General features: G+C 48.4%; 4 protein-coding genes across 4 annotated transcripts; 3 read left to right on the top strand and 1 right to left on the bottom strand.

The window, feature by feature from the left end:
• The first annotated feature begins 3,080 nt into the window (after nucleotides 1-3,080).
• Nucleotides 3,081-25,599, top strand: INTS14 (integrator complex subunit 14). Its single transcript, XM_048482187.1, is given in 13 exon segments — nucleotides 3,081-3,220; nucleotides 3,728-3,915; nucleotides 5,161-5,429; nucleotides 7,063-7,170; nucleotides 7,309-7,461; nucleotides 9,516-9,634; nucleotides 12,347-12,489; nucleotides 13,078-13,170; nucleotides 13,262-13,406; nucleotides 15,178-15,311; nucleotides 18,378-18,502; nucleotides 21,492-21,557; nucleotides 25,223-25,599. Coding segments are annotated over 11 exon segments (1,560 nt in total). The 5' UTR covers nucleotides 3,081-3,220; nucleotides 3,728-3,915; nucleotides 5,161-5,207; the 3' UTR covers nucleotides 25,475-25,599.
• Nucleotides 25,600-26,373: 774 nt separating this feature from the next.
• Nucleotides 26,374-50,652, bottom strand: HACD3 (3-hydroxyacyl-CoA dehydratase 3). Its single transcript, XM_048482101.1, has 11 exons — nucleotides 50,477-50,652; nucleotides 48,717-48,759; nucleotides 46,480-46,553; nucleotides 42,973-43,137; nucleotides 40,951-41,002; nucleotides 38,524-38,634; nucleotides 35,383-35,510; nucleotides 31,789-31,901; nucleotides 31,442-31,548; nucleotides 30,432-30,563; nucleotides 26,374-27,909 (listed from the first exon to the last, which is right to left on the bottom strand). The coding sequence occupies exons 1-11, from the start codon at nucleotides 50,555-50,557 to the stop codon at nucleotides 27,833-27,835; spliced, it is 1,083 nt and encodes a 360-aa protein (XP_048338058.1). The 5' UTR covers nucleotides 50,558-50,652; the 3' UTR covers nucleotides 26,374-27,832.
• Nucleotides 50,653-64,860: 14,208 nt separating this feature from the next.
• Nucleotides 64,861-65,346, top strand: LOC125424666 (serine/threonine-protein kinase N2-like). The gene has a single exon (XM_048482081.1). The coding sequence runs from the start codon at nucleotides 64,861-64,863 to the stop codon at nucleotides 65,344-65,346; it is 486 nt and encodes a 161-aa protein (XP_048338038.1).
• Nucleotides 65,347-89,586: 24,240 nt separating this feature from the next.
• Nucleotides 89,587-139,251, top strand: DPP8 (dipeptidyl peptidase 8). The gene is made up of 20 exons (XM_048481932.1): nucleotides 89,587-89,741; nucleotides 92,288-92,558; nucleotides 94,821-94,933; nucleotides 96,322-96,495; nucleotides 98,935-99,103; nucleotides 102,957-103,067; nucleotides 106,381-106,509; nucleotides 106,769-106,830; nucleotides 107,766-107,866; nucleotides 110,592-110,769; nucleotides 114,861-115,020; nucleotides 116,995-117,074; nucleotides 121,918-122,070; nucleotides 122,649-122,784; nucleotides 123,896-124,041; nucleotides 125,933-126,079; nucleotides 130,777-130,929; nucleotides 136,312-136,454; nucleotides 137,085-137,196; nucleotides 138,864-139,251. The coding sequence occupies exons 2-20, from the start codon at nucleotides 92,408-92,410 to the stop codon at nucleotides 138,987-138,989; spliced, it is 2,544 nt and encodes an 847-aa protein (XP_048337889.1). The 5' UTR covers nucleotides 89,587-89,741; nucleotides 92,288-92,407; the 3' UTR covers nucleotides 138,990-139,251.
• Nucleotides 139,252-142,149: the final 2,898 nt, after the last annotated feature.

Genomic DNA, 142,149 nt, shown 5'->3' with positions numbered 1-142,149 from the left:
GCAATTAATAGCCACGCAAAGCTAGCAAAGCTCCATTTGGATGTGTGCACTCAATAGCCATGCGAGGCTTACAGTGCTTGGTCTGGAGGTGTGCACCCAATAGCCATCAAGGCTAGCAACCTTCAGCATTGGGACAGGCAGCCACCTGCGACTGGGCCTGACTATTCTAAAATGTGGACAGGTGGCCCCAGTGGTGGGATCCAAAAATTTTAGTAACAGGTTCCCATGGTGGTGGGATTCAAACTGTAGCGTAGCGCCAATGGGGCTGGGCATTCCTGGGCGGGGCATTCCTGGGCGGGGCTGTGGCAAGGACGCAGCTGCTGCGCCCATCCTTGGGCAAGAAACGAATGCACGCAGGCGCAGGCTGCCACGCATGCCGGTGCACCTCCTGCTAGACTGCTTCAAGTTCTGCGCGCTACTGCTGAGAGGAGGGGCGTAACTAAGGCAAAAATCACGTGGCAAAATCACCCATTAGTAACCCCCTCTCGGCACACACAAAGAATTAGTAACCTACTCTCGGGAACCTGTGAGAACCTGCTGGATCCCACCTCTGGGTGGCCCCCTTCCTCTCAACCACTGGGCACAGATCCCCTCGGGGTTGAGATAGGTGGGCACTTGCCTCTCCATCCAACAGCCTACTTACCGCTACTCCAACATTCAGTACCATTTGTAACTGCACTTTACTGTGTGAAATGGCAAAATGCAAACGGTCATTTGAAGTGGACTGGAAGCACTATTCAGAGCATGTGAGGCCCCTTCCGCACATGCAGAATAAATCACTTTCAGTGCGCTTTGCAGCTGAATTTTACTGTGCGGAATAGCAAAATCCACTGGCAACCAATTGTGAAACTGCTCTCATGGTGCAGGGAAAATAACCTGGTTCTTAACACTAACAAGACAAAGGAGCTCATAGTGGATTATAGAACTCAGAAATTCAGCCCTTGACTATAAATGGAGATCAAGTGGAGGGGGTGGCTAGTTTTAAATTTCTGGGCGTTATGATTAAAGAGGACTTGACCTGGGGCGTACAGACTGCCGCGGTGGTTAAGAAAGCCCAGCAAAGACTGTACTTTCTGAGACTTTTAAGGAAGCAACAACTGGATGAAAAACTTCTGGTGTCCTTTTACCGCTGTGCTATAGAGAGTGTCCTAACCTACTGCATCCGTGTATGGTTCTCCAGTTGCACAGTGGCGAATAGGAAGGCGCTCCAAAGGGTGATCACTACTGCACAAAGGATTATTGGCTGCCCTCTTTCCTCCTTGGAAGAAATCTATAATTCCCGAAGCCTAAATAAAGCCCAAAATATTCTGAGGGACCCGTCTCATCCAGCACACTCTCTTTTTAAACTGTTACCATCTGGCAGACGATACAGGGCCCTCAGAACTAGGACAAAGAGGCTTAGAGACAGCTTCTACTCTAGAGCTGTGGCTATGCTAAACTCCGCTGCTTCATATTGATGTATTTGGGGCTGTGTAGGGATGGGTGGAGGAAGGGGAAAGTGAGGATGATGTATGAGTCTGAAATTGTGTGCATCGAGGAATGCTGCTGTTAATTTCGTTGTGCGTGCACAATGACAATAAAATGCTTATGCTTATGCTTATGGATTGAAAGTGCATTGCTCTGCGTGTGCGGAAGGAGCCTGAAAGTGATTTCTGCACGCCAGATTTTCTGCTTATGGGAAGACCAGTCTCTGGAAAAGGTGAACAAGGGAGGAAAAATGGAAGGCAGAAGGGGAAAGAAAAAGACCCAACACGAGACTCCATGAAAGAGGCCACGATCCTCAGTTTGCAAGACCTGAGCAGGGCTTTCGATTGCAGGCCATTTGGGAGGTTATTAATGCATAGGGTGAATTAATAGGGTGAATTAAGTCAGAATCGACAGCACATAGTGTAACCTCAGCTTGTGGGTTCTGTGGGGCAGAACTTGGAATGAGTTTGCAACAACAAATGTTAAAAACAAAATGGTTTACTTTCTTAACATATAACATCAACATTTAACATCACACTTCAAGGTCCTGTTCAGGTTGCATTTTCAAGTCCTTATATTTACAGTCTATTGATACTGCCGAGTCCAATTCTTCTTTGCAAGTGGGTTGGCTCCTGAAGACTCCAAGGGCTTGATGAATAGGATTCAACATGATGAAGGTTTCCAGGAGAACTCTCACCCATTACAAACATTAAAAACCCTGAAACAATAAACTCCAACATTTACAACATAGCAAAAATAAACAACTGCCTTCCCAGTAGTTCCCAACAACATTGCAGTTACCTTAACAAGGTGTTAAGGGCTTAGACCAGGGGTCTGCAACCTGCGACTCTCCAGATGTTCAAGGACTACATTTCCCATCAGCCCCTGCCAGCACGGCCAATTGGCCATGCTGGCAGGGGCTGATGGGAAATGTAGTCCTTGAACATCTGGAGAGCCGCAGGTTGCAGACCCCTGGCTTAGACCAATCAAGGTCCAAGTCTGGTAGCCTTGTCTCCTCCGAACTACATGAGGTCTGCAGCCTCTTGCTGCTTTGAGTCTCCACCCCTTACTGGGTCAACCCATTCTGAGCATGGGGGTTACAACAGCATACGCTCAAAACTGCTTGGGATGGCCATCAATGGGTGACAGCTGCAGTGGAACCTGCAAGTTCAGAGGCAGTCTACCGTGGAGGAGGAGGACAGCCAAGACTTTAGACTTTCTTTCAAGCTGAAAAAGGTAGGTGGAAGGGGGACTGGATCTCCTCCCCACCTGAGCTCTTCCAAGGCATTGCTTGTCATCCTCCATCCATTTAAATCTCAGTTTACATTTGATTGACATTCCTCCCCCGTCCCCTAAAAAATAAAGGCAAACAATCCGAATTCCCAAACTGCGGGCAACTAAACACGAAGCCGCACCCTAATAAAGGGCCGGAAGGAGCGTCAGAGGACACTCTTGAGCATCCGCTGAAAGAGAGGCCGAGGGGTCAAACTGCGCATGCTCTGTAAACATTAGGCGTCGCCATGGATCCTGTGCCGAACGGAGGGAGAGGTGGGATTGCGCATGCTCTGTAGCCCATTCGCGGGCGGACTCTTTTTCCTCCGGCTCTAAAGATGGCGGCTGCTGCGGAAGAGGGGAAAGGTTTTGAGGACGGACCCAAGATGGCCGCCGCCTGCTGGTGAGCCCAACCCTTCCCGGAAAGGGAGGTATGATGGGGGCACCTCTTATCTCGCTTTCAGCTCCCATCCCTCCATAGGTGGGTCCTGCTGGCCCTCATTTCTAGGGTTGCCAACCTCCTGGTGGGACCTAAAGAGCCCCCCCCCCCCGAATTACATCTGGTCTCCAGGCAACCATCAATTCCCCTACAGGAAATGACGGCTAGGGTAGCCAGGACTCTCCTGGGAAATTGAGATAGGGTTACCAGGAAAACTTCTAAAAGAGTTGGGGGTGGAGTCTGGGGAGGACGGAGACTTTATTGAGGTACAAAAACGCACAGAGTCCACCCTCCAAAGCATCCATTTTATCCAAGGGAACTGATCTCTGTAGCCCTCAGATGAGCTTTAATTCTGGGGGATCTCCATGCCTCACCTGGAGAACGGCATGCCTCATAGCAACTAAGGAGAATGGGTTATATTGCATTATACCCCACTGAAATTGCTCCCTTTTCTAATCCCGGGTTACACCCCAAAAATCTCCAGGAATTTCCCAGTCCAGAGCAGGCAACCCTACAGTTTCCATCTTTGTCCCCTTCTTTGCACCCCAGGTCTTAAAAACGATGATAATGTGATCTGTTCAAATAAGCAGATGTTCCAGAATTGAGGACGGGGACGCAGAGTCATCCCCTGAACAGCGCTGACCTCTCCTGCGGGAAGGATAACAGGAAACTGCCTCATGCTACCACTGGTCTGTTCAGGCCATCACTGGCTCATCTGATTGGCAGCAGCTGTCCAGGTAAAACTCTTTCAAGTCGTTTGCTTCCTGAACCTTTTAACTGGCGGTGCCAAGGATTGATCCTGGAGCAGCAGTGGCGTAGGAGGTTAAGAGCTCGTGTATCTAATCTGGAGGAACCGGGTTTGATTCCCAGCTCTGCCGCCTGAGCTGTGGAGGCTTATCTGGGGAATTCAGATTAGCCTGTATACTCCCACACACACCAGCTGGGTGACCTTGGGCTAGTCACAGCTTTTCGGAGCTCTCTCAGCCCCCCCCCCCCACCTCACGGGTGTTTGTTGTGAGGGGGGAAGGGCAAGGAGATTGTAAGCCCCTTTGAGTCTCCTACAGGAGAGAAAGGGGGGATATAAATCCAAACCCCCCCTCTCTCTTCTGTTCTGCATGCAGAGCAGGTGCTTGATCATCGAGTCACTGCACCTCCTCTGCTTAAAAGGGATTTATGTGAAGGTGACTTTATTGAGTCGCAGCATTGGTTTATCCAGGACTGTCATGTCTACTCTTAAGAACATAAGAACATAAGAACAAGCCAGCTGGATCAGACCAGAGTCCATCTAGTCCAGCTCTCTGCTACTCGCAGTGGCCCACCAGGTGCCTTTGGGAGCTCACATGCAGGAGGTGAAAGCAAGGGCCTTCTTCTGCTGCTGCTGTTCCTGAGCACCTGGTCTGTTAAGGCATTTGCAATCTCACATCAAAGAGGATCAAGATTGGTAGCCATAAATCGACTTCTCCTCCATCAATCTGTCCAAGCCCCTTTGAAAGCTATCCAGGTTAGTGGCCATCACCACCTCCTGGGGCAGCATATTCCAAACACCAATCACCCGTTGCGTGAAGAAGTGTTTCCTTTTATTAGTCCTAATTCTTCCCCCCAGCATTTTCAGTGTATGCCCCCTGGTTCTAGTACTGTTACTAGTTCTGTTACTCTTGACAGACAGCAGCTCTCTATGTCTAATCCACCTTGAGTATAGTTCTGGTGGTTCCTCTAAGACAGTGGTTCCCAATCTGGGGTACATGTACCCCCAGGTGAATGTGCCAGAGTGTTTTGGGGTATGCAAAAAGATTAATGTAATGGGTTTGCTAAAATATGGGGGTACATTTTTAGAGAAATGGATTCCCAGGGGGCATTCGAGTGGAAAAAGGATACTGCTGTAAGATAGTCTTTTATAACATTCAGGAAGTGATTTCTTTTTTTCTACCGTGATTGTAAAACACATCACTATTAGAGATTAATTCTCTCTTCTTTCCTTGCAGCAGTTTTTCTTTCCGGATTTGACACACGTAGCAAAGAAAACCCCAACATGCCAACTGTGGTGGTGGTGGACGTGTCCCTCTCCATGACCCGGCCAGTCTCTGTGGAGGGTTCCGAAGAGTATCAGCGAAAGCATCTCGCTGCCCACGGCCTGACCATGCTGTTTGAACACATGGCTACCAACTACAAACTGGAATTCACTGCCTTGGTTGTGTTTTCATCCCTCTGGGAGCTGATGGTGCCCTTCACAAGGGACTACAACACACTCCAGGTGATTAGAAAGGGGTATCATTTATTAAAACCCTAGCTACAGGGGTCTGCAACCTGTGGCTCTCCAGATGTTCACGGACTACAATTCCAATCAGCCCCTGCCAATTGGCCATGCTGGCAGAGGCTGATGGGATTTGTAGTCCGTGAACATCTGGAGAGCCACAGGTTGCAGACCCCTGCTAGTAGGAGGGTTTTATACAATAGTTTGTGTCTCTCCTCCCCCCCCGCCCCTGCGCTGCCACTGCTTCCGCCGCCACCTTGAATGCAGTCCTGGGAATCCACAGTTTGTTGTTTTCGTGAGATAGCTGGGGTTATCTCCTGTGTTGGCTTGGTTGGAGTAGAGCGAGATAAGGGCCAGCCACTTTCCTTTCCAGCTGAGAGGGAAGAGTCGGGTTTCTCTGGGATAGGAGATATGGCTTGGAGTAGGGCGGCGAGTCCTCCTTCCTATTTGAAAGGGGGTTTTGGCGGGGTTTCCAGTTCTGTCTATAAACACTTATAATCTTTCCCTGAAAGCAGCAGTGGCGTAGGAGGTTTAGAGCTCATGTATCTAATCTGGAGGAACCAGGTTTGATTCCCTGCTCTGCCGCCTGAGCTGTGGAGGCTTATCTGGGGAATTCAGATTAGCCTGTGCACTCCCACACACGCCAGCTGGGTGACCTTGGGCTAGTCACAGCTTCTCGGAGCTCTCTCAGTCCCACCTACCTCACAGGGTGTTTGTTGTGAGGGGGGAAGGGCAAGGAGATTGTAAGCCCCTTTGAGTCTCCTGCAGGAGAGAAAGGGGGGATATAAATCCAAAACTCTTCTTCTTCTTCTCTTGAACTGCTTTTTCTAAATAAAGACTTTTGCTCACACAGAAGTGCTGTTCTTGAACAGACCAAGAGTCCTGACAGGCAGCTAGAAGCAGCGATTGCACTGGAAGGAGCAGCTGCTGGGTTTGAAAAGCCAATGCCTTGACGAAATGGGGAAGGGTTGGAGAAGAGAGGCACACATTGGGAAGGCACAAAATTGCTAGTCTTAAGTGGGTGTCCTCCCCCCCTTCTTTTACTCATGCCTGATCAGTGATTTTCTGTTAGATCAGTCCGATAGACCCACGTCCAGACCATGAGTAGTGCTTATCTGGAGCCCAGGCCAACGATTCTGTAATTGGTGTTTGCAGGAAGCTCGTCTGAGCAATATGGATGACTACGACAAGACTTGCTTAGAGACAGCCCTGGTTGGGATCTGCAGCACTGTGCAGCAGGAATGGGGGTCAACAACTCAACAACTGCCTGTACACATGCTTTCTATATTGTGGCACTTGTTTTGTGGAATGGCCTGCTCGAAGAGACTCCTGCTCTTCAGGCTTTCTGCAAACTAAGCAAAACTGAAGTATTGAAGAGGGCTTTTCCGTGCAGGTTGAAAGGACAAACTAACTTGAATAAATAATTTAGATTGTGGTCTGTACCACCGTGTATAGCTCATTGTACATATGTTCTGATGATGTAAATCTGTACCACTTAATGTGTGATATTAATACTTATATTATTCTTCAGTTCTTTCTATGGCTTGTAAAATCCTGATGCGTTGGTTATTGGGTATTCCTATTTTGTTGATTGTATTGACTCACTGTGTATAATCCACCTCGGTGTTTGCAGGAAGCTCTAAGCAATATGGATGACTACGACAAGACTTGCTTAGAGACAGCCCTGGTTGGGATCTGCAGCATTGTGCAGCAGGAATGGGGGTCAGCCGTTCCCTGTCAGGTGAGGTTTCACGATGAATTCCTTCCCTTCCTCTTGTATCCCATCTTTCTCCCCAGTCCTGCCAGGTTTTGCAAAATGGGATAATATCCAGAGGATTAAGTGCTTTCTCTTGTTCTCTTTGTGTTTGTGTTTTGTTAGGTGGTTCTTGTCACCGACGGCAGCTTAGGCATCGGCAAGGGCTCTCTCCGCTACTCCTTAGCAACTCTCAACCAGCGGAAAGAGAATCGCTTCCCGTTGCCTTTCCCTTTCCCATCCAAGTTGTACATCATGTGCATGGCCAATCTGGAAGAGGTGAGTCTCCCTAAGGGGTGTGGGAGGGTTGTGGCTTCACAAGGAGCAAGTGGGCGTTCAGGCTGTCCTGATCAGTCCATGTTTGATCCTTTCATGTCTCCTGTGTCCCACCTGGGATGTGGGAACCTTTCTCCCCTCATTCCCTTCCTCCTGTGCTTGTGTTGTTTTGACCCCGAGGGAGGCTGCATTGTCTCTGGGCTGTGGGACTAGAGGGGTGTCATCCCACCTAGGGAACTGGTAGTCAGGGATGGTGTTGTGTGAAGTGGGGTATAATGGAGGGTGCTTTGCTACTTATGTTTTAGTTCTGGCAGAGGAAGTCTAAATGCTTATTTTTGATTCTGTTCCATAATAAAGAAATCATCTGAACACAGAGTCTTGTTATTGAATAGTGCAGGGGCATGACCAAAGGCAGAGCTACCAGGGGGTGGGGGGTGCACATTGCACCAAGTGCATGCCTGGGGGGGGCAGAAAATCTCCCCCCCTGTGGTGCCCCTCCACTCCTCCCCCCCCACACACACACACATACCTTAGTTCAGCCTGAAAGTGGAGGTTGGAAAAGCAGCCTGTTCACTTGAGGCTGAAAATGGCCTGGTGGGAACTACACTTCCCAGGAGACCTTGCGAGCCCCAAGGTCTCCTGGGAAGTGTAGTTCCCATCAGGCCATTTTCAGCCTCAAGTGAACAGGCCGCTTTTTCCAGCCTGCACTTTCAAACTGAACTAAGCTAAATGTGTGTGGCGTGGTGGGGTGGGGGTGGGGGATGCAGAGAGCGCACTGGGCACAGTTTGGCCCAGCTACGCCTCTGGTCATGACACAGGCTGATTGGTCTGCAGTCTGTGTCCAGCAGCTGCTCTTCTCCATAGCCTCTTCTCAGCCTTACATGAGCATCCGTGATGCTCTAACCTCTAATCGTGGTGCTAACCTTTAAAGCCCAAAGCGGTCCAAGATCATCGAATCTGCAAGACTGCCTTTCCCGATATATCCCCAAAGAAAGGTTCGCGCTGCTGGAAACAACCTACTGGTGGACCCGGGCCCATAGAGTTCAGGATTGTCTTTATTTCAGGTATATGTGGTAGCTGTGCAGCAAATCTCCCAGTGTTAATGGTGGTTTCACCCACTTCTTTCCCCATATAGAACAGGCCGTAGGATTGAGGTATAAAAACTCTTCTTGACCTGTCTTAACAAGCCAGGCACTCCTTCTGCATACCTGTACAGGCAGTAGTTGCCAGTTGACATATTACTTTGATTGAACAGATACCCCTAAGACACCGTGTACTCCGTTAATTTTTTTACAAAGTCAATGAAAGGTGCCGCATCAAGATCAGTCTGTGGTGTTGAGATGTCACAAAATATTGCTGCATAACTGAACCGACTTCCAAGGCTCTGGTCTTGAAGGAATTTGGAATGTTTGGCAAAACATCAAAGGGCATGCAGCGGAGACCCCAAAACCCTATGCCTTAGGGATGCAGCAAGGCACCACGCAACACTCACCCTGCCCCAAAAGTCCGTCTCAGTACCTTGGACTTCTGAGATTTTTTTCCCCCAGAAAATTGCTGCCAACAATTTTTGAAACGTTTCTCGGAAACCGTCTGGGGTAGAAACTTGAGGACTTTCAAAAAGGGGCTTAGATTTTGTGAAAGCTGTATTTTATGCTTACGGGTGATCTGGTGGAAGTGCAGAACTCTGGTTTTATTCAGGTCAGCGTGACGTTGTTAGAATGCGAGAGTGACTGTGAATAACTTGGAAAAAACCCACATTAAGAACATAAGAACAAGCCAGCTGGATCAGACCAGAGTCCATCTAGTCCAGCTCTCTGCTACTCGCAGTGGCCCACCAGGTGCCTTTGGGAGCTCACCTGCAGGGTGTGAAAGCAATGGCCTTCTGCGGCTGTTGCTCCCAAGCACCTGGACTGTTAAGGCATTTGCAATCTCAGATCAAAAAGGATCAAGATTGGTAGCCACATTGAAAGTCTCTCGCAGGAAAATGTCATTTCCCATGATGATGCCTTGACCTGTTCTTGTCCTGGGTGCGAAATGATGCTTTCTGTTGCTTACAGTTGCAGAGCTCCGATTCTTTAGACTGTCTTGAACGCCTTATAGACTTAAACAACGGGGAAGGGCAGATCTTTACTATTGACGGACCCCTGTGCTTGAAGAACGTGCAGTCCATGTTCGGGTGAGTGTGTCTGCGGTTGGCCAAAATACGTGGGAATGTCACAGAGCATCCTATCAGCATCTTGCAGTCTGCACGTCGAGTGCTGACCTGTTTCCTGTTGAACACTCAATATTTTTAATGGATGAATGACTCAGTAACTCTTCAGACAAACCTGTGGTTCAACTCTGATGAATTTTCTCCCTAGTTGTGGCGAGTTTTCCAGGCTGTGTGGCCGTGGTCTGGTGGATTTTGTTCCTAATGTTTCACCTGCATCTGTGGCTGGCATCTTCAGAGGTGTATCACAGAGCTGTGATACACCTCCGAAGATGCCAGCCACAGATGCAGGCGAAACGTTAGGAACAAGATCCACCAGACCACGGCCACACAGCCCAGAAAACCCACCACAACCAGTTGAATCTGTCCGTGAAAGCCTTTGACAATACATTTCTCCCTAGTCATTATGTCCTTTTAACAGTTAGCTTCATTTGCAGTCTTTCTCCATTAGAGCTGTTAATGATGTGTAATCTTAATTAGCAGCTAGTGCTGTAATTGCATGTTGCTGCATGGCAGGGGATTGGGCTCGATGGCTCTCTTTCAACTCTACGATTCTGTGGTTCTAATTGTAAAACCCTTTTCTGTTCCACTGGTTTTCATGATGACAGAAATGCATTTAACTCTTTTTGCTGCACCTAAACTTGGGCTGACTGTAGTGAAAACCCTTTTCCTTCTCTTTGTCCTGAATCTATCGCCCAACAGCTTCACTGGATGCCTTCCAAGTTCTAGTCGTGTGTGAGAAATCTGGACAACAATAAAACTCTACCCGCACTACAACATAAATTGGTTTCTCTATAACTCTGTCCCTCTCTTTGTGCATGGCTTTAGAAAGGAACTAAACATACAATAAAGGGCAGAGAAAACTGAAATCACTATACAGTGGCTATCAAGGAAACACATACTGCTTATAATGTGCAAGCATTTCCCCGGGGGAGGGCGGTATATAAGTGGAACGATAGATAGATAGATAGATAGATAGATAGATAGATAGATAGATAGATAGATAGATAGATAGATAGATAGATAGATAGATAGATAGATAGATACCTACCTACCTACCTACCTACCTACCTACCTACCTACCTACCTACCTACCTACCTACCTACCTACCTACCTACCTACCTACCTACCTACCTACCTACCTACCTACCTACCTACCATTGGATTGTCTGGACCGGCTTACATTGAGTCATTTATTTGTTCTGTGATATTACTGTTATTTTGCTGACAAGTTATTCAGCCTTTTAGCATGTAGCTGCCCATTGTGAGTTTTGTGCATCTTATATGTGCTATTTTTGCACTTCGGTATTAGAGATTGCACATTATATAATACATGTGTACTCATTTATAAGTACTCATGTATAAGTGTTTCCTTGAGAGCCACTGTATTGTGATTTGAAGAAGAAGAATTGGATTTATATCCCCCCTTTCTCTCCTATAGGAGACTCAAAGGGGCTTACAAACTCCTTTCCCTTCCCCTCACAACAAACACCCTGTGAGGTAGGTGGGGCTCAGAGAATTCAGAAGAACTGTGACTAGCCCAAGGGCACCCAGCTGGCCTGTGTTGGAGTGCACAGGCTAATCTGAATTCCCCAGATAAGCCTCCACAGCTCAAGCGGCAGAGCGGGGAATCAAACCCAGTTCCTCCAGATTAGAGTACACCTGCTGCTAACCACTATGCCACTGCTGAAATGTGGGATTCCTTTGGCCTTTATTTCATGTTTAGTGCTTCTCTAGCCCTCTTGTTTGTTTAGCATTTTCCTCTTTAGAAAGGAATTAGCCAGATTTGTGGAGGCTTAGTCAATCACTGTCGGTTAATAATAACGGCTATATGGAGCCTCCCTGTTCAAGAGCAGTGTCCCTCTGAATATCCATGAATGCAGAGTAGCATGGAAGAACACTTTGGCCTCTGTGCTTAAGCCTTCAAAGAGCACTTCAAAATGGCCATTGCGGGATGCCTTCTGCACAGACTGCTGGTCTGATCCTGAAAGGTTCCTGTGCGTTCTCAAGAACTACCCTACTTGATGTAGAATTCTATCTAACTTGTGTGCTAGATACAAAATCCAGGAAAAGGGGGTGGATTGGAGAGAAGGTGGCAGTAGAACATTTAAGCTGCAAAATGTCTTAAGCTTGTTTCAGTGACTCAGAATTTGCTTTGGTGGCTCTAACCCAGTGATGGCGAACCTATGGCACGGGTGCCAGAGGTGGCACTCGGAGCCCTCTCTGTGGGCACGTGCGCACAGAGTTCGTCATATGGGGAGGGGTGGAAAATCACCCTCCCCCCCCCACACACACATCTAGGCTGGCCTGGGCCACTGAGTACAACATGCACACACCGCGGTGAGCAGGGAGGACTCGGCTGGTGGGCCTGGTGCCTGTGCTCCGGGTGGCTGCTGTCCGGGGGGCGCAGTGGAGGCAGAGAGATGCTAGAGAGGCACAGAGCGGTGCACGCAGGACTTGCTGGAGGCTAGAGCAGGCTGGCCCCTGCTTGAGCAGGTGGGGCGGAGGAAGAGGGAGCCAACCAGTTTTTTCTAAACTAAAACCTCAGCATTCAGGTTAAACTGCCGGGTTGGCACTTTGCGATCAATAAGTGGGGTTTGGGTTGCAATTTGGGCACTCAGTCTCAAAAAGGTTCGCCATCACTGCTCTAACCACTACGATGAACTCTCTTGTTTTAGAAGGCTGATAGACGTGGCTTACACCCCTTTCCACGCAGTTCTGAAATGCGGTCACTTGTCTTCGGACGTGCAAGCATTTCCCAGGCCGGAGCCTTTTGTGATCGACGAAGAGATAGATCTGACCCCGAGAACTATTAACACAGGTACTAATTCTGGAACCTCTGGTCACGTTTCCAACTGCTTCCTACGCGGTTTCTCCCTCTTACCATGGAGGCAATGGAATGAATATGGGGTGCTGTGTGGTTTCCGGGCTGCAGGGCCGTGCTCTAGCAGCATTTTCTCCTGACGTTTCGCCTTCATCTGGCTGGCAGCTTCAGAGGATCCTAAAACAGTGTTCTAAGTGTTTTAAGAAGAAGAGTTGGATTTATATTTCCCCTTTCTCTCCTGTAAGGAAAGGGCTCACAACTTTCTTTCCCTTCCCCCCTCACAACAAACACCCTGTGAGGTAGGTGAGGCTGAGAGAGCTCAGAAGAACTGTGACTAGCCCAAGGTCACCCAGCTGGCATGTGTTGGAGTGCAAAGGCTAATCTGAATTCCCCAGAGAAGCCTCCACAGTTCAAGTGGCAGAGTGGGGAATCAAACCCGGTTCTTCCAGATTAGAATACACCTGCTCTTAACCACTACGCCACTGCTGCTCTCACTATTTTACTATTTAAATGTGACTAAGTCTAGTTTTAGCTGGCGTTTCTGAAATCTGATATGTTTTTTTTCAATGACATTTTTCTTTCTAGACTTGGAGATCGTTGGATTTATAGACATAGCAGATATTTCCAGCCCCCCTGTCTTGTCTAGGCATTTGGTATTGCCCATTGCCCTCAACAAAGGTGAGTTCTTCCGCTCGACCTCCACCAGCATTAGAGCCCTCCGCTGGGCTCCAGACGGGTTCTGATCTTCTTTCACTGTCCTTCTTCCCAGAAGGAGACGAAATGGGATCAGGGATTGCCGACGATGCGGAAGACGAGAATTCAGCCAATCAGATCGCGGGCAAGATCCCCAACTTCTGCGTGCTGTTGCACGGGAGCCTTAAAGTGGAAGGCATGGTGGCAATAGTCCAGTTAGGGTAAGAGTTTCAGGCCACTGAGATGGAACAACTTAGTCGCATTTTGGCCTGGGGGCAAATGTTGGGTTCCTCAAACATGGGCATTTACTCCCAGTGTAGAAAAGAAACTGGACTCTCTCATGAGAGTTTGGGAAGTGGACATCCATGAAGGTTTTGAGAAGGATGGGGGGTATCCCCGGGTAGCAGAGTTTGCAAACACAAAGGAACGTTGCAGGAACTCAGGCGCACACAGTAGCTCAGCTTCAGAGAAGCGGTCCCACGTTTATTGTTCACAATTGTTGTTTGCTCAGAAAAAGTGCTCCGCCAGGCAGTGCGGAGACATAAGTCACACGGAGGCAAGTCCAGTCCAGTCTTATATACATGTTTCTGTCCAATCACAGTGCAGCTTCAATTAAGCCCAGAATGAGGCTGGGTCATATGACAACTGTCTACTAGATTTTGCTGATCAGACGCCAGTTTGACAGTGCTCTGACAGGTTTGGCCCCTTTCACCTGCTTCAGAAAGTAGGACTTCCAGAGGCTTCTGGGAGAAACATTCCTTCTCCAAAAAAACCCCCCTTTATTAGGCATAAAACCGGAGTGTGTCATGAATTCCAAATACAATAAAAAGATCATTCTTGCGCAACTTGCAGTACACAGAGTAAAAATGTAGCAACAGCTTCAGAGATTTCAGCATTAGAGTTATTTAGAAGCTTAGCCATTTTTATCTTATCAGAAAGGAGCATAAATCCTGTTGGTTGTACAGTTCTCAAATCAGTTCTGATGTTGTTGTATTTTGGACAGTGAAGCAGAATATGAGAAAGTAAATCCGTTGTATTAGGACAGAAACGACAGCAACGCTCATTTTGTGGGATATTAGAGAAGCGACCTTGAAGATGTACTGACGGAAAAGAGTTATACCTTGCTCTAGTCATGACCCATCTGCAATTGTAATTCACAAGATGTTCCAGGTATATAGCAGGGCTAGATTGCTGAGGGATAATCCCAAAGAATATTGGAGAGCAAGAGCTTTGCGCTTTGCTCAGGAGAAATTGATATTTGTTTGTTTGTTTGTTTGTTTATTACATTTATATACCGCCCTCCCCCGAAGGGCTCAGGGCGGTGAACATGAACATACAAATAGAGCACAAAATAAAATCAACAAATCTCAAATCATCAAATAAATCATAGTAAATGGCTCTATAGTCTTTGAATCATTAAAACCCCATTAAAAGCAGTGTATTAATATCAAATACAATAAATAATACAATAAGAGGCGACCTACTAACCAATCCCCTAAAAGAGGGGAGGGACGGCAGGATCCACAGATGTTAGCTGCCCGAGGTGCGGCATCAGCGTACTCCAGCCTCCCCAAAAGGCCACCAAGCGGAACAGCTCTCAGTCTTACGGAGCCCTCGCGGAACTTCGTTGAGATCACCTTGGGGAACCCGCTTTACAACACCCCTGGAGGAGGGAGAGCGTTCCACCAGGCGGGGGCCAGAGCTGTAAATATTCTTGATCAAGTAATCTAGACTTTAAGCGATGGTAAATCTCAGGAGCGGTGATCATTTGTAGGGCAATTCCTTCTCAATTTTGGTAGTTTCCACAAGTTAGGAGCGAACAGGCAATACTTTAACCCTTCCCGAGTGAGGAGCAAGTGATTCTGTCTGATCTTTCAGAGAAACCATCATTCTGTGCAGAAAGAGCCCAGCAGGAACTGGACTCTTTTCCTGTTGGCAGCGAGGGAGGGGTGGGGGGTTCCGTTCTTGCTGACCGTTTGCTCTTCCTTTCAGGCCAGAATGGTACGGGATGCTGTATTCCCAAGCCGACAGCAAGAAGAAGTCCAACTTGATGATGTCCCTCTTTGAGCCAGGCCCGGAACCTCTTCCATGGTTGGGCAAGATGGCCCAGCTTGGCCCCATCTCAGGTAGTGGCTGTGCTTGATGGACCTCTTTAGACCTGGAAGGGGAAGGAGGGGCGGCAGCTCAGCAGGGGTGCATCTGCTTCGCAACATTTCTTTACGCAACACGTGATTGGTGTTTGGAATATTGGCGGTGATGGCCACTAACCTGGATAGCTTCAATTCAATTCAATAAGCCTTTATTGGCATACGATAGTATAAAAATATATACACGATAGCATACACGATAGTATAAAAATACAGTTCCAGTTAAAAAGTGAATAGTAAAAAACTTCGCGTTTGTCATACATTCAGTTTACAAACTTCTGACAAAAACTTTGCCACTATAAGGCAACAATGAAAATCCTGACAATTTAAAAGCGTAACTACTTTATCTGATTCAGTATAATCAATCATAGAGTCTATAGCTTGGGATAACAGGCTGGATTGGAGTTCTTGGTACAATAAGCAGTTCAGGAGAATGTGTGGGATGGAATCCAGCTGTCCTATGCTACAGGAACAGAACCTCTTATCGTCTGATTGACCTGGATAGCTTTAAAAGGGGCTTGGACAGATTTATGGAGGAGAAGTCGATCTCTGGCTCCCAATCTGGATCCTCCTTGATCTGAGATTGCAAATGCCTTAGCAGACCAGGTGCTCGGGAGCAGCAGCAGCAGAAGGCCATTGCTTTCACCTCCTGCACGTGAGCTCCCAAAGGCACCTGGTGGGCCACTGCGAGTAGCAGAGTGCTGGATTTGATGGACTCTGGTCTGATCCAGCAGGCTCTTTCTTATGTTCTTAAGTGGAAGGTGCCAGGTTTAATCCCAGCTTCTCCAGTTAAGAAAGAATAAGGTAGTAGATGATGGGAAAGACATGAGACTGACGCGTTAGTCAGGAGATAAGACCGGCTCATAGACCAAGGGTCTGACTCTCTACCTTGCAAAAAGGGGTGCAGTCGTGGCCAAGTGCATTTTCAGTTAAAACAGGACACAGGGTAGGTTATGTAAAGGCCCTTGGAGAGCTGCCAGTCAGAGCAGGCAATGCTGACCTTGATAGTTAAAAAGTCTGACTCAGCAGGAGGCAGCTTCACACTACTTCAGTGAGGGCGAACTTATGGCACGGGTGCCAGAGGTGGCACTCGGAGCCCTCTCTGTGGGCACGTGCACACAGAGTTCGTCATGAGGGGGGGGGGGCCGGGGGCGGAAAATCACACATACCCCCGCACACACATCTAGGCTGGCCTGGGCCACTGAGTACAACATGCACACACTGCGGTGAGCAGGGAGGACTCGGCTGGTAGGCCTGGTGCCTGTGCTCCGGGTGGCTGCTGCCCGAGGGGTGGGCGCAGTGGAGGCAGAGATGCTAGAGAGGCACAGAGCAGTGCGCGCAGGACTTGCTGGAGGCTAGAGCAGGCCGGCCCCTGCTTGAGCGGGTGGGGCAGAGGAAGAGGGAGCCAACCGTTTTTTTCTAAACTAAAACCTCAGCATTCAGGTTAAATTGCCGGGTTGGCCCTTTGCGATCAATAAGTGGGGTTTGGGTTTCAATTTGGGCACTCGGTCTCGAAAAGGTTCGCCATCACTGCACTACTTGCTCATTCCGCCCACGTTTGAGTTCTTAGTCTTCCCAAGCCTCTTCTCGCTTACAGGGTAGAAGCTCCGTGTCATGCCCAGTCGTATACTGGGCCTGGCCATAGCTCCCCTTCTGGTGGGAGGTGGGTACAATAGTTTGTGTTCCCCTCTCTCCCCTCGAATGCAGTCCTGGGAATCCACAGCCTGTGGTTTTCGTGAGACAGCCGGGGTTATTTCCTGTGCTGGCTTGGATGGAGTGGGACACGATCAGGGAGGGCCGGCCACGTTCCTTTCCTGCTGAGAGAGAAAAGTCGGGGTCTCTTCCTGCCTCACTTTTTTCCCCTGCTGTCTTACGTATGAGCCCCCCCAAATTGCAGGATAACATCTGGATAAAAATGTTTTTAAATGTTTTATTTATTTTATTTTAAATATTTTATTTTACAGATGTATTTATTTTATAATTATAAATTATATAATTATAAATGTTATAATTTAGAACATAGGTGTCAAATTCGCTGCCCTCCAGATGTTATGGACTACAGTTCCCATCATCCCCTGCCAGCATGATGCTGGCAGGGGGGATGATAAGGCTACAGATCCATAACTATCCTGGAGGCTTAGCATTGACACCTGTGATTTAGAACTATAATATAATATAACTATTATATAATATTATATAATATATACATTATAATAATATAATATTATATAATATAATTACAATATAGTTGCGTTCAATAATTGCCCTGCCTTCAAAGGTATGACTCTCTTTAAAAGGGCACTCTTTAGCCACTGGATTTATGTACTCTAACCCTGCCTTTCTGCAAAGTACTTATGTTTCTGCTCTACTACTATAGAATTCACATAAATATTATAATTTATCATTATAATATCTAATTATAAATTTTATAATTATGAATTATAAATATTTCTTTTAAATATTTTAAAAATATTTTAAAACATATGAGAAGAAGAAGAGTTTGGATTTATATCCCCCCTTTCTCTCCTGCAGGAGACTCAAAGGGGCTTACAATCTCCTTGCCCTTCCCCCCTCACAACAAACACCCTGTGAGGTGGGTGGGGCTGAGAGAGCTCCGAAGAGCTGTGACTAGCCCAAGGTCACCCAGCTGGCGTGTGTGGGAGTGCCCAGGCTAATCTGAATTCCCCAGATAAGCCTCCCACAGCTCAGGCGGCAGGCGGGAAGTCAAACCAGTTCCTCCAGATTGAGATACGAGGCTCACCAACCTCCTCACAGCCACTGCTGCTCCTATGAGCCCCGCATCGCAGGGAAACATCTGGATAAAAATATTTTAAATGCAGTTTGAAATGAATGCACTAATTCCTTGTTCTGTTCTCACCACCCCCTCCCAATACACTCAAGTGTAAACTGCAGAAATCAGAACCAGTGTATTTTGGACTTTCCTGACGTGCATTTTCTTTCTTTTAAAAAAACCCCCCAACTTTGCTCTTCTGTTCCCTGGCTAGATCTGGCTCTCAAAAGGTTTGTTTGTTTGTTTGTTTTCAGATGCCAAAGAGAATCCGTACGGGGAGGATGATAATAAGAGCCCCCCTTACTTACAACCCAAGAATTAAAGCGCCGAGATGGTCATGAGAGATGTCACAGTGTGGATTAAACCCAACGGCCTCCAGGTGACTTTAAAAGCTGTGGGGCCTGGCCCTGCAACCAGAACTCTCTTTGGGGAAAGTTTTCGAGCTGTTCTCTGGGGAAACCTGGGCTTTCTCTGAAACTGAGGCTCAGCGAAGTGAAAGAAAAATTTACTTCTTGGAAAGACTTAGTCCACCAATTATTATCCTTCCTGCTAACTTCTGCAAAGAGTAGCGTTGAGGCGTTCCTGTGGGTGAAGAGGTCATGATGCCAGCAAGATCCCATACCCAGGGCAAACACTCTACCTCAAATGACTGCATAGCCTAGGACAGTGGTGGCGAACCTTTGGCATTCCAGATGTTATGGACTACAATTCCCATCCAGCCCTACCAGCATAGCCCAATTGAGTTGGGAATTTACAGTTCATGTAACATCTGGAAGATATAAGGATTCTCCTCTAACCTAGAACAAAGTCTCTACTTTGTTTTTTTAGGAGCTGTGGACACCCTTTTGAATTTGAGAAACTACAACAGGGGTGGGGAGCCTGCGGCTCTCCAGGTGTTCGGGAGCTGCAGTTCCCGTCAGCCCCTACCAGCATGGCCAATTGGCCATGCTGACAGAAAGCTGATAGGAGTGGATCTGAACATCTGGGCTCCCTGAGACCCTGAACTATTTATGTTCAGAGCCAGCCATAAAATGAAAGAAACCATGGGAGAAGCGAACAAGCCACAAAATGGCTGCCATAGGAGGCTGAGGGGAGTAGCAAACCTAGCCACAAAATGGCTGCCCCATCTTCCCTTAAGCCCCACAGTGACGGTCCTTGTGCTGCCGTGGCTACTGTTTCCAGTGAAGTGTCTTGAAAAAGCTGTTCAGCCAATCAGAAGCCTTGCTGAGCAAAAGCCCCGCCTGACCCCGCCCACTTAAAAAAAACACTAGGTGGGCATCAGGAAGGGTGTCAGTGGGGAAGCAGGAAATCCTTGTTGCCGGGTTTGTTTTTGCTGCTGGCCAAGAACAGAATGTCCCTCCCTGCTGTGGGGAGAGATTCCCAGGGCCTGCTCCTCTGCAGACGTCCAACCGTTGCTCTCTTTAAGAACAGACCACTCTCACTCTGGTGGGTGGCAGGGAGGGAAGTTCGGGGCTAGATCAGGGGTCTGCAACCTGCGGCTCTCCAGGTGTTCATGGACTACAATTCCCATCGGCCCCTGCCAAATGGCCATGCTGGCAGGGGCTGATGGGAATTGAAGAAGCAAGCCTTTATTGGCATAGACAGCAGTACAACAATAATAAAAACGGATTAAAAAGCATATACAATACAGGATATACATGTTAGGACGAAGGAAATCTACTGGCATTTAGTAATTTCCAGGAGAAAGTCTGCCACTATCATACAGAGAAGGATCAGGGTTGTCCAACAAGTAGTGTAATCTAATTAAATCAGGGAGATGGGGTAAATGTAAAGTAGTGAGATTCACATACTTGGATCTGATTTCCTTGAATCTGAGACAGGTAGAAGTAGTGGTGGGCCGGAGATTCAACTGAGCCATCGTTACATGGGCACAATCTTTTAGCCTTTTCTTGCTTATCAAATCTGCCATGTAACAAGGCAGAAGGCATAACATTAAACCCGTGAGGCATTATGACTCTCTCTTTGAACCTGGGAGTTTATTAAGCAATACAGGTAGTGTGCCAAGTGGCCCGTTCAAATGGGAAGAGAAAAATACCACAGGGGAGCACGTTTTCTTGGCTGTGGTGATTAGGGTGAGAGAACTCTCTATCCAATAGTTGACCTTTTAATTTCCTAGAAGCTTCTGAATAGGACAAAGGGCAAAGTGAATCCACTGACAGTCCAATAGAGGCCATTTTTTCTTCAATTATGGAAAACCAGGGGTTGGAATGGGTGTCAGAGAGCAGGCGGTGGACCAGGGAATTACAGTCTGAGAGAAAATGAATTATGGCCAGAATCTAAAAGAGTCCTCAGCCATAGCGGCTGATCCAAGGAGTTTTGACCTAACTCCAGACAAAGGGCTGCATAGGGCATGCAATTTGGGAGTCCAGTTATCTTGTGAAAAAAAAGTTGGATTGAAGAGAATTCAAGGAGTAGTTAATAGCTTGAATCCAAATTGGGACTCTGTAAAGCAATCTCGAGGTGACTTTGGCATTGAAAAATTTGAGGGCAGGAGGGATAAAGGAGTGGCCACTGCTGTAAAAGAAACGTAGTAGTGCTGACATACTATTAGATGTAGCTAGGAGAGCGGCCTTCCTCTGGGTTGCCCGTGAATGGTGGGAATTGTAGTCCATGAATATCTGGAGAGCCGCAGGTTGCAGACCCCTGGGCTAGATAGAGGCAACAAGTGATCCCAGATCTTAGTCAAGCACTCTCATCGATTTGCATGCCTGTGTGGTAAATCGACTAGAGTGCCTGACGAAGGCCCTTTCCGCATGGGCCATTAAATGCGGGTCACCCACGAGTTTACACCGGTGGGGCAGGGGGAGAACTTTGCACGGTTCCCGCCCCTCCATCGGGTCTGCCCTCCGTTATCTGCTCCAACCCGGCTTAAACAAGAATTGCGTTATCTGCGATACTTTTTAGGAAGCCCGGGTTGGAGCCGCTGCCAAAGAAACGGCCCCGCGTGCGAGGCGCGTTACTATTGTATCCTCCTCCCCCCCCCGCCCCTCTCTTGTGTAGCCACGCAGGAGAGCACCCACGTCCAGAGACATCCATATGGTTGCGGGGGTTGTCTGTGGCCCGCTGCGTTGCAACGCAGTGGAGAGGGCCAGGGAGAGTCATAGCAGCCACTCCTCCGTGCAAAGGCGCATCGCCCTGCTGCGTTGGCTCGCGCTGCCGCATGGAGGTGTGTGAACACCCTGGGGCTGCGCCGGGCTCATCGTCCTGGCTGCACCCCGCATTTCTTTTGCCGTGTGGAATGGGCCTAAGATCTGGGAGGCCCAAGTTTGAATCCCCGTTTTTCTCTCCACCTGGCCTACCTCGCAAGGTCGTTGCGAGGATAAAACCACTTTTCTCTCCCTTTGCAGACAGATGTCCAGAAGATCCTCAGGAACGCCCGGAAGCTCCCAGAAAAGACTCAGACCTTCTACAAGGTGCGGTATGTTCGTCGGCCTCCCCGCAGTAACCCGGCTCAGGGCTGCAGATATTCGGTTTATTGGATCCGAGTACGAACTGGGTTTTTGCCAAATCTGGCATTCCCATAGTGCCCCGCTGAGCACCCCCTCCCCAAGCAGTCATCCCCCTAAGCAGAGCAAAACTGGAAGCAAGCAAGCCTTTATTGGCATAGACCAGTGGTGGCGAACCTTTGGCGCTCCAGATGTTATGGACTACAATTCCCATCAGCCCCTTCCAGCGCTGGTGGCCCGTGCTGGAAGGAAACTGATAATTATGATCCATAACATCTGGAGATATAAGGTCTCCCTGCTAACATAGATATCCCCCAAAGCAAAAGTATTCCTCAAAAGCACAAAGCCGTCTCAGGGTGCGCAGCTCTCATCAAGGTCAGAAAACTGACAAGGAGCTATTGTTGTCCGGCTGGGCGGAGCAAGTTCTGTGGCTCTCAAACTCATGCCCTCCAGATGTTATGGACTGGCAGGGGATGATGGGAAATGTAGAAGAAGAAGAAGAGTCTGGATTTATATCCCCCCTTTCTCTCCTGCAGGAGACTCAAAGGGGCTGACAATCTCCTTGCCCTTCCCCCCTCACAACAAACACCCTGTGAGGTAGGTGGGGCTGAGAGAGCTCCGAGAAGCTGTGACTAGCCCAAGGTCACCCAGCTGGCGTGTGTGGGAGTGCACGGGCTAATCTGAATTCCCCAGATAAACCTCCACAGCTCAGGCGGCAGAGCTGGGAATCAAATCTGGTTCCTCCAGATTAGAATGCACCTGCACCTGCTCTTAACCTCCTACGCCACTGCTGCTTATGTAGTCCATAACATCTGGAGTTATGTAGTCCATCACATCTGGAGGGCCGCGAGTTTGATACCTACAAAGCCGCGAGTTTGATACCTACAAAGCACAAGCAAGAAAATCTTGGGTGCCACAATCTCCCAGGGACCTCGGATGGCAGCGGCAAGACTCAAGGGGGTTGGGTTTTGATGTTCCCGCTCAGCCTGGCGGCAGCAGGCATCAACAATTTCTTCCCCACATGAGATGCCAAGAGCTTTCAGAGAACTTCCTTTTATGGTTGCGTGCTTAATAGCAGCCGCTGCCTCCTGCCATCTTCCTCCCACCTAGAACCGGCAGGCGTGCTTCCATCTTAGTGACAAACAGCTTAGTTTCTAGGTACCCCTGCGATCCTGTGGGCGCTGATCAGCAACATACAGAATGAGGAGAGAACTTCGTCACGCAGCCGGGACTGAGCTGGCCGGCGCTGTTTATGCAGAGGCAGTTCCAATATGCCTTGGTGGCATCCTACTGTAACAGACCGGGACAGCGGGAGAGACTTTTGTCCTCCTCCACGGTCTCAGTTCTGTGGCTCGGCAGGGACAGAACCCGGGAAAACCCCAGCTCTGCCAAATGAGAAGACTGCCAAATGAGAGAGCAGGCAGGAACGTCCCCGGTTCTTCTCCTTCTCGGCATCTTTAGTTCCAGACCAAAGCCTCCCCATTCAGAGGCAGTCAACCTTCTGGATGCCAATGCCAGGAGGCATCATCTGGGGAAGGCCTTTATGCCCTGTTGTTGGCTCTCCGGATTGGCCACTGTGAGACAGGATGATGGACTAGATCAGTGGTGGCGAACCTTTGGCACTCCAGATGTTATGGACTACAATTCCCATCAGCCCCTGAATTGACCATGCTGGCAGGGGCTGATGGGAACTGTAGTCCATAACATCTGGAGTGCCAAAGGTTCGCCACCACTGGACTAGATGGATCACTGGTCCGATCCAGCAGGGCTCTTCTGATGTTCTCAGCGGGGGAAGTCCTTGACCTCTGCCCAGTTTGTTGTCCTCCAGGGCAACTGGTTGGCCACTGTGTGACACATCGTTCTGGACTGGGTGGGCTCTCTCTGGTGCCATCCAGCAGGGCTCTTTTGTGGTTCTTTAGCAAACAGGCACCAAGTGAAAGAATCAGGCATGCTGGATTTTTGCTCCGGAGGAATGAACTTCACCAGGAATCCAAAGGTTATATAAAATTGCTTCTGGAGTTTGGAGGAAAACTGAGAGAGGGCAAGGCAGGAAGAGAAGAGTTTGGATTTATATCCCCCCTTTCTCTCCTGTAAGGGGCTTACAATCTCCTTTCCTTCCCCCCCCCCAACAGACACCCTGTGAGGTGGGTGGGGCTGAGAGAGCTCTGAAGAACTGTGACTAGCCCAAGCTGGCATGTGTTCGAGTGCACAAGTTAATCTGGTTCCCCGGATAAGCCTCCACAGCTGAAGTGGCAGAACAGGGAATCAAACCCGGTTCTCCAGGTTAGAGTGCACCTGCTCTTAACCACTACACCTTGCTGGCTGGATGAGGACGGGATGCCAAAGGAAAGGGGGAGCTCTTTTGGGAAGACTGGTTGTACTTTTCCTTCCTGTTTCCTTTTGGGTCAGAAGTGCTCTGCCCCCACCTTCTGAGATATCCCTTTGCCAGATCTCCCAGTCGTGGGTCCTATTAAATTTGTGAAGAAGCATAAATGTAGAAATCTGCCCATGCCCTTGAACAATCTTGGAACAGAGTTCCTATCCCTCACCTGAAAGTGGGTGGGGCAGGTCAATTTGACAGACAGCTCTCATTTCCCCTTTCTGGGACAGAACAGCAAATGAATATGAGATCATATTGTCGAAGGCTTTTACGGCCGGAATCATTTGGGTGCTGTCTGGTTTCCGGGCTGTCTGGCCGTGTTCTAGCAGCATTCTCTCCTGACATTTCGCCTGCATCTGTGGCTGGCATCTTCAGAGGATCTGATGTTGGGAAAACAAGTGGAGTATATATTGGAGTGTCCAGGGTGGGTGAAGAAACATTGTCTGTGAGTAACAAAGAAGGCAACCAGGTCAATAGTTGAGGGCATCTGAACATAGAATGTCCAACCTGGACATAGAATATTATTTGAAAAAACAGAAATTCTGGACCACTCTGAAAGCCACTACGTCAGACTACACAGAGGAGCCATTGAAATCCATAAGCACATGGACAATTTTAACAGAAAGGAAGAAACTATGAAAATGAACAGAACTTGGCTGCCAGTGTTGAAAAATACTAGAGTCAAGACAGTGTCTAACCAGCTCCACACAAACACAGGATGACTATAGACAAAGGAAACAAAGGCCAGGATACTTCTATTCATGCTATAGACTTCATTGTTACTCATACTTCTATTCAGATGCCCTCAACTATTGACCTGGTTGCCTTCTTTGTTACTCACAATGTTTCTTCACCCACCCTGGACACTCCAACAGATATATATATACTGCACTTGCTTTCCCAACATCAGATCCTCTGAAGATGCCAGCCACAGATGCAGGCGAAACGTCAGGAGAGAATGCTGCTAGAACATGGCCATACAGCCCGGAAACCACACAGCACCGAATATGAGATCAGTTCTGGAGATATTTGTGTGTTCTTACCTCCCCGTTAAGCTCCTCTGGCTGTTTCCCAGAAGAAATATGGTTTCAGCACGGGGTGGGCATATTTGCAGAGCTTATTTGGAAGGGAAAATGTCTACCCAGAGCAGGGGGGGAGGAATGTGTTGGGGGGCACCTCGCATGCCTTCTTTTGCAGAGTCTACGCTATCGTGCTCCTCCTCACTGGTAGGGGCCTTCTCTCGTCTCCCCAGGAGTTGAACCGCTTACGAAAGGCTGCTTTGGCGTTCGGGTTTTTGGACCTTCTGAAAGGAGTGGCGGATATACTTGAAAGGGAATGCACCCTTCTTCCGGACACGGCCCACCCGGATGCTGCTTTCCAGCTGACCCACGCTGCCCAGCAACTCAAGATGGCCAGCACCGGCAACTCCAGCTACGCAACTTTTGACCACAACATCACCCCACTGCAGACGGACTTCTCTGGCAGCGGGACGGACCGGCTGTGAGGCCCGAAAGCTTTGGCTGGCCCCCTAATTGTGTCCGGGGGTGTGTGTGTCTTTCATCTCTTCATTGCTGTCTCTGAACAGTGAGGGCAGACTTCCTTTTTATTATTAAATACATTCTTTTTGTACCCTCCCTTCTTCCTTTCAAACGACAGGCGCCTGTATGTGTGTTGTGGCTTATGGCCACCCTGTAGGGCAGTGGTGGCGAACCTATGGCACGGGTGCCAGAGGTGGCACTCAGAGCCCTCTATGGGCACGTGCAAATAGAGTCCCCCCCCCCCAATATCTAGGCTGGCCTGGACCACTGGGCTTGATTATTAGCATTAAACCTAATTTTGGGGAAGCAGTGTTAAACTGTTAAACTCCACTAATTTTCCTGTGACAAACTAAAGCATGATCCTTTACCTGGGAGTAAGCTCGGTTGCTGGCAATGGGGCTTGCTTCTGAGTAAACCCTCCTAGGGTCGTGATCTACCCGTTGGAAGACTTGCACAGTTGCTTCAAAGCAAAGCCACCGACTACCACCAAGCTTACTCCCGAGTAACGCATGCCTCGGAGCCAACCATTTTTTCTATATTAAAACCTCAGTATTCAGGTTAAATTGCCGTGTTGACACTTTGCAATAAATCAGTTGGTTTTGGGTTGCAATTTGGGCACTCGGTCTTGAAAAGGTTCGCTATCACTGCTGTAGGGTTGTCAAGGCAAGAGATGTTTGGGAGGTGGTTTGCCTTTGCCCGCCTCTTTGTGGTCTGAGAGAGTGCGGAGAGAACTGTGACCGCTCCAAGGTCACCCAGCGGGCTTCATGTGGAGGAGGGGGGAGTCGGACCCAGTGCTCCAGATCAGAGGCGGCCGTTCTTAGCCACAGCATCACGACTGCCAAAAGACGTACAAAGGCCAAGAGAGTGTTCTTAAAATCTTTATTAGAAATACATTTGCTCACCTTTGGAAAAAAAACTAATCAATGCAGACGGGACGGACGCTTAAGTGCCCAGACCGTGGACTCAGAGTTGAGCAGGCTGACCTGGTGGTTCAAACACCGCCTCCCGCATCTTGTGGAACTGCAGCATGAAACCGAAGTCCTTCTGCTGGCGCAAGGGGCAGCAATCTCAGATAAGCCCCGCCCACCCACCCCTGTCACTAAGCCCCAACCTGCAAGCCTTTTCCTCCACGTTGGTCCCAAAATTGTCCTGGGGGGCAGGCGTGCAGGACCGAAAGCTCCTCTTCCCTCTTGCACTAGAACAGGGGTCTGCAACCTGCAGCTCTCCAGATGTTCATGGACTACAAATCCCATCAGCCCCTGCCAGCACAAACCTCTGGAGAGCCGCAGGTTGCAGACCCCTGCGTTAGAAGAAAAACCGACCAAAGTCGAACCCTTAACACGCAAAGGATGTGGTCTGAAGGACATATTCCCGGGAGTAAGCGCCACTGAGTCGAATGGGGCTTACTTCCAAGTAACAAACAGGGCAAAGAAAAGGTCAAGTGAGGATCTTGCTTATCCGGTCCTCCAGCCCTGATTCAGAGCTGTGTTTCGAGGGTGGGGGAGGGGGGTTTGTGCCCATTAGCGCTTGAAAGCTCATCAAAGCCAGGTACTTTAAAAACCCGGCTTCCCCCACCTTTTTACCACTGGTGGGGTTTGGAGGGTGTGTGGATTTGCCAATGCCTGTGTACTTCCTCCAAGATTAGGGGAACGTCCTGAGTCTCGTCTGCTTTAGCCTGCTGCACTCTTCATAAAACAAGAGTTCCAGGTTTGCTCTCGAATGAGGAAAGCTTTCTTAGTAAAAACGCTGAAAGCAAGTCGGCAGTTGTTTGTGGTGCACCTGGAAAGGGGAACGTCCGAGGCACCCCGGAGCCTGCCCCATGCTCACTACTCCGGGATGGCTGGTGTGGGGTGTCTTCTCACAGAACCGTCTCCTTTAATCAATGAGATTTTCATCCAGTTAAAGGAACCTAGTAGAAAGTAACTGGGGAGGGGGGGACTGTTTCCTGCTCCGGTTGGAAGGAGGGCGGGCATTCCCACCAGCTACCTGTTCTTCCCACTGTGACTCCTATCAGGGCTTAACAAGTCAGCAAAAATTCAGTGGAAAAGCACTTGCGTCCGTTCATCGCCTCTCCTCCCACCGAGTGCCTTTTATTTATTTTTTTGCACGGATGCAGGATATGGGTTTAATTGTTACAGTACTGTGCGCTTTAACTTGATCAGACAGAAGTCAAACCGAGCCCCTGAGGGAAAGATGCTACCTGGAGGGGAAAGGGAACCAGAGCTGGACGCAAGTAGCATTCAGGTGAACTGGGCAAGTAAAACACGGAAGGTGGAGGAGCTGGGCCCTCCCTTCAGGAAAAGGGATCCCTCCCACCCTGAGGCCTAGTGTGTTTTCCTCTTCTTTGGGCCCAGGTGCCGTTTCCGCTGCTTGTAGAGATGACGGAAGTTGACAAACGGCCCTGGAAAGAAGGGGAAAATGTGAGTCGACGCACGCGCACGCCAGCTGTGTTCCTCAGTGATGAGAACAGCCATGAAATCACAGCCAGATTATGGTGACCCCATAGGGCAGTGATGGCGAACCTGTGGCACGGGTGCCAGAGGTGGCACTCAGAGACCTCTCTGTGGGTACACGCAAACAGAGTTTATCATGTAGGGGGGATCGCTTACCCCCCACACACATCTAGGCTTGCCTGGGCCGCTGGGATCGATTATTAGCATTAAACCTAAGACCTAGTTTTAGGGAAGCAGTATAGGTAACCCTGTTAAGCGCTGTTAAACCCCACTGATTTTCATTCAAAGAACTAAAGCGCGATCCTTTATCTGGGAGTAAGCTTGGTTGCTGGCAATGGGGCTTGCTTCTGAGTAAACCCTCCTAGGGTGGTGATTCACCCGTTCAAAGAGTTGCACGGCTGCTTCAAAGCAAAGCCAACAACTACCACCAAGCTTATTCCCAAGTAACGCACGCCTCCGATCCAACCATTTTTTCTAAACTGAAGCCTCAGTATTCAGGTTAAATTGCCGCGTTGGCACTTTGCGATAAAAAAGGGGGTTTGGGGTTGCAGTTTGGGCACTCGGTCTTGAAAAGGTTCGCCATCGCTGCCATAGGGTTCTCAAGGCAAGAGACGTTCCAAAGTGCCTCTCCATTGCCTTTCTCCATGCAGGCGGAGAGAGTTCTCGGAGAACTGACTGGCCCCAAGATCTCCCAGCAGGCTTTACAGGAGGGGTGGGGAATTGAACCCACTTCTCCACATTAGAGCCTGCTGCTCTTGCGCAACACTGGCGGTCTCACACGACGCCCTCCCAGATGGCTGGCAGCCAACCCCAGCTTAGTGCAGAGGACAGCTTCAGGTGCTGCTGAGGCAGTCTGGCGGAATGGTTAGAGTATTGGAGTCGGGTCTGGCATACTTGAGTTGGCATGTCCACTGTGCCATAGAAATGGAATAAATTTTAATGTCAGAGGGGATGTGCTGAAGGAGGGAGAGCTCTGTGCAGGTTTTGGCTTTGTTTTTTTATCACGTGTGTCTTTTTAATTGACAGGTTCGTGATCATTTGCGTCCTAACTTGCTGCATTCTCATCCGCCTTGCATGCGAGAAGAGAAAATAAGATAATTTCTTTTTACTTCATGTACATCCTGCCTTTCCCCCCAATGCAGTGGCCCAAAGTAGCCTACGCTGTTCTTTTCTCCTCTGTTCTTCCTTTTTCTTTTGCTCAAAACCCTGTGAGATAGGTTAGGCCAGGGTGGCCAACCTATGGCATTCCAGATGTTCATGGACTACAATTCCCATCAGCCCCTGACAGCCCCTGGCAGGGGCTGATGAAGAAGAAGAAGAAGAGTTTGGATTTATATCCCCCCTTTCTCTCCTGTAGGAGACTCAAAGGGGCTTACAATCTCCTTGCCCTTCCCCCCTCACAACAAACACCCTGTGAGGTAGGTGGGGCTGAGAGAGCTCCGAGAAGCTGTGACTAGCCCGAGGTGACCCAGCTAGCGTGTGTGGGAGTGTACAGGCTAATCTGAATTCCCCAGATAAGCCTCCACAGCTCAGGCAGCAGAGCAGGGAATCAAACCCGGTTCCTCCAGATTAGATACACGAGCTCTTAACCTCCTAATGCCCACTGTTATTGCTTCTAAGGGTACTTCTGTAATCTGGAGATCAAGGGAGGACTGGCGATTGGTAGCCATAGATCGACTTCTCCTCCATAAATCTGTCCAAGCCCTTTTTAAAGCTATCCAGGTTAGTGGCCATCCCCACCTCCTGTGGCAGCATATTCCAAACACCGATCACGCGTTGCATGAAGAAACGTTTCCTTTTATTAGTTCCAATTTTTCCCTTGACTTTGTTGCTGGCCCCCCACCCAAATACTGACCAGAGATGACCCTGCTGAGCTGCTGAGATCAGATGATTTCAGGCCAGCCTCAGACATCTAGCACAGGGCTTGCAACTGCACAAACGGGGCCAGATTTTACCGAAACAGGGTTTGCAATCCCACAAACGGGCCTGGGTAATAGCACAATCAGGGGTAACAGGCCTGCACATCACAGGGTTTTGCAACTGTCTAAAGGGCTTCCAAACCGGACCAAGCCGGGCCTGGTAAATTGCACAAACGTGGGCCCGTAACTGCGTGTGCCCAGCCCGTAAATTGGATTAAACGTGGGGCCCGGGTAACAGCACCAGCCAGGGCCTGGTAATTGTAATAAACAGGGCTCTGGCACCTGCCCAAGCGGGGCTTGCAATTGACCAAGCGGGGCTTGCAATTGCACAAACGGGGCCTGCAATTGCACAAACGGGGCCTGCAATTGGACAAACGGGGCCTGCAATTGCACAAACAGGGCCTGCAATTGCACAAACAGGGCTTGCAATTGCACAAACGGGGCTTGCAATTGCACAAACGGGGCTTGCAATTGCACAAGCTGGATGTTGGCCCCCGATTCCACTGCTCCTTTGGAAAAGAAGTTTTAAGAAGGGACGATCTGAAACTCACCTAGAAACAAGGCCACCAAATACAGCTGCAGGACCACTGAGAACGGGACGGTGACGCTCAGCGGAGAAGGCAGCGAGAAGCTGAACCTTCCCGTTCTGCTGAAGACGGGGATGGCTTGAATCACAGTCACGGCTGGAAGCAGACGGGGACCCAGTCAGGCTGCTGGTGGGGAAGACCTGCCAGCAGAGGCGTAGCAAGGGGGGGACACGCCCGGTGCACTGTTGCGTCCTCCGCCCCTGCCATGCCCCTAGAACCGTGGTGGCGAACCTTTGGCACTCCAGATGTTATGGACTACAATTCCCATCAGCCAATTGGCCATGCTGGCAGGGGCTGATGGGAATTGTAGTCCATAACATCTAAAGTGCCAAAGGTTCGCCACCACTGCCCTAGAACACACGTCCCACCCCACAACACCCCCCCGCCTCCACAGGGGCGCACGCCTGGAGCATCGCACACTCCCCCCCCGCCCGTCACCCCCTTGGAGCTACACCTCCAGCTGCCGGTTGTCTCCTCCCCAGCCCCAAGCTGATGCAACTGAACCCAGCACCCTCACAGGTGGACGTGGTGACCCAAACCCAGGGCTGTATGGGATGGAAAGGCCCCCGACCAGAATTTGGGTTTTTGGAAAGCTGCCTTGACTTTCCAGCCTGCAGCAGAAGGCCAAGTTAACCCAAGAAGAAGAAGAAAAGTTTGGATTTATATCCCCCCTTTCTCTCCTGCAGGAGACTCAAAGGGGCTTACAATCTCCTTGCCCTTCCCCCCTCACAACAAACACCCTGTGAGGTGGGTGGGGCTGAGAGAGCTCCGAGAAGCTGTGACTAGCCCCAGGTCACCCAGCTGGCGTGTGTGGGAGTGCACAGGCTAATCTGAATTCCCCAGATAAGTCTCCACAGCTCAGGCGGCAGAGCTGGGAATCAAACCCGGTTCCTCCAGATTAGATACACGAGCTCTTAACCTCCCACGCCACTGCTGCTCCAAGAGCCAGTGCCCCCCCCCTCTTTCGAGTGTACCTTCTGCCAGGATCCCCAGAGGGTACAGGGGTATCCAGATGCTGTAGCGGATCCACGTCAGGGCCTTCCACTGAATGTCGATGCAGGAAAGCATATAGAAAGGGTACCTGGAGAGGGACACGTGAAACTGCCTTATATGGAATCAGTCCACCAAAGTCAGTGTTGTCTGCTCAGGCTAGCAGCTGCTCTCCAGGGTCTCAGGAAGTGATCTGTTTTCAGATCCTTTCACTGGAAAGGGCTTTGGTTCCCATTACAGGTAAGTAAAAAGGGGAGGTTCGCAGGTGTTCCGGGGGGGGGGGGCAGCTCTACCTGCGAACGGCAGCACCGAAAAGCGGCCCTCCCCGTACCTGAATATTTCCACCAAGCTCCAGCTGTAGAACACGAAGAAGACGACCGCTTTGCTCTGCATTTCCTCCACCCCTCCGAGGACGACGAAGAGGATGAAATTCCTCCCGAAGACCTGCAGAGGGAGAGATTGAAAGGAACTTGCAGCGATGGCCACGCTGGGCGGAGGGGGACTTACCCAAGCGGCCACTCGTAGCTTCTGAAGGCAGAGAAAGCCAGGCCGCACATTTGACAGTTCACAGGTAGAGTGATTGGTGTTTGGAATGTTGTTCACCGCCCGGAGCCCTTCGGGGATCAGGCGGTATACTAATTAATTAATTAATTAATTAATTAATTAATTAATTAATTAATTAACTAACTAACTAACTAACTAATTAATTAATTATTAATAATAATAATAATAATAATAATAATAATAATAATAATAATAATAATAATAATAATAATAATAATAATAATAATAATAATAAAAGAGTCCCCCTCGTACTGAAGTACATCCCTGCGAGTGCTGGATTAACCGGGAAGCAAAAGTGGAATATGCTACCGGCAGTGGTGGGATTCAGCTGGTTTGCACCACTTCGGCAGAGCCGGTTGTTAAAATGGAGCTTGTAAACAACCAGTTAATAATAATCTGTGTTCTTTAGTTCTTTGAGGGTGTAAACAGGCATGTGGATAAGGGGGAACCAGTGGACATTGTCTACTTGGATTTCCAAAAGGCTTTTGACAAAGTTCCTCACCAGAGACTATTGAGAAAACTCAGCAATGAAGGAATAAGAGGGGAAGTCCTCCTATGGATTAAAAACTGGTTGAGAAACAGGAAGCAAAGAGTGGGTGTAAATGGGAAGTTCTCACAATGGAGAGATGTCGGGAGTGGTGTCCCCCAAGGATCCGTTTTGGGACCAGTGCTCTTTAACCTATTCATAAATGACCTGGAAGTAGGGGTGGGCAGCGTGGTGGCCAAGTTTGCAGATGATACCAAATTATGTAGGGTGGTGAGAACGGCAAAGGATTGCGAAGAGCTCCAAGCGGACCTTGATAAATTAGGTGAGTGGGCTAAGAAATGGCAAATGTGCAGTTCAATGTAGCAAAATGCAAAGTGATGCACATAGGGGCAAAAAATCCAAACTTCACATTGTGGTCAGTGCTATCAGTCAAGCAGACCAGGAAAGGATTTGGGCTGTCTTAGTTGATAGTTCCATGGGAATGTCAACTCAATGCATGGCAGCTGTGAAAAAAGGCAAACCTCTATGCTGTGGGATAATTAGGAAAGGAATTGAGAATAAAACTGCAAAGATTGTTGCATGCCCTTAGATAAAGCCGTGGTGCGACTCGCACTTCTAGTAATTGTGTCCAGTTCTTGGTCGCTGCATCTCAAAAAAAGGATATTGAGGGAGATAGAAAAAGTGCAGAGAAGGGTAACAAGGGATGATTGAGGGACTGGGAGCACCTTCCCTAATGAGGGAGAGGCTGCAGCCGCTTTGGGACTTTTTCTTTAGTTTGGAGAGGAGACGGCTGAGGGGGGATATGATTGAAGTCTATAAAATTATGCATGGGGTAGAAAATGTGGACAGAGAGAAACTGTTCTCTCTTTCTCACAATACTAGAACCAGGGGGCATTCATTGAAAATGCTGGGGAAGGAATTAGACTCATAAAAGGAAACACTTCTTCACGCAACGTATAGATTGGTGTTTGGAATATGCTGCCAACAGAAGGTGGTGCATGGCCACTAACCCCGATAGCTTTAAAAAGGGCTTGGACAGATTTATGGAGGAGAAGTCGATCTCTGGCTACCAATCTTGATCCTCTTTGATCTGAGATTGCAAATGCCTTAACAGACCAGGTGCTCGGGAGCAACAGCTGCAGAAGGCCCTTGCTTTCACATCCTGCATGTGAGCTCCCAAAGGCACCTGGTGGGCCACTGCGAGTAGCAGAGAGCTGGACTAGATGGACTCTGGTCTGATCCAGCTGGCTTGTTCTTATGTTCTTATGTTCTTAATCAAGCCTTCATTGGCATACCAAATTACAATAAAACAATTGTCCATAAAAGACAGATAAATATAACAAACATTCAGTCTTATCAATGGTGTAGTCCAAATGAACTCATCAAAAGTGGCATTCCCATACACCTCTCCACAGACCAGACTGAAGACCCACCAACAGAACCCAGGCCTCACAACAACATACAGTATCAACACTCCACTATAAAACACAGAGTTTGTTGGGGGGGCGCCAAACACAAAACAAGGGATAGGGGACAAGGAAATGGGCGAACAATTGATCTGACTCCAATAGGTTGCCACAGCCTTCAATTGTCACACCATCTGGCAATCAATAACAAAACTACGACCTCTCTCTATGAGTCACCCACAGGTTATTTGACTTTGGATGACCATGAACCCACAGGTTACTGGCAGAGGTAGGCACTGTATACCAGTAGCAAATAGTTGATGTAACCAACATTGTTGTTGTAAACAACCAGTTGTTAAATTATTTGAATCCCACCACCGGAACCGGTTGTGAAATTATTTGAATCCCACTGCTGGCTACAGGCCCTGCACTAAATGCTTGCAAGCTGTCTGGTGAAATCAGCATTTCACTGTATTATCGTGATCTGGCAACTGCCTGTTATCCTCGTCGCTCTTTTTCCGAACGGCCTCTTTATCACCAACAATACTCTCAGTGAATTAACAAGGAATTAATGAAACACCACAAAAATTTAAAGAGACAGTGAATCCACTATTAGCGGTCATGTGCAAGGGGATTTTGTGTTTCATACCAGGAAATCCAGTTGCAGAGTTCATTGAAAGTGGACCGGAAGTACATCATTCTGTGGGGGGGGGGGGGGGGGGGAATTGAGTTCAGGGGCACCTTTCGGACCAATACAGTTTTAATCTTGGTATAAGCTTCCTTGTGCCTGCACAACTTCTTTGATCTGAGATTGCAAATGCCTTAACAGACCAGGTGCTCGGGAGCAGCAGCCGCAGAAGGCCACTGCTTTCACATCCTGCATGTGAGCTCCCAATGGCACCTGGTGGGCCACTGCGAGTAGCAGAGAGCTGGACTAGATGGACTCTGGTCTGATCCAGCTGGCTTGTTCTTATGTTCTTCAGATCTGTTATTCAGTGTGTGTGAATAATCTAAAGAAGGGACAAGAGACTGGCCCGGGTCCAGTGGTGGGATTCAGCCGGTTTGCTTTGGCAGAACCGGTTGTTAAAATGGTGCTTGTAAACAACCAGCTGTTAAATTATTTGAATCCCACCACTGCCCGGGTCCCAATCAAAGTGGGCACAGCTGGTGTTGAATCTTCAACCATTTGCTCAGTTCCGAGCCGCTGCTAAAAGCAAATGGCCACCCAGGGCTTTCGAGCTTTACAAATTCTCTCTGTTGGTGGGTTTTCAGTCAGGTCTGTGGAGAGGTGTATAGGAATGGATCTTTTGATGAGTCCATTTGGACTAAACTATTGATAAGACTCTGAATGGCTGCTGTATACATCTGTCTTTTATGGACAATTGTTTTATTGTTTTATTGTATTTATTGTATTTTGGAATGCCAATAAAGGCTATCATGTCAACAATTCTCTCTGGAGGAAGTTTACCTGCAACAGGATGGGCACCAGAGGAGCTCGCACAAGACCAATCAAGGTGTTCACAATCTCCATCACGGCCAAAGTCTGGCAAAGGTACATCATGTCCGAGGTGGCATGGAAAGTATCGAAGAAGGAATCTGCAAAAGATGGAGCCCGTTCAGTTGAAGCATAAAGTGCACAACAGGCACAAGAAAGAACCTTTGTTGCATAGTTAACTTGTGGAAGAAGAGGGTTTGCATAAGCATAAGCATTTTATTGTCATTGTGCACGCACAACGAAATTTACAGCAGCATTCCTCGGTGCACACAATTTCAGACTCATCCCCCATCCTCACTTTCCCCTTCCTCCACCCATCCCTTCACAGCCCCAAATACATCAACACGAAGCCGCGGAGTTCAGCATAGCCACAGCTCTAGAGTAGAAGCTGTCTCTAAGCCTCTTTGTCCTAGTTTTGATGGACCTGTATCGTCTGCCGGATGGTAACAGTTCAAAAAGAGAGTGTGCTGGATGAGACGGGTCTCTCGGAATATTTTGGGCTTTTTTTAGGCTTCGGGAATTATAGAGTTCTTCCAAGGAGGGGAGAGGGCAGCCAATAATCCTCTATGCAGTAGTGATCACCCTTTGGAGCGCCTTCCTATCTGCCACTGTGCAACTGGAGAACCAAACACAGATGCAGTAGGTTAAGACACTCTCTATAGCACAGCGGTAAAAGGACACCAGGAGTTTTTCATTCAGTTGTTGTTTCCTTAAAAGTCTCAGATAGTACAGTCTTTGGATTTATACTCTGCCTTTCTCTCCTGCAAGGGGGCTCCAGGGGGCTGCAAACTCCTTTCTTTTCCTCTCCCCACAACAGAAGTAGCTGGGGCTGAGAGTTCTGAAGAAACTGTGACTAGCTCAAGGTCACCCAGAAGGTGTAGGAGTGGGGAAACAAAGCCACATCACCATCTAAGACTCTGCTGCTCATATGGAAGAATGGGGACTCAAACCTGGTTCTCCAGATTAGAGTGCACCCCTGCTCTGAACTACTACATCACACTGGCCCTTTGGAACTGACTGCTACAAGAAGAAGAAGAAGAAGAAGAAGAAGAAGAAGAAGAAGAAGAAGAAGAAGAAGAAGAAGAAGAAGAAGAAGAAGAAGAAGAAGAAGAAGAAGAAGAAGAAGAAGAAGAAGAAGAAGAAGAAGAAGAAGAAGAAGAAGAAGAAGGAGGAAGAAGAAGGAAGAAGAAGAAGAAGAAGAAGGAAGAAGAAGAAGAAGAAGAAAAAGAAGAAAAAGAAGGGGAGGAGGAGGAGGAGTTTGGATTTATATCCCCCCTTTCTCTCCTGCAGGAGACTCAAAGGGGTTTACAATCTCCTTGCCCTTCCCCCCTCACAACAAACACCCTGTGAGGTGGGTGGGGCTGAGAGAGCTCCGAAAAGCTGTGACTAGCCCAAGGTCACCCAGCTGGCATGTGTGGGAGTGTACACGCTGATCTGAATTCCCCAGATCAGCCTCCACAGCTCAGGCGGCAGAGCTGGGAATCAAACCTGGTTCCTCCAGATTAGACACACGAGCTCTTAACCTCCTACGCCACTGCTGCTGAGGTGGCATTTGGAAGGGAAGGGACAAATTCATGAAAAATGGGTCCATAAGTGATGGAGAAATGTGACAAAAGTGATTGGTTCAGGAGGGGCAGCAAAGGGGGGAGGGCGCAGTAGACTCCAAGTCCCTACTTAAATTGATGACTAGTGTTTTGAAGGTTAAGGGCTGCTAATACAAGATCCAGAAGCCAATTCATGGACAACTGGAAACCCTTGGTGGAATATCTAGACTAAACAGGAAAACACTAATGACCAGTGGTTTTGAAAGTTAAGGGCTGTTAAAACAAGATCCAATAGAGAAAAGAGAAATTTTAAAGACATTAATAATGATGCTAAAGATTTGATTTTATCTCGATGTTTAATCTCCAAGTGCTAAAAGTTTAGAGTTTAAGGGTTAATATTTGTTGCAGGAGAAACTGAAAGTGTTTATGAAATGAACACGTTATAATTTGGTCAACTTTTGAAGAAGAAGAGTTGGATTTATATCCCCCTCCTGTGGGAGACTCAAAGGGGCTTACAAACTCCTTTTCCTTCCCGCTCACAACAAACACCCTGTGAGGTAGGTGGGGCTGAGAGAGCTCAGAGGAGCTGTGACTAGCCCAGGGGTCTGCAACTTGTGGCTCTCCAGATGTTCATGAACTATAATTCCCATCAGCCCCTGCAAGCATGGCCAATTCGGTTTGGAGAGGAGACGTCTGAGGGGGGATATGATTGAAGTCTATAAAATTATGCATGGGGTAGAAAATGTGGACAGAGAGAAACTGTTCTCTCTTTCTCACAATACTAGAACCAGGGGGCATTCATTGAAAATGCTGGGGGGAAGAATTAGGACTAATAAAAGGAAACACTTCTTCACGCAACGCGTGATTGGTGTTTGGGATACGCTGCCACAGGAGGTGGTGATGGCCACTAAACTGGATAGCTTTAAAAGGGGCTTGGACAGATTTATGGAGGAGAAGTTTATCTCTGGCTCCCAATCTTGATCCTCCTTGATCTGAGATTGCAAATGCCTTAGCAGACCAGGTGCTCGGGAGCAGCAGCAGCAGCAGCAGGCCATTGCTTTCACATCCTTCATGTGAGCTCCCAAAGGCACCTGGTGGGCCACTGCGAGTAGCAGAGTGTAGGACTAGGTGGACTCTGGTCCAATCCAGCAGGCTCTTTCTAATGTTCTTAAAAACATAAACACTTCCTCTATGTTGTCCCAGGGCAAGTACCTCCTTGATCCTCTTTGATCTGAGATTGCAAATGCCTTAACAGTCCAGGTGCTCGGGAGCAACAGCCGCAGAAGGCCATTGCTTTCACATCCTGCCTGTGAGCTCCCAAAGGCACCTGGTGGGCCACTGCAAGTAGCAGAGAGCTGGACTAGATGGACTCTGGTCTGATCCAACAGGCTTGTTCTTATGTTCTTATGTTCTGTATCAGACCACCCTAGTGAGACACAGCGGAGCCACAATTTTGGTGAACTGGGGTCCAGGGATCCAAACACAGCTGTCAGAGACGGTGTCTGACGTGGATCAGTGCTACACATCTTGGCAGATTGCGAGGGCAAGCGGGAAAGGGGGTGGGACTTGCCTTTCCCCAGCATGAAAAGCCGAACCGTCATGTTCACGAAGATCCAGGAGAAGCCCAGGAACTGAACGAGGTTGTACATGAACAAGAACCCTCTCTTCAGGTGCCGGAACGCTAAAACCCAGAAGACAACCCGTTAGGACAGTGGTTCCCAAACTTATTTGGCCTACCGCCCCCTTTCCAGAAAAAACATTACTTTGCGCCCCCTGGAAATTTTTTTTTTTTAATTTTAATACCAATTAAACAGAAAGATATATGTATTAATGTTTCTACCTTTTTTGTAAAATATAGTAAAGGTGTAAATTAGAAACATTGAACTTTGAAATTATGAAACTATTTATGAACTATTTATGAACTACGTTGTTCAAAGAAAAATTAAGCGTCATGAGCAGAATACATAAATCAATTTTTCTAAATCTTCTCTTCTTTCTTTCATGCTTTCACCACCACCCCTTACAGTTATTCATCGCCCCCCCAAATCCACCTGTGGCCATCACCGCCCCCCTGGATCGCTGCAGCACCCACCAGGGGGCGGTGGCGCCCACTTTGGGAATCACTGCGTTAGGATAAGCAGAGGACAAAACAGCACCAGCCAGGTTGCCCAAAGCCACACGGGGCCAGCTCTGAAAAACAAACCCCGGGGCTATTTCAAGACTTCCTTTTCCTTTGTCTCAGAACATGGATGGTCCAAGGCCCACAGCGCAGCAATCCGGAAGGACACTGATGGCGAACCTTTTCGAGACCGAGTGCCCAAATTGCAACCCAAAACCCACTTATTTATCGCAAAGTGCCAACACGGCAATTTAACCTGAATACAGAGGTTTTAGTTTAGCATAAGCATTTTATTGTCGTTGTGCACGCACAACGAAATTTACAGCAGCATTCCTCGATGCACACAATTTCAGACTCATATCCCATCCTCACTTTCCCCTTCCTCCACCCATCCCTACACAGCCCCAAACACATCAACACGAAGCCGCGGAGTTTAGCATAGCCACAGCTCTAGAGTAGAAGCTGTCTCTAAGCCTCTCTGTCCTAGTTTTGATAGACCTGTATCGTCTGCCGGATGGTAACAGTTCAAAAAGAGAGTGTGCTGGATGAGACGGGTCTCTCAGAATATTTTGGGCTTTTTTTAGGCTTTGGGAATTATAGAGTTCTTCCAAGGAGGGGAGAGGGCAGCCGATAATCCTCTGTGCAGTAGTGATCACCCTTTGGAGCACCTTCCTATCTGCCACTGTGCAAAAACTGTTTAGAAAAACTGTTGGCTCCGAGACGTGCGTTACTCGGGAGTAAGCTTGGTGGTAGTCGGTGGCTTTGCGTTGAAGCAACCGTGCAACTCTTCCAATGGGTGAATCACAACCCTAGGAGGGTTTACTCAGAAGCAAGCCCCATTGCCATCAACTGAGCTTACTCCCAGGAAAAGGTTTGTGCTTTAGTTCTTTGCATGAAAACCAGTGGGGCTTAACAGGGTTACCTACACGGCTTCCTCAAAACTAGGTCTTAGGTTTAATACTAATAATTGAGCCCAGGCCAGCCTAGATGTGGGGGGGGGGGGGCACCCTGTTTGTGCGTGAACCCACGGGAGGCCAGATGTTTTTATGGCTAGTTGACATCAACCCGGCTGGCCAAACGCCTGGTGGAACAGGTCTGTTTTACAGGCCCTGCGGAAACTTTGTAAGTCTCACCTGGAAGCCTGTTCCACCAGGTAGGGGCCAGAGCCGTAAAAGCCCTGGCCCTTGTAGAGGCCAGCCGGATTGCCTTGGGGCCAGGGATCACCAGTAGGTCCGCCTCCGATGAACAGAGGGGCCTAGAAGGGCGATATAGGGAGAGACGGTCCCTTAGATAAGCAGGGCCAAGGCCGCGAATGGCTTTAAAGGTCAATACCAAAACTTTAAACATGACCCGGTACTCGATCGGCAGCCAGTGTAGTTGGTATAGGACCGGCGTAATCTGGTCCCTAGCTGTTGTTCCAGAGAGGAGTCTGGCTGCTGATATAAATAACATCATAGGGTTGTATGGTGTTAGGTCATATTTTGGCTAGTTAGGTAAATTAGTTCTAGATTAGTTAAACTTAGTTGTGGTTAGGTATGGATTAGCTCGAAGTATTATATCTATAGAAATTTTAGTCCATACCTTTATTTAATTATTGATCAGCTAAGCTTAAATTGTTGTAAATATACTAGCATATGTGGTTTAATTCCAGGTAAGAATCCCCCCCTTTGAAGATACCCACGAGGAGGCCCTAAATGGGTCAGGGATTCCAGTGATATTGGGGCGAGGGAGGTATGACGGTAGGCCTAGGCCGAATATTAGACGCAGAGTGAGATATGGTGAAGCTCGCTCTCGCTCTTTGCACCTAACGTCTGACCTGCACCTAAACCATTCCGCACCCGACATTTGGCTTGCACCGAAAACATTTGAAAGGCTTACGGTCTTTGGGGATTCTGTTCTCGATGTTGATTTTGTTAATTCTTTCTTCCTCCTGGAAATCAGACAGACAGTTTGGAAAAAAAAAAGGGTTAGTGCAGTTCTGGGGTAGCTGCTGCCAACGGACTTTCTGATCAGGCCTTTGTGCGTTCGTGCTGTTCGACAGCGGAATCTGCTGCCTCGGAAGGGGGTGGAGTCTCCTTCTTCGGAGGTTTTTGAACAAGAGAAGAAGAGAAGAAGAAGAGTTTGGATTTATATCCCCCCTTTCTCTTCTGCAGAAGACTCATCGCAAGTTCCAAGTTCTTCCACTCATCAATAAAGTTCTGGATTCTCACTGGTGTGGCAGTATGTTGGGTGTCTAACACTGAGGGACCCATAGGAGATGCGTGCCTCATGGGGGCAGGCTCACCAACCCTCGTGTTTTTGCAAGCTGGAGCCACTAGATTGGGAGACTTAATATTCTTAAAGACTCGCGTGAATATCAGATCGTAACGATTGGCAAAGTGCTCTTTCCAATTGAGCAGCTGGTTTGGGGAGGAAGGTGTTGCAAAGCTTAGGATCATCCTGTGATGACTGTTGTAATATGGTAGGTGTTCAAATGATCTGATTTGAACCTTCCTCGGGTCACAGTCCAACAGTCCAACAAATCTATGGAGATTAGACCATTTGCCAAGGTTAGACTTAGTGTCTGCAGGAGACTCAAAGGGGCTGACAATCTCCTTGCCCTTCCCCCCTCACAACAAACACCCTGTGAGGTAGGTGGGGCTGAGAGAGCTCCGAGAAGCTGTGACTAGCCCAAGGTCACCTAGCTGGCATGTGTGGGAGTGTACAGGCTAATCTGAATTCCCCAGATCAGCCTGCACAGCTCAGGCGGCAGAGCTGGGAATCAAACCCGGTTCCTCCAGATTAGAGTACACGAGCTCTTAACCTCCTACGCCACTGCTGCTCTTGGAGGAAAAGAGCTACTGCTTGTCTCCCCCTATTATGCATTTTGCCATGGGCTTCTGTACTCAGCATCCAGCTCTCAGGCATAGAACCATAGAGTTGGATGGCCATCTGTCAGGGGTGCTTTGATTGTGTGTTCCTGCATGGCAGGGAGCCGGCCTTTGTGGTCTCTTCCAACTCTATGATTCTATGCCTGAGAACTGGATGCTGAGTGCAGAAGCCCACGGCAAAATGCACAATAGGGGGAGACAAGCAGTAGCTCTTTTCCTCCAAGGCTCCCACACACACACACACACCAACAAAGCCCTCCTTATTTCTTCCAACAGTTCCTCACTCCAAATCAGCGAGTCAGCCAAAAAGCTGCCACCTCCTAAACACCTTGGAAAACCTTTCCTCCTATATCGATTGTTGGAGCTTGGGTTACCGGTTAAGAGAGAAGAAGAAGAATAGTTGGATTTATATCCCCCCCTTTCTCTCCTATAGGAGACTCAAAGGGGCTTACAAACTCCTTTCCCTTCCCCCTCCACAACAAACACCCTGTGAGGTAGGTGGGGCTCAGAGAGCTCCAAAGAACTGTGACTAGCCCAAGGTCACCCAGCTGGTGTGTGTGGGAGTGCACAGGATAATCTGAATTCCCTAAATAAGCCTCCACGGCAGAGCGGGGAATCAAACCCGTTTCCCCCATATTAGAGTACACCTGCTCTTAACCACTACGCCACTGCTGCTCCCCAAAATAGGTAAGCAGCAATCCCAAAACCCCCCAATGCTGGCCGTTTCCCCACTTTTAAAATGACGTCGGTATTGTCTGGTCCAGGACCTTTTTAGCGTGAGGGTCGTGTTCCCGGGCTTCCCCACTGCCTCGCGCTCCGCGCAGGGTCATCAAAAGGCGCTGTTTTGAGCAGCGCCAGAATGACCCGCGCTGAGGGGGCGCAAGAGCAGCAGAGTTGGGGCAACTGCGTTGTTGCCGCCCCTGTAGTGGGGAGTGCAGCTGGACCCCGTGCTACTCGGGGGGATTAGCGCGCAGCAAACGGTGAGTGGGGAAAGGGCCGCTGTCGGTCTGGATCCCCTGCAGGCCTTTACCTTCGCTTTCAGCTCCATCTCGGCGTCTGACTCATCCAGCCAACGGTCAAAGTCAGGAGTGAGGAAGAGCGGCCGCTTCTCCTGCTTGGTCAGCCGTTCCCACCAGTGGCTCTCCTGCTTCTTCACAGTGATGTTCAGCTGCCTCTGGGTGACTCTGCAGACAAGCTGGGAAATGGAACCACAGCGGGACGTGAGAGGGTGGGGGGAAGCTGGTTTTGAAGACAAGAAGAGCGCACGGAAAACTTGAGGGGGAACATCTCCTCTGGGGGGCAGACACACATTATCCTTCTGGGCTGAGGACTTCAGCTTTGCCGCTACATCTGCACGGGCAAATGCAGTTCAATGCAGCAAAATGTAAAGTGATGCACATGGGGCAAAATATCCAAACTTCACATACACGCTACAGGGGTCAGTGCGGTCAGTCACAGACCAGGAAAGGGATTTGGGCGTCTTAGTGGATGGATTCAACTAAGGCAGTGGTGGCGAACCTATGGCACGGGTGCCAGAGGTGGCACTCAGAGCCCTCTCTGTGGGCACGCATGCACAGAGTTCGTCATGTGATAATACTGTAATTATTTCAGGGAGATTATTAGCATTAAACCTAAGATCTAGTTTTGGGGAAGCAGTGTAGGTAACCCTGTTAAGCGCTATTAAACCCTACTGATTTTCATGGGAAGAACTAAAGCATGATCCTTTACCTGGGAGTAAGCTCGGTTGCTGGCAATGGGGCTTGCTTCTGAGTAAACCCTCCTAGGGTTGTGATTCACCCGTTCGAAGCATTGCACAGTTGCTTCAAAGCAAATCCACTGACTACCACCAAGCTTACTTCTGAGTAACGCGCGCCTTGGAGCCAACCATTTTTTCTATACTAAAACCTCAGTATTCAGGTTAAATTGCTGTGTTGGCACTTTGCGATAAATAAATGGGTTTTGGGTTGGAGTTTGGGCACTCAGTCTCGAAAAGGTTCGCCATCACTGAACTAAGGGAATGGATTCTGCCACTGGAATCTGATCTCGGCAGTTGTAACAGACTGCATGCCAAAACCAGAATTGCTCAATCTTTGAGAGAAGCGCTGAATTTGCCAATCTCTGCAGGCAGGAGTTTGAACTCACCTACAAGCAAGCCTGGAGCAAACTCATTGAGCAAACTCGGCATGTGCTTCAGGCCTCAAGTAAAGAGGGCCTCAGTGAATTTTGTTCTCCTTATCTCTGCTAAGTATCAAAGCAGACTTGTTGCATCAGATTAATTCTGAGGATACAATCCAGGGCTTTGCAAGCAAAGAGTGCAGGAGAAAACTTTTTGAAGTATAAATAAAGTTACAAGCATACAACGATAGACATCATTTTGCATGTTTGATTCGTGTAAGACAAAATTCTATGTATCTTCAAGGCAAGAAAGCAGTGGATTAATACGTATTTTGTTTCATACATAATGATATACATAATGAACATTGAGACCACTGAACACATTCTACTGCACTGCCCCAACCACAAAAAGCAGAGATTATTTATTGAGCCCCATATCAACATGTGCCCCATATGTGCATTTATCCCCGATTCAGATAAGACTCAACTGCTTTTAAACGACGGTCATGTCAGACGAACCGAAGATGTGGCTACATTTCTTGTCTCTATTTTACCAAATGTCTATAAACTGAACAATTGATGTTTATACCCTTGATCTTTGATCTATGCCATTAAAGGTCAATGAACGAATGTCATAATGAACATAACGATGTATACATAATGATATTTATTCATTAGAATATATTTAGTTTACGGTTTACTATTGTTTTTATTTTGAATTACATAAACAGTATATAGGGATATCATAATATTTTCAGTACTTAGAGCCCCTAAAGAGTTTAATCTGGCCCTGCAGGCACAAGGGAAGCAACCGAGTTTCTGAAGGGTTATTATAGGACGAGACTTATATCCAGATGTTACAGGATTAATTTCTATCAAGTTTCCCGCCAGCATTGGCCAATTGGCCATGCTGGCAGGGGCTGATGGGAATTGGTGGTCCATAACATCTGGAGTGCCAAAGGTTCGCCATCACGGGGTTAGGCTGATGCTGGTGAAAAGGGAAGTTACTAAGGCTCCTTCCGCACATGCAGAATAATGCACTTTCAAACTGCTTTCAGTGCTCTTTGAAGCTGTGTGGAATGGCAAAGCCCACTTGCAAACAGTTGTGAAAGTGGTTTGAAGACGCGTTATTTTGCGTGTGCGGAAGGGGCCTAAGCTAGGATTCAGGTGGTTGCTTTTTATAGCTAGTGAGGAGTATTCCAAGAGGCAACCAAATCGGGCCTTTACCTCCGTGTCAGAGGCAAGCGCTCGCTCCATTGGCATAACACCACAGCCTTTCGTTTGGGCTTATTATTTAATGCACAGATGTACCTGACTGACCAGAATTTCTAGTCAGGGTGTGAAATGTGTTCTGCAATCTGGTGGGAGTTTCTCTCAGCCAAAATTTAAATTACCCTTAAAAAAACAAAAGAAGCAAACTTGGGCCTCTCAGATCCCAGCTCAGCAATTTCACCACACCACACGGGCGATCCGTAGTTCCCAGGGAGGTGGAAATGGGACGCCTTTTGAATGCTTTTATACAGCTGTTTTCAGGTGCCAGTATTTTGCACCATGGTGCTTAATAAATACCGTTTTTATTTATTTATTTATTTATTTATTTATTTATTTATTTATATTTATTAACGGTTGGCTCTGAGACGTGCGTTACTCGGGAGTAAGCTTGGTGGTAGTCGGTGGCTTTGCTTTGAAGCAACTGTGCAACTCTCTTCCAAATATCAGGTGAATCACGCACTTAGGAGGGAGTTTGCAGCATCAGAAGCAAGCCCCATTGCCAGGGAACCGAAATTACTTTGCACCAGGGAAAAGGTTTGTGCTTTAGTTCTTGGTATGAAAATCAGTGGGGCTTTTAACAGGGTTACTCTCTAAGCACTGCTTCCCAAAACTAGGTCTTAGGTTTAATGCTAATAATTGAGCTCCAGCAACCCAGGCCAGCTTCTAGATGTGTGTGTGTGTGGGGCTCTACTTATGCAGTGCCCACACAGAGAGGGCTCTGAGTGCCACCTCTGGCACCCGTGCCATAGGTTCGCCACCACTGCAATAGATAATCCGTGAACATTCGAAGCACGACACGGCAGCTCCAGCTAGCTAAGCACAGGAGTCTGTTGCCAAGAACAGAATGAGGACTTTTTCTCAAGAGACACATGGGAGAGCTGCCAGCCGCTAAGCTCCACACAGTGCTAATAATGGCTTCCACTCACAGACGCTTTTGCAGAGGGTTGGCTTCTGGCGCCATTACAATAACACTCGTAGATGTGATTAGGACGCCACACAATCCCAACAATGTTAAAAAAAAACAGACTTCATTTTTGATTCTCCAAAACAGATGGGAAACGTGTATCCATGACAGGAACGGGGGATTCTTCCGTTGCCACAAGAACATTACTTTGGTACGTGAGGTACGGCAAGAAGCCAAGATCCATACCTGCGGTTTCACGGGTTCAAGGAACTCAATTTGAAATTCATATACGTTGTCCCCTTTGGCGCCATGGCCTTGAGCTAGAAAAACAGGAGAACAATAAAGGTTTTACAAACATGGGGGGGGGGACGGACAGGAATCCGTTTTTACAAAGTTTGTCTAAACACTGGAACCGGGTTTGATTCCCTGCTCTGCCGCCTGAGCTGTGGAGGCATCTGGGGAATTCAGATTAGCCTGCACACTCCCACACACGCCAGCTGGGTGACCTTGGGCTAGTCACAGCTTCTTGGACCTCTCTCTCAGCTCCTGGCACCTACCACAACACAGGGTGTTTGTTGTGAGGGGGGAAGGGCAAGGAGATTGTCAGCCCCTTTGGGTCTCCTGCAGGAGAGAAAAGGGGGATATAAATCCAAACTCTTCCCTTCTTCTTCTGAAGGCGGTGTTGGAATACTGCCAGATGCATTGAAAAAATAATCCCAAATAATGAGGAACGACCTGAATGCACACAGGTTGCTGAGGAAGGATTGTCCCACTTCCTTATTCTGATGGTCTTTTTATATCAAAGCTCAAAAATAACAGGAGAACTGTGTGAAAGAGATAGCCTAGGCCCAGTGGCGTAGCGCCAACGGGGCAAGTGGGGCATCGCTAGCCCCAGGCAGAGCAGGGCTGCCTGCGGGTGCGTGCACCGGCTGCAGGGCGCAGGGAGTTTCCCCTCTCTCTCCGCCTGCCTAGCCTCGGTAAATTTAAAAGGCTTCAGACGAATTCTCAGGGTAACTGGCCAAAAGGTCTTTTTTAAAAAGGGCATTAGGCAGAGACACAACTGAAGCAGTAACGAGAGAAATCCAAACAAGTCAGCAACTGTGAGAAACTGGCATGGCGTCAAATCCAGCAGCGGTCCAGGAAACTTAAGGAGGCCATGAAAAGTTATAGTTTTTAAATTCCACTAAAGTCAATGGACTGAGCATGGGGCTATGTGCCGGGCCTCATCATATATGGCCAGGCCTCTGCGGGATTCCCTGCTTTGCTATCAGATACCAGCCCCACACATTTATTTATTTCCCACATTTGCCTTCTAAGCGAGCCTCAGATGCAACCCTCGCGCACGCACTTCCAACACGATACAAGTGCATTGAAATGTAATGCAATAAAGGTTTTTTTAAGGGAGAGTTTGCCCAGCACTGAACTGATCCTGCCATTTTGTAGATGTATAGTAAACTCACTATGGAAACCTACATGGTTCTGATGACAATTCTAGGGTAAAAGATGCCAGCCACAGATGCAGGCAAAACGTCAAGAGAAAATGCTACTTCGACACGGCCACACAGCCCAGAAACCCCACGACACCCCAGTGATTCTGGCTGTGAAAGCCTTCTGCAACAAATTCCAGGAATCCGTTTCCCTCTCTAGCTGAATGGGACTTCCTCTTCTAAAAATTAAACAACACTATCGGGGCGGTTTATCTGCAGGTTGGACCCATTAGGAAAATGGGAAAGCTTTCAGTGGCATATTCAAATGTGGGGTTTGGGCGCACAAAAACAACCCCCTAGAACAGGATGCCTGTGAAACATTTTGCTTTCTAAAGACAAGAAGGCCTTGTGCTCCAGATCCTTCCCTAACTTCATGTAAATATCTAGCAGTTTCCCAAAAAGGTTAATCAAAACAGACAACGAAGTTTTTTGTGGTTCCTTTGGTTATTTACTATCGGTATGATATTTTTATGTAGCTAAAGCATTGTGAAGGTCTGTACAACCTGGGCTGTTAGGTTCCTGTTTTACAGAATTAAAGTACATGCGTGTGGGATAATGGGACTTCAAATTAACCCAGACCTGGGCATTATACTGTCTCGCTGGCCACATCCGCCCGCCGATGACCTCTGACTACCCCCCCCAGTCAGTTAGAGCGTTTTGAGTCTCCGCAGAAGCCGGTTGCCTTGGCTGCCGGCTTCTGGGCTTTCAAAAAAGCCGCCTCTGCCTTTGGTCTCCCTCCACAATATTTTCCGTTCCTTATGCGGCCCCATGGAAAAAATAATTGCCCACACCTGAATTAACTCATAGTCCAGAAACAAATCCACACCCAATCCCCGAGTCACAGGAGCGTTAGCACAACTTCTGGAACAAGATTACGTGGACCAGCAAAAGCCCTTGACCAGGTATAGAGCCCCTGGGGGGTCCTCTTTCCTAAATCCCTTTCCTCCCCCGCCCCCCTCCAAAATAGAGCAGGAAAACAGAGCAAAGATGACCTACCTTTGAAATGCAGCACATTGTCTGTAATTGTGACGTCAGGATCCTGTCAAGAAAAAGGAAAAACTGAGAGTCAGCACAGCTTAGTGGCTAGGGCGTAAAACTCATTCCTGGGAGATGCTGGTTCGAATCTCTGTTCTGCTATGGAAGTTCACCGTGTGACCTTGACCCGACTGCATAATCTTAGCCCACTGATGGCAAACCTTTTCGAGACCGAGTGCCCAAATTGCAACCCAAAACCCACTTATTGATCGCAAAGTGCCAACACGGCAATTTAACCTGAATACAGAAGTTTTAGTTTAGAAAAAACAGTTGGCTCCGAGGCGTGTGTTACTCGGGAGTAAGTTTGGTGGTAGTCGGTGGCTTTGCTTTGAAGCAACCGTGCAACTCTTCCAACAGGTGAATCACGACCCTAGGAGGGTTTACTCAGAAGCAAGCCCCATTGCCAGCAACCGAGCTTACTCCCAGGTAAAGGTGTGTGCTTTAGTTCTTTGCATGAAAATCAGTGGGGCTTAACAGGGTTACCTGCACTGCTTCCTCAAAACTAGGTCTTAGGTTTAATGCTAATAATTGAGCCCAGGCCAGTCTAGATGTGTAAGTACCAACAGGTGCCCACAGAGAGGGCTCTGAGTGCCACCTCTGGCACCCGTGCCACAGGTTCGCCACCACCGTCTTAGCCTAATCCACCTCACAGGGCTGTTGTGAGGAGAAACTAAAGGAGCAGAGGACCACGTTGTAAGGCTGCTTTGGGGCCCCTCTCATGAAGAAAAATCAGAGTAGAACTCTATCGAGATAAATAACTAGAGTTGCATTTACTAGGACAGCTGAGGCCTTCAGTGCTTCTGGCTGGTTTGTTTGGATTTAAAAAGCCAAAAGAAGGCCGGGGAAAAAGAGATCTCAGACACATCCAAACTCTCTGGTCTGTTTCCCGCAGGTGGCCTCAGCGGATGGGGTTGCCAAACCTCGGCTGGGAAATTCCTGGAGATTTGGGGGAGGAGCCTCCGCCAGGTAGAATGGCGTAAAGTTAACCTTCCAGGCCAGAAGCCAATTTCTCCAAGGGAACGGATCCCTGCAGCCCGGATGGCAGCTGCCATTCTGCAAAATCCCCAGCCCCCGCCTGGAAGCTGGCAACCGACCCTGCAGTGGGCTGGGTCAGGAACGGGCACTGACGCCCACCTTGGAGAGCTTTAGGCGATCAGATGCAAAAAGCCCAGTTTGGCTCACCTGTCTGTCAAAAATAAGCCCTGGGAAGTCCCAGTGGCTGGAATACAGGCAGGTGGGGGGGGGGGGGAGAGAGCAGGTATCGCGGGGAGCTTTGCTGGCAGGACCTTGGCATGCCCCCCCCCCGGTTCCCAAGTGCTTTGCCAAGGGTCCCCCCCCCCTGCAAAAAATGAGAGACAAGGATGGGAAGATCCGGTTGCCCACTGCAAGAGCCACCTGGGCGGGGGGGGGGGGGGGGGAAGGATACAGGAGGCCTTTTGGAGAGCACGGGGGGGGGGGGGAGGCGGGGTCGACCTGAACCCAGGAAGGAGGGCCGCCTCCCCACACCCAGCCTGCGCCCAGCTCTCCCATTAAGAGGCCCACACTGCAGGGGGGGGGCGATCAGGCTTGGAAACCCCACCCCCTTCCCATTCACCTCTCTTCCTTCTGCAAGCCTTTCCCCCCCCTACCCCCCCCCCTTTCCCGGGCATGCCCAAGGCAGGGATCCCCAGAAGTGCCCGGCAGGTGCTCGGCCCGGGCAGGCAGCGGCGGCGGCGGCTCACCTGGACGTCGCTGAGCTCGACGCGCAGGTAGAGCTCGCGGTGGCGCTGCGCCCAGTGCACCTGCGGGGTCAGGCTGGGCATCTCGGCGCGCCGCGGGGAGCGGAGGCCAGGCGGATGTGCGGCCGGGGAAGAGGAGCAGGAGGCGGCCGGGCAGGCGGGCAGGCAGGCAGGCAGGTTGCAAGCCGCGCAGGCGCGGAGGCTCGGCCCGGCCCACCTCCGGCCCCCAGAGGCGCCCGAGCGCGGCTGCGCGCTTCCGGAGGCTGCAAAGCGGGCAGGTGCCTGGCTGGGCCCCTCCAGGTGCGCCCAGGTGCAGCTGCACTGAAGTGGCAGCAGTTGCCGGTCACTTTCCAGCGGAGTCTGGTCATCAGCAACTCCGGCCCCCTATTGCAAACGTTGCAAAAGGCCCACAAGGTATCCGGAAAAACCTACCTCAGTGGTGGCGAACCTGTGGCAGAGGTGGCACTCAGAGCCCTCTCTGTGGGCATGCGCAAACAGGGTGCCCCCCCCCCCACACATCTAGGCTGGCCTGGGCTCAATTATTAGCATTAAACCTAAGACCTAGTTTTGAGGAAGCCATGTAGGTAACCCTGATAAGCCCCACTGATTTTCATGCAAAGGACTAAAGCACAAACCTTTTCCTGGGAGTAAGCTCGGTTGCTGGCAATGGGGCTTGCTTCTGAGTAAACCCTCCTCGGGTCGAGATTCACCTGTTGGAAGAGTTGCACGGTTGCTTCAAAGCAAAGCCAACGACTACCACCAAGCTTGCTCCCGAGTAACGCACGTCTCGGAGCCAATGGTTTTTCTAAACTAAAACTTCTGTATTCAGGTTAAATTGCCGTGGTGGCACTTTGCGATAAATAAGTGGGTTTTGGGTTGCTTTATCTTTATCTTTATTAACCTTTAATAGGCATAGATCAGTGGTGGAGAACCTATGGCACGGGTGCAAGAGGTGGCACTCAGAGCCCTCTCTGTGGACACACACAAACAGAGCCCCCCCCCTCCCCCCAATCTAGGCTACCTGGGCTGCTGGGCTCGATTATTAGCGTTAAACGTAAGACCTAGTTTTGGGGAGGCAGTGTACGTAACCCTGTTAAACGCTGCTAAACCCCACTGATTTTCATGCAAAGAACTAAAGTGCAATCCCTTACCTGGGAGTGAGCTCGGTTGCTGGCAATGGGGCTTGCTTCTGAGTAAACCCTCCTAGGGTCGTGATTCACCGGTTGGAAGAGTTGCCGGTTGCTTCAAAGCAAAGCCACCGACTGCCACCAAGCTTACTCCTGAGTAACGCACACCTCGGAGCCAACCGTTTTTTCTAAACGAAAACCTCAGTATTCAGGTTAAATTGCTGTGTTGGCACTTTGCGATCAATAAGTGGGTTTTGGGTTGCAATTTGGGCACTCGGTCTCGAAAAGGTTCACCATCACTGGCATAGATAGATCAGGATTTACACAGACACATGCTGCAGTCTCAAGTATAGTTCAGTAGCAAGGAAATAGTCCACATAGCTTGACAGTTGACTTCGAGGGATTCAAATCACTTCAGATTTTTTTTAAAGAAATAGTCAGAGCAAATGACAGTAAATACCCCTACACATCAATGTAAAAATACAATCTAATATAAAATTGCAATAAAAATAGATCTGTTTAGCAAGTTAAAAGCAAAATAATACAGCAATAGGTATCCTACCATGCCGGATATTAGACAGATTGGAGAAGATACCCATCTTTTATAAGAAGTTCTGCTTTTGTTTTATGTATCATATTTGATATTTAAATATTTGATTCTGTGCCAAATAATAATGAACCAATTTGGTTTAGTGTACTGGTATAATATATTTTTTAAAAAAATACAGTTAAAAGTAATAAAATGGGAATAAATTAGCACTTTTGGGTTGCAATTTGGGCACTCGGTCTCGAAAAGGTTCGCCGTCAGTGGCATACCTGATCACACAGGTGAAAATCCTGTGCAATGCAGAACATCCACGAAGCTCACCGGAACCGGGATGCGTGCTCCAGTGTGGAGCAAGACTCGAGACCGGTGGGACGTGGCTTGCACGTGTCCAGGCTTCCAAAATGTGCGAAAGTTTGTGTGACGGCGAAGATTTTTTTCTGGAATAATTTTTATTTGATTGTTTTTTGGAACACCGTGGAACCTCGGTTTCCGTTGGCAATCCGTCCAAAAAGAATCGATGGAAACCGAAACCGATGAAAACCGAGGCAAACTTCTCCGTAGGAATCAATGTAAATCCAATTAATCCTGTTTTTGTACTTGGAATATATGGGACTTCTGGTTTATGCCTAATAAAGGTTTTAAAAATAAATAAAAAATAAAAAATCAAATTAATCCGTTCTAGGCACTCCAAAAAACATACCAAAACCACATTTTTTGGTGAATAAACATAAGTGTTTAATGCTGCAAACAGTAACCCATTGCCTTGCTGACCCCGGCGTACAGTTTCCTATTGGGGGCCTTACCGCTGCCCATTAGAGTGGGCGCTGCCCCCCTGCTCATTACTGCCTGCAGCATCGCCTCCACCTCCTCAGCTGTCCAGTTGACCCCCTGAGAGGACGACTTAACTGGAGTATCCGCAGAGGCTGGGAGCACGAGGAGAGGGGGTGGGGAAACCGCGGCTGCAAATATGTGCTAATTAGTTTACCGAGCTAACGGGACACCAAGGTGACGCGATACCGTTACCCCGGAACTTCCTGCTCATCACACCTCCACCCCCTCATATTGTTACCACCAGGAAAATAGGAAAAATATTTTTCTGAGCCTGCCACCGAACTACACTGGCTAAGGATCAGAGCAAAGAGACCAGTGTTGTCCAAAAGCCTCCACAAGTCCTGGAAAGAACATGTATATACAAACGAGCTGATATTTCACATGGTTTCCTACTTGCCTTTGTCCCTTTTAAGGTTTAATGTAAGCCCCTCAGTGTTGGATTCATTATTTGCCAAATGTTTAGGATTATACTTTAGCTAGGTTCTCCAGTTGATTTAAGGTTTTGTTACTGTTAATTTAGGATACTCATGCTTATATGTTTATATGGGCTTGTACTGTATTGGAGGTTCTTTGTTATAAGGTTAAGGGATACTATAGAGTTACTTTAAGTGATAGACAAGAAGAGAAATGGATTAGAAATATTCTTCTTACTTTATTGTATTAATAGAAGAAGCCTCTTAGGATTTTAGTAGTTTTATTTTAGCTAGGTAACAAGGAAGTAGATCAGAAAATGCAAAGTAAGGACAACTCCTTCTTACAATCTGATAAGTTTGTCAACCTCAACAAAAGACCTTTTTGGACTTACAAGGAGTGCCTTGGCCGTTTGGAGGACATCACCCTACTTCCCATTGGACTATTTGAATTTTCACTTGTAGGATCTCAAGGCCCATTGGACTATTGAAGTTTCCACTTCTAGGATCTCAAGATTCATTGGCAGCCTTTTCTTCTGGGACTTAATCCCATCAGCAAAAACAAAAGACTGTCTTCCTCCTCTTTGTTTTAGATTGTCTGTATTATGTGGCAGGGGACTGCCCCCTTCCTCCTCTGATTGGGTGAAAAACTGTATAAAAAGGGCTGTGTTTCGTTCTGTACTGGGCAGTCTGGCCTGGAAAGAGCTTAAAATCACAATAAAGAACCTCTGCTCTGAAGGCAGCCTGCCTCTGCATCCACTCACTGCTGCCAAAGCTGAAATCACTCTGAAATCACTTTCTAGTTACCCTTGGCAGTGGGTAACAAGGGGGCGGAGAGACCGTGGCTGCAAACATGCGCGAATTAGTTTACTGAGCTAACAGGCAGTGGTGGGATGCAAAAAGTTTAGTAACAGGTTCCCTCGCCAGCCCCCCCCCCCCCTCAGCAAAGGGGGCAGAGGCGCACCTAGGCAAACCTGAGCCCTGGCCAAAACCTGAGTTGGATGCCCCCACCCCATGGGTAGCCACCCCACCACGACCCCAAAAAATTTTTTTGCACCAGGTCATTTCTAAATCATCATCACATTATAGAAAATGCCCCAACTCACAAATCTGAACACAGCAATGGTGAAACACACAGGTTCTTTGATAGAGACTGGTGAGATAAAGGGCACGAAAGGCTGAGAATCCATGAATTGCAGTACCTGGAAGGGATTAACCCAGTTCAGGGAGTTACATTATTCGTCGCAATTGCTCTATGGAACCTTCACGTTCAAAGGCAGGATGCCTCTCGGGAAGGCGAGGGCGTGGAGACGGGAAAGCAGACCCAATTCGTAACCCCCTCTCGGCACACACAAATAGTTAGTAACCCACTCTCGGGAACTGGTGAGAACCTGCTGGATCCCACCTCTGCTAACGGGACACCAAGGTGACGTGATACCGTTACCCTGGAACTTCCTGCTCATCACACCTCCAACCCCCTCGTACTGGCACTGCTTGTTAACAATGTCACATTTCACTATATTATCTGTCTTTTATGGACAATTGTTTTATTGTTTTATTGTATTTATTGTTTTATTGTATTTATTGTATTTTGGAATGCCAATAAAGGCTATCATGAATATATTTTCTGCAAATGAAGTTTGTAATGGAACAGTTGGTTGAACTGCGGCCTGTGTTTTGTCAGTCCACGCCAGTTAACATAGAAGCAGAGGCTATTAAGGTTAAAAAAATATGAACTCTTTCTAAGGAGGAGGAGCCACGAGCGTCGGAGACGCAAGAAGTTTGGTGGTGTGGCTGGTATAAGAAACCAGTTGACAGATTGTTATTTTTCTATTTCAGTGAATAACTGGCAAAGGAAGCCTGTTTTTGTTACAACGGAGTAACGAAGTAAAATAAATAAGCTCAAAGAAGCTCAAGCCGATACAGAATAAAATCAGAAAGATCTTTATTCGGCCAACTGCGGACAAGACAACATCAGGGGAGCCACACCTAAAATGGCGGTGTGTTCTCACTTTTATAGTATTAATGACAAGCTATATCAAAATGGCAGCAAAGAATACACATAAGAAAAGGGGGTGCAATAGTAAATATTAATAATAATAGAACTACCCCTACTGTTGCACTCTGGCTATAACTAATATTTCAAATGCGTATATCTATATACATGAATTTATTTCAACTTATTCTTAACAACTGTAACAAATAGATTCAGGGTCATCCGTATTAATTCAGGTAAGTATTTAGTTCATACTCTCCCATCCGTTCAACATCCTTAAGGTAAGTAGTCAATCAATGCGAAAACATGTATATACATAAATATATTCAGTCCATCTTGGTCCATCAACATTTTATATGAATCCACTAAGGTAAGTATTCTGTACGCATTCAATGATAAGTCCAAAATTGTGCACAGGTATAAGTCCAAATTCTTTTAAACACAAGGAGGAAAACGCATTGCGCCTAATCCGCTCTTTTATATATCAACTTATTTTCAGTTATAGCCAGAGTGCAACAGTAGTGGTAGTTCTATTACCCACATCATCAATCAATCACACAAAAGGTGGGGATTTTCCCTGTTCCCACAGCCCTTTGGGGTTGTCCAAAATCCTTATTGGAAGATGTCAGTATTTCACTCTTTGACGTTATATGAATCAAAAACCCTTGTTTTTCTTATGTATGTTTCAAGTCGTTCTATGTCTTAGACAAAGAGCCTGAACTTTCCCACAGGCCTTCCTATTGTCTCAGGAAAGCAAAGGGCAACTTTAAGGTATCTTTTGGGTACAACGGGATCTTGAAAACAGTTTGGCTTGCACATTTTGTATAACTGTGAACAAAAGGGGCATTTTTGGAGCTATTTGGCTAAGCTAGCAGCAGTAAAAGAATAGGTTTAAGGCCTGCATGATTTCTTTGGTCAGTAGCTTTATGGTTGCCATCTTTACATTATAGGAAAAATAATGGAAGGAAGGAAGACATAATCTTTCTGGTTGAATCTAAAACCCTCTTTCTCTTTCTCTGACTTTCTACCACTTGCTCTGACTTTCTACTACTTTCTCTTCTGTGCCTACATTACTGCAGTTCACAGTGTAGGAGACCTCCCTTCAGGTTGCTCCATCTTGCGTCCTCCCTGGGGTAACGGGAGGATTCCCGAGTGTGCCCCCCATACTTCTCTGCTGAACGGAGACCTCAAAAACCCCCACAGCCTCCTATACCTTTTCAACTCGCGAAAAAGCCAGCCTGTGATTGTGTGCGAGAAAGAGCTGTTAACAGCCCATGGAGACGGCTCCGGCATGCGTTGTGTACACAGATGCGATTGTTAGGTCATCAGCAAGACAACCTGGGAGGGATGTGCAGTGGATGTCATCAGGCAAAGTGGTTTTGCAGAAATGGACACAGCTGGGTGAGAAATCAAAGGACGCAGCTTGTGACAGTCATGAAGTTTATTAACCTAGTTGAGAAAGGAGTGTTTTGTTTTGTTTTTGGAGAAACAGTCACGAATATATGGATGATTCTACGACGGGGATCAAAAGAGATGGGCCAGTCTTGAACAAACTACTCCTGCCCTTGACGATTGCAGTACGGGAAGATTGCCAGGACCACTCTTGCTGCCTTGCCCTGTGCAAGGTTTCGCTCCTCAGCACGACAGCCTTCGTCCCATGCGATTATAATTGGTTGTTGCTCCTCCATCTGAGTGAGTAGCAATGGCGTACTTGCCTAGGGACAGGGGGTACCCCTTGCTCCCGGGCGCATCGATTGAGGTCAAGTGGGGGGCGCCAAAACATCCTCCTACACAGCAAGTGATTGAGCAATGTCGTAGCCCCGCCCACTCTGTACGGTGGCCTGGAGTGTCCAGGGGGCGGGGAGAAATCCCACTGGGCTCCCAGGAGCAGGACTGGGGAGCTCCGCCTCACCTCCCTCTGACCCAGCATGCCTTATTCGCCTTAAATAAAGTGTGGCATCACTCAGAAGTGTGGCATTCTCCGCAGCAGCCGGGCGTCGGCAGGCACAGGAAAAGGCAAGCTGAGCAGGGAGCCCAGTAGCAGCAGAACTGAAGATGATGCTGACGTTTCTTTGGTAAACCTTCAGAGGGGGGGTGACTTGTGAGAGATTTACATGCTGAAAAGTTAATTCCCCTCGCACTGGTTTGGAGCTGTTTCTCAGGCTTGCAGCCTACCTCACAGGGTTGGTGTGAGGACACAATTAGGAAAGTGGTGGGGAGAGAGCCATGCACGTTTTGCTGGGGGTAGGAGGTGATTTGTGAGAGATGATGCTGACGTTTGTTTGGTAAACCTTCAGATGGGGGGTGACTTGAGAGATTTACATGCTGAAAAGCTAATTCCCCTTGCACTGGTTTGGAGCGGTTTCTCAGGCTAGCAGCCTACCTCACAGGGTTGGTGTGAGGACACAATCAGGACAGTGGTGGGGAGAGAGCCAGGCATGTTTTGCTGGGGGTAGGAGGTGATTCGTGAGAGATGATGCGGACGTTTGTTTGGTAAACCTTCAGATGGTGGGTGACTTGTGAGAGATTTACATGCTGAAAAGTTAATTCCCCTTGCACTGGTTTGGAGCTGTTTCTCAGGCTAGCAACCTACCTCATAGGGTCGGTGTGAGGACACAATTAGGAAAGTATTGGGGAGAGAGCCATGCACGTTTTGCTGGGGGTAAGAGGTGATTTGTGAGAGATGATGCTGATGTTTGTTTGGTAAACCTTCAGATGGTGGGTTAATTGTGAGAGATTTACATGCTGAAAAGTTAATTCCCCTCGCACTGGTTTGGAGCTGTTTCTCAGGCTAGCAGCCTACCTCACAGGGTTGGTGTGAGGACACAATTAGGAAAGTGGTGGGGAGGGAGCCATGCATATTATGCTGGGGGTAGGAGGTGATTTGTGAGAGATGATGCTGACGTTTGTTTGGTAAACCTTCAGATGGTGGGTGACTTGAGAGAGATTTACATGCTGAAAAGTTAATTCCCCTTGCACTGGTTTGGAGCTGTTTCTCAGGCTAGCAGCCTACCTCACAGGGTTGGTGTGAGGACACAATTAGGAAAGTGGTGGGGAGAGCCATGCACGTTTTGCTGGGGGTAAGAGGTGATTTGTGAGAGATGATGCTGACGTTTGTTTGGTAAACCTTCAGATGGTGGGTTAATTGTGAGAGATTTACATGCTGAAAAGTTAATTCCCCTCGCACTGGTTTGGAGCTGTTTCTCAGGCTAGCAGCCTACCTCACAGGGTTGGTGTGAGGACACAATTAGGAAAGTGGTGGGGAGGGAGCCATGCATGTTTTGCTGGGGGTAGGAGGTGATTTGTTAGAGATGATGCTGACGTTTGTTTGGTAAACCTTCAGATGGGGGGTGACTTGTGAGAGATTTACATGCTGAAAAGTTGATACCCTTCGGACTGGTTTGGAGCTGTTTCTCAGGCTAACAACCTACCTCATAGGGTCGGTGTGAGGACACAATTAGGAAAGTATTGGGGAGAGAACCATGCACGTTTTGCTGGGGGTAGGAGTTGATTTGTGAGAGATGATGCTGACGTTTGTTTGGTAAACCTTCAGATGGGGGGTGACTTGTGAGATATTTACATGCTGAAAAGAACACAGGAGCAAATCTGTGGCGCCCAGCAATGACCAGCCTCCTTCTACTGGAAAGAAACATGAAGACACTAGGAGACCTGTTCCTCCATCCCTCAATTGCCCCCTATTTCCAGGGAAGAAGACAAGAAGAATTCTGTGGGGCCCGGTGGAGGAGCAAGCCTCCTTCCAGGGAAGGTTATTGGAACATGAAGACAGTAGGAGAGCTAAACCTCCATCCCTCAATTGCCCCCTATTTCCAGGGAAGAAGACAAGAAGAATTCTGTGGGGCCCAGGAGTGAGCAGCCTCCTTCCAGGGGAAGAAACATGAAGACAGTAGGAGAGGTAAACCTCCATCCCTCAATTGCCCCCTATTTCCAGGGAAGAAGACAGGAGCAATTCTGTGGAGCCCAGGAGTGAGCAGCCTCCTTCCAGGGGAAGAAACATGAAGACAGTAGGAGAGCTAAACCTCCGTCCCTCCATGGCCCCCTATTTCCAGGGAAGAACACAAGAGCAATTCTGTGGAGCCCAGCAATGACCAGCCTCCTTCTACTGGAAAGAAACATGAAAACGGACCATTGGTACTCACTCTGAAGGGGCCTTCTCTTGTAGGCAGGAGACCTTGGTGGGTGATTTCCACCCCCTCTCAGGGAGGCAGGATCAAAAACGTCTCTTCCTGTTCAGGCTAGGACTCCAATTATCTCCAGTTCGCTCCTGACTGAGCAGTGGTAAAGACGATTTTAAACAGAAATAGAACAGGAAGAACAGTAACAAAACATCCATCAACATGGAGCAGACAGGTTTAAGGACCCACAGAGGGCCTGGAACTTTAGAGGAAGATTGTTTCCCTAACCAGGACCAACCTTAGAACATTCCGGGCGCTAGCAATGCCATGAGAGGGACGAGAAGGTCTCCGGCCTACAAGAGAAAGCCCCTTCAGGGTGAGTACCAATGGTCCGTTCTCTTGGAGGTGGAGACCTTCTCGGTGGGAACTCCCCAAGCAGTGTCCCCAATCGGGTGGGCTATCACTAAGCCTCCGTTATGTACTCGAGCACTCTATGACCGAAAACGGTCTCAGCTGCTCCACATGACTGCAGTCTGTAATGCCTCACCAAGGGCGTGGAACTGGCCCATATGACAGCTCTACATATTCGCTCTAGAGTAGCCTTGTTGCGCAAGGTTGCATTGGTCGCTGCAATCCTATTGGAGTGGGCCGTGATGCCCCTGGGAACTGGTACGTTGAGGACTTATGTGCTGATGGTGGAGCTAGAGACTGCCAGGGGCAGACGTTGTCCCAACGAAGAAGAAGAGGAAGAAGAAGAAGAAGAAGAAGAAGAAGAAGAAGAAGAAGAAGAAGAAGAAGAAGAAGAAGAAGAAGAAGAAGAAGAAGAAGAAGAAGAAGAAGAGGAGGAGGAGGAGGAGGAGGAGGAGTTTGGATTTATATCCCCCCTTTCTCTCCTGCAGGAGGCTCAAAGGGGCTGACAATCTCCTTGCCCTTCCCCCCTCACAACAAACACCCTGTGAGGTAGGTGGGGCTGAGAGAGCTCCGAGAAGCTGTGACTAGTCCAAGGTCACCCAGCTGGCGTGTGTGGGAGTGCACAGGCTGATCTGAATTCCCCAGATCAGGCTCCACAGCTCAGGCGGCAGAGCTGGGAATCAAACCCGGTTCCTCCAGATTAGAGACACGAGCTCTTAACCTCCTACGCCACTGCTGCTCCCTTAGGAGAAGAGATGTTATTCCGCTGAAGGTGGAAGGTAGAGACAGCCTAAGGTTTGAGGTAGGATCTGGCGATTATACTACTCTATCTTGATGGAGTACACAAGGTTTGGGTTGGCTGGCCAGGATCCGAGTTCCGAGGCTCTCTGGCCAATGTAATTGCCACCAGGAATATGGTTTACATGCGGAAACAGAGCGTGTGAATGGACTGAACCTATTAGAAGGGAAAATTGGTGAGAGCCATAAGAACCGTGTGAAGGCGCCGAAGTGGGGAACTGTGGTTCACAGAGTGTTGTAGCTGTTGAATCCCCTTAGGAAAACGTAACACCACTGGGTATTGTGTTAAACGAAGAACCTTGGAGCTGGGAACGAACGGTGGACAATGCTGCTACCTAGCGTCTGAGAATGTCGCTCCTGAGACCCATTCGGAATCCATCCTGCAGAAATTCTAGGACTGAGATCGATGAGATTACTTGGATCCCGCAGTTGTCCCCTGGACCGGATTAGGAATGACCTCTGTGTGGAATTATATAACCTTACAGCGGAAGGTCTGCCGGAGACCAGCATGGTATCCATGACAACCTCGGAGGCATCTTGATGTTCCACGCTCAGCGGCCAGTTGGTCAGACACGGTCATGATGTGTCGGGATAACGAAGAGGACCCTGGGACCGAAGGCCCTGGGAAATGGGATGAAGGGGATGCTGCCATCCCCATTATCGTGGAGAACCACGTTCTCCTGGGCCAGTACGGGGCGACGAGTATGACCTCTTCCTTTTCAGCCCGTATGTGTCTTAGCAGTCTTGGTATTACTGGCGATGGAGGTAATGCGTAGAGAAGGTACCGAGGCCACGGGCAATCTAAGCGTCTACTTCCTGTGCCTGAGGATGGATGAGTCTAGAGAGGAAGGCCGGGGTTTGCACGCTCCCTGCTGTGGCAAGGAGGTCCGCCATCGGGTTGTCGAAGTGAGAGACGAACTGATGTAACACTGACCTGTTGAATGACTACTATGCTGGGAAAACAGGTTGTCGGCCACAGCCAGCTCTAAGGCAGCTCAGGCTTGAGTTTCCTTTGACGCGGTTCGAGCCTGGATGCCTTCAGGATCGCTCCCCTCACCCGGTTAAGAAGCTACCTTATTCCTTGTGGAGAGCCAGCTGGTGACCTCCTCCCTTGATGGTTCAAGGGTAGATCTCGGCTCACTGTATCAATGTCAGTTCAAACAAGCACCTGTTTGCCATTCACCTTCTGTTGAATGTTGCAGGGGCATGAAGACAGCTTCGCCGTGATCTCAAGTACGTTGGATGGAGGGAGAGGAGGTCGGTTAGGACCACCTGCCCTGCGTGAGTACCTCCACCTATGTGGCTCCCCAGCCCTGAAGGCTCGAGTCTATGAAGCCCTGCCCATAGGACTTGTTGGCAAGACCCCGCCCAGTGACAATGTCAGTTCAATGTCAGTCCTGCCTACATCGGAGCTCTGTTTGAGAGACTGAGGAACGTCAAGGGATCTGTCCGGTTTCTGAAGGGTCCCCACTGGTGAGGTTGGCGGAAGAACTGCCGTCCTCTGGAATGAAATCTGTTCCCTTGTCTCACGTCGAAGGAGACTGTCATGACTCCTAGAAGATTGGTCAGGAAGAAGAGGGGTAAGAGTTGCACTTGGATTTTATCACCTCGTGATGACCCTCTGGGTCTTGACCTCTGGCACAAATAGGTGTTCTTGACGGAGTCGATCATGGAGCAGCAGTGGCGTAAGAGGTTAAGAGCTCATGTATCTAATCTGGAGGAACCGGGTTTGATTCCCAGCTCTGCCGCCTGAGCTGTGGAGGCTTCTCTGGGGAATTCAGATTAGCCTGTGCACACCCACACACGCCAGCTGGGTGACCTTGGGCTACTCGCAGCTTCTCGGAGCTCTCTCAGCCCCACCCACCTCACAGGGTGTTTGTTGTGAGGGGGGAAGGGCAAGGAGATTGTAAGCCTCTTTGAGTCTCCTGCAGGAGAGAAAGGGGGGATATAAATCCAAACTACTCCTCCTCCTCCTCCTCCTCCTCCTTCTTCTGTCCCTGGCAGTCTCTAGCTCCACCATCAGCTGGCAGGAGACCTCCTCGTCCCTCTCATGGCATCGCAATGGAAGGGCAAGGAGACCTACTCGGATAACGATGCCAGTTCTATGGCCTGGGTGGCCAGGAGACAATCGACGGCATGAGAACGTACCACCTACTCTGATCTGGAACTGATTGAAGAGAGGGAGAAGACAAGAAGAATTCTGTGGAGTCCTGGAGTGAGCAGCCTCCTTCCAGGGGAAGAAACATGAAGACAGCAGGAGAGCTGCCCCTCCACCCCTCCATGGCCCCCTATTTCCAGGGAAGAAGGGAAGAAGAATACTGTGGGGCCCAGGAGTGAGCAGCCTCCTTCCAGGGGAAGAAACATGAAGACAGCAGGAGAACTGCTCCTCCACCCCTCCATGGCCCCCTATTTCCAGGGAAGAAGAGAAGAAGAATTCTGTGGGGCCCAGGAGTGAGCAGCCTCCTTCCAGGGGAAGAAACATGAAGACAGCAGGAGAGCTGCATCTCCACCCCTCCATGGCCCCCTATTTCCAGGGAAGAAGAGAAGAAGAATTCTGTGGGGCCCAGGAGTGAGCAGCCTCCTTCCAGGGGAAGAAACATGAAGACAGCAGGAGAGCTGCCCCTCCACCCCTCCATGGCCCCCTATTTCCAGGGAAGAAGGGAAGAAGAATACTGTGGGGCCCAGGAGTGAGCAGCCTCCTTCCAGGGGAAGAAACATGAAGACAGCAGAAGAGCTGCCCCTCCACCCCTCCAGGGCCCCCTATTTCCAGGGAAGAAGGGAAGAAGAATACTGTGGGGCCCAGGAGTGAGCAGCCTCCTTCCAGGGGAAGAAACATGAACACAGCAGAAGAGCTGCCCCTCCACCCCTCCATGGCCCCCTATTTCCAGGGAAGAAGGGAAGAAGAATACTGTGGGGCCCAGGAGTGAGCAGCCTCCTTCCAGGGGAAGAAACGTGAACACAGCAGGAGAGCTGCCCCTCCACCCCTCCATGGCCCCCTATTTCCAGGGAAGAAGAGAAGAAGAATTCTGTGGAGTCCAGGAGTGAGCAGCCTCCTTCCAGGGGAAGAAACGTGAACACAGCAGGAGAGCTGCCCCTCCATCCCTCCATTGCCCTCTATTTCCAGGGAAGAAGAGAAGAAGAATTCTGTGGAGTCCAGGAGTGAGCAGCCTCCTTCCAGGGGAAGAAACGTGAACACAGCAGGAGAGCTGCCCCTCCATCCCTCCATTGCCCTCTATTTCCAGGGAAGAAGAGAAGAAGAATTCTGTGGAGTCCAGGAGTGAGCAGCCTCCTTCCAGGGGAAGAAACGTGAACACAGCAGGAGAGCTGCCCCTCCATCCCTCCATTGCCCTCTATTTCCAGGGAAGGAAGAGAAGAAAGAATTCTGTGGAGTCCAGGAGTGAGCAGCCTCCTTCCAGAGGGAAGAAAGCGTGAGAACACAGCAGGAGAGCTGCCCCTCCATCCTCCATTGCCCTCTATTTCCGGGGAAGAAGAGAAGAAAGAATTCTGTGGAGTCCAGGGGTGAGCAGCCTTCTTGGGAAGAAACGTGAAGACTGGCCGAGGAGAGCTGCCCCTCCACCCCTCCATTGCCCTCTATTTCCAGGGAAGAAGAGAAGAAGAATTCTGTGGAGTCCAGGAGTGAGCAGCCTCCTTCCAGGGGAAGAAACGTGAAGACAATAGGAGAGCCTCTACCTCCATCTGTAAGTTAGTATATCTCCATCCTTTAGTTATTAGTTTAGTTAGTAGTTTAATAATTCCACAGTGGCCCGGAACAAGCGGCAAATTATGCTGTAAGTAGTGTTTCCTTCCATGTTCTCCTCACTTTCTCTCTGGGGAGCAGAGCCCCCTGAGCATCTTCTCAGGATTTCTGTACTGAGGAGCAGAGTCCTCGTTGGGCCCTGACCTGAACAGCTGCACCACTCCACAGCCTCTGTCCTACTGGATGCAGAGCAGGCCGACTGGGGCCCACTGCAACGCCGCCTCCCTCAGCAGCGCCCTCCTGCATTTCCCTGCGCTCCTGCCCACACCTGGTGTTCGGAGGGATGTCTTCCCAGCTGTTGATAACTGGCGCAGGGGAGTTTTTCGCTGTCAAAGCCTTGGAGAAGGGCGACATTGCCGCTAGGGCTGGAGAGCCTGATGTGTGAAAAGCGGATATTTGAGGCTATGACCCATTCCCGGCGCCCCTTTCTTTTGAACCTCTACGCCTGTTTCCGGACACCGCAGCACGTCTGTTTTGTAATGGAGTGCGCAGCTGGCGGAGACCTCATGACGCATATCCGCACAGATGTATTCCCTGAGCCTCATGCTCCGTTTTACGCTGCTTCTGTTGACCTGGGGCTGCAGTTTCTTTATGATCATAACATTGTATACAGGGACCAGAAGTTGGATGACTTACTGCTAGACACAGAAGGTTTTGTCAAGATAGCGGACTTCGGCCTCTGTAAAGAAGGGATGGGCTCTGCTGACCGCACCAGCACATTCTGTGGGACACCAGAGTTTTTGGCTCCTGAAGGTCTGACCGACACATCGTACACACAAGCAGCGGACTGGCGGGGCCTCGGTGTGCTCATTCACGAAATGCTCGTAGGGGAGTCATGGTTCTGTGGAAAAGGACAAGCATAAATGCCGCCCTGAACAACGCGTGATCGGTGTTTGGAATATGCTGCCACAGGAGGGGGTGATGGCCGCTAACCTGGATAGCTTTAAAAAGGGCTTGGACAGATTTATGGAGGAGAAGTCGATTTATGGCTCCCAATCTTGATCCTCCTTGATCTGAGATTGCAAATGCCTTAGCAGACCAGGTGCTCAGGAGCAGCAGCAGCAGCAGAAGGCCATTGCTTTCACATCCTGCACGTGAGCTCCCAAAGGCACCTGGTGGGCCACTGCGAGTAGCAGAGTGCTGGACTAGATGGACTCTGGTCTGATCCAGCAGGCTAGTTCTTATAAGACGGAGTTGTTCCGCCGGGCTTTTGGAGTGTCCGGCCGCTGATATGTGCCCCCCCTCCCCTCTTCTACTCTAGTTCTTGTTCTAGGGTCCCTCCACCATCTATGGGACCCCTCCTTTGTGGAGGTTTTTAAAATTGGATTTTGTTGCTGACGCTGTATTATATGTTTTATATGTTTAAATGCTGTATTTATTTTAAATCGACTTGATTGTATATTTTAAACTGTTGTTCACCGCCCAGAGCCCTTCGGGGGTAGGGTGGTATAAAAAACTCAAAATAAATAAATAAAATAAATAAAATAATAACACTCATGCCACTGAGAACATTGCAAGAAAATGGAATTCATGTATTTTATGTGTATCTTATTGTATTTAGGGCATAGAAACAAAGAATGGTCAAGTGTTTCAACCGTAGTCATATCACATGAACAAACTCTTTTAGAACGTTCCATATTCTTACATCTTCCCTCCAGCAGAGCTGATGGCAGCACATTACATCTTGCAGTAGCCGAGGCTCTCCTCTGGGTGGGATTAATCAGCAGATGAAGATATGCTGCCATAATTCCACGCTCGCATGGGATTAATAATGTAGTCGGAGAACAGGTTGTTTTGGCAGCAAGAGTCAAATTATGAAAATCAAGATCCAAGAGCCTATTCTTAACTAGTCTGAAGGCTTCCACCTTTGTGAGCATAAGGAGTGATTCTTATGTTCTTATGTTCTTATGATAGTATTTGGGGCAGACCCATCTCTCCATGGAATCTGAAGAGCAAGGACCTGCGTTCGGATTGTGTTCCTGCCCTGCAAGTGGAAAGAAGTTTTATTGATGCTGCCAGCCCTTCCCCTGCGGTGTTGTCGGGATGCCTGGTAGTTGGGAAACTTTGGGGCCTGCTTTGAGTTTTCTGCAATACGGTTGGGGGTTGGGCTGGCTTCTCTGGTTCAGTACCGCCAGGTGCTGGTCAAGGCCGTGCTCTGTGGGGGTTTGCTCTTACTTTCAAACTGTCTGCATTCTTTCTCAGCTCTGTTCACATGTGGGGGGATGTGGAAATATATTACTGTAACTGCACGGGAAAAGACACTCTTGGCTTTTCCAAGCTATCCTCCAGACCGTGAATCAACCTACACGTGGTGTTTGTTTCAGTTTTTGGGGATCTGACAGGTGTAGTGTATTTCTAGAGCAATACGCGCCCCTTTCCTGGAATTTCAAGAAAGGTACCAAGGTCTGGTTGTGGTGGGTCCCCTCCCTCCCCCCCTTGCATGCCACCCCTCCCCCTCCCTCCCCTCCCTCCGCTAGGGTGGGTGGGCCATGTCCAGATGCCGGGACCCCTCCCTCCCCTCCCTTGCATGCCAACTCTCACTCACTCACTCACCTCCCTCCCTCCCATTCCCTTCCCTTACATGCCACCCCTCCACCTCCCTCCCCTCCCTCTCCCTCCACTAGGGTGGGTGGACCATGTCCAGATGCTGGGTCCCCTCCCTTGCATGCCACCCCTCACTCACTCCTCTTCCCTTGCATGTCACCCCTCCCTCCCCTCCCTTGCATGCCACATTTGCTGCTGCATTTTAGGTCTTTTCATTTATATTCTTGATACTTTTTCGTTTTGTTTGTTACATTCCGGGCTGTGTGGCCGTGGTCTGGCGGATCTTGTTCCTGACGTTTCATTCCTGATATAAAATCAATACTATCTAAGGTCACGGCTGACTAAATTAATAGCCAAAAAGAGTTAGCTACGGCAGTGTTGGCTTCGTTCCTTAAGAAAGCAAACTAAAGTATCTGAATCTTGAATTTGTTCTGATAGAAACATATAGCTTATGTTTTAAGCCAATGTATTCTGGGCACGCAAGTATATTAGGAGTAACACACGCAGAACTGAGCATCTCATATGAAAAATATTGCCTAAAAGAATTGAGAGGCCATGAAGAGAACACTGAACTTTTTAGAAAGTCTGAAAAGACTTGCTGTAAACACTAAGTACAGTCTTCTCTGACCAGAAAGAAAAGGGAAACAGCTCAGAGAAACACAGATCAAGGCAAAGAAAGAATTCAGTTGCTAATAGAGACCCTTACGTCAGACGTTTCTGACTTAAGTTCTTCAAAATATGAAGAAGGGGAAGGTGGGAAGAGAATGAGATGACCGTCTATACGTCTTCTTAACCTCACCGATGGTCAGAAGGCAGGGTGGGATGTTTTGTATAAATTATGGGATGCTGTAGGCGCAGAAGGAGAAAAGAGGGGTTTAGCTTTACTTATAATAGAAGCCTTCTTCTTTCCCCCCATTATCTTTCTTGTAATGGGGAGATGGCAACCATAAAGCTGCAGACCAAAGAAATCATACAGGCCTAAAGATCTATTCTTTGACTGTTACTAGGCAAGCTTGACAATCCTGAAGAATGCCCCTTGTTCACAATTATACAGAACTAGCGGGCCCGACTACGCGTTGCTGTGGCAGTTGTCCTTCTCATCACAGTCCGCAACCCACACAGATGTCCATGCAGGTCCAATGATCGCCAGCATAGCCTTTTGGGGTGATCAAATGGAATCCCTCTTTCCCTTTTCAATGCACATCGTTATATGGTGCTGTCTTGGTTTTTTAGTATAAGGTAATCCTTCCCATTCCACAACGGAACTGTCCAGAGTGCGAATCCCGCTGTGTGTGAATGTGTGAATCCATGAGGCTGGTTGACACGCACCGTCCTGGCTAGGGTAAGGCAGAACTGGGGCAAGCAGGCTATCCCAGTCAGGCAGCAGAGGCAGGGTGGCGAGGCGCTCAGATCAAGGCCAGCTCCCTGGGTTCGTAAAGGGCCACGTGCAAAAGAAGCGGAGCAGGTAGTGTTGGTTCGCCCCCACCCCGTGGATTTTCTTAGAAGAAAAAGGCAAACTCCAGCTCGCTTTTAGTAAAAGAGAGCTGTGGCGAATATGGGTGAGGAAGTGGGTAAGTGGTGGTTGGATGTGAGGGAGGGCAGAGTGAGGTGTGTGAGGATGAGCTGGATGTGTGTTGTGTGGTAGCAGTGGGTGAGGCACTGAGAGTGAAAGTTACCTGCATGTGTGTGGGGGGGGGGAACCCCACCTGACGTCTCACACGGCAAAGTGTGTATGTGTTTCACTTCCACTCGTATTACCTGACAGTGTTACCTATTTACTGTTTCCACTGCTCATCTCTGCCCATCTGCATGAACATCCTAAGCCCTCAGGCCACAGACAGACAGGCTGCACGAACATTCTAAGGGTGACAGTTAAACACAGTCAGCTTCATGGCCTGGTGCGCCAGGAAAAAGACATTTTACTTGGCTCAGGTATGGACTTTCGGTGGTTTGAAGGTCCAAGTACCTGCCAGCAACAGGGAGGGACGTCATGTGAAAATTTGGGGGCCATCTGTCTAGCACAGTGGTGGCGAACCTATGGCATGGGTGCCAGAGGTGGCGCTCAGAGCCCTCTCTGTGGGCACACACAGAGTCCCCCCCGCCCACATATCTAGGCTGGCCTGGGCCGCTGGGCTCGATTATTAGCATTAAACCTAAGACATAGTTTTGGGGAGGCAGTGTAGGTAACCCTGTTAAGTGCTGTTAAACCCCACTGATTTTCATGCAAAGAACTAAAGCGTAATCCTTTACCTGGGAGTAAGCTTGGTTGCTGGCAATGGGGCTTGCTTCTGAGTAAACCCTCCTAGGGTCATGATTCACCCGTTGGAAGAGTTGCACAGTTGCTTCAAAGCAAAGCCACCAACTACCACCAAGCTTACTCCCGAGTAACGCATGCCTCGGAGTCAACTGTTTTTCTAAACTAAAACCTCAGTATTCAGGTTAAATTGCCGTGTTGGCACTTTGCGATAAATAAGTGGGTTTTGGGTTGCAATTTGGGCACTCGGTCTCAAAAAGGTTCGCCATCACTGGTCTAGCAGCTTCTGAGGGAGACCATCAGGGACAAACACACCGTTAGATTTTTATATATATAGATGTGCAAACTAAACTGTTTTCAAGGTCTTACTGTCCCCAAAAAGATACCTTGAAGTTGCCCTTTTCCTGAGACAGGAGAAAAGAAACATGAACATCTTTAGGCTCTTATGTCTAGGAAAAGGGGCAACAAAGAACAATACAGATAAGAAGGAAACAGGGCTAATTCACACAACGTCAAAGGACGAAATGCTGACATCTTCCAATAAGGATTTTAGGCAACCCCGCTTGTTTTGGGGAAAGGGAAAACCTCCGCCTTTTTGTATGATTGATTGATGATGTGGGCATTTGGGAGTGTATTCTTTTCCTGCCATTTTGATGTAACCTGTCTTTATATTATAAAAGTGAGAACGCGCTGCCATTTTGTGTGGCTCCCTTGATACCGTCTCGCCCGCTGTGGGCCGAATAAAATTCTCTCTGATTTTATTCTGTGTCGGCTTGAGCTTTCTGGAGCTTTATTTAGTTTTAACCCGTTACTTCGCGGTAACAATGTTGGCACCCATCCCTTTGAACCTCCCTGCCTGCTTGTTAACAGAGTTCCCCAAACTGCACTTTGGAACAAAGAATAACATCTTTGAACACTGAAGAAGTTTTTGGACGGTTATTGTTGTAGCCGGTCAGAGCTTTTGCTCTGAGGACGGGGCCTTTGCCCTTGTGCCCATCAACATCACCCAACCTAATGCATACAAGCATGTTAGAAAGTCAGTTGCTAAAAGTCAGTTGCATGTTTGAAAATAAGCCTAGAATGTCTGTATCCGTGACGGTGCCAGGCCAATGCGGCATGGTGCTGAGTGAAATTTAAAGAGACAGGATGCAATTTGGGAAAAATAAGAAAGGGAACGTTTCACAAATAACACCCCAAATCTCAGTGTTGATTGAAGCCCCAATCAGTATGAAAAGTTTTGAGTCTGAATGTAGGCGCAGAAGAAAAGGAAAGTCAGAGCAAGTGGTAGGAAGTCAGAGAGAGGCAGAGAAAAGGGTTTTGGATTCAACAAGAAAGGTTATTTCTTCTTTCCCTCCATTATTTTTCCTTATAATGGAGAGATGGCAACCATAAAAAGCTGCAAACCAACAATCATGCAGACCTCAAACCTATTCTTTCACTAATAATGCTAACTCAGCCAAATAAACTCCAAAGATTCCTTTGTTCACTGATATACAAAATGTGCAAACTAAACTGTTTTTGAGATCCTGTTGTACCCAGCAGATACTTTAAAGTTGCCCTCTTCCTAAAACAATAGAAAAGCCTATGGGAATGTTCGAACTCCTTGTTTAAGGAACAGGGCAACAAGAAACATTACTGATAAGAGGAAACAAGGGTTTCTAGTTCACTTTATGTCAAAGGGTGAAATGCTGACATCTTCCAATGGGGATTTTGGACAACCCCAAACTACTGTGGGAACAGAGAAAATCTCCACCTTTTGTATGATTGATTGATGATGTGGGCATTTTGGGGTGTATTCTTTGCTGCCATTTTGATGTAACCTGACATCAATACTATAAAAGTAAGAACACGCTGCCATTTTGTGTGAGCTCTCCTGATCCTGTCTCTGCCCAGAGTTGGCTAATAAAGTTTTTCAGAACTTTATTTTATTTTGACTTGAGCGTCTTTAAGCTTTTATTATTTAAAACATGACCCTGTAGCAACACTGTCTTTATACTATAAAAGTGAGGACGCACTGCCATTTTGTGTAGTTCCCTTGATACTGTCTAGCCCGCTGTGGGCCGAATAAAATTCTCTCTGATTTTATTCTGTGTCGGCTTGAGCTTTCTGGAGCTTTATTTAGTTTTAACCCGTTACTTCGCAGTAACAATGTTGACGCCCAGCCCTTTGAACCTCCCCGCCTGCTTGTTAACAGAGTTCCCCAAACTGCAGTTTGGAACAAAGAACAAAATCTCTGAACACGGAAGAAGTTTTTGGATGGTCAGAGCTTTTGCTCTGAGGACGGGGCCTTTGCCCTTGTGCCCGTCAACATCACCCAATCTAATGCATGCAAGCATGTTAGAAAGTCAGTTGCTAAAAGTCAGTTACATGTTTGAAAATGAGCCTAGAATGTCTGTATCCGTGACAGGGTGCCAGGCCAACGCGGCATGGTGCTGAGTGAAACTTAAAGAGACAGGTTGCAATTTGGGAAAAATAAGAAAGGGAGTGTTTCACAAATAACACCCCAAATCTCAGTGTTGATTCAAGCCCCAGTCGGTATGAAAAGTTTTGAGTCTGAATGTAGGCGCAGAAGAAAAAGAAAGTCAGAGCAAGTGGTAGGAAGTCAGAGAGAGGCAGAGAAAAGGGTTTTGGATTCAACAAGAAAGGTTATTTCTTCTTTCCCTCCATTATTTTTCCTATAATGGAGAGATGGCAACCATAATACAGCTGACTTGACCAAAGAAACCATGCAGGCCTTAAACCTATTCTTTTCTATTGCTAGCTTAGCAGAATAACTCCAAAAACGCCCCTTTGTTCACAATTATGCAAAATGTGCAAAACTAAACTGTTTTCAAGACCCTGTTGTACCCAAAAGATACCTTTAAAAGTTGCCCTTTTCTGAGACAATAGAAAGGCCTGGCAGCCATTGATAAACTAAATGTTACCAAATCCCCTGGCCCAGATTGTATTCACCCAAGAGTTCTTAAAGAGCTCAAGCATGAAATTGCTGATCTTCTCACTTTAATATGCAACTTATCCCTGAAATCAGGCTCCATCCCTGAAGCCTGGAAGATGGCCAATGTCACACCAATCTTTAAGAAAGGATCTAGGGGGGACCCGGGAAATTACAGGCCAGTCAGTTTGACATCTGGTAAATTAGTAGAATCTATCATTAAAGATAAAATTATAAAACATGTAGAAAAGCAAGACCTGCTGAGAAAGAGTCAGCATGGCTTTTGCAGAGGCAAATCCTGTCTTACAAACTTACTAGAGTTCTTTGAGGGTGTAAACAGGCATGTGGACAGGGGTGAACCGGTGGACATTGTCTACTTGGATTTCCAAAAGGCTTTTGACAAAGTTCCTCACCAGCGACTGTTGAGAAAACTCAGCAATGAAGGAATAAGAGGGGAAGTCCTCTTATGGATTAAAAACTGGTTGAGAAACAGGAAACAAAGAGTGGGTGTAAATGGGAAGTTCTCACAATGGAGAGATGTCGGGAGTGGTGTCCCCCAAGGATCCGTTTTGGGACCAGTGCTCTTTAACCTATTCATAAATGACCTGGAAGTAGGGGTGGGTAGCGTGGTGGCCAAGTTTGCAGATGATACCAAATTATGTAGGGTGGTGAGAACCACAAAGGATTGCGAAGAGCTCCAAGCGGACCTTGATAAATTAGGTGAGTGGGCCCAGAAATGGCAAATGCAGTTCAATGTAGCAAAATGTAAAGTGATGCACATAGGGGCAAAAAATCCAAACTTCACATACACGCTACAGGGGTCAGTGCTATCAGTCACAGACCAGGAAAGGGATTTGGGCGTCTTAGTTGACAGTTCCATGGGAATGTCAACTCAATGCATGGCAGCTGTGAAAAAGGCAAACTCTATGCTGGGGATCATTAGAAAAGGAAGTGACAATAAAACTGCAAAGATTGTCATGCCCTTATATAAAGCAGTGGTGCGACCGCACTTGGAGTACTGTGTCCAGTTCTGGTTGCCGCATCTCAAAAAGGATATTGAGGAGATAGAAAAAGTGCAGAGAAGGGCAACAAGGATGATTGAGGGACTGGAGCACCTTCCCTATGAGGAGAGGCTGCAGCGTTTGGGACTCTTTAGTTTGGAGAGGAGGCGGCTGAGGGGGGATATGATTGAAGTCTACAAAATTATGCATGGGGTAGAAAATGTTGACAGAGAGACATTTTTCTCTCTTTCTCACCATACTAGAACCAGGGGGCATTCATTGAAAATGCTGGGGGGAAGAATTAGGACTAATAAAAGGAAACACTTCTTCACGCAACGTGTGATTGGTGTTTGGAATATGATGCCACAGGAGGTGGTGATGGCCACTAACCTGGATGGCTTTCATAGGGGCTTGGACAGATTTATGGAGGAGAAGTCGATTTATGGCTACCAATCTTGATCCTCCTTGATCTGAGATTGCAAATGCCTTAGCAGACCAGGTGCTCCGGAGCAGCAGCAGCAGAAGGCCATTGCTTTCACATCCTGCCTGTGAGCTCCCAAAGGCACCTGGTGGGCCACTGCGAGTAGCAGAGAGCTGGACTAGATGGACTTTGGTCTGATCTAGCTGGCTTGTTCTTATGTTCTTATGCCTATGGGAAAGCTTAGGCTCTTTGTCTGAGAAATAGGACAACTAGAAACATCAATGATAAGAGAAAACAAGGGGTCTTGGTTCATATAGCGTCAAAAGGTGTAATGCTGACATCTTCCAATGGGGATTCTGGACAACCCCAAAGGGCTGTGGGAACAGGGAAAATCTCCACCTTTTGTGTGATTGATTGATGATGTGGGCATTTTGGGGTGTATTCTTTGCTGCCATTTTGATGTAGCTTGTCATTAATACTACAAAAGTGAGAACACACCGCCATTTTAAGGGTGGCTCCCCTGTTTATTGTCTTTGCCCGCAGTTGGCCGAATAAAGATCTCTGATTTGATTCTGTATCGGCTTGAACTTCCTCATTTTAATTTGTTACTCCGGGGTAACATGAAGATCCATTTGGCCTCCTCTCTAAGGAGGATCTGTGGCACATTTGTAAAAGGATGTTTGGATTGATGCTTATATAAAACCAAGAATCTTAGATCTCTCTCTGTATGGTTTTTTTCAGAAGCAATTCCAGCTTTTTCAATCTCCAGTTTTTCCATTTCTAGCTTTAGTTTCATCATTTCCATGTCCCGACAGGGATCTTCTTCAGGTGTTTCCATAGCCCCTGTCTCTGGGAGTCTCCTTCGTCCTGGCCATGAAGGCCATCGGCAGCTTCAGGTAGGTTTTTGTTACAGGGGATGCCTCTTCCCAGCAGCCAGAGGGAGGGGACGTGTGAGCGGACGGGAGGAAGCTGGGAAAGTAGGGAAACAAACCTGGTCCACCAGATTTGAGTCTACTGCCCTTAACCACTATACCAGTGATGACGAACCTATGGCACGGGTGCCAGAGGTGGCACTCGGAGCCCTCTCTGTGGGCACGCGCACACAGAGTTCATCATGTGGGGAGTGGAAAATCACCCCCCACAAAAACATCTGGGCTGGCCTGGGCCACTGAGAACGACGTGCGCGCACTGTGGTGAGCAGGGAGGACTTGGCTGGCGGGCCTGGTACCTGTGCTCTGGGTGGCTGCTGCCCGAGGGGGGGGGGGCGCAGAGGAGGCAGAGGTGCTAGAGAGGCACAGAGCGGTGCGCGTGGGACTTGCTGGAGGCTAGAGCAGGCTGGCCCCTGCTCGAGCGGGTGGGGCGGAGGAAGAGGGAGCCAACCGTTTTTTTCTAAACTGAAACCTCAGCATCCAGGTTAAATTGCCACATTGGCCCTTTGCGATAAATAAGTGGGGTTTGGGGTTGCAATTTGGGCACTCGGTCTCGAAAAGGTTCGCCGTCACTGCACTATACCTTGCTGGCTGGCTGTAGCACTGGGGGGAGGGCAATTTTTGGGATGGAATCTTGGTTACATAACAGTTTACAAGCCCACAAATAGAAATGGCTTGAACCAAACAGAGGGGGGAAAGGGTTCTCTTTTCTCTTCACTAACAGCCTTCATGCTATCCCGTTTGCTGTTTTGCCTCTCCGTGGCATTTTAGAAGAAGAAGAAGAGTTTGGATTTATATCCCCCCCTTTCTCTCCTGCAGGAGACTCAAAGGGGCTGACAATCTCCTCGCCCTTCCCCCCCACCCACAACAAACACCCTGTGAGGTGGGTGGGGCTGAGAGAGCTCCGAGAAGCTGTGACTCGCCCAAGGTCACCCAGCTGGCGTGTGTGGGAGTGTACAGGCTAATCTGAATTCCCCAGATAAGCCTCCACAGCTCAGGCGGCGGAGCTGGGAATCAAACCCGGTTCCTCCAGATTAGATACACGAGCTCTTAAGCTCCTACGCCACTGCTGCTCCTACACATTGTGCTTGGGGCAGGGACTTTAAATAAAAAACAGAAGAAGAGGAAGAGTGTGGATTTATGTCGTGTGGACAAATACTTAATCAGCAGAGTTAATGCAATAATGAGGCAGAGACCAGCTGCAATACTGAAATAAAGTTTACTTACTACAGGGAAGGGAAACTTGGAAGAAAAACAATAAACATCTTTCTTACTAGCTAGCACCAACAGCCAGCTTGCTGCTTAGACTATTACATGGCTACTAAGCTGTGGATAGACTGAACTGAACAAGTGCAGAGTGCAACAAAGAACATATATCTAAAGCCTACGTGCAGACCTGTATGTAGCCCACCCAACCAATAGGTATCAATTACCTGGTCACTGACTTCTGACCTCACTAATTAATTAGCATGCAACAATTAACTCCTTCATTACTGGATTGTGTGACTGGCACTTGCCAAATCCCATCAATTTATACCCCACCATTCTCCCCTATGAGGAGTCTCAAACAGGTTACAAACGGCTTCCTTTCCTCTCCCCACAACATACACCTTGTGACATAGGTGGGGCTGACGCTGAGGAGCAGGGAAGCAAACCTGGGTCTCCGGATTAGAGTCTACCACTTTTAACCAGTACACCACTCTGGCTCAGAGAAGTTGTTGCTTAGGTTGCTCTGCAAAATGTTATTCCTGTCATGCTGCTCAGGTAGGAAACCACACAGCAGTGGCGTAGGAGGTTAAGAGCTCGTGTCTCTAATCTGGAGGAACCGGGTTTGATTCCCAGCTCTGCCGCCTGAGCTGTGGAGGCTTATTTGGGGAATTCAGATTAGCCTGGGCACTCCCACACGCACCAGCTGGGTGACCTTGGGCTAGTCACAGCTTCTCGGAGCTCTCTCGGCCCCACCCACCTCACAGGGTGTTTGTTGTGAGGGGGGAAGGGCGAGGAGATTGTCAGCCCCTTTGAGTCTCCTGCAGGAGAGAAAGGGAGGATATAAATCCAAACTCCTCCTGCTCCTGCTCCTGCTCCTGCTCCTCCTCCTCTTCTTCTTCTTCTTCTCCTCCTTCTCCTCCTCCTTCTCCTACTTCTACATCATCATCATCATCATCTGGTCCTCAGTCTTCTTCTTCTTCTTCTTCTTCTTCTTCTTCTTCTTCTTCTTCTTCTTCTTCTTCTTCTTCTTCTTCTTCTTCTTCTTCTTCTTCTTCTTCTTCTTCTTCTTCTTCTTCTTCTTCTTAAGAACATAAGAACATAAGAACAAGCCTGCTGGATCAGACCAGAGTCCATCTAGTCCAGCATTCTGCTACTCGCAGTGGCCCACCAGGTGCCTTTGGGAGCTCACATGCAGGATGTGAAAGCAATGGCCTTCTGCTGCTGCTGCTCCTGAGTCAGCTCTGGTCTGCTAAGGCATTTGCAATCTGAGATCAAGGAGGATCAAGATTGGTAGCCAAAGATTGACTTCTCCTCCATAAAATCTGTCCAAGCCCCTTTTAAAACTGTCCAGGTTAGCGGCAGCATCACCATCTCCTGTGGCAGCACATTCCAAACACCAATCACACGTTGCGTGAAGAAGTGTTTCCTTTTATTAGTCCTAATTCTTCCCCCCAGCATTTTCAACGGGTGCCCCCTGGTTCTAGTATTGTGAGAAAGAGAGAAAAATTTCTCTCTGTCCACATTTTCTACCCCAGGCATAATTTTATATAGACTTCAATCATATCCCCCCCTCAAAGCCAGCCTCCTCTCTCCAAACTAAAGGAAGTCCCAAACGCTTGCAGCCTCTCCTCATAAGGAAGGTGCTCCAACTCTTTCCTTTTCAATCATCCTCGTTGCCCTCTCTCTGCATCTTCTTTTTTTTCACTATCTCTTCTATATCTTTTTTTTGAGATGTGGCGACTCAGAACTGAACACAGGACTCCAAGTCGCGGTCAGCATCTTCACTAGCTTTATATAAGGGCATGACAATCCTTGCAGTTTTATTATCCAACTCCTTTCCTAAATTATCCCCAGCATAGAGTTTGCCTTTTTCACAGTTGCCATGCATTGAGTTGACATTCCCATGGAACTATCAACTAAGACGCCCAAATCCTCTTTCCCTGGTCTGTGACTGACTAGCATTCCTCGACCCCTGTAGTGTGTATGTGAAGTTTGGATTTTTTTTGCCTATGTGCATCACTTTACATTTCAGCTACATTGAACTGCATTTGCCATTCTCTTAGCCCACTCAACCCTAATTTATCAAGGTCTGCTTGGAGCTCTTCGCAATCCTTTGTGGTTCTTACCACCCTCTACATAATTTGGTATCATCTGCAAACTTGGCCACCAATACACTACCCACCCCCCTACCTCCAGGTCATTTATGAATAAGTTAAAGAGAGCACTGGTCCCAAAATGGATCCCTTGGGGACACCAATTCCTCACATCTCTCCATTGTGAGAACTTCCCATTTATACTCCACCTCTTTGTTTCCTGTTCCTCAACCAGTTTTTAATCCATAGGAGGACTTCCCCTCTTATTTATTCCTTTCATTGCTGAGTTTTCTCCAACAGTCTCTGGTGAGGAACTTTGTCAAAAGCCTTTTGGAAATCCAAGTAGACAATGTCCACTGGTTCCCCCTTATCCACATGTCTGTTTACACCCTCAAAGAACTCTAGTAAGTTTGTAAGACAGGACTGCCTCTACACAAAGCCATGCTTGTGACTCTTCCTCAAGCAGGTCTTGCTTTTCTACATGTTTAATAATTTTATCTTTTAATGATAGATTCTACTAATTCTACTTCAGGAACAGATGTCAAACTGACTGGCTTTACCTGTAATTCTCCTCGGGTCCCCCCCTAGACCCTTTCTTTAAAAGCATTGGTGTGACATTGGCCATCTTCCAGTCTTCTCAGGGATGGAGCCTCCGGATTGTCAGGGATAAGTTGCATATTAATGTGAGAACATCTGCAATTTCATGCGCCTTGAGCTCTTTAAGAACTTTCTTGGATGAATGCAATCTGGGCCAGGGGGGATTTGGTCGGTAGCATTTAGTTTATCAATGGCTGCCAAGAACTTCTTTCCCTTGTTCGCCACCACCATCTTCGCTAGTTCTGATTCACCTCCTAAGAAGCTTGGTTCCTAGGTGCAGGAATTTTCCTCAATTCTCCTCTTGGGTAGAAGACAGATGCAAAGAATTCCATTGATTCAGCAGCTTCTCTGCAATCTCCCTGTCATCTTTTAGCACACCTTTTGTTTCCTTCATCATCTAACGGGCTTCTACCGCTTCCTAGCTGGCTTCCTTGCTTTTGATGTACTCTGAAGAACTGTTTGTTGCTAGTCTTGAGGTGTTCGCAGCGTTATGCGTTCCTCATAATCCTTTTTTTTTGCCTCCCCTTACAGCTAACTCTGCTTCTCTTCTTTGCCACCACTTGTGTTCTCCTCTGGTATTCTTTTCATCGGTTAAGTTGGACTTCCATTTTCTAAAAGACATCTTTTTTTTTCCTAATAATTTCCCTCTCAACCTCCCTTTGTTTAACCATGTAGAAATGGCTTTCTTTTGGACTGTCTTGCTGCCTTTCCTAACCTGCGGAACACATTCCAGCTGAGCTTTTTTAAGACTTCAGTGTTTTTAAATAACCTCCGAAGCACCTTTGGACATTTTTGACTCTCTTGATTTTCCTTTCAGCTTCCTAAGCACTATCCCCCCCCTCTATCTTTGAGAAATTTCCCTTTCTGAAGGCAAATGTAACTACATTAGTAGTAGTTGTCACTTGTTCCCGCATGCAGAGATACTTTGAATCTGGGACAGCATTGTGGTCAGCTGTTCCCTATCGGCTCAACAACACCTCCGACTTCCTGCACCAGGTCCTGGGTCCCTGGCCACATAAAATTAGATCCTAGGATCACATCTCCCCTGGTTGGTTCTACAACCATCTGCTCTAAGTTTCTCACAGTCATTTCAGTTATTGGTCCAGGAATGTTCTCTCCCTTACTATGACCTGAACATGCATTTTTTCCAGTTTTATATGGGGATAGTTAAAATAAAGCTCCATTGTTTCACCCATATTACGGTATTTTTTTGTTTTTTGTTGGCCTCTCTAATTTCTTTTTTTCCATCTCCAGAATCCTTCTTGTGCACTTTGGTCAGGGGGACGCATAATATATTCCTAATGTTAAACTTTCATGCTTCACCCCTGGTATTGCTAATATCCACAGTGCTTCTGTACAGAGGAACTCAGCTCCCCTGCCTTGGTCTATTTTTATGTGACACTGTATGCTCTCTTTTGATGTAGAGGGCCACCCCACCCCCAATAACGCTCTGTCCTATCCTTTCCTGTAGAGCCTGTAACCCACCAGGTTGGGATAAACAGCATCCCACTGGTTCTCCCTCATTCCACCATGTCTCTGTAATGCCCACTATATCAATGTCCTCCTTCAAAACTCATGGTACTCCAGCTCCCCATTTTAGGCCGTAGATGCTTCTACTATTAGCATAGAGACACTTGTATACTCTGTCTCTGTCCCCTAACCTGGGATTTCTATGTGTTTCTTGGCTCCTCTAGCCTTTTTGTAGACACTTTCACTTATCACATTGCTATGCTCCTCGCTTGTATGTGGTTGGATTTTATGAAAAACCTCCCCTCTCTGTCTGCATCCCCATGGACTTCTGTATTCCGAACCCCAAGTCACCTCAGCTCCTGTCCAGAGCTTTCCCCAAGGATCAGCTTCTAAAAGAGCTGTTCTGCCACCTTTTTTAACGCTGGGAGCCAGCAGCCTGGTTCCCTCTTTTGGTTAAGATGAAGCTCCGGTCCCGCTTTGTACAGGCCTGCCTTTATCCCAAAAAAGGTCTCCCCAAAGTTCCTGACAAATCTGAAACCCTCTGCCTTACACCACCTTTCTCTCTCATCCACGCATTGAGCATCCCTGTATCTCCTCGGCTTGCCTTAGCTTTCCGGGCCTGCGATGGAACAGGTAGCATTTCGGAGAATGCCACCTTGGGGGTCCTGGATTTTAACCTTTTTCCTAGCAGCCTAAATTTAGCTTCCAGAACCTCCCGGCTACATTTCCCAATGTCATTGGTACCAATGTGGACCACAACTGCTGACTCCACCCCAGCACTGTCTAACAGCCTATCTTCTTCTTCTTCTTCTTCTTCTTCTTCTTCTTCTTCTTCTTCTTCTTCTTCTTCTTCTTCTTCTTCTTCTTCTTCTTCTTCTTCTTCTTCTTCTTCTTCTTCTTCTTCTTCTTCTTCTTCTTCTTCTTCTTCTTCTTCTTCTTCTTCTTCTTCTTCTTCTTCTTCTTCTTCTTCTTCTTCTTCTTCTTCTTCTTCTTCTTCTTCTTCTTCTTCTTCTTCTTCTTCTTCTTCTTCTTCTTCTTAATCTGTTAACAGTGCTGTTTTATTCTGTGGTTAAAGCACCGAGGGGGAAACCCCATGCTATTCTGGCAACATTTTGGTCTGGGAGCTACAGGAGGATTTCATGATCGAATCGTAAGTAAGGATATGCTTAACGTATATGTTAAGTTGTGATTAAAATAGTAATTAGATTTTTAGCCTGCACTTCATAAGAACACAAGAAAGAGCCTGGCTGGATCAGACCAGAGTCCATCTAGTCCAGCTCTCTGCTACTCGCAGTGGCCCACCAGGTGCCTTTGGGAGCTCACCTGCAGGATGTGAAAGCAATGGCCTTCTGCTGCTGCTGCTGCTCCTGAGCACCTGGTCTGCTAAGGCATTTGCAATCTCAGATCAAGGAGGATCAAGATTGGTAGCCATAGATCGACTTCTCCATAAATCTATCCAAGCCTCTTTTAAAGCTAAAAGGGGCTTCTTTTAAGGACTTCTTTTAAGGACCTTTTCCTGCCTGTTGTTGTCATCACAACTCTGTGAGATTAGCCTTGGCTAAAAGCAAGTGACTGGCCCAAGATCACCCAGCAAGCTTTTGTGGCAGAGTGGGATTTGTATCTGGTATTCCCGGATCCAACTACAACATTGTAACCACTATCGCACCCGGTTCCTTCCAGTCAGAGCCGACACCCTTATCCACTTTATACCCGGCTTTTCTGAGATGAGATTATATTTCCAGGAAACAGTTGCATGGTCCTAAACAGCAGTGGCGTAGTGGTTAAGAGCAGGTGCTCTAATCTGGAGAACCGGGTTTGATTCCCTGCTCTGCCACTTGAGCTGTGGAGGCTTATCTGGGGAACTAGGTTAGCCTGTGCACTCCTAACACACGCCAGCTGGGTGATCTTGGGCTAGTCACAGTTTTTCGGAGCTCTCTCAGCCCCACCTACCTCACAGGGTGTTTGTTGTGGGGGAGGGGAAGGGGAAGGGGAAGGTGTTTGAGCATCCTTACAGGAGAGAAGGGCGGGATATAAATCTTTGAGCATCCTTACAGGAGAGAAGGGGGGGGGATATAAATCTAAACTCCTCCTCCTCTTCTTCTACTTCTACTTTGTCTAAACCTATCCAGTGACATTAAAATTATAACTCTAAAAGGCAGTGTAGTGTTGTAGGTAGAATACTGGACTAGGATTTGAGACCAAGTTTCGAATCCTGACTGTGCCATAGATGCTTGAGGCTAGTTGTACATTCTCAGCCTAACTTGTGCTACTGGGTGGTTTTTGTGTGCCCCTCATTTTCAGCTGCTTCTAGCCAGCGACCACAAAACATTCGAGAACAAGGTCGAGAAATCCCTCCTTCAAGCTGTGTTCCTGACCGATGAACTTTCCTACCAGGCTTCTCGGCGAGTGACTTACCTGGATCCGCAGCTGCGCCTTGAATACGAAGGGTTCCCGGTGTGAGACTTCAGTCCAAAAATAAAGAAACTGTAGTTTTCAAACTGTAGCCTTTATTTGATAACCGAAGCATTCGATAACCGAAGCCATCCTGTCCTGCAGTGGCGTATCTACCTAGGGACAAGTGGTACCCCTTGTCCCCGGGCGTCACTCTTCTGGTCACGTGGGGGGCACAAAATTGGCACATGACCAGGAAGTCCTGCTGCCTCATCGTTTTCGCATGCCTCGACCGTGTCCGTGTCAGTCGAGGCGTGCAAAAACGATGAGGCAGCATGACTTCCTGCTGCCTCCAAGCACCCTCAACCCCACCCTGGACTCCCTGCAGGTGGGCACCCTAGACCTTGCCATGTCCATGGTGACATGGGCGGGGTCAAGGGCAGTGGGGGGGGGTGGAGGTTGGGTGCATCAGGGAGTGGAGCTGGGGGTTGGGGGGGCAGAACCTGAGAGGCATCCTGGAGACAATTTGTCTCTGGGCACTGCTTACCCCTGGTACGCCTCTGCTGTCCTGACACCCGGTGCCTGTAAAGAGTTTTGCCAAACTTCTTCACGCGTATTGATAATAATACCTGGCCTTCTCTCCCTCTCCCCTCATCTACTATCAGAAGGCTAGGTGGCTTTCTCCTCCTTTTTATGATTTAGCTCAACAAACATTCCTTTTAATGTGAGGATTACAGCTATCTCCACCTTTCAACGCTTCTTTGATTTTTGCAACTGCAGCTTTTCTTTCCCTTTCGAAAACACCGAACTTCCCCCTTCTTGCTCTGCCTTCCTTGGTTATTTTGATTGGATTCTCAGGAGAATCTAGCTCACCACCCCTGCCCAGAGGTGGGATCCAACCAGTTCTCACCACTTCTCTAGAAGTGGTTACTAATTTTTTCTGAGTGCCGAGAAGGGGTTACTAAAGCAACCTCCCTGCCCAATAGGGACTGGAGGTGCGTGTGTGCAGCGGCGCCACTGTTTGAATCCCACCACCATCGGAACCTGTTATTAAAATTTTTGGATCCCACCGCTGCCCCCGCCCCTCAAGTTTTCATACTGTTTGTTTCCTCTTTTTCCCGGCAAAAAGCACTAAGATTCTCATTACTCACCGCCATACTAATCAAGTTTATAAACACTACGGCTCATTCCGCACATGCAGAATAATGCACTTTCAAACTGCTTTCAGTGCTCTTTGAAGCTGTGCGGAATGGCAAAATCCACTTGCAAACAGTTGTGAAAGTGGTTTGAAAACGCATTATTTTGCGTGTGCGGAAGGGGCCTACGATTCTCATTACTCACTGCCATACTAATCAAGTTAACCTCTGGATGAGGCAAACAACCTCTGCAGCAAAACGTGTCTACGCAATGAGTTTATGCCAACCTCAAATTAGTAGCTTTTTTAAAAGCAAAGGTTTATTATCAGGGGTGTCCAATTTTGGCCCTCCAGATGTTCATGGACTACAGTTCCCATCAGCCAATCCCTTGCCCAGAAACTGTCAGAGCATCCCCAAAGAACAATCATCATGTGTCAGAATGTGCTCTGTCTAGTCAGTTATGCTGCTTTCGCATTGCCTGTATCTTGCCAGCTGTGGGGTAAGGAATTCAATGGGGTATATAGTCAGAGGCATATCTAGGAAAAATGGAGCCTGGAGAAAAAAAATCTTAATTTTCTGCCTCCCACCCCACCCCCACAGGTGCCCAGGTCTGCTGCCAAAAGCCCAGGTTACTGCCTGGAGCTTGTGCCGGCATCCAGGGCTATTTCCAGGGGCCTATGCCAGAGTCCAGGTCCAGTGGCGTACCTAGGCAAACTGGAGCCCTGGGCAAAACCTAAGTTTGATGCCCCCCCCCCACAACAACAACAACCTTTATTAGGCATTGAAATAATAAAATAAAGAAAGAAAACAAGCATTGGCAGGAAGGGGGGGGATTTAAAAGGAGAATCTGGGGAAATTTTTAGGGTGTGCCTGCTGTCAGGGGTGCAATTATTAAGATAGCAGCACCAAAATTTCGGAGTATCTTCATGAGCCCCTACTGATGATACCACCCAGGTTTGGTGAAATTTGGTTCAGGGGGTCCAAGGTTATGGACCCTCAAAGGTGTAGCCCCCATCTCCTATTAGCTCCCATTGGAAACAATGGGGGATGGGGACACTCCCTATGGGAGTCCATAACTTTGGACTCCCTAAACCAAACCTCACCAAACCTGGGTAATATCATTAGGATAGTCTCCTAAAAAATCCCGGAAATTTTGGTGCTGCTAGCCTAAAAACTGCGCCCCCTGCAGGCCAAAAACAGAAAAAACACTGAAAATTCAAAAAAATCCCACCTGCAATTTTGGTGCCCCCCACAAGGTGGCGCCCTGGGCAACTGCCCACTTTGCCCAATGGGAGGAACACCTCTGTCCAGGTCTACCGCCCAGAACTGGTGCCGGCGCCCAGGTCAATATGTGCCCGGAACATGGGTTACCCCATGTCCCCATAGGCCCTTGGTGGCGAACCTGTGGCACTCCAGATGTTCATGGACTACAATTCCCATCAGCCAATTGGCCATGCTGGCAGGGGCTGATGGGAATTGTAGTTCATGAACATCTGGAGTCCGATAGATTCGCCACCACTGCCATAGGCCTTTGGGTATAATATTATGGAGTCCACGCTCCAGAGCAGTCATTTTTTCCAGGGAAACCAATCTCTGTAGTCTGGAAATCAGTCATAACTCTGGGAGAACATCAGGCTTCTTCAGTATGGATTCTAGTTGTTGTTATTGCTCTGCCACGTCCTTTATTGCTACAGGAAAGCAGGGCATTATGGGAAGGCTGCCTCTTTTAGATTTCACCAGATGCTCAAGAAGAAGATTTTGAATTTATATGCCGTTTTTCTCAACCGTGCGGCGTCTCAAAGCAGCCTACAAACTCCTTCCCGTCCTCTCCCCACAGTGGGCACCTTGTGAGGTTGGTGGGGCTGAGAGAATTCAGAGAGAACTAGGACTGGCCCAAGGTCACCCAGCAGGCTCCATGGGGTGGATCAGGCATCGAACCCAGCTCTCCAGATTAGAGTCCAGTGCTCTTAATCACTGCACCATGCTGGCTCTCTACCCCGAACTATCATAGTTGGAATAACTTGTCCATTCTGGGCATCATTCTAAAGGTGATTAAAAAGCGGTGAGGATCAATTTGCTCATGTCAAGAGTTTTGGGCACAGCCAAATCTGATTTTTGTACGGATCATCATTTTCTTCCTTATTTTTCAATGGATTTATTACATTCAGCAATTTGAGCGTGGTTCTTGGTTGAAGATATACAATGAAATCTGATCACGGCATTCGGCTGTCTGGACGTGTTGTCTTTTGCGTCAACAGGAGGAAGAAGAAGAAGAAGAAGAAGAAGAAGAGGAGGAGGAGGAGGAGGAGTTTGGATTTATATCCCCCCTTTCTCTCCTGCAGGAGACTCAAAGGGGCTTACAATCTCCTTACCCTTCCCCCCTCACAACAAACACCCTGTGAGGTGGGTGGGGCTGAGAGAGCTTGGAAGAACTGTGACTAGCCCAAGGTCACCCAGCTGGCATGTGTGGGAGTGTACAGGCAAATCTGAATTCCCCAGATAAGCCTCCACAGCTCAGGCGGCAGAGCTGGGAATCAAACCCGGTTCCTCCAGATTAGATACACGAGCTCTTAACCTCCTACGCCACAGTTCTGGAGGCAACGGGGCATGGTCTTTTGATGCTGTCAGACATCAATGTGCTACATAGCAACAGCACCTCCTGCTGGATAGGAAAACGTTATATGGCAGGGTTTTTCTAACTCAAAACGTTTACACATTATGACTATTTTATGTCTCAGGAAAATGTACAAAAATGCATTCTTGACTACGTTCTATAGATGTTATGGAGCAATTAAAGCAACTGCATCACACTTAGGCGGACTCCGCATGGGCCAAAAACAGCAGCGTGAAAACAGTGCAAACCCCTTTACTCTGTTTTAAACAATTTTACACTGTTTTCACACCGCTGTTTTTGGTCCATGCGGAATCCAGCTTAGGGATTTAGATACTATTCCTATTTTAAAAGAACAAATGGAAAGTGTCATATCGATAAGTGTACAATTAAAGGGAAATTTAAAAACTACAATTCAATGACTCTTTACATGCCCGTGTATATTGATTTACTGCCTTCACTTATAGTAGCACATTTCTGAGCACATGTCAAATGAAGAAGAAGAAGAAGAGTTTGGATTTTTATCCCCCTTTTCTCTCCTGCAGGAGACTCAAAGGGGCTGACAATCTCCTTGCCCTTCCCCCCTCACAACAAACACCCTGTGAGGTAGGTGGGGCTGAGAGAGCTCCGAGAAGCTGTGACTAGCCCAAGGTCACCCAGCTGGCGTGTGTGGGAATGTACAGGCTAATCTGAATTCCTAATCTCAGGCGGCAGAGCGGGGAATCAAACCCGGTTCCTCCAGATTAGACACACGAGCTCTTAACCTCCTACGCCACTGCTGGTTATTGACTCTTCTCCCTCGTTCTGGAGTTGGATGATTATGCGTTTTTATTGAACTATTTTATAATTTTAAATGTTTATAAAAGTTCATATGTTTTCATGTCTCTTATGTTCTCCACCTTGGCAACCCAGACTGAGTGGAATGGCAGCGTAAAAAACATTTTCAATAAATAAAAGACACCACCTACTTTCCTTTAGCCTTTCAGCTCTTTTTTAATTTGCCTGTTGAATTTTTTACAGTCAGAGGAAAACTAATTTCCCCTCATAAAACAACTTACAAATGACAACATGAAGTAGTAATAGATGTCCCTGGAGCCAAAATTAAAGGTGCCCATGGTAATAAAACAGGTTGATCCAAACATCTTCCAATAGCATTGCTTTCCACAGCCACTAGGGCGTTGTGGGTTTTCCAGGCTGTATGGCCGTGTTCCAATTGCATTTTCTCCTGATGTTTCACCTGCATCTGTGGCTGGCATCTTCAGAGGACCTGAAGATGCCAGCCACAGATATCTGAAGATGCCAGCCACAGATGCAGGTGAAACGTCAGGAGAACATGCTACTGGAACACCGCCATACAGCCCGGAAACCCCACAACACCCCAGTGATTCTGGCTGTGAAAACCTTCGACAATATATTTCCACGGTCAGTTTGGAGTCTGCTCAGACCTGAGAAGGACCTTTTAGTCTAGTGGGGATTAAAGCAAAGGTTCAGTATCTTCTTTAAAAAGTTTTTCTCAGCAATCAACTCATTCTGCAGGGATGCTAGGAGAAACTGGAATGTACAAACTGGATGATACTTGGTTGCCCCCCTCTGGACACTTTCCAGCTTGTCAATATCCTTCTTGAACTGTGGTGCCCAGAACTGTACACAATATTCCAGGTGAGGTCCAACCAATGCAGACTAGAGAGGTACAATTACATCCCTCCAACTCGACACTATACTTCTATTGATGCAGGTCAGAATTGCATTGGCTTTCTTGACCGCTGCATCACACTGCTGGCTCATGTTCAGTTTGTGTTCTACTAAGACTCCCAGATCCCTTTCACCTGTAGTGTTGTCAAACCAGGTGTCACCCATAATCAGGTTCCGGTTAGCTTAGTGGACAGTAGATTGATGAATGCATTTGTACATATCCTCTGTGATTCTTTATTGTAAAACACTATGGTGGTTTATCCAATGATATTCAGTTGTGTGAGCTTTTTGACTTCATTCAAAAAATACACTTGAGAATCGTTTTATTTTTGAGGATGACTTTAATTTTAAGGCTCAACGGCTTTTGCTGCAAGCCATTTCCAGGGTGATTTTGCGTACTTGCCTGCTGTCTGACACTGATCCCTGCTTATTCAGTATGGCTGTCCTAAATAGAAGCAGAAAAGAAAATGTTTTTGACTAAATGGATAGTTAAATCGGCTGTCCCCCCCCCCCCCCCATGATGCCAAATTAAGGTTGCTTCTTAATGATCTAAATCAGTGGTGGCGAACCTATGGCACGGGTGCCAGAGGTGGCACTCAGAGCCCTCTATGTGGGCACGTGCAAACAGAGTGCCCTCCCCCCCACATATAGGCTGGCCTGGGCTGCTGGGCTCAATTATTAGCATTAAACCTAAGACCTAGTTTTGGGGAAGCAGTGTAGGTAACCCTGTTAAGCGCTGTTAAACCCCACTGATTTTCATGCAAAGAACTAAAGCGTGATCCTTTACCTGGGAGTAAGCTTGGTTGCTGGCAATGGGGCTTGCTTCTGAGTAAACCCTCCTAGGGTCCTGATTCACCCGTTGGAAGAGTTGCCTGGTTGCTTCAAAGCAAAGCCACCGACTACCACCAAGCTTACTCCTGAGTAACGCACGCCTCAGAGCCAACCGTTTTTTCTAAACTAAAACCTCAGTATTCAGGTTAAACTGCCGTGTTGGCACTTTGCAATAAATAAGTGGGTTTGGGGTTGCAATTTGGGCACTCGGTCTCAAAAAGGTTCACCATCACTGATCTAAATCAAAACGGTGCTGCAGATGTGACAAAATTGTTTTGCAGTTGGCAGTGGAAAGTTGTTTTAAAAGAAAGACAGGTGGCCGGCAAAGAAACTTAAAACTATGGACTATTTTAGACATTTGCTCAGTCCACCTTGAGCCTTGGCAAGGAAGACTATAAAGGAAGAGAAAGGGTGAAAAGGCCTAACAACGTTCTTTGACCCTCCATTCTACCCCCACAACAGCCCTGCGGGGAAGGGTAGGCTGGGCCAGTGTGAATATGCGGCTGGCCGAAGATCACCCAGCCAGCTTCCACGGCGGGGTGGGGAATCGAACCCGGGGGCCCCGCTTTCGCCGCCAGCCGTTTCCAGCGCAATTCTGCGCACCGGCCTCCTAGGGAGGGAGGGCAGCCCAAGCAAAACGCACGCAGGCGTCGAGGGGGGCGGTTTCGGGGGCCCGTCCCAAATGCACCGACGCTTTTTGCAAACGGGCGGCCTTCTCGGGGGTCGCCCGGAGGGGTTTCCCCCGGGACCGGGGAGGGACGCGTTTCCTGGCCGCCCTTTTGCAACGCCGGAAAGGCCTGGGGTGGGTGCGGGGGGTGGGTGGGGGTGGAAAGAGCTGGAGGCCGCCTGCCGGAGCCCGGGGGCGGGGGGCATTGCATTGCACGGCGTTGCATTGCGTTGCGTTGCGTTGCATTGGGCTGCGTTGCGCTGCAGGCCCCGGAGAGGCGGGGCGGGGCGGGCGCGCGGCGGGGCTTCCTCCCTGGCCGGCGGGGGCGGCGTGCAGGCGGGGCCGGCTGGCGCAGGGCGTCAAGGGGGGAGGGGGGGGGCACGACGAGGAAACGGAAGCGCCGCCGCCTCCCCGGCTGCCGCTTCTGCTGCTGCCGCTGCACCGGCCTGGGGCGCCGGGAGGAAGCCGCCGCGCCCCGGAGTGAGTACCAGGGACCGGGCAGGAAGGGGGGCGCCTGCAGGGCAGGGGAGGCTGCAGACTCTGCCCCCCCCCCCGCCCCCGCCAAGCGGCCAAGATTGAACTGCCCTTGGCCAGGACGGTGCCCGACCCTGCAAGGGGGGGCAGGGAGGGACCCCCCTCTAGATCCTCCCCCCTTTCCTTCTGCCGCTTCCTCCCCCCGGTGGCACCCAGCGGGGGCAGGCTGAGCCGATCTACCGGGGGCAAGACCCAGCTGTGGGGCATGCAACGTCCGCCCCCTCCCCCTACAGCTCAGGGTGCTCGGGTCCCGGATCTACAGTCTCCCCCCTCCCCACTACAACAGCCCAGGGGCGAGGGGCCCTTTTGTGCACCCCCCCGGGGGGGCTCCCTTGATTCCCGCCCTCGAGGCATTGATTTCTGCCCTATTCGCAGTCCTCCTCCTGTTTGTCATCACCACAACCCTGTGAGGGAGGCCAGACCGAGGCCGACTGGCCCAAGCGCACCCAGCGAGCTTCCCTGGCAGCGTGGGGATTCGAACCTAGGGTCTCACGAACCGTGGGCTGATGCTCTGACCGTTGCACACCACTGTAGTGCCACGAAGGGTAGTATAGATCTCTTCTTGGCAGTGCTGATTGAAATGAAGAGAGGCCCTTGGCTACTCCGCTGGTGAAGTCCCTCCCAACTCCCCACCCTGCGGCTCTCCAGATGTTCATGGACTACAATTCCCATCAGCCCCAATGCTGGCTTGGGGCTGATGGGAATTGTAGTCCATGAACATCTGGAGAGCCGCAGGTTACAGACCCCTGAACTAGAGGAAGTAAAGGGGGGGGGTGTCCACCAAATGAGGTCCACTTAAGTCCCGGAAGGACAAAATCCATCCAGAAATCAATGCGAGTGCTGAGTTATTGGCTTAAAACTATTATTTTGACACGGGGTGAATGACGGAAGGGGCTGTTCAGAGACAGCACAGCAATACTAGAGCCAGGGGGCATCCATTGAAAATGCTGGGGGGAAGCATTAGGACTAATAAAAGGAAACACTTCTTCACGCAACGTGTGATCGGTGTTTGGAAGATGCTGCCACAGGAGGTGGGGATGGCCACTAACCTGGATAGCTTTAAAAGGGGCTTGGACAGATTGATGGAGGAGAAGTCGATCTATGGCTCCCAATCTTGACCCTCCTTGATCTCAGATTGCAAATGCCTTAGCAGACCAGGTGCTCGGGAGCTACAGCCGCAGAAGGCCATTGCTTTCCCATCCTGCATGTGAGCTCCCAAAGGCACCTGGTGGGCCACTGCGAGTAGCAGAGAGCTGGACTAGATGGACTCTGGTCTGATCCAGCTGGCTTGTTCTTATGTTCTTATGACAGCATGCCTGAGAAAGGCCCATGAGACAGTGTCTTTATGCTCCTTGGCCAGAGGCCCCCCTAGAACAGTGGTGGCGAACCTATGGCACAGGTGGCACTCAGAGCCCTCTCTGTGGGCACGCACATACAGAGTCGTCCCCCCCCCCCCCACACATCTAGGCAGGCCTGGGCCGCTGGGCTCGATTATTAGCATTAAACCTAAGACCTACTTTTGGGGAAGCAGTGCAGGTAACCCTGTTAAGCGTTGCTAAACCCCACTGATTTTCATACGAAGAACTAAAGCACGATCCTTTACCTGGGAGGAAGCTCGGTTGCTGGCAATGGGGCTTGCTTCTGAGTAAACCCTCCTAGAATTAAGTGATTCACCACGTTAAGAAGAGTTGCGGTTGCTTCAAAGCAAAGCCACCAACTACCACCCTAGCTTACTCCCGAGTAACGCATGCTTCGGAGCCAACCGTTTTTTCTAAACTAAAACCTCAGTATTCGGGTTAAATTGCCGTGTTGGCACTTTGTGATAAATAAGTGGGTCTTGGGTTGCAGTTTGGACACTCGGTCTCGAAAAGGTCCGCCATCACTGCCCTAGACGTTGAGACCCTCAGCCTGGCAAGCCTGTAGGGAAATCCGTTCCTTCTTCTCGGGGTCCAGGCTGCCGTCTGTCAGGACAGACCAGGTGCTCGGGAGCAGCAGCCACAGAAGGCCATTGCTTTCACATCCTGCATGTGAGCTCCCAAAGGCACCTGGTGGGCCACTGCGAGCTGAACTAGATGGACTCTGGTCTGATCCAGCTGGCTTGTTCTTATGTTCTTAGGATCCGCCGGACCCTCGCGTTTATTTGTTTAAATTGCTTTTTAAAATTGCGCCTCCTGCTGCCCCAGTCTCCGAGTGCTCTCCAACATGGCTCGGCAATAAATATATCAAACCCAATGCAACCCCAAGTGTGGGTTGCAGGGGCTGGCTTGGAGCTGGGCCCAAGGAGGAGGCGTTCTGTCCCGAGGTGCCTCTGGCCCCTTTGCCCGAGGGCAATCTCTTAACCACGAGGACTGGGATGACAACCCTATCATGTGCCCAACGTCAATCCCAGCACTCAGCCAAGCGGCCGCAAAAGGAAACCGGGCCCGGCATCAACTCTGTCCTTCCCCAAACGGAAGGCCTGCTCCAAAAGAGGATTGGGGGTTTCTTCCCAGGCCCCACCATGCAACATGGCAGCAGCGATGGAGACGGAACAGGCCGGTCTGGAGATCTTTGAGACGTCTGAACCCAAGGAGAAGGTGGCCCTGGAGGAGAAGCCCAGGACCGATACCTAGATGGGCTGGCATTCCTGGAGCCAACTGAAGAAGTTGCTGGCGGATACCCGGAAGCACCACAGCGGCCTGCTGGCCAAGGCGCCGCACGACTTCACCTTCGTGAAGCACAATGATCCGGAAGGCCCTCACTCGGATAGGGTCTATTACCTCGGTAGGTTGGCTTGCTGGAGGCAGAGCCCATTTCACAGAGAGGGGTGCAGAGGGGCAAGCCGCGCTCGGTATGGACTGCATTTGCGCCACGAGAACCCTCCGTTTGGCATTCGCGCCGTCTGCAGAGTCCCCACACGGGTGTTTCCTGTACACCAGGGGTCTTCAAACTATGGCCCTCCAGATGTTCATAGACTACAATTCCCATGAGCCCTACCAGTTGGCGAGGCTGGCGGGGGCTGATGGGGATTGTGATCCATCATTTCCTGGAGGCCTGAACTGAACCTGTCCTCCTTTCAAAGTAGCAAAATTTGCCTGGATGGTAAAGAAAATCTAGAACAGGGGTCTGCAACCTGCGGCTCTCCAGATCTTCATGGACTACAATTTCCACCAGCCCGCAAACATCTGGAGACCCGTGGGTTGCAGACCCCTGATCTAGAATGTAGTAGATAACTGATAATGAATTGTTGAAGGCTTTCACGGCCGGATTCAAGTGGTTGTGGTGGGTTTTCCGGGCTGTGTGGCCGTGGGCTGGTGGACCCGGAAAACCCACCACAACCAACTAATGACGAACTTAGGCTCATTCCGCACATGCAGAATATTGCACTTTCAAACTGCTTTCAATGCTCTTTGAAGCTGTGCGGAATAGCAAAATCCCCTTTCAAACAGTTGTGAAAGTGGTTTGAAAGCGCATTATTTTGCGTGTGCGGAAGGGGCCTTAGTGTATTAGTCCCTCACGATTGGCATTGTTTTCAACTGTTTAACGCAATTTTGAAAGTTTGTACTAATAAATATGGTTTTTAATCAGCCAAAATGGGTGTTAAATTGGTCTGTATGTAGAATTGGGACTATGCTTCGATAACTGAATATGAATTTAATTTAGGATATCTGACTGGTCAGGGTTTTTTATCCTAATTTTAAATGTAGATGGTATTTTTTGTAGTTTAAAAAAATAATATTTATGAATGATCTCAGTCTGGCCAATGGCTGTCAATAAATATTCCTATTCCTACACGTCCCTCCTGAGCCGCTGTCTCCTCCGCACTTCCCCCGATGCGCCGCTGAAGGTCTTTATTAACACTTTTGAAAAAAAAAAATCTGTAAGAAACAATTTGTTCTTTAAAAAAATCAAAAGCCTTACGACGGTGCTGCGGGGGAAGGAAGCTGTAAAATGAATCTGTAGGAGCAAACCAGGCGGGGCTGATGTAATGGTGGAACCCAGTGGAAAGTACCGTGTTTCCCCGAATATAAGACAGTGTCTTATATTAATTTTTGCTCCCAAAGATGCGCTATGTCTTATTTTCAGGGGGTGTCTTATTTTTCTGTGTTCTGTTCGTCGGGCATGCTTCCAAACAAAAACTTTGCTACGTCTTACTTTTGGGGGATGCCTTATATTTTGCACTTCAGCAAAACCTCTACTATGTCTTATTTTCAGGGGATGTCTTATATTTGGGGAAACAGGGTATTATAAAGGGCCCCTTTATTGGGCCCCTTCCGCACATGCAAAATAAAGCCCTTTCAATCCATTTCCACAATTGTTCGAAAGTGGATTTTGCTATTCCGTACAGTAAAATCCAGCTTGAAAGTGGATTGGAAGTGCCTTATTCCGCATGTGCCGAAGGCCATTTTAACCAGGACGTTAATATCCTTTCGTTTAGTTGGGACAGCTTTAATTCAAGAAGGGCTTAGTAGGTTAATGGTGTGACCTGGGAGAGTCGAGCTGGCTTGATCTTGTCAGATCTCCGATGCTAAGTAGGGCTGGGAAGTCCACAGTTGCCACGTAGAGGCCGCTACTGGCAAACCACCCCTTAAGTTTGTCGCTTTTGGGGTCTCTGTAAGTTGCCTGTGACTCGATAGCAATAGGAACAAAACCTATGTTAAAGCACACTCATTAAACAACACAACCTTATTTGGGTTTTGGATTCTAAAGGAGGAAGAAGGCCTTTTCTTTCAAATGCCTGATGGTTTAGTTAACTTGGAAGTTCTCTTGCACTTCAGTATCTTAGAACGGCACTTTAAGCTGTTATTTTGGTAATGTGCTATAGGTGCAATTGATTAAGAAGTTAATGAGCCAATCAAAAGTTTTAACTTGGAGTGCGAAGCGCAGTCTGGCGTCAGACTCGGCTCAGTTCAGGAATGGATTCGCCGCCCCACCCATCTTAGGAAGGTTTTGATTGGATTAATCTTGGCAGTCTTTCCTCCCGTTCCTTCGGACGGCGTTCGGCTGATGCGTGATCTGTGCTGTGCTTGTGTGTTGCCTTTCTAGCAATGTCCAGCGAGAACCGAGAAAATACGTTGTTCTATTCTGAAATCCCCAAAACCGTAAACAAGGGTGCTGTTTTTACTCTGTCCTGGAAACCACTCCTGGATCTATTTCAGGTGAGTGAGCCTTCCTTCCTTCCTTCCTTCCTTCCTTCAGCTTCTTCCTTCCTTCCTTCCTTCCTTCCTTCCTTCCTTCCTTCCTTCCTTCCTTCCTTCCTTCCTTCCTTCCTTCCTTCCTTCCTTCCTTCCTTCCTTCCTTCCTTCCTTCCCCTTCCCGAGCCCTTGGGAGGTAGGTTCTATAAATATAATTAATAATAATAATAATAATTATTATTATTATTATTATTATTATTATTATTATTATTATTATTATTAGTGGGTTTTTTACCTTCTACGAGAGAGTCTGGCGTCGAACAACATAAATGTATACAATAACCCTTAAATACATTAAAACAGTTTAAGCCTTGGCTGATCAATGAAAAACAATGTTACATAGCCAACCCTCATTAAAACCTCCCCAAAGGGGGAAGAAAACAGGTCCCATAGATGGTAGGGGACCCAAAAAGATAAAGAAGAAGAGGAGGAGGAGGGGGCAGGGGGCACCTGTCAGCGACTGGACACTCCAAAAGCCCGGCAGAACAGCTCTGTCTTACAGGCCCTGCGGAACTCACCAAGATTTTGTCTGGGCTTCCCTCACCCCCTTTCCAGTGGAAATTCTTCCATGCCTCACTTGGGTGACCTGCAACACCCAAAGACTCAAAGCCCAGCAAAGAGTTACTGGGAGAATCTGTACATCTTTGACTGGATTTTGCAATGATTTTTTTTAATTGTACTTCAAAATACAAAGCATATGCAAAAACAAACATTCAACAAAATTATAAAGTGCGTTTCATAGAGACTTCCTGTTTCTCCTACGTGTGTGGGAGTGCACAGGCTAATCTGAATTCCCCAGATAAGCCTCCACAGCTCAGGCGGCAGAGCTGGGAATCAAACCCGGTTCCTCCAGATTAGATACACAAGCTCTTAACCTCCTACGCCACTGCTGCTCCTACTACTGTAATCCACCATTTTTCAATTGTAGGAACAGCCGGAATGTTCCGTTTCTGCATGTAGAATATTCTTGCTGCCGTGTTTTCTTTCCAGAGATCTGCCCCTAAGTTCCAACAGATCCGCTTCAGGTTTCATTTGTGCATTAGTTAATGGACATTGGTATATTGACTGGATTTTGAAGCTTGCCAAGCGAAATTCCTCACTGATAAAAAATGTGAGCAACGGTAGCTTGAGTTTTTCAATTTTGAGATGTCTCTTCCTGAAAACCTGGCTTGACAATAGTGGATCGTGTCCTCCTGCTCTGCTCTGTTAGCCTTCCTCCAGTGTAAGGAACTGATTGACCACTCCCACTCAAGGAAGGGTCCGCATTTAGCCGAATGGAGTGGTAAGGTGCAACTCTTTGCAAGAAATAGGCAGTGGTTTCTATCTTTTGTTTCCCTGCTTTCCCTGACCAGGCTGGCTTGGATTATGGGATGTACTCCCGGGAGGAGGAATTGCTGCGGGAAAGGAAGCGGATCGGGACAGTGGGAATTGCGTCGTACGATTACCACCGGGAAAGTGGCATGTTTCTCTTCCAAGCTGGCAGTGGGATTTACCACGTGAAAGACGGCAGCTCCGGCGGGTTCACGGTAAGTCGGAAAGGACATCTCTAAGCTTGTTGTTTGGGTCAGGGTTCCCCGCCCACCAAGATCATTGTGTGCTGTTTTCTGCTGGAGGTTAAGGTGGCAGGATGACCAACGAGGACCTTTTCCTGTGGTAAACCCTGCCTCTGGAATTCCCCAAATGGCCCCAGTGCGGGGCATGTACACCCTGTTGGGAGTTGCGCCTGGAGCACATTCAGCCTCCCTCCATGGAGCAAATAATACCTTTGAGCCTGTTTTGGGCCAGGAAAAGGGCATAGTGGTGTGAAGAGGTTGTGCTGGTTACAGTATCAAGCAGATTCATACTAGCTTGACAAAGGACCTTTGATCTCCGGATGGGAAACCAAAAGGCTTTGAATAAATTACCCAAAAGGAAGCTAGTGGCCAAACGCTTGTACATCAAAGAGGCTGATTTACAGCAGGGCCTTGGAAACCAAGGGAGGGAACCAAGGGGAATTCTGATCCAGGCCGGGCAGGAGAAAGCACCTCCTGAGCCCAGGTCTGAAACAAAACCTGCCTGGAATGATGCTATTAGCTGAGAAAATGACATTTTCTCATTTTCTGTTTTTCAATAAAATCTTTGAAAACGCAGCGGTTTTGAGTATCTGGAAAAAAGAACCCAGGGTTTATCAGACAGGCGTGAATCCCCTCACCCTGGTCTCGTGGGGTAGGCCAGAATTCCTTTGCAGCTGACGACTATCTCAGCCAGTCAAGTGGAGGGGAGGGTTGACTCAAAGGGGCTTCCCAAAGAAATTAAGAGCAAACGTTAACACTTTCTTCACTTAACAATCCGATGGCCCAGCAGTCTTGAGCAGAACCAGTCCTGCAAACACCGTGCTCTGTTTTCATCTTCACAGAGAAGCTGCCGCCGCCAGAAATTTAACCACAGTCAAAATAATACCAGGAGCAGTATCAGGGAGCGGGCTGTGTCCACCAATCTCTCAGAGGGGGTGCCAACACACTATCAAAGAAAATATGAGATCTGGGGTGCTGCGTGGTTTCCGGGCTGTATGGCCGTGTTCTAGCAGCATTCTCTCCTGACGTTTCGCCTGCATCTGTGGCTGGCATCTTCAGAGGATCTGAAGATGCCAGAAGATGCCAGCCACAGATGCAGGCAAAACGTCAGGAGAGAATGCTGCTGTCTGTCCATAATAAACTCCACAACACCAGTGATTCAACAGTGAAAATAACCGACAATACAAAATACGAGATCAACTGTGCAATCCCAAGAAGAGTTACTCCAGACTAAACCTATTCATTTCAGTTGGTTTGGGCTGGAGTAACACTGCACAGGAATGCACTGAAAGTGTCAATTTCCCTGGGCCCATCTGCGCATAATCTATCCAAGTAGCAACCGGAACCGGTTATTAAATTATTTGAACCCCACTACTGGCTACAGGCCCTGCACTAAATGCTTGCAAGCTGTCTGGTGAAATCGGCATCTCACCGTATTGTCACGATCTGGCAATGTTGTTTACATGTCGGGAGAGCTCATGCCAAATTTAAGAAATGGAACTTTCAAATGGAACTGGTTGTGGTGGGTTTTCCGGGCTGTGTGGCCGTGGTCTGGTAGATCTTGTTCCTAACGTTTCGCCTGTATCTGTGGCTGGCATTTTCAGAGGTGTATCACAGAGGGAAGCGTGTGACAGACTTCCCTCTGTGATACACCTCTGAAGATGCCAGCCACAGATGCGAAGCCCGGCGATCAGACTGCAACCACAGCCACAACAACCAGTTGAATCCGGCCGTGAAAGCCTTTGACAATATATTAAAGTGTCAGTTTGTTCTAGCAAACTGTATAACCATATTACATCTTGGCAGTTAAGAAGCAGTCCTGACATTATTTAGGTTTGAATTATATTTTCTGAATCCTGTTTCATGAACAAGGTGAGGTACAAATTTGTACAAATGATCACTACTGCTCAGAGGATTATCGGCTGCCCTCTCCCCTCCTTGGAAGACCTCTATAATTCCAGAAGCCTAAAGAAAGCCCAAAATATTCTGAGAGACCCGTCTCATCCAGCACACTCTCTTTTTGAAGTGTTACCATCTGGCAGACGAGACAGGTCTATCAAAACTAGGACAAAGAGGCTTAGAGACAGCTTCTACTCTAGAGCTGTGGCTATGCTGAACTCCGCGGCTTCGTGTTGATGTGTTTGGGGCTGTGTAGGGATGGGTGGAGGAAGGGGGAAGTGAGGATGGGGTATGAGTCTGAAATTGGGTGCATCGAGGAATGCTCCTGTAAATTTCGTTGTGCGTTCACAATGACAATAAAATGCTTATGCTTATGTAATACCGTAACCCTGTGCTCTGTACTCGTTCCTGCCGTCGTTTTATAGGATGCCAACTGTTGTTGAACCTTAATGTCAGCCGCTGCCTGGTCCAAAGGAGCCCTTTCTCATTTCTTCCCCCCTCTTCATTTCTCAGAACCAGCCCTTGCGGCCCAGTTTGGTGGAGACGAGCTGTCCCAACATACGGATGGATCCCAAGTTGTGCCCGGCTGATCCTAACTGGATTGCATTTATCCATAGTAATGACATCTGGATATCTAATCTAGCAACCAGGGAAGAAAGGAGGCTGACGTTTGTACATAAAGGTGATTTGCCTTCTACTTGGCACAGAACAATACTTCACCGTGGTGTTGCACTAACTGTGGTTTAGATCTTTGCCATCGTTTAATTAAAACAACAACAATTAACCATGGTTTATTCCGCTAACTGGTTTAGATCTTTGCCATCATTTAATTAAAAAAAAAAAATCCACAGCAAACTTAACCAGGTTTAGCAGTGAACATGGTTTGTTGCCCCAACCTTGGTTACAATTTTAGACGTGGTTGAAATTATGTAAAACATTGTTTTATTTGCATAACCATGGTTAACACTGAACATGGTATATTGCCATAACCCTGGTTAAGATCCTAGATGTCTGTCTGCCTGACATTTGTATCCAACCCTTCCTTGTAGGAGCTCTGAATAGTGTGCCATTGTTAATCCTCATAGCAACCCTTCGAGGTAGTCCAGGCTTCTTGTGGCAAGGCAGTGGGAAAACAGACACAAGCGATTCCTTTTGTGGGGCTGGAAAAAGAGAGTTGAGCTCCTCAGTTTCAAACTTCTGGGCCACCTTGGTGACGCCAGCAAAGTCTCTGCTTCTGTTTGGTTCAGCCTTTATGTTTTAATACCTTATTGTGTTTTAAATTTCTTTGTGATCTTGAAAATGAGAAAGTGACTAATAAGGGTATCCAGTGGCAGCGAACCTTTGGCACTGCAGATGTTATGGACTACAATTCCCATCAGCCCCTGTCAGCATGGCCAATTGGCAGGGGCTGATGGGAATTGTAGTCCATAACATCTGGATTGCCAAAGGTTCGCCACCACGGGTATAGGCTTATTATTATTAAGCTTGATGTTTCCTCCAGATCTAATAAAACTGTTCGCCCCCTAAGGGAAATTGTTCTGAAGCTATAAATGACATAATATCAAATGGGATAGATCCAGACAGAAGAAGTGCAGCGGGAGCCATTTTGAAACCTGTTGACCTTTTTAATCACAAAGCACCTTTTTTCAGATAGCTCAGTTCTCTGACCTGCACGTGGAGGAACCTTTCCCTTGCTAGCATGGGGTTACGGTTATCCCTTGAATGTAACGGTTGTGGTACGGGCATATCCTGTCTGGAGTCTCACCGACACAGCTTCTGCCTCAGAAAACCTTTTGTCGGGGTGCAGGCAGGTCCAGAGAGGTGTGGATCCTCTTTGATCTGAGATTGCAAATGCCTTAACAGACCAGGTGCTCGGGAGCAACAGCCGCAGAAGGCCATTGCTTTCACCTCCTGCATGGGAGCTCCCAAAGGCACCTGGTGGGCCACTGTGAGCAGCAGAGAGCTGGACTAGATGGACTCTGGTCTGATCCAGCTGGGTTGTTCTTATGTTCTTATGTGCTTGCCCCATCCCCAGAGCTAGCCCAGGGACCTCCAACCTTTCTGAGCCAGCAGGCAAATTTGCAGTATTGAGAGAAGATGGCGAACAGCACGCCAAAATGGCTGCCGCAGAAGGCGAAGCCATGCCCAAAATGGCTACCTCAGCAGGCAGAGCCAAATACAGTACCTTCAGCTTCTCACCTCCTAGCGAAAAGAAAGTCCTGAAGCAGGGATGAAGCCGCGGATTGACTAAGACAGTGGTGGCGAACCTTTGGCACTCCAGATGTTATGGACTACAATTCCCATCAGCCCCTGCCAGCGTGGCCAAATTGGCCACACTGGCAGGGGCTGATGGGAATTGTAGTCCATAACATCTGGAGTGCCAAAGGTTCGCCACCACGGGACTAAGAACACCTCAGGTGTTTACAAGTCTTATGAGTCTCCACCCTCCAGTGGAAGAGCCTTCCATTTGAAAGAGGGCCGTTTAAAACAAGCCTTGCTTTCTGAAAGGCTCAGCGGCCCACTCGCTTTCTGAAAGGCTCAGCGGTGCCCGTGGGTGGTGCCACACTGGAGAACTGTGTTCCTGGCCCTTCCTTCACAATTCCCTGCATTTGGCTGGTTTTTTAAAAACTGGAATGGTTTTTGTATGAAATTCTTTTTTAAAGGGACCGCATTACCCCATATGTCCCAGCTCGACCTCTGCGTTCGGCAGAGGCCAACTTACTGGAGACCCCTGGCCCCTCAATGATGCGGCTGGCCTCCACTCGGGCCAGGGCCTTTACGACTTTGGCCCCGGCCTGGTGGAACACTCTCCCTCCAGCTGTCCGGGCCCTGCGGGACTTTGGCGATTTCTGCAGGGCCTTTAAGACTGAGTTGTTCCACCGGGCCTTTGGAGTAACCAGCCACTGAGTTGTGTCCCCCCCCCAGGTCATCGGTCCCCAATATCATCGGGACCCACTATTGAGACCTACAGGTCCTAATAATATCAGGACCCACTACCTCTCCCTCCTCCATCTTGGGATACAACTGCTGTTTTTATTATATTTATGGAAGTCATAAAGGTGTTTCCAGACACAACCTAAGTTTACTCCATATTCTCCACACGGCACCTCTAACAAAGTGATTTTTAATGTCCACATTAACTTTAACTTTGTCATAATGTAAATAGCCACACCATCCAAATCTCATATAATGCTTGGTTTTTCCCCTCTTGATATACAAATCTTTACCTAAATAATTTGCTAACATGCAAAATGTCACGATGACGAATCCTCAGCCAATGGGAGCATGGGACTGTCCTGCATGCCCGTTGGTTCAGGCTTTGGCATCATTCTCAAAGACAGTGAGAAGCTGCCTGGTGGAAAGGACGTGCCTGCCACGAGCCCGTCCAGCAGAGAGTGACAGGGCAGCCGGCTGTTGTGGAAAGGGGTCAGCCTGGGCCCTCCAATCCCCCTCCAGTCGACTCCAACCCCCTCCCCCCAACGACCAAGCTGCCGATGCTCCACAGGCCCTGCAGTAAGCCCACTCCTCCACCTGCCTGCTGGCTCTGACCCCCCCCCCCCCCCCCCGGGCCTGGCAGAAGCCCACTCCATTCCCCCATTGCCCCGTCTGCCAGGCGCAAGCACCCATATCCCATCCTCCCTTCACCCAAGCCTTGCCTTTCCACCCTCCCCCCCACAATCCCATTCATCCCCTCCTGCGGCCAGAGCATCATCGACAGGTAGGTAGGAAGCTACCCAGCAGGGTGGGTGAGAGGGGGTGGGGCACCAGTCAAGGCCATTGCGGTGGGAAATGCTCGCCCCCCCCTCCCCTTGGCTAGAGACCAATGCATTTTCCTCACAATGGGCTTGGTTGCTGGTTTAGATATATCCGTGGTGGCGAACCTTTGGCACTCCAGATGATATGGACTACAATTCCCATCAGCCCCTGCCAGCATGGCCAATTGGCTGATGGGAATTGTAGTCCATAACATCTGGAGTGCCAAAGGTTCGCCACCACTGAGATATATCCTTCTGACATGGTTTAAATGGTGCAACAGTTATCAAAACAAGTATTGATTACAACAAAAATAACATTCCGGGTAAAACATTCATCTCAATCACAGATATTCTCCCCAACAAAGACAATAGGTATTAATCACAACTTGATATATTTTTAAAATTTCGTTCAATGTATTAACATCATTATTTTGAAATAACGTACCCTTCGTATTTGTCAAAGTAACAGCCAGATGTTTTACTTCCTTTTCCACTTTAACACCTGTTTCATCATATCTGTTTGATCTTGTTTTCTTCTTCTTAATCTTAAAACCCACCCACTGTACCAAGTTCTTTCAACTTTTTTGCCATTCATAATTCTGTTCCCTTTAAAGGATTTTCTAAAATTTGTATCGGATCATCTGTCAAGGTTCCTAATTTATAAGTCTCGTTTTTGATCTTTACACTCGAAATCCTCCGTTTTGCTAGTTTGTGATACAAACTTTTGCTGCCAGTTTTCCTTCCTTGGGGAAAATGCCATTTCTCGCTCTGCCCCTGCAGAATTCGCCAACATTGAAGATGACCCGAAATCTGCTGGAGTTGCCACGTTTGTGCTGCAGGAAGAATTTGACAGATACACTGGTTACTGGTGGTGTCCAACTGCAGAGCCAAGTAAGTGCGCAGAATCCGACGGGCCCGGTCCTTTCCTCCCAACTGCCTTGATGTTTGGGGCAGAACTAGATTTCCTCTTCTTGCGTGTGCATGGCAGGATATCGGTTGGGGTTTCAAAGTGCAGCCGGGGCCTGTGTGGATTCTTTAGCCGTAGGATTCAGTTTTATTTTTCGGATAGCTAACTGTGTACATCCTGACCAGCCAGTTTGATCTTGCCCAGGGGTAGGGAACCTTTAACACTCAAAGAGCCATTTGGACCCGTTTTCCACGGGAAAAGAAAACACTTGGAGCCGCAAATAATTTTTGACATTTAAAATAAAGATAACACTGTATATATTGGGGTTTTTTAACCTTTTACTCCGCTCATTCTGAGAAGCGCATGGATGCGTCCGCCTTCTGCCTGCAGGGCGGGCAAGGATGGGGCCAGCAGCTTGGCGTCGCCGCTCCAACGGGGCGGGCGGCTTGGCTCGTGGAGCCGCAGTGCAAGGGCAGAAGAGCCGTATACGGCTCTCAAGCCGCAGGTTCCCTACCCCTGATCTTGCCAAATCTTGGAAGCTGAGCAAGTCAGCCCTGGTTAGGACTTGGATGGGAGACCATCAGAAACAGAGCGAGGGAAAACTCTGCCTGGGGCGCCGCCCACCACTCCCCCGGAACGCCCCTGCCACAGCCTGACCACGCCTCCGCTGCAGCTCCACCCAAGGTGTCGTGCCCTGCCCCACCCCGTTGGCGCTACGCCTCCAGAAACCATCAAGGCAGTCCAGAGTGGCTACAAAGAGGCAAACTGTTCACGACAAACTACCTTTGTTCATGACAAACTACCTCTGTTTGTGACAAACTATCTTTGCTCAGTGCAGCAGTGGTGTAGGAGGTTAAGCAGCAGTGGCGTAGGAGGTTAAGAGCTCGTGTATCTGATCTGGAGGAACCGGGTTTGATTCCCAGCTCTGCCGCTTGAGTTGTGGAGGCTTATCTGGGGTATTGAGATTAGCCTGTGCACTCCCACACACGCCAGCTGGGTGACCTTGGGCTAGTCACAGCTTCTCGGAGCTCTCTCAGCCCCACCGACCTCACAGGGTGTTTGTTGTGAGGGGGGAAGGACAAGGAGATTGTAAGCCCCTTTGAGTCTCCTGCAGGAGAGAAAGGGGGGATAAAAATCCAAACTCTTCTTCTTCTTCTCATCTGGTTTTAAAAGCCCCATGGAAGGTTATCATGAGTCTGCTTTGACGTGACAGTACTGTTCACCATCCCGTAAGATACACAAGCGGAGAGAGTTCGGCGGGGTGGGGGATGAATCCTGAATTGGTATGTGTGCGGAGATCTGTTTTAAGCTGAGGTGCATTTCCGCTGTCTCCAGATGATATCACAGGAGTCCCTGCTGGTCAGGGAAACAGTTTAAGAGCCCAAAGGATGTTTCTCTTTCAGTTCTCCACAATTCGTAGGGCAAAATTCCCAAATTGGTAGGTAGAGGGACTCTCCCAAGCCCAGTCCTAAATGGCGTGACGACCTTTTAAGACTTCGCTGGGCTTCAAAGGGTGTAATTCTGCTGAAGACGGCGCTGTGGATGAGCTCTGGTGTTATAAATAGGGTGAGCATTCCCATGGCAGATTCTGGACATCTGAGCCCCTGGCACAAGACGTAAACTGCTTACGTTCCTGGGCTCCTCAAGGTAACACTCTCTGTCTCTCTGGTCGCCAAACATGCCTCAGTAGCACAAGTGGGACAGCCTCTCCTTTGCATTCGGAAGATTCCAGGTTTGATCCCCAAAGTCCCCAGGGAAGAGACACTCCTGGAGCAGGGAAGATGCTTTTTCTGGGCTAGGACATATTAAAGCAGCCCCCTGTCTTCCAAGGTGTCTGTCAGACGCTGGGATGGTTCCGCCGAGGCAGCCTGGTGTAGTGGTTAAGACTCTTAGTGCGCTGTAATCTGGAGGAACCGGGTTTGATTCCCCACTCTGCCGCTTGAGCAGTGGAGGCTTATCTGGTGAACTAGATTAGCTTGTGCCTGTCCCCCGATCTCTGGGAATACCTGTGGATAGATTAATTGTAGCCCGGTACCTTTATCTCCTGGTTGAGGCTCGGTGGCGTAGAGCAATCACCTTAGCTAGGTGTAATGCCCTGCCTTCCTCCTTTAGCCTTGGACGCCACCTTGGAATCCCACATAAAGAAAGGAAATGCCCGTGTGGCATGGGTTCTGTGGAAACAGTATCTCATATGCTGTTGGATTGTCCTTTTTATGAGTTAGGTAGGAAGAAGCACACAATCCCCTTCCTGCATGGAAGTGAAGGCATCACAGATAAACAGAAGGTTATATATCTTTTAAACAGCCACAACTACGAGCTGTTGGAAGCAGTGGCTAAATTTTTAAATGGTGTTGTTTTAATTTTATTTATTTAGTTTATTTAAAACATTTATTAGCCACCTTCCTTCTTTACAAGAAGGCGGCTTTCAGTGTAAGTAAAATACATAAAATAGAGTAAATACAAATACATAAAATCACAGTTTAGGACTCTTCTATTCAAATGTAGGCCCTAATAAAACTGTCTTCAGCTGCCTCCTAAAACAGTGGTGGCGAACCTATGGCACGGGTGCCAGAGGTGGCACTAAGAGCCCTCTCTGTGGGCACGCGCAAACAGAGTCCCCCCCCCCCCCATCTAGGCTGGCCTGGGCCGCTGGGCTCGATTATTAGCATTAAACCTAAGACCTAGTTTTGGGGAAGCAGTATAGGTAAACCTGTTAAGCGCTGTTAAACCCCACTGATTTTCATACAAAAAACTAAAGCGCAATCCTTTACCTGGGAGTAAGCTCAGTTGCTGGATATGGGGCTTGCTTCTGAGTAAACCCTCCTAGGGTTGTGATTCACCCGTTGGAAGAGTTGCACGGTTGCTTCAAAACAAAGTCACCGACTACCACCAAGCTTACTCCCGAGTAACGCACTCCTCGGAGTCAACTGGTTTTTTTTCTAAACTAAAACCTCAGTATTCAGGTTAAATTGCCATGTTGGCACTTTGCGATAAATAAGTGGGTTTTGGGTTGCAATTTGGGCATTCGGTCTCGAAAAGGTTCGCCATCACTGTCCTAAAGATTGGAAGTGAGGGGACCAGTTATATCTCCCGGGAGAGGTTTTTCTGTAATCTTGGGGCTACCACAGAAAAGGCCCTGTCTTGCATGCCCACCAGACAAGCTTCTTTGACTGGCGGGAGAGTCAGGCGGGCCTGTCACTGTGGTCTTAATTCCCAGGCAGGGACATGTAGGTATTCAACAGGATGATTTGTGCTGATGTCTCAGAGTCACTGAAATCTCTCTGTTGCCCTTGGTAGCCGTTGGCGGGGGCAAAGTCCTTAGAATCTTGTACGAAGAGAACGATGAGTCGGAGGTGGAAATCATCCACGTCACATCCCCCATGCTGGAGACGAGAAGGACGGATTCTTTTCGCTACCCCAAAACAGGTGAGAAATCCCGCCGCAAGACCCTTGAGGCTATCCTAAATGCACTTCCTGGGGAGTAAACCCCAGGGACTGGGCCTGAGTCGGATTCTGCGTGGACGTGTTTCAGATTTTTCTGTTCTAATACATATTCACATCTCTGACCCGGGAGCTGTCTTCCCCCTCCTGTGTGAATAAACTTTGGAGGTTCAAGGTTATCCGGCTTGGGCCAGCAGAATCAACATTTGCCTTGGCCTGATTCCTTTGCTGTCTTCCGTTACAGGCACCGCCAACCCCAAAGTCACTTTCAAATTGTCCGAAATATCCATTGCTGCTGACGGAGGAGTAAGTCTTGACATTTGATTTGTTTGTTTTAAATCTCAGCGTGGAGCCGGTGATTTTGTTTTTTCTGACCCCAAAGAGGAAATTCAGTCGGGGAAAGGGGAGCTTTGAACTGAGGTATCATTTTTTTAAAAAAGAGTGGGATTGAATGCATGATTTCCCCCCCCCCCGGCCCCCTCCCTTTCCCTCTGCACTTACTAGCTGTTGGATGCATCTTCCCCCCGCCTTCATGGCCCTCTACATCTGGACCGTTTGTCATTCAACGGGACCTGCCATTCCTCCCTCTTGGGAAGAGGATTTTGAATATGGAGCTGCTGGACGCCCTTTATTTTTATGCTAGTATTTTTATATTGTATTTATGAGATCTATCTTTTACTGTTTTATCGCTGCTTTTAAAGATTTAGCCATTTTATGTTATATTATGTTTATTGTTGTACACCGCCCGGAGCCCCTCGGGGATAGGGCGGTATAAAAATCTAATAAATAATAATAATAATAATAATAATAAACTTGGATATTGAGGCTGAAATTGAGGCTGCCTGTTTCCAACTTATTACGATTGGGCCTGATTTATGGATTCCATCGTGGGCCCTGCCTATTCCCTCCCTTTCTTTTAGCCTTAGATCGGGCGCCTGTTTTTAAACAACTTTTGTTTTATAAAAACCTTGGTTGTCTTAATTTATAGTTCTTTGCTGCTTGTAATTGCTGCATAGGTTTTAATGGGTTCAGTGTTTTTATCCTGTTGATTTTATGCTGTTGATTGCTGTTCGGGAGAACAGCCGTATTGGGAGCCGCCTCGAGCCCTTCGGGGATGAGGCGGCCTATAAGTTCAATCAATCAATCAATCAATCAATCAATCAATCAATCAATCAATCAATCAATCAATCAATCTCTTCGGAATCGCTTTTTGGAACGCCAGAGTTTCTCTTCTCTGACAGATCTTGGACGTTGTGGATAAAGAACTGGTGCAGCCGTTCGAGGTCCTCTTTGAAGGTGTGGAGTATATTGCCAGAGCAGGATGGACCGTGGAGGGCAAATAGTGCGTATGTTACTCTGCCTCTGTTTCCCCAGCGGCTTGGGAATTGCACTGTTTCTGAATATACTGGTTGGGGACCCCTTCATCAGCAACTAGAGGCGGAGTGAGGGGAAACTGCGCCTGAGGAGTGCGCGCGCTCTGCACCCATGCTGTGGTGTCGCCCACCCTACCCCGGAACGCCCCCGCCATGCCCGTTCAACGGCCTGGACACACCTCCGCTGTTGCTCTGCCCGGGGCGTTCCCCCATCCCACCCCATGGGTGCTACGCCACCATCAGCAACACAAATCCGGGAGGCAACCTTGAACGTGCACATCTGAGGTTTTTTGAAATGTGTTGGAGAGAGGTTGGCTCAATGTAAAAGCGTTTCTCTCTGTCCAAGGAAAGCAATTAAGGAAAGCATTATTCAAAGGGCCTCGCATCCTGGGAAAATCTTTGCTTATTGGCTGCCATGCTGGTTGTCCATAAATTTGGTTTTCCATAAAGTTAAGCATAAGCATTTTATAGTCATTGTGCACGCACAACGAAATTTACAGCAGCATTCCTCGATGCACACAATTTCAGGCTCAAACCCCATCCTCACTTTCCCCTTCCTCCACCCATCCCTACACAGCCCCAAACACATCAACACGAAGCCGCAGAGTTCAGCATCGCCACAGCTCTAGAGTAGAAGCTGTCTCTAAGCCTCTTTGTCCTCGTTTTGACAGACCTGTATCGTCTGCCGGATGGTGACAGTTCAAAAAGAGAGTGTGCTGGAGGAGACGGGTCTCTCAGAATATTTTGGGCTTTCTTTAGGCTTCAGGAATTATAGAGTTCTTCCAAGGAGGGGAGAGGGCAGCCGATAATCCTCTGTGCAGTAGTGATCCCCCTTTGGAGCTCCTTCCTATCTGCCACTGTGCAACTGGAGAACCATACACAGATGCAGTAGGTTAAGACACTCTCTATAGCACAGCGGTAAAAGGACACCAGGAGTTTTCCATCCAGTTGTTGTTTCCTTAAAAGTCTCAGATAGTACAGTCTTTGCTGGGCCTTCTTAACCACCGCGGCAGTCTGTACGCCCCAGGTCAAGTCCTCTTTAATCATAACGCCCAGAAATTTAAAACTAGCCACCCGCTCTACTTGATCTCCATTTATAGTCAAGGGCTGAATTCCTGAGCTATTCCTTCTATAGTCGACTATAAGCTCCTTTGTCTTGTTAGTATTAAGAACCAGGTTATTTTCCCTGCACCATGAGAGCAGTCAGTCCACCTTACTCCGATAGGCAGACTCATCCCCTCCAGAGATGAGCACCACCACCGTTGTGTCATCGGCAAATTTGATAATGGTGTTACTATGATAGACAGGAGTACAATCATATGTATAAAGGGTGAACAATAAAGGACTCAACACACAGCCCTGTGGCGTTCCCATATTTAGAGTAAGAACTGAGGAAACCCGATTTCCCAGTCTAACCCTCTGGGAACGTCCAGACAAGAAGTCCCTAATCCACAAACAGATTGAATGTGAGAGTCCAAGATCCACAAGAGAAACATACATAGTAACTGGCTGCATGTTCAACTCCGGAAAGCATGCATTGCAGTCAAAAGACAAATTGGGGCGGCCTCTCTGTGCCAGCCGAACATGCTTCCTGGAGCTTGGCTTTCACCCAGGGGCCACAGCAAACAAGGCTATGCTCTGAGCATTCATCCAAGAGACCTTCCATGGGCAAGGTACTCTGAACAGGTCTTAGGCTGTTTAGTGTCTTATGTCTGGTACGTGTTGCTCATTTTCAGTCAGCGTGGACGAGACTGATTTGTGAGCTGTGGGAGCCTCTGTTTCTAAACACAACTTTTAGAAGCCAAGTGTTGCAAAATTGGGCTCCGAGCATCCTACCCTAGAAACAAGATCATTGTTTTCTTGGGTACCTCATTCTCAGAGCGGACAAGAGCCGTCCCAAGCTTCCAGATTCCCTCTAGGTTCTTTGTGACTTATCTGGGCTCAGTTGACGGTTTGAGCCCTCCCAGATACTTCACCCCCTCGCTTCTCCTCAGTAGCAGAATTGCCAATTTTGAAAGCTTTTTGGAAGTGCATCCCTTAGACATTGGGGAGGGCAGATTAGGGTTAGCCAAGACACACAAGAAAATGAGTGGGTAGAATTCTAACATAGAAGAAGAGGAGTTGGATTTATATCCCCCCTTTCTCTCCTGTAGGGAGACTCAAAGGGGCTGACAAACTCCTTTCCCTCCCCCCCCCCCCCCACAACAAACACCCTGTGAGGTAGGTGGGGCTGAGAGAGCTCTGTAGAACTGTGACTAGCCCAAGGTCACCCAGCTGGTGTGTGTGGGAGTGCACAGCCTAATCTGAATTCCCCAGATAAGCCTCCACAGCTCAGGCGGCAGAGCGGGGAATCAAACCTGGTTCCTCCAGATTAGAGTGTACCTGCTCTTAACCACTATGCCACTGCTGCAGAGTAGTTGAATGGTCTGCTTCAAACTTCAGGGCAAGGAGGGGTCACATTCCTAACTCCCTGCTGCACTATATTTCCAACAGCAGGAAATAGTTTGCATGTAGGAAATCTGACAAACAGAACATCGTCGGAAGCAACTCAGCTTGTTCCACGCCTCACTTCGCTGGGTGTCTAGGCTGGGGTTGACTTCAGTTTCGCCTGGCTGTGGGTGGGACTGTACCACTTCGTCACTTGTGCTTCGTCAGCCCGGCTTTTATTCCCATTGTTTCCCCCCCTCTCCCTAGCGCGTGGGCCATCTTCCTCGATCGCTCCCAGATGCGGCTTCAGATTGCTCTTCTCCCGCCCGCTTTATTTATACCCGTGGAAGACGACGCCATGGATCGGCAGCAGTTGATTGACGCCGTGCCGGACTCCGTGACGCCCTTGATCATTTACGAAGAAACAACCGATATCTGGATAAACGTATGCATTTATCAGGCTAGCTTGGTAGCGGGCCCTGGATTACTGGGTGAACTCCTGTGGTCATGAAAAACAAATATTTGCAAAGTTCTGGTTGCTCAGAAGGAAACCATAATAGAAATCATCATCATCATAGAAATAACGAATACTACACAGATAACTGGTTGTTGTGGGTTTTCCAGGCTGTGTGGCCGTGGTGTGGAAAACCTTGTTCCTAACATTTTGGCTGCATCTGTGGCTGGCATCTTCAGAGGCGTATCACAGAGGGAAGTCTGTTACACACTCTTCCCTCTGCGATACACCTCTGATGCCAGACCAGGCCACACATCCTGGAAAACCCACAACAGCCAGTTGAATCCGGCCGTGAAAGCGTTCGACAATACACTACTCAGATACATTACAAGGTCCTAGGCCTCTGGGTGAGACTTGAATTGTAATGAAAGGCCAACAACTACCATAAGAACATAAGAACTAGCCTGCTGGATTAGACCAGAGTCCATCTAGTCCAGCACTCTGCTACTCGCAGTGGCCCACCAGGTGCCTTTGGGAGCTCACGTGCAGGATGTGAAAGCAACAGCCTGCTGCTGCTGCTGCTGCTCCTCCTGAGCACCTGGTCTGCTAAGGCATTTGCAATCTGAGATCAAGGAGGATCAAGATTAGTAGCCATAGATCGACTTCTCCACGAATCTGTCCAAGCCCTTTTTAAAGCTATCCAGGTTAGTGGCCATCCCCACCTCCTGTGGCAGCATATTCCAAACACCAATCACACGTTGCGTGAAGAAGTGTTTCCTTTTATTAGTCCTAATTCTTCCCCCCAGCATTTTCAATGGATGCCCCCTGGTTCTAGTGTTGTGAGAAAGAGAGAAAAATTTCTCTCTGTCAACATTTTCTACCAACTAAAGAACTGGCAGTTGTGATATGAAACAAAATTTAATAATCATAATAATGACAACAATAATAATTAAACAAAATTAAATAATAATAGAGTTCAATCAGACATGTGCCACCAATACGTGGATGACATCCTGCTCATACTCACAAAGGCGGGCAGACCTGCCTCGGGCCCTGAGGCTCCCCAGCGCTTTGGAGGCTGTAGCTGGTTGGTTGAGTGAGAGCAGGTTGAAACTGAATCCAGCAAAGATGGAGGTTCTGTGGGTGAGTCAAGGGGAGAGGCCGGCGGACTTCAGCCTGCCTGCGCCGGACGGCGAGGCTCACCACCTAGCCTCGTCTGTAAGAAGCCTGGGAGTAACTCTGGACTCCACGCTTTCGCTGGAGACCCAGGTCGCAAAAATGGCCCAGGTAGCTTTTTACCATCTCCGCCAGGCATGACAGCACCATTTCTCTCCCGTTCTGATCTGGCCACAGTAATCCATGCAGTGGTCACCCCCCAGACTTGACTGTTGTAACTCGCTTTACGCTGACCTGCCCTTGAAAAAGAAGAAGAAGAAGAGTTTGGATTTATATCCCCCCTTTCTCTCCTGCAGGAGACTCAAAGGAGCTTACAATCTCCTTGCCCTTCCCCCCTCACAACAAACACCCTGTGAGGCAGGTGGGGCTGAGAGAGCTCCGAGAAGCTGTGACTCACCCAAGGTCACCCGGCTGGCGTGTGTGGGAGTGCACAGGCTAATCTGAATCCCCCAGATAAGCCTCCACAGCTCAGGCGGCAGAGCTGGGAATCAAACCCGGTTCCTCCAGATTAGATACACGAGCTCTTAACCTCCTACGCCACCGCTGCTCCTGATCCGGAAATTAAAACTCATTCAGCGCGCAGCTGCGAGGCTCCTGGCTGGGGCCTCTAGTAGGGGGTCACATGACACCTGTCTTGCAAGATCTGCACTGGCGGCCTGTCGAGTACCGGGTCATCTCAAGGTTTTGGTTCTGATCTTCAGGGCCATGAGCGGCCTGAGACCCACGTTCCTTTGGGGCCACATCTCCCCATATTGCCCTCTAAGGCCCCTCCGCTCATTGGAGGGGGACCTGCTGGTGATTCCTGGCCCCAAGGACATCCGGCTGGCTTCTACGGGGGCCAGGGCTTTCACGGTCCTGGCCCCAACCTGGTGGAATAAGCTCCCTAACGGGATCAGGGCCCTGCAGTATTTAAATCAATTCTGCGGGGCCTGTAAGACGGAGCTATTCTGCCAGGCCAGGGGTCTGCAACCTGCGCAAGATGTTTCCACCAAGCCAGCCGGGTTAGATTCCATCATAGTGGCCTCCCGTGGGCAAGAGTAAGAGTATTTGGCACCATTTTACCGGGTTGTTCTTTTAGTTTGTTGTATGTTATTGCATTTATCGGATTTATCGTGTTTTAAATGTATTTTTATATCTTTAGTGGGTTGCATGCCAGCCTGAGCCCTGCGGGGAATAAGCAGGGTAGAAATAAAATTTAAAAAGAAATAATGTTAGTTGGATCCAGACGAATACATTTTCTTCCAGCGAAGGATCTTATAAGAAGCATCAATTTTAAAAATCACTCCCTCTTTTCACAGCCATCTCAAAAATCTTTCAAGGGGACTCAGAAGCCTCACATCAACCCAAAATTTCTCTGTGAATTTGTCAAGTTTTTTTCTTTTTAAAAAATCTCCAGTTTCCTTCGCAAAGAACTCTTAGGCTGTCCCCTGGACACAACACATGCAGTCTCCCCCCACTCTCCGCTTTCCCGGCCCCTCAATGAAGCGGCTGGCCTCCACTCGGGCCAGGGCCTTTACAGCCCTGGCCCCTGCCTGGTGGAACGCTCTCCCTCCAGCTGTCCGGGCCCTGCGGGACCTTAGTGAGTTCCGCAGGGCCTGTAAGACCGAGCTGTTCCACCGGGCCTTTGGGGAGACCGGCCACTGATCCCCCCCCCCCTAACATCAATGGACCCTACCATCCCCCCTTCTTAGGGGGTTTAGTCGCGAGACGCCATCGATTGAGCTATCGTGTTATTGTGCTGTATAATTAGTACGCTGCGTTTTAAGGGGTTTAGTTTTAAAATGTGCAGAGTCATAATTTAATTGTCTGTTTTTATTTATACTGTGCTTGTATATTTTATGTTCACCGCCCTGAGCCCTTCAGGGGAGGGTAATAAATAATAATAATAAAATAATAGAATCATAGAGTTGGAAGAGACCAGAAGAGTCATCCAGTCCAACCCCCTGCCATGCAGGAACACAGAATCAAAGTGCTCCTGAGAGACTAGTCTCTGGTTAAAAACCTCCAAAGAAGGAGACTCCACCACCCTCTGAGCCAGCGTATCCCACCATCCAACAGTCCCTCCTTGACATCTTTTCCAGACCAAACCTACCCAGCTCGCTATGCCAGCGTATCCAAACCTACCAAACCTACCCAGCTCGCTGAGCCAGCGTATCCCACCATCCAACAGTCCCTCCTTGACCTCTTTTCCAGACCAAACCTACCCAGCTCGCTGAGCCAGCATATCCCACCATCCAACAGTCCCTCCTTGACCTCTTTTCCAGACCAAACCTACCCAGCTCGCTTCGGGACCGCATTACCCCATATGTCCCGAATCGGTCTCTGCGTTCAGCAGAGGCCAATTTACTGGTGGTTCCTGGCCCCTCAATGATGCGGCTGGCCTCCACACGGGCCAGGGCCTTTTCTGCCTTGGCCCCTGCCTGGTAGAACACTCTCCCTCCAGTTGTCCGGGCCCTGCGGGATCTTGGTGAATTCCGCAGGGCCTGTAAGACTGAGTTGTTCCACCGGGCTTTTGGAGTGCCCAGCCACTGATTAGGTGCCCCCTCTACTCTATTCCTCCGGTTTTCGGAGTCCCCCTGTCATCTAGGGGACCCACTTTTGTTACTGTCTTGTTCCCCCCTTTTTGGGAGGGTTTAATCTGGGGTATTGCTGACGCCATTTTACTGAATTACTGCTGCGTTTTAAATATTTAAACTTTTAAACTTACATTTTAATTTAATGGGGTTTTGTTTATATACTGTATATGGAATCCATGTTGTACACCGCCCAGAGCCCTTTGGGGATTGGGCGGTATAGAAATCCCATTAAAAAAAAAAAAAAAAGCAGCGGCTGATAGCATGCATCCATTTTTCCCCCCGAATCTCCAGCCTGTGACGGAAGAGTCAACTTTTTTCTTATTTCCACAGATCCACGATATCTTCCACGTTTTCCCCCAAACCCAGGAAGACGTGATTGAGTTCATCTTCGCCTCTGAGTGCAAAACGGGCTTCCGGCACCTCTACAAAATCACCACCCTGCTGAAGGAGAGCCGCTACAAACGGTCATGCGGAGGACTCCCTGGCCCAAGTAATTGGCTCCTTCTGTTTTCCTTTTCACACGTCCAATGAAACTGGGATGTGTGTGGAGGTGTTTAAGTCAAGCGGGCATCCTATTCAAGAACTGGCAGTAAAACCCATTTTGGGGGGGAAACGCAGTGGGCTCTAGAAAAGGGGGGCAAGCATTTTCTCCTGCAGTGGGTTTGCCCTTTGGGGGGTGGGAGAAGGTGGGGTGGGGGAATTGGGAGGCTTGTGCTGGGTCTGGCAGGGAGGGCAGCTAGCCACCCGTACCCCGGCAGGCCCAACCTGCTCTTTAAGGGTTGGTGGGGGTGGGGGTGGGGAATGGGTGGCAAACCGCGGTTGCTCTGCTGGCCCAGCTTCCACCCAATCAGCACGCATGACACACTTCCGTAGCTGAAAGTGAGATCTGCTTGCCAATTGGTGTGAAGTGAGTTGTTGAATCACATTCCATTTCTTAGGTAATTTATGTCCTAGGACCGTGGTGGCGAACCTTTGGCACTCCAGATGTTATGGACTGCGATTCCCATCAGCCCCTTCCAGCATGGCCAATTGGCCATGCTGAAAGGGGCTGATGGGAATTGTAGTCCATAACACCTGGAGTGCTAAAGGTTCGCCACCACTGTGACCTAGGATATTTTAGTTGTGGCAGTGATTCAGTTGAGTCTGAGGAAGACTATGTTTGTATCTGCACATGGGCAGCGCAGCTTGCCGGGCACTTAAAATTTGGTTTTTTCCCCAAAAAGTAATCTGCCAGTCCTTTGAACTGTGGGAACTATGCTTTGTGTATGGTAGAAAACGTGTGGTGAAATCTTAATAGCCAAAGAAGCCAGGAAGATCGGACAATTAATGCTTGACTTCTGTTCTCTTTGTTTAACGACATTCACGTCAGCAGAATACATTATGCAAATGAAGCAACAGTAGGCAAATTTGTCGAAGGCTTTCACAGCCAGATTCAACTGGTTGTTGTGGGTTTTCCGGGCTGTGTGGCCGTGGTCTGGTCAATCTCTAGACACAGTGTGTCACAGACTTCTCCCTGTGATACACCTCTGAAGATGCCAACCACAGATGCAGGCGAAACGTTAGGAACAAGATCTACCTGACTACGGCTGCACAGCCCAGAAAACCCACAACAGCTAGTAGGCAAATTATTTTCATATCTGATTTCCTCAGATTGCAAAATTTGACCTGTTAGGATGGGATTGACTTGCCTGCCTAGGATTAGCTCAGGAGGGGAGCGGTTTGAAACTTTGCAGGGGTTGGACCTGGGTTTTCCATTTGTAATCCAAACTCTGTAGCCACTGCACGGCAGTTAAACAGATGGAGAGTTTTGTGGTTTTGATGTGATTGTGAGTATGGTGGTGGTTTCAGTATCCTGCCAGGTTCCAGTTCTCATTCTGCCACAAAATTCACTCTTTCGGCCTAGCCTACCTCACATTTATTGCGAAACTGAACTCGATACACACCTTCTCTGAAAAAGAGCACGCTGGAAGTCAGTCAGTCAGTCAGTCAGTCTGGAGACTCAGAGGGGCTTACAATCTCCTTGCCCTTCCCCCCTCACAGCAAACACCCTGTGAGGTGGGTGGGGCTGAGAGAGCTCAGAAGAACTGTGACTAGCCCAAGGTCACCCAGCTGGCGTGTGTGGGAGTGTACAGGCTAATCTGAATTCCCCAGATAAGCCTCCACAACTCAAGCGGCAGAGCTGGGAATCAAACCCAGTTCCTCCAGATGAGAGTGCACCTGCTCTTAACCACTACACCACTGCTGCCCCTTCTACATATCAATCAGTGTACATATCAGTCAGAACAGACATCAAGCAGAATACATTTGAACACATGTTGCCATTCAGGCTTCGGTCCTGGCAATATTCCGATAAGGTGGGAAGATTTTGGCGCACGTGCTGATTTATCTGTGCTTGTTCAACATGCTAGACTAAGCCAGACTTTCTTCTTCCGTGGGAGTCTTTGTAACGTCCCTTGTTTTATAGATGATTTCCTGTGCCCCATCAAAGAGGAGCTGGCAATTACCAGCGGTGAATGGGAAGTGCTCGGCCGACACGGTTCCAACGTAAGTCTCCTTCCAACATGTTCATTGTGGGGAAAGTGAAATCGTGCTATAAATCCTCGCCAGAATTATTGCAAGTGGAGAGAGCTGGAAGAGGCTCTGTTTGAGTGGGCCCTGAGCACAGAGACATAGCTAGGAAAAATGGAGCCTGTGGCAAAATCTTAAGTTTTGCCGGGTGGGGGGCGCTTGTGGGTGACCGCCCCCCCTCCCCCAAACAACATAAGAACATAAGAACTAGCCTGCTGGATCAGACCAGAGTCCGTCTAGTCCAGCATTCTGCTACTCGCAGTGGCCCACCAGGTGCCTTTGGGAGCTCACATGCAGGAGGTGAAAGCAATGGCCTGCTGCTGCTGCTGCTCCTGAGCACCTGGTCTGCTAAGGCATTTGCAATCTCAGATCAAGGAGGATCAAGATTGGTAGCCATAGATCGACTTCTCCTCCATAAATCTGTCCAAGCCCCTTTTAAAGCTATCCAGGTTAGTGGCCATCCCCACCTCCTGTGGCAGCATATTCCAAACACCAATCACACGTTGCGTGAAGAACTGTTTCCTTTTATTAGTCCTAATTCTTCCCCCCAGCATTTTCAATCTATGCCCCCTGGTTCTAGTATTGTGAGAAAGAGAGAAAAATTTCTCTCTGTCAACATTCTCTACCCCACGCATAATTTTATAGACTTCTATCCTATCCCCCCTCAGCCGTCTCCTCTCCAAACTAAAGAGTCCCAAACGCTGCAGCCTCTCCTCATAAGGAAGGTGCTCCAATCCTTCATTTTTCACGATTTTTTCACCAGGTCATTTCAAAGTCACCATCACATTATAGAACAGTGATGGTGAACCTATGGCACGGGTGCCAGAGGTGGCACTCAGAGCCCTCTCTGTGGGCACGCATAGAGTTCATCATGTGGTGGTGGGGGAATTGCCCCCCCCCCCCCACACATCTAGCCTGGCCTGGGCCGCTGGGCTCGATTATTAGCATTAAACCTAAGACCTAATTTTGGGGAAGCAGTGTAGGTAACCCTGTTAAGCGCTGTTAAACCCCACTGATTTTCATGCAAAGAACTAAACCGCAATCCTTTACCTAGGAGTAAGCTCGGTTGCTGGCAATGGGGCTTGCTTCTGAGAAAACCCTCCTAGGGCCGTGATTCACCTGTTGCATGGTTGCGTCAAAGCAAAGCCAACAACTACCACCAAGCTTACTCCCAAGTAACACATGCCTCGTAGCCAACCGTTTTTTCTAAACTGAAACCTCAGTATTCGGTTCAAATTGCCGGGTTGACACTTTGCGATAAATAAGTGGGTTTTGGGTTGAAGTTTGGGCACTCGGTCTCAAAAAGGTTCGCCATCACTGTTATAGAACATGCCCCAACTCACAAATCTGAACACAGCAATGGTCCATACCACACAGCAGAAATACTTTTTTTTGACGTTTTCAAAATGCTTTCAAAAATTTTTATCACTGCTTTAAGGACCCAAAAAGGCATTTCCGAAAGGCTTTCATTTGTTTTCCCGTATGACACTCAGGACGGAAGCCGCATCAGGCTTGTTATATCAACAGAGACTGAGGTGGTAACTTTTAACTCTTACACAAAAGCCCTTCAGACTGGCGTCCAGAGTTCCACCTTCCTTGAACCTCCCTTGCTGTGACATATCTCTGAAGATGCCAGCCGTAGGTGCAGGTGAAACATCAGGAGCAAAACGTACTAGGCCCACACAGCCCCAATAGCCTTTCCACAAAAATGTTTAGCAGGAAGAAAAGCAAATTTGGCCTGACCATAACAACCGCTAACCTGCTCAGCTTCTGAGAGCTGCCCTGTTTCCCCGAATATAAGACATCCCCGGAAAATAAGACGTAGTAGAGGTTTTGCTGAAGTGCGAAATATAAGGCATCCCCCGAAAGTAAGACGTAGCAAAGTTTTTGTTTGGAAGCATGCCCGACGAACAGAACACAGAAAAATAAGACATCCCCTGAAAATAAGACATAGCGCATCTTTGGGAGCAAAAATTAATATAAGACACTTCATACAATTTAAAACAGTTACATTCCATATTCTCTACCCCATTTAGTACCCTGTTTCCCCGAATATAGGACATCCCCTGAAACATAGTAGAGATTTTGCTGAAGTGCGAAATATAAGGCATCCCCCCAAAGTAAGACATAGCAAAGTTTTTGTTTGGAAGCATGCCCGACGAACAGAACACAGAAATATAGGACATCCCCTGAAAATAAGACATAGCGCATCTTTGGGAGCAAAAATTAATATAAGACACCGTCTTATTTTCGGGGAAACACGGTAATGAGATCAGGCAGCCTGGTTTATCTGGACTGGGGGCCACATAACTAATTTTAGAGCTACTGGGACCGAGAAGCAAAAAACAGTCGCTATGGTTTAGCAAGTGGTAAAACTGGCTTTTAATTTTAACCAGTCTCTCTTAATTTTAACCAGAATCTCTCCTCATAAGACATAGCAGGAAAGAAATTGATAGTCCCGTGGTGGCGAACCTTTGGCACGCCAGATGTTATGGACTACAATTCCCATGGCCAATTGGCCATGCTGGCAGGGGCTGATGGGAATTGTAGTCCATAACATCTGGAGTGCCAAAGGTTCACCACCACTGCGATAGTCAGTATAGGAGGGCCCCCAATGCGACACCCCTGGGCCCCATGCCTCCTGCCAACATATTTTCTGGCGCCCATTAAGAGTTTTTCAGAAGCAGGTGGGGCCAGGAAGAGGTTTAGCCCAGCAAGCCTTCTGCCGGCAATTTGGTTGGCTGTATTAAACAGATCAGCAAATATATACAGTCAAGCCAATACTAAAAAATCTGAGGCCAGCCAAGCCAAAGAAACATGGTTTTATCACTTATGAGGAGAGGCTGCAGCGTTTGGGACTCTTTAGTTTGGAGAGGAGACGTCTGAGGGGGGACATGATTGAAGTCTATAAAATTATGCATGGGGTAGAAAATGTTGACAGGGAGAAATTTTTCTCTCTTTCTCACAATACTAGAACCAGGGGGCATTCATTGAAAATGCTGGGGGGAAGAATTAGGGCTAATAAAAGGAAATACTTCTTCACGCAACGTGTGATTGGTGTTTGGAATATGCTGCCACAGGAGGTGGGGATGGCCACTAACCTGGATAGCTTTAAAAAGGGCTTGGACAGATTGATGGAGGAGAAGTCGATCTATGGCTACCAATCTTGATCCTCCTTGATCTCAGATTGCAAATGCCTTAGCAGACCAGGTGCTTGGGAGCAGCAGCAGCAGCAGACGGCCATTGCTTTCACATCCTGCATGTGAGCTCCCAAAGGCACCTGGTGGGCCACTGCGAGTAGCAGAATGCTGGACTAGATGGACTCTGGTCTGATCCAGCAGGCTAGTTCTTATGACTGTATATATAGTGACACAAGGCAATGAACTAATTGGTATCTGCAATTAGTTTGAGTATAAAGTCAATAGATAATTCGTACACCGTTCATAAAGATTATTCATAAAGATATATTCTGATTATATTATAAATAATATAATATACCGGGCCTTTGGAATGTCCAGCCGCTGATACGGTGCCCCCCCCCCCACTGCTCCTTGCCTTGTTGCGGTTATATCAGGGTCCCCTCATATTGAGGGGCCCCGCTGTCCGCCCCCTTCTGGGGGTAGGTTTTAAAATTGGGGTTTTGGACGCCTCTTGTCTACCGTATATACTCGCGTATAAGTCGACCCGCATATAAGTCGAGGGGAGCTTTTTCAGCATTAAAAATGTGCTGAAAAATTAGAAAAGCTATATACATGAACGCACTATATACGGAACACATTTTATGTCATTAACAATGGAGTAATTTGGCCTGTTTTACATGAGTTTGAAGTTATTTTATTGATGAGTATGGGATGGAGCCTATGTATTTATACTTTGTATGACCGCTCCTGTTTGATGTTTAAATGGTGTTGTTCACCACCCGGAGCCCCTTGGGGATCGGGCGGTATAAAAAATTGAAGAGAGAGAGAGAGAGAGAGAGAGAGAGAGAGAGAGAGAGAGAGAGAGAAATATTCAACTGGATATAAAGGTAATAACAAAACATACAATGAGGGCAGTTAGGCCACCTAAGAAGCGTAATGGGACTGTACTTATTGACAAATTCTCAAAAGCATTGTATAAGATGTCATAAACACTGTACATAAGGCAAGAAACCTGTAACATTCATACTGCGTTCCAATCAATTAAAAGAGTCGGTATCATCAATATTCAATGAGTCGAAAATATTCAAACGAATTGTGGTAGTAGGCAGCAGCAGCTCCAGCAAGCGGACGAAGACACCACGGCGACAGCAGCCACATTCGCATTTGGTTGGCTGTGCAGATTTTTAAAATGCTGCTTTCTTTCTTTCTTTTTATCTAGTTTTGAACCTTATGCCCCACCCTATGCGGAGATCTCGAGGCAGCTTACGAAATCAAAACGCCCCACAGCGCGAGGTTCTGCGCTATTTTCCTAAAATTAAACTGCCACAATCATTTTGTGGCTTCCTCTGCCTCCTGCGGCAGGCAGTTTGTGGCAGCCACCTTGGTGTTGCGCTCACCGCGGCGTGTCAGAATTTCAAATGTACCCCTGGGCTCTAAAATGTTGGCAACCCCTAAGTATACTAACAAAGCAAGAGGCTAGTTTTAGGTTGGTGTACCAGGTAAAGGGTTAAATGGAGAATTTGTGCCCTTCGGGTTCTGACCTCGACTTCCTTATCAGGTAAATTCATTGAGAATTTATTCATATTATTTATTTATTCATATTATTTATTTATTGCGTTTATGGAACCGTGCGATGAAACCCACGTGGGTTATTTATTCTTGTATGTGTTTCTTATCAGATCCGAGTGGATGAAGCTAAAAAAATGGTATATTTTGAAGGTACGAAGAACTCCCCCTTGGAACACCACCTGTACGTTGTTAGCTATGAGTCCCCTGGAGAGGTGAAGCGGCTGACGGATCGGGGCTTCTCCCACTCATGCTGTGTCAGCCAGGTACTCGCTTTCCTTCTCTCCCTTTCCTTTCAGGGCTGAGTTTCTCCAAAGAGAGAGAAGGCTTTGGGCCTGCCCCAAGTGAGAGCCAGCCTGGTGTAGTGAATCATAGAATCACAGAGTTGGAAGAGACCACAAAACAATATACAATTATAATAGAATATTATAATAGAGGATCTGAAGATGCCAGCCACAGATGCAGGCGAAATTCAGATCCTCTGAAGATGCCAGCCACAGATGCAGGCGAAACGTCAGGAGAGAATGCTGCTAGAACACGGCCACACAGCCCGGAAACCACACAGCACCCCAATATCAAATGAACCTCAAGGGTGCCCTGAGATATGAAGAGCGAGGTCAAGGGTACCGCGACGTTGAAAAGGTTGGGAAACACTGCTCTAGCAGGATGTGGGAGGGACTCTCCTGTTACATTACTGTTAACAAGCAAAGATTCTGCCTTGTCCGTTTCTGTGGTTCCAGCAAGAGCAATGGCTGCCATCTTTAATTGGTCCTCAGCAGGTGACTTGAGGTTGGAGATACGTGTTTGGTTCTGACACCATTTCTGTTTCTGCGTCTCTTTCCAGAACTGTGACATGGTCGTCTGTAAGTTCAGCAACCAGAAGAACCCCCACCAGGTGTCTCTGTACAAACTAAGTGGTCCGGAAGACGACCCAACCCATAGGTCCAAGGAGTTCTGGGCCAACATTTTGGATTCCGCAGGTATTTCTTATTTCATTTCAGTTTTAATTTACACCCTGCCCTATCCCCGAAGGGCTCAGGGTAGCTAACAACAAGGTAAAACAATATACAATTATAACAGAATAAACAGTAATGAAACAATAAGGATAAACATACATACATATAAGAATGGACTCTATTCATCACAGTAGCTAATTAAAAGAACTACATTCTTTAGCAACAGTATTGTGGGTAAATTTGTTCAAGTGAGGACGTGTTGCTTCTATCCAGATCCAGGGTAAGGAGAAGGGGAAGATGATCGCTCAGCAAGTAATTGTCTACAACAAATTAATCGGTGCAGCTTGCTGTGAGGGGTGAGATCAAAATGTAGTCTATTACGCTGGATCCCCTTGATGAAGCGAAGGTGTATTCTCCGGGGTTTGGAAACTGAATGAGCCCATTTAGCCAGAACAGGTTAAGCTGTGTGGGCATCCTGATCAAGCATTTCCCAGCTTGGTTGCATATTTGATCCTTGGAGTGACGGGCTCCTGGTGTCAATAAGGAATAGAAGGGGTCTTCGTCCAGACCCTCGTCTCTCATCAAGTTCGTCAGGCTAGTACCTACCCTAGCATTGAAGTCACCCACTAAAATAAAAAATCACAAAGAGGGGTAATTTCAGCGCGGGTCCTGCTTAAGATCCCTGCAGTATATAGGATGTTAGTTTATCCCAATGATCAGCTGTTGCATTTTTTCCCAGGCTGCCTGGGATATAGGTCTTTAGCAACAGTAACATACAACTTACTTAGGATGGCCCAGACTCGCATTTGGCTTCTGGTACAGACATTGCATTAGCTCATTTACAGAAAATATCGCCTTTTTATATCAACAAAGGAGGCTTATCTGGGGAATTCAGATTAGCCTGTGCACTCCCACACATGCCAGCTGGGTGACCTTGGGCTAGTCACAATTCTTCGGAGTTCTCTCAGCCCCACCCACCTCACAGGGTGTTTGTTGTGAGGGGGGAAGGGAAAGGAGATTGTCAGCCCCTTTGAGTCTCCTTGCAGGAGAGAAAGGGGGGGATATAAACCCAACACTTCTTCTATGTGCAAAACCATGCAGTTTAACTGAAAATCTTCTGCTTGCTTTTGTGCAGGACCACTCCCCGATTACATCCCTCCTGAGATCTTCTCTTTTGAGAGTTCTTCGGGATTTGTGCTTTATGGGATGATATATAAACCTCATAATCTCCAACCTGGAAAGAAATACCCGGCAGTCCTTTTCATTTACGGAGGCCCTCAGGTTAGTGTCTGGAAAAACCTGCGGACGGAACATGCCATTACTTTGAACGGAAGCGGATCCAAAACCAGACCTCTGCCCAAGTTCTGCGCCTGAACGCTCCAGGCTTTGCGCCGAGAAAAAGTAAATTGGATCAATGCTTCAAATTTGCATAACAGCACATAACTTTGCAACCTCAAACTGTTTTGTGGATGTTGTTTTGATTTTGCTGGTCATGCAGGCTGGATTTAAAAAGCACCCCCGCCTAAACCTTTGAAAACCTTGCTCCCCCCGTTGGCTTCTGATGTCAACAAACATGACTCGCAAAACTCCCGAGCATATTTTTGCACCCATGAGGGAAAGAGACTTTTGAAGGTGACATTGGCCCTCCCCCAAAACTATGGCCCTTTCCGCACAACCGCCCTAAAAAGTTACTAAAGCATTTTCAATCCTCTTCTTTACAGTGCTCAGAACATGGCGCTAAGGAGGAAGTTCAGAGAAGCAGGGGAAACGTGGACTCATTCCGCACATGCAGAATAATGCACTTTCAAACTGCTTTCAGTGCTCTTTGAAGCTGTGCGGAATGGCAAAATCCACTTGCAAACAGTTGTGCAAGTGGTTTGAAAATGCATTATTTTGCGTGTGCGGAAGGGGCCGTAGTCAGTAGATCACACAGCAACTGACGATGTCTCCAAAACGTTTCGGCCAGATAGTTGTTTAAAGCGGGTTTAGTTTGGAGAGGAGACGTCTGAGGGGGGATAGGATTGAAGTCTATAAAATTATGCATGGGGTAGAAAATGTGGACAGAGAGAAATTTTTCTCTCTTTCTCACAATACTAGAACCAGGCAGGGGGCATCCATTGAAAATGCTGGGGGGAAGAATGAGGACGAATAAAAGGAAACACTTCTTCACGCAACGTGTGATCGGTGTTTGGAATATGCTGCCACAGGAGGTGGTGGTGGCCACTAACCTGGATAGCTTTAAAAGGGGCTTGGACAGATTGATGGAGGAGAAGTCAATCTATGGCTCCCAATCTTGATCCTCCTTGATCTGAGATTGCAAATGCCTTAGCAGACCAGGTGCTCGGGAGCAGCAGCAGCAGCAGAAGGCCCTTGCTTTCACATCCTGCATGTGAGCTCCCAAAGGCATCTGGTGGGCCACTGCGAGTAGCAGAGTGCTGGACTAGATGGACTCTGGTCTGACCCAGCAGGCTCTTTATTTTTATTTTATTTATTTATTGTTGTATTTATAAACCGCCCTCCCCTGGAGGGCTCAGGGCGGTGTACAGATAAATAGGTAGAGCACATTAAAATCAATAAAACCGAATTTAGATAAACATTAAATAATGGCTCTACGTCATTAAAACCAACCCCATTAAAAGCAGCGTTCTAACAACAAAATACCAATGGCGTCCATCTACTAAATCCCCTCGGAGGAAAAGGAAGGGGGGGGGGAAGGGACGGCATGGTCCATAGATGACATAAGGGGAAGGGGGGGGGGGAAGTTTTCTGATGTTCCTAAAACTTTTTGAGGCTGGAACTAAAACGTTTTGGGGTAAAAACAATGCAGAACTCCATGGAGGAAATATTTTATTTCCTGCCTCAAAATGTTTTAAAGGGTTTATGCGGAAAGGGCCTGTGCCTCATGACTCATTCTGTGTGCCCATGGAATGATGTAGAGAAGTGACAGAAAAAACTTGTGAGAAATTTGTAGGTTAAAAAAAAAAATCCTCTGTGTGTTCAGGGGCAACTGGTCTCAGGCCTGCCGTGGTGACTTTCTTGGAGTTTTTCAAATCAGACACTCCCAGAACATTGCAGGCGAGCATACGTTTTAAAAGTCCTTTTTACTTTTGCACGTTAATGCGTTCTTGGTTGACGCGATGAAACATAAAAGGTTCTGAATGTTTTCTTCCAGGTGCAGCTGGTGAACAACCGCTTCAAAGGGGTGAAATATTTCCGTTTGAACACGCTGGCCTCCCTGGGCTACGTGGTGGTGGTGATCGACAACAGGGGGTCTTGCCACCGGGGCCTGAAGTTTGAAGGGGCTTTTAAATACAAAATGGTAGGTGGTGAAACATGCACGGCGGCTCACACGTTTGCCTGGTCACTGTGACCATATGCTTGACCAGGGGTTGGGAACCTGTGGCTCGAGAGCCGCATGCGGCTCTTCTGCCCTTGCACTGTGGCTCCACGCAGCCCAGCCCGACCCCCCATACTTACCCGCCCTGCACGGCAGGCAGGGCAGGCGCATCTCTTAACTACCCACGGTCGGCTGGAGCCACACCAGCTGAGCTTCCCTCTTGCCCGCCTCTATTGGAGCCCGGGGCAGGTGCTTCGCGGCCGGCGAGGTCTGAATACGTCACCGGCTTCATCCTTGCCCGCCCTGCAGGCATCCATGCGCTTCTCAGAATGAGCGGAGTAAAAGGTAAAAAAAAACCCCTATATATATAGTGTTATCTTTATTTTAAATGTCAAAAAATATTTGCGGCTCCAAGTGTTTTCTTTTCCCATGGAAAACGGGTCCAAATGGCTCTTTGAGTGTTAAAGGTTCCCTACCCCTGTGCTTGACGATGACCAGAGATTTAGGCCTCGTGCCATTTTCTCAGTTTGTCAAGCCGCTGCCCGAAACCCAGCCTGTGGTGTTGGGTAACAAGAACTACGTTTGCACATTATGCTCAAGATGGATGCGTCTGCGTGTGTAAGAGTCTGTTATCAAACGAGCCTCAAGAAGATTTCAAGAGCTTTATTGGAACCGTGTCAGCCCGAGGTTCAGCCAAAACTGAAGTTTGGCTCTCTGACCTCTGGTATATACCTGTACTTTTACGAGAAAGGTTGTTCAACCGCCATAATCCCTCACCCCTCACACATTCCCATAACCCAACTAGCAACGTACCGACCGAAAGGGACGGTGGGAACAGAGGCATTGTTTAGGATAGACGGTTCACTCCCTCGGCAGATAAGGATGAACATTTAAGCTTTATTTACTACCGTGTTTCCCCGAATATAAGACAGTGTCTTATATTAATTTTTGCTCCCAAAGATGTGCTATGTCTTATTTTCAGGGGATGTCTTATTTTTCTGTGTTCTGTTCGTCGGGCACGCTTCCAAACAAAAACTTTGCTATGTCTTACTTTCGGGGGATGCCTCATATTTCGCACTTCAGCAAAACCTCTACTATGTCTTATTTTTAGGGGATGTCTTATATTTGGGGAAACAGGGTAGTTATGTGCAAGCAGGGGGAGGCCTCCTCAGCCTCGAGCGATGATAATGGCAGAGCCATCTGTGACCTTGGAGTGGACCAGCGAGCTGCCAGGCCGAGCATGGCACAGGCCTGACATTGTGTAAGAAGGAACCAGCATACATTCCGTGAGGAAATAAAACGGGGGGAAATAAATAAAGGTAAAATAGAACCAGAGGGAAGTGGCTGGATAAAATGTGAGGTATAAATCGCACATTTGGCTGTTCACGTGTTGAAAGTAACGTAAGAATCGCTCAGTGCACATACAGAGAAAAATCCAGTGCATGCTGTATCCCAGGGGCCCCCCAGCATGGAACCCAACAACCCCTTCGCTGGTGCCTGCCAATTGGTTTCAGAAAGTGGGCAAAGCGAGATGGGACTTTTGCCCAGTGGGTCGAGTCTCAGAGAGGCTCACAAGCAGACACCTTGTCAGGTAGGCGGGGCTGAGAGAGTTCAGAGAGAACTGTGACTAGCCTACGGTTACACATCAGGCTTCATGTGGAGGAGTGGGGAAACAAATCCAGGTCACCAGATAAGAGTCCGCCACATGTGGAGGAGTGGGGAATCAAACCCTGTTCTCCAGATTAGTCTGCCACCCTTAGCCACTACACCATGCCAGCTGTGGCTGTACAGACTCTCAAATGTGGCAATCACAGAGACCGTAGGAAAGTCCAAAAGCAGTTTATTCCACGCTGTTTATTGGGTCCCTTAACATCATTGGGACCCATTTCTTTTCTAGGGAGGGTTGTATATGGGTTTCGTGGGTTCCTATTTTTGAACATAATTGTTTTAAATTGTATGTTTTATATATGATTTTATGCTGTTCACCGCCCTGAGCCCTTTGGGGATAGGGCAGTATATTAAATTTAATAAATAAATAAATGTATAGCAGGATCTGAGCTAGAGAGCTCAGATCCAGGACTTATATCTTTCAATCCCCCCTCCCCCCCGTTTCGCCCCACATCAAATGTCCATTACAGTTTCTACTACAAAGAACCTGGGAACCTTTCACACCTCTTTGGATGGGCTGGTGCCAGGAGATTGCCAACAGGAGATTGCTAGGGAGGGAAGAGGGAAAACAGGAAAACAATTGCAAATCACACTCAGCAAGACATCAAGATACTGACAGGCATGGTCCTGACACTTAAGAACAGTAGCTTTTGCTTGTTAAACTGTGCCTTCATTTCAAAAAGCCCCCTGTGCCACAGCTTCTGCCTGAAATGTGGAAAGAGTTACTACTAGACTTACGCACGCCCTCACACTCCCTGATATTTTGTGCTTGACTGGCTCCTGTGGCCACCTTTTTAGCGTTGGCTCCACCTCTTGTGGCAGCCATTTTGTGGCGGTGTTTGCTCTTCTGTTAGAATTCCATTGGTGCCCACAGGCTAAAATATGGCTGGGGAACCCCCGCTGTGCACAGATTGTATAGATATTTGGGGAGTGGTTTCAAGGCAGAAAGACAGGATATAAATCCTGTCAAATAATTGCGGATGGAATAAATTTGTGTGTAGACGAAATGCCAGCGGCCTTTGGCGTGTGGGCCTTATCCCTGCACAAGTGCGGAGCCTTCAGGGTGGTGCGGACACTGTGAAAGCGCCTGGCCCACACCCATGAGGGCTTTCCCTCCACCCACACACCCCATGCATATAACTCAGCAATAACACGGAGGAAGGAGCAGCACTCTCGTGTCAGGGTCTGTTACTCCAGTCAACAAACAAGACTCAGGAAAGTTTTGAGAGCTTTATTGGAACTGTGTCAGCCCAAGGCCCTTTCCACACACGCAAAATAATGTTTTCAAACCACTTTCACAACTGTTTGCTAGTGGATTTTGCTATTCCGCGCAGCTTCAAAGAGCACTGAATGCAGTTTGAAAGTGCATTATTCTGCATGTGCGGAATGAGCCCAAGAGTCAGGGAGCCAAAACTACCGCTTTGTCCCCTGAACCCCAGTACGTACCTGGAAGTTGCAACATTGCTCAACGCACAATTCCCCCTCCCTCGTATCCCCAAAACATCAGCACAAGAAAGATGGTGAGAACGGAGACATTGTTGTGAGACAGGCGATTCCTTCCTTCCTTTTTAAAAAAAAGATAGATAAACCTTTATTAGGAATAGAATCCATATAACAACCAACATTGTCCAAACAAGTATCCCATACATGAGAACCATCGCAGGTAATCATTTCAAAGTTTCTATAAGGAGCCCAGCTATGAAAGTTAAAATCTCGGAGGCGGAATTGTTGAGTAGAAACGTAATCTTCCCCACAGCAGAGTATTCATGAAAGATTACAGGACAAAGAGCAAAAAGTCTGGTCCTAGATCCCTCGTGTTTGGGGCAGTCGAGCAATATATGTTCCATGGTTTGAATTGCTGTGATACAATGAGGACATTTCTGCTCTTGCAGGTCGATTTTTCGGAACTTTCCTTATAGCATAGAGCAAGGGAAGGAGTTACATCGAGCCCTAGTGATTATCCATCTCATGCTTGGAATGGCTCCTAAAGCAAAACCAAATAATCTGCCATGTGATTGATTTTAAATTTGAGGTTAAAAAAGAGGGGGGAGCAATTGCTTCTTGCCTTGTCCTGCAGAACTTGAAACTCTTGATCTAGCAGTCGCCTTTTTAATTGAGAGATTTCAGAAGCAGGCAGCATTTGCAAGGCTTCCTAGGAAAATCCCAGGGAAAGTATGATTCCTTGGGACTCTTTAGTTTGGAGAGGAAACGTCAGAGGGGGGATATGATTGAAGTCTGTAAAATTATGCATGGGTTGGAAAATGTTGACAGAGAGACATTTTTCTCTCTTTCTCACAGTTCTCGAACCAGGGGGCATAGATTGAAAATGCTGGGGGTGGGGGGGAGAATTAGGACTAATAAAAGGAAACACTTCTTCACGCAACGTGTGATTGGTGTTTGGAATATGCTGCCACAGGAGGTGGTGATGGCCACTAACCTGGATAGCTTTAAAAAGGGCTTGGACAGATTGATGGAGGAGAAGTCGATTTATGGGTACCAATCTTGATCCTCTTTGATCTGAGATTGCAAATGCCTTAGCAGACCAGGTGCTCGGGAGCAACAGCCGCAGAAGGCCCTTTCTTTCACATCCTGCACGTGAGCTCCCAAAGGCACCTGGTGGGCCACTGCGAGTAGCAGAGAGCTGGACTAGATGGACTCTGGTCTGATCCAGTTAGCTTGTTCTTATGTTCTTCCTTCAGGAAGTTGCTGATAAGAGGGAACGTTTAAGCACTATTCACCAGCTCCATTGCAGGCGAAAGAAAACCTTTCCGCCCTCGGGCGATGATAATGGTTGGGCCAGCTGTGGTCTTGGTGTGGACGTGCAAGATGCCAGGCCGAGTATGGCACAGTCCTGACATCCTGTGACCTCTCCCGTTCCTCGTGTGGTGATTCGGCACGCGGCCAGGTCGTCTGCATGAAACCCGGGCGTCCGCTGAAGCTTGTGTGCGGGACTTCGGAGCAAACGTCTTTGCAATATCAGGGTAACCTTCCAAAAATTCTTATTTCAACAGGGACAAATTGAAATTAGCGATCAAGTGGAAGGTTTGCAGTACTTGGCTTCCCGGTACGAATTCATCGACTTGGACCGGGTTGGTATTCATGGCTGGTCTTACGGAGGATACCTTTCCCTCGTGGCGTTGCTGCAGAAGCCGGACATCTTCAAGGTAGGCAGGTGCACACGAAGGTGGTTTTTGCGCTTGTTTCTATTGGCAGCATACCTGTTTGTTGGGGTTGCTCCTGAAGAGAGTTTGCAAGCGTAGCTGGGCCAAACTGCACCCAAGGTGGTCTCTGCGTTTTCCGTCCCCCCATGGGCCCCGCTCCTGCCCCACCCCCCCACACGGCCCCCACTTACCTTAGTGCTCACACGACACAAGCCTTTATTGGCATATAAAACAGGACAAAATTTTTAAAACAAAACAAGGTTAAGAAATGCAGTTAAAACTACTAATTTCCAGGATAAAATTTTACCCAACAGTTTACGCGAAAAGAGCTACATCAGGAGCTGTTTCAGGAGATTGGGTATCTTTATAACACTCATTGCCACTGGAGAACCATGACAAGAAAGCCATGGAATTCATGTATTTCATGCTGTATTCTTATTGTATTTAGAGACGCATGCAGAAACAGAGGAACGAGTTAGGGCGTGTTTCAACCGTAGTCATATCACATAAACAAACTCTTTTAGAACGTTCCATATTCTTACATCTTCCCTCCAGCAGAGCTGATGGCAGCACATTACATCTTGCGGTAGCCAAGGCTCTCCTCTGGGTGGGATTAATCAGCAGACGAAGACATGCTGCCATAATTCCACGTTTCATGGGATTAATAATGTAGTCGGAGAACAGGTTGTCTTGGCAGCAAGACTCAAATTATGAAAATCAAGATCCAAGAGCCTATTCTTAACTAGTCTGAAGGCTTCCACCTTTGTGAGCATAAGGAGTGATTCCAAGGGGAAACCAATGGCTTCAACTTTCCTAAAGATCAAAGTATACCATTCTGAAATAAAGTGATCTGATAACAGAGAGGGAATATAGCTATTGGATCCCACTAGACAATGCATATGCAGCCAATATTTTATGGCCCTTATCCATGCCAAGGTTTCTAGAGTTGTTTGGCCCATCTCTATGAACAACGCAGCATAAGGCACACATCTAGGGAGCTCCGTTAGTTTCCGAAGGAATTTGAAATGTAATAAATTAAATGATTTATTTATTGCCGAAATCCAAATGGGGGAACTGTACAGTAGCAAGGAGCCAATCCTAGCCTAGTGCTTAGTTTCAGGCTTAGTTACAGGCTGAAAAGCAACCTGTTCAGTTCAGGCTGAAAAAAAAGCCCAGGTGGGAACTACACTACCCAGGAGCCCTTGGGGCTCGCAAGGTCTCCTGGGTAGTGTAGTTCCCACAAGGGCCCATTTCAGCCTGAACGGAACAGGCCACTTTTCAGCCTGAAACTAAACCTGAAACTAAAAACTAAGGGAAGGAGGGGGTCGTGGGGGAAAAGGGGAGGGGTTGAGGGCAATTTTCCGCCTACCCCCCCCCCCCCTTGTAGTTTCGCCTATGATGCTGCCGCCGCCGCTGCTTGGAACTAGCTACTGGGAGCATATGTCCCCAGTACTACAGCATTTACACTGGCCACCAAAACCAATTCATAGTTTTGGTTTTGCTGCCTGAAATCCTACATAGCTCGAGACCAGAGTTCTGAAGGACCATGTGTTTGTGCCCAGGAATCAACATCGGACGGTTCCATCAATCAAAGAGACTCATCTGGCCAGCACACAAGGGAGGGTCTTTTCGGTGATGGCCCCAAAATTATAAAACAACCTCCCAATTATAGAACAACCATCTGGCCCCCTCCATGCAATCTTTAGGAGGTTTTTGTTAGCCCTGATTTGACTGTTATAATTATTATTATCGGCAGGCCTAACTGAAGTAAGCCACAAACTGAACGTGAGTCAGCAGTGTGATGCGGCAGCCAAGAAAGCAAATGCGATTCTGGGCTGGCTCAGTAGGAGTATAGTGTCTAGATCGAGGAATGTAATAGTAACTCTCTATTCTGCATAGCTCACCAGGGGTCTTCAAACTACGGCCCTCCAGATGTTCACGGACTACAATTCCCATCAGCCCCTGCCAGCATGGCCCAATGACAGAGCTGATAGGAATTGTAGTCCATGAACATCTGGAGGGCCGTAGTTTGAAGACCCTGGCTCAGACCATACCTGGAATGCTGTGTCCAGCTCTGGCACCACAGTTCAAAAAGGAGGTTGACAAGCTGGAACGGGTCCAGAAGAATGTGACCAATACAGTACAAGGCCTGGGTTCCATGCCCCAGACTCCACCCCCCAATCTGCAGGAAATCCCAATCTGGAGTTGGCAACCCTCGGGAGAGGATAGGCAGTTGACCAGAGAGAGGTGAGACAGAGTTGAGGGATGGGGTGGCGAAGGAGAGGAGTTAACGAGGATCATTCCCGGGGCTCCTGAGTTTGCAAGCCAGAAGGAAAGCGTGATTAGGATAAAATCCAGAAGGAAAGTGTGATTAGGATAAAAGAGGGTGGAAGGAGCTGGCCTAACATAAAAGGAAACATTTCTTCACGCAACGCATGATTGGTATTTGGAATAGGCTGCCACAGGAGGGGGTGATGGCCACTAACCTGGATAGCTTTAAAAGGGGCTTGGACAGATTGATGGAGGAGAAGTCGATTTATGGCTACCAATCTTGATCCTCTTTGATCTCAGATTGCAAATGCCTTAGCAGACCAGGGGGCTTTCCCCACTTACCTTCTGCTGCGCGCTACTCCGGGAAAGTAGTGCGGGGTCCAGCGGCGCTCCCCACTTGCAAGGGCAGCAACCACGCAGCTGCCCCGACGCTGCCGCTCTTGCACCACCTCAGCGCGCGTCATTCCTGGCGCTGAAGAAACGGCACCGCGGGGTCGTGGGGAACCCTAAGAGCGCGCCAGGAATGACGCACGCTGAGGGGGCGCGAGAGCGGCACGCAGCAGAAGGTGAGTGGGGAAAGCCCCCAGGTTCTCAGGAGCAGCAGCAGCAGCAGCAGAAGGCCATTGCTTTCACATCCTGCATGTGAGCTCCCAAAGGCACCTGGTGGGCCACTGCGAGTAGCAGAGTGCTGGACTAGATGGACTCTGGTCTGATCCAGCAGGCTCTTTCGAGGCTTGATTATTGTAACTCGCTCTACGCGGGCCTTCCCTTGCGACTGATCCGGAAGCTGAAGCTGGTCCAGAATGCAGCGGCACGGCTTCTAACAGGTGGTGGTTATTCAGATCATATCACCCCTGTGCTGTGCCGTCTGCACTGGCTTCCGGTGGAGTTCCGGATCGTTTTCAAGGTGCTGGTTTTAACCTTTAAGGCCTTTACGCCGCATGGGGCCCACATATTCCTGCGGGACCGCGCTATCACCCCTTATGTCGCTTAACATAGGTTGCTGCGCTTCGGCAACGGCAGATCTAACTGGTGACCCTGGTCCTGCAATGATATCGCTGGTTTCAACCCGCCAGAGCCTTTACGGCAGCCCCCGCCTACTGGTGGAATGCCTTTTACCTCCGGCTATGCCCGGCCCTGCGGGACCCAGGTTAATGAGTTCCGCAGGAAGACCTGCAAGACGGAGCTTTTTCACCGGGCTTTCGTGGAGGCCGGCCGTGGATCTACTACGCCCATATCGACACTGAAATTAAGAAATCATGAAAACTGAGACTGCCGTTCCATTCTATTAAAAGCTGGGCCGATTTGTCTTACTTATAAATTCCATCCCCAGGCCCTACTTACTCCCTCCCCTTTTTCTTCTTTTAATGGCCTTCGGCGGGGCACCTGTCTTAATTAATTTATGAACTGGGTTGCTTAACCTATAGTTCTGTAGTAAACTGCTGCTTAGTTCTTAGGTTTTAATGATTTTAGTATTTTATGTTGTTGATTGCTGTCTATGTAACAGCCATGTTGGAAGCCGCCTTGAGCCCTTCGGAGATAGGCGGCCTATAAGTTTAATAAAATAAATAAATAAATAAATAAAATAAATGTCTGTACCATCACCTAAATCAGGATTTCCCAACATGGTGCCCACTAGCACCCACCAGTACTTCGCTTTCAGAGAGTGGGTGAGGCCATTGTAAGGCAGAGTTTCTTGTTGGCTGCCCCCATTCAGATGAAAAGGTTTTCCACTGGAGGATGAGGATGACTGCTAAGGTCCCGGGCTTTTCATAGTCAGCTTTGAGTCTCCAGGGCCTATATCCTGAAACCTTTGTAGGTCTCTGAGCTGCTGTGGGACTCAAATCTAACTGTGCTACTGCCGACCAACAGGGTTACCCTCTGGAACATAGTCATTCATTTCATTTCATTTTCATTTTAACCTTTAATGGCATATAAATTATTAGCATGTTTCCATTTAAAAGAGAAAACTTTTAAAACGTTTAAATACGGGTGTTTAAAATGCTTTCCAAGAATTTAGCCACTGCCAAAGTGATCGATGGATTGCAGTCACTTAGCAGAAAGCGAGTGGTCTGGAACTCGGAGTGCTCAAGTCTTGGAAGCAACAAAGGGTGAATTAAAATCACGTGCAGGTTACTGTGAAGACAGCATTCCAGAAGAATATGAGTTATGGTTTCTATAGATCCACATCCGCAACGGCATAGTCTCTGATGTTTAGGGATTTGGAGGTATCTGGATGTGAGGAAGTCACCTTGAGTAATTATCCCGATTAAGATTGAAGAATTGTAATCTGAAGAAGAATCTATCGAAAACGGTTACAGTAGCGCAACCCGTTTATTATTGGATATTTAATTGACGGACTTGGCTCAGACCGGTCCGCATTGCCATATAGACCTACTTCTACTGACTGGAATGCAGTATATGCAGCTATTGATAAGTGATTGATTATCTTCAAAGAAGAGGTCCCGTCCAAGTACCTATACGGACGAAGACATAGGACCGAGTGAAGAAGACATCGTTTAGTCAGCTTGACTATGTTGTATATTGTAGGGTGATGTGATATGTGTAGTATTGTAAGAGTCTAGGCTCTGATGTTGTTTGCACTTTTCACTGGTTGCACTTTATGTATTGCACTTTATATGTGGGCTTAGCGCAGTTGATAAAGTAGCGGTTGATGCAGCGCGTTTGTTGTTTGTGGATTTGGAGGTATCTCCCTGAGGTTTCCGCTGATGGGAAAATATTGAGGCGTGCTAGCATGAATGCACGACGTTGCTTAATGGATAACAGAGATGAGAGATATTTAGCTCTTGCTCTGTAACTTGGTTGTATTCCGGGGGAGCGAGGAGAGCATACAGCCGCCTTTGTTGGATAGAAACGATGATGATGGAGCATAGTCAGTGTGTGGTTCCATTCCCCCTTCAGACTTTCCTTTTTTTTCTCCGGAAGGTATCAGAAGGGAGAAACTGTGTTTGGCTCCGCCTTCGAGGCAGCCATTTTGGGGCGGTGTTCAACTCCTCCTTTCAAAACTTCCAAAAGTGCTCGCACTTGGCCCTCTCCTGCTAGAATATTTTCCATGCTAAAGATATTGACAGCTGTCTTGGAAATTCCCAACAGGTGGCGGTCGCCGGGGCCCCCGTCACGTTGTGGCTCTTTTACGACACCGGGTACACTGAGCGCTATATGGGACACCCGGATCAGAATGACCAAGGGTACTACCTGGGCTCTGTGGCTATGCAAGCAAATAAGTTTCCCTCCGAGTAAGTGATTCCTCTCTGCCCCTCCAACACCCCCCCCCCGGTGTTAAACCCTGTAATTCTTGCCTAATTAAATGCTTAAACAGTTGTGTGGTAGTTAAAAAAAGCCACTTAGTGAAGTTGAATGGGCATTTACGTAATTACAGCCCATTACGGCTAATCTGGTTTTCCCCCCCGAAATCTTGTTGTCGTTAAAGCGTTACCTTTTGCTTCCGAGAAATTGCAGACAGAGACCTGCCTTTTCTTCAGACGGGCGTAATTAGCCCCAGTTGCTAATTAACTGCATTAATTAGACCCACCACCTCCGTGGTTGTCCACAGATCAGCCAGGAGCAGCAGTGGCGCAGGAGGTTAAGAGCTCGTGTATCTAATCTGGAGGAACCGGGTTTGATTCCCCGCTCTGCCGCCTGAGCTGTGGAGGCTTATCTGGGGAATTCAGATTAGCCTGGGCACTCCCACACACACCAGCTGGGTGACCTTGGGCTAGTCACAGCTTCTCGGAGCTCTCTCAGCCCCACCTACCTCACAGGGTGTTTGTTGTGAGCGGGGAAGAACAAGGAGATTCCTGCAGGAGAGAAAGGGGGGATATAAATCCAAACTCTTCTTCTTCTTCCTTTTCGACTGGTTTTCTCAGACCCAACCGTTTGCTGCTGCTTCATGGATTCCTGGACGAAAACGTACACTTTGCACACTCGAGCATATTGCTGAGCTTCCTGGTGAGGGCTGGGAAACCGTACGATCTGCAGGTAAGAGACTTGGTCGCTCAGAGGGCATGGGGGCGGCCTGGACCGGATCTTTCTGCCGTTGACCGGGAACAAAAGCAGACCACCGGGGGCTGTTCTGTCCTAGAGAGAACAGTTCTGGAGAGCCAGCGTGGTGTAGTGGTTCAAAGCAGGTGCACTCTAATCTGGAGAACCGGGTTTGATTCCCCACTCTGAGCTGTGGAGGCTTATCTGGTGAACCAGATTAGCCTGTGCACTCCAACACATGTCTGCTGGGTGACCTTGGGCTAGTCACAGTTCTTTGGAGCTCTCTCAGCCCCACCTACCTGCGTGTGCTAGACACAGTGTGTTACAGGCTTCCCTCTGTGATACACCTCTGAAGATGCCAGCCACAGATGCAGGCGAAACATCAGGAACAAGGTCTACCAGACCACTGCCACACAGCCCGGAAAACCTGGAACAATCAATGTCTAATAATCTGTGTTTAATTATATCAAAATCCTTTTCCCCCAAAAGGTGCCATAGGGAGTCTACTGAGATTCCTATAGGTTTGATTTTGTTGTCAGTACATCTCAACCATACTGTTGATTGATCGTAACCAGCCATAAACAAGCAAACATGCCAACAACCTCTTCTTCAGTGGCGTAGGAGCAGCAGTGGCGTAGGAGGTTAAGAGCTCATGTATCTACTCTGGAGGAACCCGGTTTGATTCCCCGCTCTGCCGCCTGAGCTGTGGAGGCTTATCTGGGGAATTCAGATTAGCCTGGGCACTCCCACACGCGCCAGCTGGGTGACCTTGGGCTAGTCACAGCTTCTCAGAGCTCTCTCAGCCCCACCCACCTCACAGGGTGTTTGTTGTGAGGGGGGAAGGGCAAGGAGATTGTAAGCCCCTTTGAGTCTCTTGCAGGAGAGAAAGGGGATATAAATCCAAACTCTTCTTCGTCGTCTTCTTCAGGCACACAACTTGCTTGGGGAATCACAGAGAGTAAAAGGTTGGCAAACCAGAGTGGCCTCTTTTGGCCGTAGCCTGTATCAGGAGTAGCCAGGGAGCCGTGGAGGGAGGCAGAGCTCCTGTACCCCTGGGCCCTTCCAGGCACAGAAGGGCTTCATGTCCCACACTTTGGCTCATTCCGCACATGCAGAATAATGCACTTTCAAACTGCTTTCAGTGCTCTTTGAAGCTGTGTGGAATGGCAAAATCCACTTGCAAACAGTTGTGAAAGTGGTTTGAAAACGCATTATTTTGCGTGTGCGGAAGGGGCCTTTGGGAGCTTGATAAAGACGCCCGTCACATACCGCTGGCTCAAAGCCATGTTCTCTGTGCCGCAGCTGGAATGACTGTTCTGCAGGACAGAGGCCACACTTTGCTTTGCACACAGTTGGCCAGTTGGCCACACAAAGTGCGCTGGAGCATTACCAACAACGTACTCTACTAGTTCCTCTGAATTCCCTGCGTTAATTAATAAACAAACCTTTCCAGCCCTTTCTGTCTGGGGCATGCCTTTCCTCTTATACCTCCACAACGAAAAGGAGCTAGAAAATGACTTACCCAGAGTGCAGTGTGGAGCCAAGATGCCAGGGCCGGTCAGGGATACTTGACCCCCGGTGTTTCTCTTACAACAATCCTGGTTGCATGAGCAGCGCTGAGGTCTTCACTTCCTCTCTTTTCTTTCTTTCTTTTTTTTAAAAAGATCTATCCTCAGGAGCGACACAGCATCCGGGTTCCTGAGTCAGGAGAGCACTATGAACTTCACCTGTTGTATTACCTCCAGGAGAACCTGGGATCCCGCATGGCTGTCTTGAAGGCGGTGCAGTGACGCGCCCTCCTTCCCTCCCTCGAGGAACTGCGGGCGCAGACTCACGCTCGGCGGCTTCACCAAACGCAGAGCCCGAGGCCAGACCCCCCCCCCCCCCCCGGTGCCTGCCTCCGGCACAGGTCAATCCAACCCACACACCGCCTTGCTTTCTTCTTGTCGTTTTTCTAGAAGTCCAACCGGTGCCATACGAGGAGATTCCCACACAGCAGCTTCAGTAACTTTAAATGTAAATAATAAAGGAAATGTCTGTGCTGCCCGGAAATACGGTGCCTCTTCTCTTAGGGCCGGCCCACGTGTACGCTGCTATATGGCTGGATTTCTCTCTGCAGTTTGACTGGCGAGGGATGTGTGGACCGAGCGCTTTCTGTGGTGGAAATGGGTGTGTATGAACCATACATTGGTCAGAATGGTGGGGGGAGAATGGAGGAACAATTTAGCATGGGTGACAGAAGTCTGACGAATCTAGGAAGGATGTGCCTGTCAGTCACGCTAGAAATCAGTGGTGGCAAACCTTTAGCACTCCAGATGTTATGGACTACAATTCCCATCAGCGCCTACAATTGGCCATGCTGGCAGGGGCTGATGGGAATTGCAGTCCATAACATCTGGAGCGCCAAAGGTTCGCCACCACGGCGCTAGATCACAGGTGTCAAACTCGCGCTCCTCCAGATGTTATGGACTACAGTTCCCATCATCCCCTGCCAGGGGCGCGAGTTTGACACCTGTGAGCTAAATGAAACATCCACGTCAGAGGTGGTCTGCATCTCCAGATGCCAGATTACACCAACGAATACCCAGGGTTGTCTACAGCCACTAAGTTTCCAGATGTATCCGGCTGACCTCTGTTAGGACCAGAATACTGAGACGAGAAAGAGCTTGAACCAGTAACAAGACTCTTCTACTGCTTGACGCCGTAAAAGCGAATGGAATGTCCAGGTGCGGCGGCACCGGACAAAGTGGCGTAGTATCCATGGGATTGGGGGGGTGCGACGCTCCGGGCGGAGCCGAGGCGGGGGCATGGTGGGGGTGGGTGCCGCCGTGGCTGGGGCGCAGGCAGAGATGTAGCTGGGCCTTACTATGCAGCAGTGGCGTAGGAGGTTAAGAGCTCGTGTATCTAATCTGGAGGAACCGGGTTTGATTCCCAGCTCTGCCGCCTGAGCTGTGGAGGCTTATCTGGGGAATTCAGATTAGTCTGAGCACTCCCACACACGCCAGCTGGGTGACCTTGGGCTAGTCACAGTTCTACGGAGCTCTCTCAGCCCCACCGACCTCGCAGGGTGTTTGTTGTGAGGGGAGAAGGGCAAGGAGATCGTAAGCCCCTTTGAGTCTCCTGCAGGAGAGAAACGGGGGGATATACATCCAAACTCTTCTTCTTCTTCTTGATGCGCACTCTGTGTTTTTTGCCCCCCCCCCCCCCCCCCCCCGTGGATTTTTATCCTCAAGTGAACAGGCCGCTTTTCCAGCCTGAACTTTCATGCTGAACTATGGTAAGGGCAGGGGGCGCCGCAGGGAGGGATTTTCCACCCCCCAGGCATGCACCTGGGGCAGTGTACACCCCCCTCCCGCTTCCCCCTGGTAGCTCCGCCTCAAGGTGCACGCGTGCCCCGAGCACAGTTTCTCTTCACTCCGCCTCTGCTGCGGTCATATGCATTTTCTTGTCTATTCTGCCAAGCTGGCGCGAGAGAGGTTCCCCGTGGAGTGATCTTTGAAACGGCTCCTGTTTTGGAAAAGTTTCAAGCTTTATAAATGTCAGGTTCTGCTGACCTCCCTGCAACAACCAGACTCTTGGACGCAGAACTCGGTTTATTGAACGGGAACACCGTGAACAGAGACGAGCCAGCTTTTGCTGGAACTGAGTCTCAACGTAGCGTGTCTTGGTTATGCCCCTTCCCCAAACATCCCTCCGACCCCCACCCACGGGATCCCAGCAAGGTGAAGTCACTAACAACATCTCCAAGCAGTCTCCAAGACTGAACCAAAGGTAAGGCCAGGTGCGAGCCAGTCCGGAGGGTGAGAAAGTAATGTACACATGAACCAAAAGAAAACAAGACACGGGTTCCCATGTTGCCCGCTTCTCCTGGCCCTCTCCCAAAGCCTCATGTCAAGAACCAGGGAAGAGCTAACAGGTCATCACAGGGTCTTGACCAGGGGTGGGCAATTATTTTTTCCATGGGGCCGGATAAGGAACAGAAAATATTGTGGAGGGCCGGACCAGTAGGGGGTTATATTTCTCCCGCGAGAAGCCGCAGCCAAGGCAACTGGCTTCGCGGCTTTCAAAGGTGCCTCAAGCCCCCAGCATGGCAGGGGCTAAATAGTCATCCCCATGGCCAGATAATGCCCAGGTCTGGTCTTGACAAATACATACATCGAGCTCACGCGCTTGATTTCTGTCAAGTTGCCTGTTCTGCCCCCTTTCCAGTTTCTCCTTGTAGTCAGAGGTGAGACGGCTCTTTAACATAGCATGGAAATTTCCAAACAGGTTTGTGTCTTGGTAGACCACCGGCAACCAGTGCCCGGCCGATCCAGTTACCCCCTCCAGTGCTGACACCGATTTAGTACTGCTCAGCTGCAACCTGGACAATGGGAGGCCTACTCATTAGGCAAGACAACCCCCCCCCCCCCGGCCCGCTGCAGCCCAGATCCAAAGCAAGTAGATACTGCCAGTGCTGCAGAGCCTCTTGGAAAAGTTTGCTGTTTTAATATCCCCCTCGAACCCTCTTGATAGTTTCGTATCTTCGTGAAATCTGCTTTTCTAACCTGAGTGCTCGGTGGCTATAGATCAGTGATGGTGAACCTATGGCTCGGGTGCCAGAGGTGGCACTCGGAGCCCTCTCTGTGGGCACGCACACACGGAGTTTGTCATGTGGGGGCAGAAAATCACCACCCCCCCCCCACACGCACACCCCTAGGTTGGCCTGGGCCACTGAGCATGACGTGCGCGCATCGCGGTGAGCAGGGACTCGGCTGGCGGGCCTGGTGCCTGTGCTCCAGGTGGCTGCTGCTCAAGGGGGGGGGGGGCACAGAGGAGGCGGAAATGCTAGAGAGGCACAGAGCGGTGCGCTCGGGACTTGCTGGAGGCTAGAGCAGACTGCCCCCTGCTTGAACGGGTGGGGCGGAGGAAGAGGGAGCCAACCGTTTTTTTCTAAACGAAAACCTCAGC

The sequence above is a fragment of the Sphaerodactylus townsendi genome, linkage group LG17, assembly GCF_021028975.2.
Source record: "Sphaerodactylus townsendi isolate TG3544 linkage group LG17, MPM_Stown_v2.3, whole genome shotgun sequence".
Lineage (NCBI taxonomy): Eukaryota > Metazoa > Chordata > Lepidosauria > Squamata > Sphaerodactylidae > Sphaerodactylus > Sphaerodactylus townsendi.
This window is presented reverse-complemented; position numbering and strand designations above follow the sequence as displayed.

Coding starts and splice junctions, on each gene's coding strand:
- HACD3 (XM_048482101.1), bottom strand. CDS start 50,557: ATGCCCAGCCTGACCCCGCAGGTGCACTGGGCGCAGCGCCACCGCGAG. Junction 43,138..46,479: donor TTGAACCCGTGAAACCGCAG/GTATGGATCTTG, acceptor TCCATTTCCCAG/CTTGTCTGCAGAGTCACCCA. Junction 35,511..38,523: donor GCTTTTCATGCTGGGGAAAG/GCAAGTCCCACC, acceptor CATCTTTTGCAG/ATTCCTTCTTCGATACTTTC.
- DPP8 (XM_048481932.1), top strand. CDS start 92,408: ATGGGCTGGCATTCCTGGAGCCAACTGAAGAAGTTGCTGGCGGATACC. Junction 92,559..94,820: donor GGATAGGGTCTATTACCTCG/GTAGGTTGGCTT, acceptor TTGCCTTTCTAG/CAATGTCCAGCGAGAACCGA. Junction 130,930..136,311: donor AGAAGCCGGACATCTTCAAG/GTAGGCAGGTGC, acceptor AATTCCCAACAG/GTGGCGGTCGCCGGGGCCCC.
- LOC125424666 (XM_048482081.1), top strand. CDS start 64,861: ATGTGTGAAAAGCGGATATTTGAGGCTATGACCCATTCCCGGCGCCCC.